This window comes from Mustela putorius, unplaced genomic scaffold (assembly GCF_011764305.1).
Source record: "Mustela putorius furo isolate JIRA1106 unplaced genomic scaffold, ASM1176430v1.1 tig00003962_pilon_pilon_pilon, whole genome shotgun sequence".
Lineage (NCBI taxonomy): Eukaryota > Metazoa > Chordata > Mammalia > Carnivora > Mustelidae > Mustela > Mustela putorius.
In genome coordinates, this window is record NW_025422106.1 from 11,208,872 (window position 1) to 11,324,131 (window position 115,260).

The following is a 115,260-nucleotide window of genomic DNA, read 5'->3' on the forward strand; positions in this document are numbered from 1 at the left end:
CAATAATAATACAGATAGCAACTGGACCACAGAATCCAGTCATGTTTTCCTCCCTTTCCTGATCTCACTAAACCATGCTTTTAGGGGCATACAAACCAATGCTTGTTGCCTAGCCCACCACTCTGCCCTATCCCTTTCTAAGTCAGAGGCTAACCTCTGATACCAGAAATAATTTACTTCTGTCAATGTAGAAGATGAAACCGTTACCGTGAGTGACCGTCATGACAGAACAAAACCACGAGACCAGACTGCATTTATGGATAAATATATTAGCAAATAAATACATTTCTCAACATAGTGCCTGATTCAAGCGTCTTTCTGTCTGGTTCAGATATAAATACCCATGTGGGTGCCTAGGTGCTAGTTCCCCACTGACTTTGAGGGAAGAAGTTTCCCAGGTAGGGTCCTGTGTCCACTTAGCTCCCACATTCACATTCCAAATGGGATAATGCCTGAGGAGCCAGCAATGGTCCAGCTGCCCTGGGGTGAATGTCACCCTCAGAGGGCCCCTCAGCCCTTGCCCACTCGGTGCCAGCTACCCGGGCCAGATGCCCTGCATGCACAACCTCTTGCGTGTACACTTTCCTGGGTGTCCCTGGTCTGTATGGCTTAAGCGGGGCCTTGGAGTCATCTAAACCCAAATGTCCCACTTTGCTTTTCCGTTGTTTTCCCCTGTTCCTCATCCCTGCTCTGAGAGAAAACTCTGAGAAAAGAACTCATCATTGTCCCTGTTCAGCTGTAATTCTGTCTTTTCTACCTTCATTCCATCCTCCCTCTTCTAGATGAAGTCCAGCAGAAATCCTCTTCTTTCCACCTACTTTGGGACATTGAGATAGGCAACTTCCAGGAAAGAGTTAGTCCCTCCCCCACTCCCCCCACTCCCAAGCCCCAGAGGAACTGGGGCTGCTAGAGTGACGAAGGGAGTTTGAAAGTTGGAGGCTTCATCCTAGGTTCTTCAGGGCGCTGTACTGCTTTAGGGACAGAACTCCACACCCTGGCTTCCCAGAGACTCCCCTCTGACTTAAGAGAGTGGGTGTGACAATTAAAGACAAGAAGAGAACATTCTCCCTTATGCACCAGGGCAGGTACTGCCTGGAGAAGCTGCACAGTCTCTCTTTTTAGGGCTCAGGGCTCATCTACGTTCCTGATCTGTTTGCAAAGAAGGAAAATGACACAAGCCGAGGTTGCTGCTGATGCAGCAGCTTTACCAAGGCATCAAAGCTGGTGTGCAGGACTCACCCAAGAGAGGAGGTAAAGAAGGACCCTTGACAGGTGTGCCCATGAGGCTTGGGACTTGGAAGACCTGCTGGGCCTGGGGAAAACAGCAGCACCTTTATAACACCTATCCACCCATACCCAGTTTCCTGTTCTCAAAAGACAGCCTTTAAGGGAGCCGGCCCACATAGGGAGTAGCTGGCTGCCCCACTGGACACAGGCTTGCTGACTGCAGACGCGTTCTGCACTCAAGGTCCAGCGCTGGGAGCAGGGAGCACCTGCCACCTGCCACCACCACTTCTCTTCCGGAGGTGCCAGGAAGTATGGCCCCAAAGAGGGGTGTTCTCTGAGGTCCTTTCTTCACTCTGTGCCAGGTTGGGCCAAGTCATCCAAGTATGCTCTTGGTTGGAGCTAGGTCTGAGCATCTCACACAGCCTGTTCACACAGCTCCTCAGTCTCCTCCTCCGAGCCTGCATTTAGAGAGAGGAGGGAAAGAGGTCACTGAGGGTCAGGCCAGCTGCTTTCCTGTCCCACCTGCAAGACAGTATGGCTGGGAGAGAACTACAGAGAGGGAGGAGCAGGGAATGTATCCAGAAGGGGCAACTGACTGAAACTAGATTGAAAGCCGGGAGGGGCCCCAGCTGGGATAAAGGGGAGAGAAAAACAAAAAAGCTCAAGAAAGAGAAACATACATAGCAACCAGTGTGTTATAATTACTTATTATTTGCTCATTAACCCAGTAAATACTTACTAAGCAGTTGTGAATCTGGTCTGTTACCATATGCCAAATAGAAGAATAAGCAGGGACCTGACAATCTTGTAGGAGAGAGGGTGTGCATGCGAAGGGAAATTATGCAGTGAGATGGGACTGGATCATAAGACCTTTCCTGGAAAGGGGACACATCATGTTCAAGTGGGGCAATCAGGAAGGGCTTCCTCAAAGTGCAGATAAATGAGCTAGTTGGACAGAAATGGATAAGAACTGGATTTCTGGGAAGAGAAAGGCAGCAGAATATTCTGGGTTATAGGGACTGCGAGAAGTGTTTACTAGGTTTGGCAAGGGAAGGGGAAGACTGAAAAATAAAGTGGGGATGGGGGCTAGTCGGTGCTAGAGCCTCGAAGACCAAACCTGTACAGGTTGTTTAGAGACAACGAGCCTGGCAGCAGCAGGTAGTAGGGCCCAGCCTTCATGGCCATGTAAGAGGGGAAGGAAGAGCTAGGAGGCTCCTGCCTTGGTCTTTAGGCTGCATCGAAGAATGGGCAGGGACCATGTCTCTTTCTTCTTCCTTTTTTTTTTTTTTTTAAATATTTTATTTATTTATTTATTTGACAGAGAGAGAGATCACAAGTAGGCAGCAAGGCAGGCAGAGAGAGAGAGGGGGAAGCAGGCTCCCTGCTGAGCAGAGAGCCCGATGCGGGACTTGATCCCAGGACCCTGAGATCATGCCTGAGCCGAAGGCAGAGGCTTAACCCACTGAGCCACCCAGGCACCCCCATGTCTCCTCCTTCTGAAGGAGAAGGTAAAGCTCTCAGGGACAGAGTTAACAGAACCCGGTGCTGACTGGATTTGAGGAGCAGGGAAGAGGGAGGTGTCCAAACCAGTTCTGTGTACGGGAGAGAGGGGAGGTGCTGGTCTGGTTCCAGTAGCTGCGAGAGAGCCCACGTGACAGGGCCCAAATGGATCATCAAACACATGACCAAGCTTGCTTTACATGGCTCCAAGGAAGCCATGGTTTTCTCTACTGTCACTGTGTACATGCCTTTGACTGCACAGACCTGGATTTCCTGGTTGACAAAATCTATGTCCTCAGCGCCTAGCCTGGAACCTAGCCCATAGCAAGCATCGAGCGCAGGAAGAAAAAAGGAGGGAAGAAATGAATGAATGAATGATAACTTGACTGTAGGGTTCCTAGACTGAGAGGTCTTATATTTCAGGACCTTTGGGTTCCCTTTTGGGGTGCCTAGGGAGAGCTGTGTCATCCAAACTATGGGAGAAGATGGGGGAAAAACTGGGGAGGCTGCTCTGGAGAAGGAAGAGGGATTTGAGCAAATAAACACCACATTTAAATGGAGGATTTACATTATCAGTACTGGCTGTAATACAATTATCAGGGATGCCCTGAGCCCCAGGAGAAAAAGGTTGGTCTTATTAACAAGGGTGCTCAGAAGGGAAGCCTTAGTTGTTCTTTTACCCCAGGGGGAGAGGAGAAAACCTAAGGACCCCCAGGGTTGCTGGGAACCACCCATGATTTTTTTTTCTTTTCTTCCTCCCCCCTCCCCCGCTTTTTTAAAAAATAATTTCCATAGCTCTTCTCATATGGCCTAGTGTTACAGATAACTGCAATTATTTCCCCTCCAAGACCTCACATTGGCTGGGATTACAGCTATCAGTAAGTACTTCTCCATGCTGTCCCTCAAGAGCAACGAACACTTCTTGGCCTTCTTTGTTATCTAAAGCTTGTAACTGGGGATGCCTGAGTGGCTCGGTCAGTGAAGCCCCTGACTCTTGGCTTCTGCTTGGCTCATGATCTTGGGGTGGTGGGATCAAGCCCCATGTGAGACTCCACGCTCAGCAGGGAGTCTGCTTAAACATTCTCTCCCTCTGCCCCTCCCTGCTCCCCTTCTCAAATAAATAAATCTTTAAAGCTGATAATTGAACTGCGGGCACAGCTTGACTAATTATTACAATATTGAAACACTTAAATTTGAGTTGTTGCCTCAAACCACCGCAAGTGCTATCTGATGTTTCCTCCACGCTGGCGCTTCCCCCGAGACCGCCCTCTGCTCTGGCAACCAAAGGACCAACACCTGGCAGAGTCAGAGTACCTCGGCCAGCATCCTGCGCTATGCCTGCTGTTCAGGATTTTGAATGTTACCCCACTGCACCTTTCTCAGCTGCTGTCAACCCCCTTGTTGGCTGACTTCCCCCATCCTGCAGAAACCTCCGGGTATCCGCTCCTCACCACACCCTCTTCCCCTGAAAACTCACCAGGCTGGGCTGGCGGCAGCTGGCAGTGAGGGTAAGGGCATGGCCTGCCCTCTGGGGTGCCAGAACTCCATTCAGAAGGCCCCTCTCCAGGTGGGTGCGGTCCTAGGGACTGGCGTGGAGTCAGACACAACCACACTGGCTGTGAACTTGAGTAACAAGGGCCTGGGCTTTCTGGCAGCAGCCTCCCGTCCAGGCCCGGAGGCCCAAAGATCAACGGGTGGGCCTCCGGGGACCAAGGGTATGCCAAGCTGGTACCGTAATGGGGAAAAATCTGGCAAGCTGGGTGCGCCGTTAAGTCCTGGGGCTGAGCAGCAGGGGTGGGCTCTGAGAGGCCCCCCCGCTTTTTCCTCTGTGGGTGTCGAACGGGGAGGCTGGATTTCTGCAAATGGAAGAGGCTGCTGGGGCTGGGGCTGGCGGCATCAGCTGAGCCCGGGGCTGCCTCCGGGAGGGCCCTGGGCCGTTGTGGGTTGGGGAGCTGCCCTGAAGGGGCAGTTAGGTTGGATCTGGCAACCTGCTGATCAGGGGAAGGCGGCTCTGGCTGGGGCTGTGTCTGAGCAATGGCAGGCCTGGCCTGGGGGACCCCAGTTTCTGGACCAGGCTTCCGGCCATGCCACTGGAAGCGCTTTTTGTAGTGGTGGTGCCGGTGGCGGTGGTAGTGGACGTGGCTGGAAACCTGGCTTTCCCCTGTGGGCACCACGGAGTCCAAAGACCGGGGCCGGGAGGTCATGCAGGGCCGTGTCTCCTCTCCCCGGGGCTCCCCTTCTGGGCTGCAGTACACCAAGGGGTCAAAGTCACTGCTCAGGGAGCTGCGGAAGGTAGAGCTGCTGCCATGAATGCCCTGCAGACTGATGTCTGTGCAGTTGACCACTGAGTCACTAGAGGAGCCGTGGCAGGGCCCCGAGCTAGAGTCACTGGCGGGCCCGTCGGCCATGTAGCCACTGCGCTCGGTGCGGTAGCTCTCTCCAGAGCCGCTGCTGTCGTGAGGCCTGGCCCGGCGTGCGGGTGCTGGGCACACCGAGGGGTGCTGCGACGTGCGTCGGAGCGGGCTCAGCCCCCAGCCCTGCGCATAGGGGTGCTGGGCCACTGCCAGGCGTTGCTGCTCACCCGGAGCCCTGGGGTGTGCGGCTCTGGGGACGCGGTGGTGCCGGGGGGCTGTGCCTGGCTCCTGGGAGGTTAGGAAGGGGCCAGGTCGTGGGGGCCGAGCCACTGCACCCCGGGAAGGGCCTAGCACATAGGCAGCAGGCAGGTGGTAGTGTGCATGGCCAGGATGCTGGCGAATGAGGTGCAGTCTCCGGCCTGGTTCCTGGTAAGAGCGAGAAGGTCCCAGGGACTGAGAAAATGAATCTCCCTCTGGAAGAAAGAACCAAGAGCACGGTTGTTTGACTCCATCAATTGATGGAGTGTGGCTGCAGCGACCCCATTCAAGCCCACGTAGCTGCATGTTCAGTCAGAGTTGAGGGACCAAGGACATTCCCAATCTGCCTGTGCCCTGGGACGCCCTGGCTCCTTCCAGCCAGTCTCTCTCCCTGGGGGCTCCACTCTGTATGTCCATCCCCACTCCTCCCACCAGCCCATTTGGGGCCTTTTCACTCAGGGCCACCACTGGCCTGTAGCATACTTTGGGTAAATTAGAAAAAGGCTCTCTTTCCTCAAGATACTTTACTTTCACCTTTCAGGAAATTTCCATACTATCCTGGTTTTGTTAGAATAAGATACTTTATTGCCAGAAACTCAGAATTATAAATACACAAACCACCCAGATTTGGAATCAACAAAGTTGTCATAAAAATACGATTTTTAGGGACGCCTGGGTGGCTCAGTCGGTTAAGCCACTACCTTCGGCTCAGATCATGATCCCAGGGTCCTGGGATTGAGCTCCACATCAGGCTCCTTGCTCAGCAGGGAGCCTGCTTCCCTCTCTGCCTCTGCCTGCTGCTCTGCCTACTTGTGCACTCGCATTCTCTCTCTCTCTCTCTCTGACAAATCAATCAATCAATCAATAAAATCTTTTTTTAAAAAAAAGATTTTTAAAGTAACAAAGAAGTCTACAATGTGAACTGTGGTTTGTCCCCCTTCATAGGAAGTACCCTTGAGCCGTGCACAGCCTGAAGAACTGTTAAGGGAGACCGGCATTCCCCTCAGCTTCAAGGCAACACACTCCGTTGGAGGGCAGCCTCATCCCAGACCCACCCCCCTGCCCCAGCACACAGCGGAGTGCACAGCCCACCTCCTACCTACGATGTTGAACATGCAGAGAGGGCAAGTCCGGTGCTGATGGAGCCAGGGGTCCACACACACACGATGGAACTCATGGAGGCAGGAAATGACCCGTAGCTCCTGTGGAACACAAGGGGGTCCAAACCAAAGTTACCTGTAGCTGCAGCAGTAAAATGGGGCCTCCCCTTCTTGCTGTGACCTTGTAAAATACCATAGTAGCCTAGAAATGGTAAGGGCTTTGGCATCAGGTCAACCTGACTCTTGCCACTTGGCTGCATTACCTTGGGCAAGTTCCTTAACAGTTTTCTGCTCTAAAATGAGGATAAAAAGAAAATCTACCCCCACCGGGCATTATCATGAGGCTGACACAAGATCATGGCTCTGAAGCACCCACTGCAAAGCCTGGCACGTGGCCACACCAAACAAGGCCTAGCTCTCCGTCCCTGGAAAACCAGGGAAAGAGCCAGAGACCAGGGCTGTTCCCTCCCTCTGCTTCATGCAAGATACACAGGGCACAGATGCAACCAGGGAAGCAGCCTTCAGTGCCCTGCCCAGCCTCCTGTGCAAGCGTCCCTCCCTGACCCAGTCACGTCACAAAGGGCAAGCTCGAGGCCCGCCTTACCTGGCCCTCAGAGAACTCCTCCAGGCAGATGGCACACACGGGGGCTGAGCTACAGGTGCTGCTCGAGTCTGGCCACTCAGCCCGAGCCCTCCCGCAGCTGGCCCGGTACCTCCTGGTGGCCAGCTGGCTGATGGCCCAGGCGGTTCGCTGTTGAAGGGGATCCTGGGAAGAGGGCTGGGGCTCAGACTAGGGCAAGTCTCCTTGCCCAAGGGTTCCTTGTCCCTCACCCCGGGACTATACTGGGTTCCCAGTCACCCAGCGAGACCACACAGCCCAGTGACTATCCCTAGGTGTCTGTCCCCTTTGAGCTCTTACACGGCTCTGCCAAGCCAGTCAAGCCTTCCTACCCCGGTCCCATTCATACCACCAAGTCTTCCTTTCCTTGATGGGCTGGAAGAGAAGTTTTTCATCCCACTGCTTGCCTGATATCTTAATTTGGATATCTAATAGGCCCATCAAATGGCATTCCTAATCCCATTACCCCCCCAACCACACACCCATCCTTCCCTGCTTTAAAACCTTAATTCAGATCCTGGTACTGGTTCTGCTCAAAATCTCGTATCTCCCACCTCACCCGGAGTGAAAACCACTGTCCTGTCAATGGCTTCCGCAGTCCAGCAAACCCCCGTCCTCACCCCTCACTCGCTCTACTCCAGCCTCCTGGCCCCCTGGCTGTTCCTCAGACATACTGGGCACACTTCTGCCTCAAGGCCTTTGCCTGTACTGGGCTCTCTGTCCCATCATGCTCTCCCCAAACACCTCCACAGGCGACCTCCTCACCCACATCGGGTCTTTCCTGTAAATGCCATCCCCCCAGTGAAACTTTCTCTGGCTTCGCTTTTTAAAAATGAACCCGTTCCCTTTACATTCCCTCTTCCCTCTTCTATTTTACTTTTCTCTCTGGCACATACCACCATCCAAATATACCACATAGTTTATTTATTTGCTTATGGTCTATCTCTTCCCATTAGAATGAAAGCTCCCTGAGGGAAGGGATCTTCTGTCTTTTTGTTTACCCTGCTCTGGCCAACACCTGGAACCCGTGCCAGGCCCCCTCCAGGAGCTCTATTTGCTGAAAATAAATGAACGGGCAAACCTCCAAGGAGGGACTCTACAAGTCAGAGGCCACGGTATTTAGATGTGAATGATTTCAAGAGCCTAAGGGCACCTTCTTTCCTCCCCTTTTCCCTTCCCACTCCTTTATCCTCCCCCTCACAGGAACAAGCCCACCTCCCCCCCTCCCCAGTGCCCCCCACCCCAGCTCACCGGCCGGCTGTGGCGGGGGCGGCACCGGAGGCGAAGCACGGAAGCCAGGATGACCACAAAGATGGTGCCCACCACTGTCAGGAGGATCCACACGTCATAATCTGGCTGGGGAAGTGAGCAGAGATGGAGAGAGTCATACTTCTGGAAGGAGGTGGGCCACCATCTGGGAGAAGCTCAGGTGCCTGGGAGGCAGAGAGCCAGAGGTCCCCTTGAGTCTTCTAGCAGCAGGGAGGAGGTAGGGAGGAACCTGCAGGGGGTGCCAAGTGGTCCCTCTCTGCCCACGGGCATGCATAGGAGAGGGCCCTCCAGATGTTCCCTGGGAGAGGTACTCTCTGAAGACCCATCTGCTTGGGAGAAAGAGGAAAGGGACCCCCCTGCAGAATGGCAGCCTCCCAGTGACACCCTGGGTGAGATTTCCAATTGGTGGAGAGACACCAGCTAGGGATCAGGGGCTGGGGGCTAGGGTATCAGTCTGGCTCTGCTTCTCTGTGCTGGGAAACCACGCAGCTGAAAACAACTTTAGAACTCAGCGGCCTAATCTTCTCATTCTGCAGATGAAGCCCAGAGGGGCAAGAAACGTGTCCAGAAGCACACAGCTGGTGTGTGAAGATGAAGGGTTAAGATTTCAGAATTCTCTTTGGCTCCAGGAGTGTAAGGGCTTTGGATGGGAGTTGCCACAGGAAGAAATGGAGGTGAGAATGGGTGCCAGGGCAGGGGCTGGAGATCTGGCATGCTTACCCAGGTTGGGGGCTCCTTCAGCTCAATCCTAACATGGGCCTTTCGGTTTTTGTACACAAACTCCATCAGCTTCTCGGCGTCCTTACCCCAGATCAACACCACCGGCCACGTCAGCCCCAGGGGCTGCTGCAACTGCAGGAGAAAGAGTACCCACAAGGGCTGCTGTGTCTTCACTTGTCTTTCCCCAGGCAACTTGATCTCCCTCCATCCAGCCCCCTCAAACACCCCAGTGTCCCTGAGTACCTGCTCAGCAGCAGCTCGATCCTCCGTGATATCAAAAAGGACAGCGCTGGCTCCTCGCTCCCCTGCCATCCGGGCCTGCAGAGACACACAACAGTGGTCCCCCTCAGTCAGAACAGGACACAGCCCACCCAGGCCCTGGCCTCCCCCTCCCACGGGTATCCCTTCCTAGGGCATCGCGCACACCGTACCTCTGCACATTCCTTATAACACTTGCAAAGTGGCAGTGGGACTAGGATCCTGTCCTGCAAGGAGCTCACCCAGCTCCCACTGCCTTCAAGGACAACATTCAGTCCTAACTTTTGTAATCAAATAAACCCTTAACAAGAATTTAGTTGTGCCAGGTAGTAGACTGGGCTCTGGAGCTAAGGACAAATAAGACATCTCCCTGCTCTCAGAGTACCCCAAGTCTGCCTTCACTAAGAGCTGGGATAACAGAAAGCAGGGAATGACCAGCACCCCCAGGGAGTGGGGAAGGGTGACCAGTCCCCAGTACAGAGAGGGAGAAGGGGAGAGAAGATGGCTCCTTTTAGAGCTGGGCTTTCCACGGTCCTACCCTGCCTGCCAAGAGGAGTTTGTGGGCATCCCCCAAAGGCCTGGGACCCTGCTGCCACCCAAGGTCTCTGTGGCAGAGCCCCAGGCTCAGCCCATCTCTTGGTGTCTCTCTCCCAGCCACACTCCCAGACACACAAACGTGTTTGCTGACACGTTTCCTGGCTCCAGTTCAAGGACTTAATGGGGTCCCCATCCAGGGTTTATCCCTGAGGTGGCACTGGAGATTTGGTGGGGAGGGACCCGAGGGGCTGTTCCCACAAGGGCACAACTGTGTGTGCAGGCTTGGGGCAGCAGAATCTAGCCAGGCAGCCAGGCAGAACGGAGTAGAGCCAAAAAGAGTAAAAAGGCAAAAATCTAGCAGCTCTGGGTGTGGGGAAGAGAAGAAAGATAAGGGCAAGGGGTGGGTGGAGACACAAGGGCAAAGGAGCAGGACAGATACTGCCGTGACTTGGCGTCGGGCTGCCCTGCCCAGCACCGCCACTCACCAGCTTTTCTCCCCAAAGCCAAGGCTCATCTTGGAAGGGTATCAGGCTGGGACCTTGTGCCCCCAGGGGCCTGCTGAGTCTCTGGGGCTGAGCTGCAGGCACAGAAGGAGTTAATCCCTCTGCCAGCCCCAGTGGCAGGCTGAGGAGCCAGTGCTGGGGCTCACTCACACGCTCAGGCCTTTGATCTCTGCTTTCTTTCCCTGGGGAGAGCCTGTCCAGGCAGGTCTCCTGCCTGGCAGGCCCAGAGCCGGGAGCGGGGAGTGGGGAGCGGCTCCTCACCCCTGCTCCTCACTCTTCGCCCCTGCTCCTCACTCCCCAGGAGGCAGCAGGGACCGGGGCCCCTCAGAACTGGCAGCTTATAAGGGGGGAAGCCCTGGAAAGTGGTGGAGACACTCAAGTGGGGGCCCATAATGGGTCAGGAGGGTAACTTTCCCCCTTTCTCCCTCCCTTCCTCCCTCCCCGCAAGCTGCTAAGTCCTGGGACTGGACTAGCAGCACCCTGGCCCAGCCCAGGCTCAGGCTCCACAGTCTAACCGACTGGAAATTTACAGGACTCCGGAATGAAACTGCAGAAGAAATTGAGAGGTCTGAGCCTTCCGTGTCCTCCTGCTCACTTACTCCCAAGAAGTCCAGCCCAACTAGAGGACCCCAGGCAAAGAGAAGCTCTCCACTCTTCAGAAACGCCCAAGCCAGGGTCCGGGAGCAGCCCCAGAGGACCAGGAGAGGGGCTTCCACTGCTAATGTCCTTGGCCAAGGCATGGGGGGGGCGTGTCACCCCACTAGTGAAACAATTGAGACTCCTGGATCCCACATACTGCCAAGGCCTCATGTTTCTCATGCCCTGACTGAGACCCTATACCTAGCCCAGGCCGGGAAGAGCATGAGGGAAGGGCACAGCCTTCCTTCTCCAGAGAATTTCTTACTTTCCCCACTGTCCCCCTCTTTGAAGGATTGGGGTAGGAAGAGTGGAAAGTAATTACCCTGATGTTCAAACACCCCAGCCCATTATAGCCCATAATTACGAAGCTGTAAAAGAGATCAAAGAGAGCGTACTGGCCAACAGGGGAAACAAACAGGACTTTCAGGCAGTGGGTACCTGTGTCCAGAGTTCTAGGAATCAAAAAGCAAGGCTTGGGGCCAGATGGCAGCCAACTCTGGGGCTGTCCATGCTTCCCTCCAGAACACCTGCACCCCGAAAGTGGGAGAGAGCAAACGAAAGGAGTACTTCTTGGGAGACTGGAATCTGGAAGGTAGAGAGGGTGGGTAGGCCCTCTGCATGGAAATACGGGGCTCCAGAAAAACAACACAGGGATCTCTTTGGGAGCTGCGAAGAGTCAGCCAGCCCCCTTGCTGGCTGCCCGCGGCCTCTAGCCCCAGGAACCAGGACCCTGCAGGAATTGCACACGACCCTCTGTGCCTCTCTGGGCTGTAGGTTTCCTCTCCAGACACAGAGGCAAGTCTCTGTCATCTCCTCCTCATCAATGACTGACTGAGTACCTACTGTGCTTAGGGCACCAAGCCAGGGAAGGCCAGGCCTTCTAGAACAACTCATCTTCTAGTTGTAGAGACAAGGCATATACATAATACAATGCTGATAACGTTCTAGAATACAAATGAATGAAATAAACTGGTAGTGCCCAGATCTTTTTTCACTGCAGAAAGCCCTTCCCTCCACCCCCGACCCCGAGACACATACACACACACACACACACACACACACACACACACAATCTGACACAATACACAGTAAATTGAGCTGAGTTTGAGGATGGGGGTGGAGTTAGGAAAGAGCCTTGGTTTCCCCCTCCCCACAAAGCGTCTCCATGAAAACTGGTGTGTAAAGCACAGACAGAGACCCTGGCAGCATGCCAGAAGCAAGGGATTTCTGTCCCTAATGGGCTACCTGGGCTGCGCCAATCAGGAAAGATCCAGTAGAAGAGGTGGAATTCATCTGGGCTTGAAATCAAGGGTAGGAGGAAATAGAAAGGATATAACCTTTATTGAGACCCACTCTGCCCAGATTGCTCAGGTTTAAGTCCGAAATTTCCTACTGACTGTTATCTGTGAGACTTTGAGCATGTCACTTAACTGCTGTATGCCTCAGTTTTCCTTTCTGTAAACTGGGGATAATAATAGGACCTACTTCACAGGGTTGTTTTGCAGACTATATAAATTAATCCACATAAAACCTTACAGTAGTACCTCAGACATAGTCAGTGTCCCTGAAGTATTAGTTATTGTCATATCAGCTATCACTACATGCTTTGGGTACATGATTTCATTTACTCCTCACAACTCTACAAGACAGTCATCAGTTTTGATCTGAAGAAACTGAGGCTCAGAGAGACCAAACAACTTGCCCAGGATCACAAAGATGATAAGCAATGGAGGCAGGATTCCCACTCAGGACTTCAGTCTTCCAAGGGCCTAGTTACCAGGTCGTGGTCTCTATGGTAGGAGAGGCGGGGCCTTGCTGTCTTCCACCAGGAAAAAGGCCACTGCTCTAGTCCAGGCATGACGTGATTGGGGCCTGTGTAATCACAAGGATGGCTGTGGAGTTGCTCACAGAGAAACAGAAACCAATTTGGATGACTAGATAGGGGGAGGGGGTGGCAGTGACAGGAACTGAAGAGTCCAGAAAAATTATGGTGAGGGTTTCAGAGAGGATCAAGAGGAAGTACCAATAAAAGAAAAAAACCAATCTTGTTAACTCTGAAAGCATGGGATGAAGGTCCCAGTGATGACAATAGTGATAACTGTGATCACTGAGTGGTTCCTGTGTGCTTGGCAGGGGGCTGAGAGCCTCCATCTGCACTGTCCCATGAAATCTTCACAATTACTTTCTGATGTAAGTTCCATTATTATTTCCCGTCTACGAATGAGGAAACAAGAGGCCCAGAGAGGTGAGCTAAAGTGTCCAGGTCACACTGAGGGGCAGTGGACATGCCGGGCTTCAGGCCCAGGGCTGTTGCCTCAAGACCCCCAGCTCTGTCAATGGTGACGAAAGCACTAAGGCTAATCCGTATTCCAGAGCAGATCTGATGGAAATCAGCAGTTCTCAAACTTTTATCGCTAAAACCCACCTTTTCCCTATGCCGCCCATGAGCCATATATTTTTTATTTTTTTAATTTTCTTTAAAGGTTTTATTTATTTATTAGAGGTAGTGTGAGAGCGAGAGAGAGAGAAGCAGCAGGGGAAGTGGCAGAGGGAGAGGGAGAAGCAGACTTCCCGCTGAGCAGGGAGCCCAATGAGGGGCTCCATCCCAGAACCCCAGGATCATGACCTGAGCTGAAGGCAGATGCTGAAGGCAGGGGCTTAACCAGGCACCCCAAGCCATATTTTTTTAAATGTTTACCAAACTAACTGCATTTGTTATGCATAATTCATTTTCCTATGAGATAACTTGTAACCAAAAGCAAAAAATAAATATTTTAGTTAAGTTTGTGGGACTTATAAATCTTGGAAGTAGCTCAGACACCTCCATTCCTACCTTCACAGACCTCCTTTGGGCCAGGGGGCCCTAGGTAGGAGCTGCTTGGTGAGGCCAAAGGATGAGGTGTAAGGGAAGCCTTGGACCTGCCCCGCTGGAGAACGTGGGGCTAGAGCGCGCCCACAGAGATGAGGGAGAGGAGAAGCCCTGTGTGAAGCAGCTGTGGAGCGGGTGCAGGGGAGGAAGCCTGATCGGCAACTGCCAAAGCTGTGGAAGAAAAGCAGGTCCCAGGGTCGGGCCAAGGCACTTCTTCTAAACCCCTAATGGTTTTTTGTTTCTGTGTTTGTTTTAGCTCAGGCACCATTTGGTACTTGACATACATCATTTTTATCCTCACAATGATCACTGGGGTAGAAAATAAAAGCCCCATTTTATGGCAGAGGAAACAAAGGCACAATAAGGTTAAGTGCCTCAAAGAGCTCTCCCCTCGTGTTCCTTGTTTCCTAGCCTCTGCACACGTGCCTCAGTTCTCCCGCAGGAGTGCGATCCTCCCAGGGGGAGAAGGAAACCTTCCGTGTGGATGGCGTCCTGACGTGGCCCAGTGTTCACAGTATGGGAGATCATACCCCGCTTTAGAAGAAGAGTGGCGCTTCTCTGAGGCCTTCTTTCCTTTTCTCTCCTCCCACACCTGCATCTCTCTCTCTCTCTCTCACAAACACACACACACATGCTCTCTCTCTCTCTCTCTCTGCCCTCACGTTCATACTACCAAACACTAGGTACTCATCTACCAAATGAATAAATGAATGACATTTGCCCATATTCTGTAAAGCAAGGGAGATGGAATAGCCAGAAACAGGGTAGCTTCTGCTACCAAAATTCTGCTGCTGTTAAAGACCCACAAAGTCTTTTTCTTCTTCTTCTTCTTCTTTTAAAGATTTACTTATTTTTTGAAAGAGAGGCAGAGGGAGAGAGATAATCCTGAAGCAGATTCCCCACTAAGTGCTGAGCCTAACAAAGGGGGGGCTCCACGTGGGGCTTGAGCTCACCACCCCAAGATCATGACCTGAGCTGAAACCAAGAATCGGCCACTTAACCAACCGAGGTACCCAGATGCCCCAAGACCCACACAGTCTTGCACTGAAACCATGCTCTCCCCCTTTCAGGTGTGTCCTGGCCCCCCATTTCCCACATCCTCCCCCGGCCCCCTTCTGCACTGGTGTGGCCAGCCTGGCAGAGCAGCTTCACCCACGTGTGGGGCCACTTTTGAATCCTGCCCACATCCCTGTCCCCTCCGTGGGCTCATGGAAGAACCCAGGCTGTTTCCTTGAGACTCCTGGCTCAGGAAGCAGGCCTCAGGAGGATCAGGAAACCCCTAGGGGAATCTGGGCCCAGGCACAATGAGCAGGCACAGGGGCTGGGACCGGAAGCTTCCTCTTTTTACCCCATCGGGACCCCTTCCTCTAAGCTGACCTTACTCACCTGCATAGAATCTAACTAATCTCTGGCTTAGGTCACCATGAGAATCTTCTCATATGCATTCAGTGTTCCCGGCCAGAATGGGAGGCAACAGCTCAAGGAGATTAAAAGCCCAGGTTTGGGAAGTAGACAAGGCTCAGTTCAAATCACAGCTCCACCCCTTCCTAGCTCTGTAACCCTAGCAAGTTACTTAGTTTTTTCTTGTTCTATTTTTTTTTAAGTTTCTTTCTTTATTTTTTTAATACTCTCTACACCCAAGGTGGAGCTTGAACTCACAGCCCTGAGATGAAGAGTCGCACGCTCCACTGACTGCACCAGCCAGGTGCCCCAGTTATTTCAGTTTTCTGACCCTCACTTGTCTCATACGTCAAATAGAGAATAAAAATGTCTAGCTTTCCTGACTGTTGTGCAAAGTAAACAAGATGATACATAAAGAATCTGTCCCACCCGGCCCACGGTCAGCGCACAGGGAATGGTAACTAATATTAGAGCAGGAATCACAAATGCACACGTTCACAGGGCCTTGGAAGTAGCAGGCCAGGGAGGAGCGAGGCAAACCCGAGAGCCCGGCACAGTGGAGAGGCGGCAGCTGCCACCAGCTCCGGCCAGCGATGCCCCATGGAACTGTGGAGCCACTGGTTTGCAATCTTGCAGGAAGAATGGGAACTGCTTACGGATAAGGCAATGGCATCTGTTTCTGCTATTCTTGCATATGCTCTGTTAAAATTTCTGAGAGGTGGAAAAGCCCTTCAACTGATCCCTCCTTGCTCTGATCTGGGCAGGGAAAGGGGTTTAGGAACTTCCAGGGGATGGGGGTGGATATGGGGCAGGCAGCATGCCCTAGATGACAGGCTCTGCTGGTAGAGGGGGTGGTGGGGAAAGGACGGAGGCTTGAATTTCCACCCCTCAGACCCATCACGAGTTAGGAAAACCTGAGTGAACTGGGTCCATCTCTCCTAGGCAGCAAGGGGACAGAGAACAAAGGGGCCTCTCACGGCCTGGAACTGGGTGAAGTTCAGAGCGTGTGTAGGGGCAGGTGTGAACCCACCTTGCTGGCCAGGGACAGGCAGGGGCGGGGGGCCCGCTGGGGACTCTCCAGCTTGACGATGCTGATGAATCCAGGCTCCAGATTGTCGTCATCACTGGCGTTGCACAGGTACAGGGGGTGGGACTGCAGAGAGAGGGAGAGAGGGAGGGAGAGGTTAGGGAGGCTCAAGGGGAGGTAGTAAGCGGCAGGAAACAAGTACCTGCCCACTGTTCCAGGCAGGGACAAGGCAGGTCTCCTAGTGGTGTGAAAGAGCAGGCCTTCTCATCTGAAGCTCAGAGGAAACTAGTTACCATCAGTTGTCATTTCCGGCGTGCCAGGGCCAAGAACACACGGAGGCAGGGAGCAGGTAGGCAGGAGGGTGTCCAAAAGGGGGACCTCCATGAAGAGTCTGCTGCAGAGCCACTCCAACAGCCCTCACACTGCCCCAGCCTCTCTAACCTCCTACTTCTTCTACCTGCTCCAAAACCCCAAGCTAAGAGCCCACATCAGCATGTTCAGAACCTTGCCTTCCCTCCATGCTCTCCCAGGGCAGCTGGGTGCCAACAGTGCCTCCTGAGATCCCCTGAGATCCCCTGGGTGTCCTCTGAGATCCCCAGCTCTCATATGGCTTGGGTCTTCTCACTCGGCACTGCCTCATTCCTCTCAATGGCTCCCTTTGCCCCTGCCCTGGGCCCATCCTGGGATGAAGCCGGGCACGGGCAGGGAGAGTGAGGCTTGGCTTACAGCCTTAAACATCACACTTTCTAGGGGCTCATCCTGTCCTCAGCAGCAATGCAGGAGAGAGGGGCCAGCCCAGCGCCTCTGCCCTGAGGGTGTGGCGGGGCCAGTCTAGGACCCTGTGTCCCTAGCCCAGTCAGTGAAGAGCAGTGACTCAGGGGCGAGTGGGCCCAATGTGTGCTGACAGACCAAAGGATTCCCCCAGCAGAGGGACAAGAGTGCCCTTCTGTATACGCGAGGTGACTCAAAGGCCCACGTGAGTCTAAGTTTCCCAGAGTGCTGTGAGACAAAGTATGATCTCACTTGGAAACCCAGTGTATGTGGCAAGAAAGGGGATTCTACATGAGGGAGGCATGCCTACTCCCCTGTCCGCTGCTGCTGAAGTCTAAAGGACTTCCAGAAAGAAGCACCAGAGGAACCAGACAGCATTTTGAATTTATGAGGCTGTCTCTGAAGATGACAATGCTGGTGAGGGACTTAACGGGCACAGTCACTTTCTGAGAGCACTGTCCTGCTACTTCTTCTCACTGTCACTGCAGCTACCTGAACATAGTGGGTTCTCAAACACAGACACCACCTAGCTTTGAATTCCAGTCTTGTGAATACATATCTTTGGGCAGGGGGTGTTGAGATGGGACTGCTGTTCTTGCTCCCAGAATTTAAGGAGTACTAGTCTGGGGTGACCGAAGTTTAGTGTGCAGAAATGTTACGCACATCCCCCTACCAAACCCTGGAAAAAGGCCAGCCAGGGCCTGGGTTGTTCTCACTTCAGGCCCATTAGTCTGTCTGTCTGCCCATTTGTCCAACCAAACATCCCTTCATTTCTTCATTCTACCAACACTGAAGGCCCCCCTGGTGCCAGGCCCTGTGTGATCCGTGGGGGAGTCAACAATAAATAAGATGGGCTCTTTGCCTTAAAGAAGCTCAGAAGACAAGTTACAAATACACTGTAGGGTGATGTTATGACAGGTTCATGCAAAGGCCTACAGGACAGCGGCAGGCTTCAGGACTCCCTCGGATTCTGAGCAGGTGGTGCTCACCCGCTGGGCCCAGTGGAAGGGGGAGGATGCATTCCTGGCAGAAGAGGTACAGCCTATGCCCAGGGTGCAGACATCAGCAGGGGTCTGAGAGGGACTTGCAGCAATCAGTCTGGTGGGGAGGGACAGGCAGGAGACTAGGCTGGAAAGGTCAGCAAGCTCCAGACCCAGGAGCAGAGACTACAAGTTTGCACTGGAGAAGGTTCCTCGGTAATGACAGAAAACTGTCTGGGGTGGTCAGGAGGCAGAAGGCAGCTGTTCCAACAGAACAAAGAGGTGGGAGATCCCCCTTCAGGAGACAGATTGAAGCCGTGGGAGTCCACCTTGGCTTGCTCTCCAGCTGCGGCCCACGGTCAGCCTTCTTCAGATAACTCCAGCATGCCTCTCATGGACCAGGGGGTCAACTGAGGGGGTAGGTCACCTCAGAGAAGAGTTGTCTTTAGAGAAAGGTGTGCAAATATTTAATCACCACTCTGCCCTCAGACCTCTGCAGAGGGAACCAGCGTACACAAAGTGGTGCGGTATTGTAGGATGCCTCCAATGAGATTCAGGAGGAAAACTTAGTGTCGGAGTCACCAGACTTGTCTGGTCCTGAAAAGGTTATGGAGGAGGGGAGGGGAGGAAATTAGCTATTAGTCAATGCCTCTTGCATACCAGGCCCTCTAGATGCTATCTCACTATGAGGTAGCTGTGATCATCCCCATCTAAAGAAGAGAATGAAGCTTGAGGCACAGGGAAGTGAAGGTCACACAAGATTATCTGACTCCGGCCTCTGGAGTCATGTAACTCCAAATGAACGCAGAGTCAACCCTCCATTGTCCAGGCTAGTGATGATGATGATGATTGTTCTAGAAACTACTGTCTCCATCTTCATCAGATGAAGAAACTGAGGCGTTAAGTGGTTAAGTGACCCGCAAGGAAGAAGTCAAACTTTTACTTTTTGCATATAACATGATACATATAGAAAACCCAAAAGACTCAACCAAAAAATCTGCTAGAACTGATACATGAATTCAGTAAAGTCGCAGGATATAAAATCAGTGTATAGAAATCTGTTGCATTTCTATACACCAATAATGAAGCGGCAGAAAGAAAAATTAAGAAATCAATCCCATCTGGGGCATCTGGGTAGCTCAGTTGGTTGGGCATCTGTCTTCAGCTCAGGTCATGATCTCGGGGTCCTGGGATTGAGCCCCATGTTGGGCTCCCTGCTCAGTGGGGAGCCTGCTTCTCCCTCTGCCCCTGCTTGTGTTCTCTCTCTCTCTCTCTCAAATAAATAAAATCTTTAAAAATAAAAAAAGAAATCAGTCCCATTTACAATTTCACCAAAAACAAAAGATACCTAGGAATAAACCTAACCAAAGATGTGAAAGACCTGTATTCTGAAAATTATAATGCTAACAAAAGAATTGAAGATGACACAAAGAAACAGAAAGACATTCGCTCATGGACTAAAAGAACAAATACTGTTAAAATGTCTGCCTAAAGCAATTTACAGATTCACTTATTCTTTTTTAAGTATTTATTTATTTATTTATTTTAAATTTTATTTATTTGACAGAGAGAGAGATCACAAGTAGGCAGAGCAGCAGGCAGAGAGAGAGGGGGAAGCAGGCTCCCCGCTCAGCAGAAAGCCTGGTGCAGGGCTTGATCCCACGACCCTGAGATCATGACCTGAGCCTAAGGCAGACGCTGAGGTCATGCTGAGCCACTCAGGTGCCTCTAAAGATTTTTTTTTAAGATTTTATTTATTTATTGAACAGAGAGAAACACACCACGAGAGGGAACACAAGCTGGGGGCGTTTGAAAGGGAGAAGCAGGCTTCCTGCTGAGCAGAGAGCCCGATGTGGGGCTCGATCCCAGGACCCTGGGATCATGATCTGAACTGAAGGCAGATGCTTAACTACTGAGTCACCCAGGAGCCCCTTTTTAAAAGATTTTATTCATTTATTTGAGACAGAGATAGAATGAGAGAGAGCACAAGCAGGGGAAGGAGCAGAGGGTGAGGGAGAAGCAGGCTCCCCACCAAGCAGGGAGCCTGATATGGGGCTGGATCCCAGGACCCTGAGATCATGACCTGAGCCAAAGGCAGACACTTCACTGGCTGAACCACTCAGATGCCCCAGCAATCTACAGATTTAACGCAATCCATATCAAAATACCACCAGCAATTTTCACAGAGCTAGAACAAACAATCCTAAAATTTGTATGGAACCACAAATATCCAAAGAAATCTTGAAAAAGAAAAACAAAGTTGGAGGTACCACAATTTTGGACTTCAAGTTATACTACAAAGTTGTAGTCATCAAAGCAGTATGGTACTGGCACAAAAATAGACACAAAGGTCCATGGATCAGAATACAAAACCCAGAAAAGAACCCGCAACTATATGGTCAGTTGATCTTTGACAAAGCAGGAAGGAATATCCAACGGGAAAAAGAATGTCAACAAATGGTGTTAGGAAAACTGAACAGCAACATGCAAAAAAATTAAACTGGACCACTTTCTTATACCATACACAAAAATAAATTCAAAATGCATTATAGACCTAATTGTGAGACTTAAAATTATAAAAATCCTAGGAAAGAGCACAGACAGTAACTTCTTTGACATCAGCCATAGCAACTTCTTTCTAGATCTGTCTCCTGAGGTAAGGGAAACAAAATAAAAAATAAACTATTGGGACTACATCAAAATAAAAATCTTCTGCATAGTGAGGGAAACAATCAACAAAACTAAAAGGCAACCTACAGAATGGGAGAAGATATTTCCAAATGACCTACTTGATAGAGGGTTGGTATCCAAAATATATAAAGAATTTACATGAGAAAGAGAGAGAGAAACAAACCATAAAAGACTCTTTTAGACAGAGAACAAACCGAGGGCTGATGGAGGGAGATGGGTGAGGGTGGGCTAAATGGGTGATGGGCATTAAGGAGGGCACTTGTTATAATGAGCACTGGGTGTTGTATGGAAGTGATGAATCACTGAATTCTACTCCTGAAACCAATATCGCACTGTGTGTTGAATAACTAGAATTTAAATAAATGTATATATTTTTAATAATAGTACCTACATTTTTTTTTTAAGATTTTATTTATTTATTTATTTGACAGAGAGATCACAAACAGGCCGAGAGGCAGGCAAAGAGAGAGGAGGAAGCAGGCTCCCTGCTGAGCAGAGAGCCCGATGCGGGGCTCGATCCCAGGACCCTGGGATCATGACCTGAGCCTGAGCTGAAGTCATCGGCTTAATCCACTGAGCCACCCAGGCGCCCCTAAATAAATATTTGAAGAAAAAAAATTTATACAACTAAACACCCCCCGAAAATGAATAATCCAATTAAAAAATAGAAGACATAAACAGACATTTTTCCAAGGATATGCAGATGGGCAACAGACATATGAAAAGGTGCTCGTCATCACTCATCATTGGGGAAATGCAAATCAAAACTACAATGAGATATGTCACCTTACACCTGTGAGAATGGCTAAGATCAACAACACAAGAAATAGCAGATGTTGGCAAGGATGTGAGGAAAGGGGAACTCTCTTACACTGCTGGTGGGAATGCAAGCGGGTGCAGCCACTCTGGAAAACAGTATGGAGGTTCCTCAAAAAGTTAAAAATAGAACTACCCTACAATCAGCAATCGCACTACAAGGTATTTACCCAAAGAATACAAAAATACTAGTTCAAAGGGAAACGCTCACCCTGATGTTTACAGCAGCATGATCTACAACAGCTAAATTATAGACACAGCCCAAGTATCCACTGACTGATGAATGGATAAGAAGATGCGGTAAAGGAACACAAGGGACTATTACTCATTAAAAAAAGGATGGGGGCACCTGGGTGGCTCAGTGGGTTAAAGCCATTGCCTTCAGCTCAGGTCATGATCCCAGGGTCCTGGGATCAAGCCCCACATCAGGCTCTCTGCTCAGCGGGGGGCCTGCTTCTCTTCCTCTCTCTCTCTGCCTAATTGTGATCTCTGTCTGTCAAATAAATAAATAAATCTTTAAAAAAAAAAAAATAAAATAAAAAATAAAAAAAGGATGAAATCTCGCCATTTGCAATGATGTGGATGGAGCTAGAGAGCATTATGCTAAGCAAAACAACTCAGAGAAAGACAAATACGGTATGATTTCACTCATATGTGGAATTTAAAAACAAAACAAATGAGCAAAGGGGGGAAAGAGAGAGAGAAAGACAAACCAAGGAAACAGGCTCTTAACTGTGGAGAAGTGATGGTACTGGGGGCAGGTGGGGTGGGGATGAACTGAATAGGTGATGGGGATTAAGGAGGGCACTTGTCAAGTGATGAGCACCAGGTGTTGTAAGAAGTGTTGAATCACTAAATTCTACATCTGAGATTAATATCACACTTTATGTTAACTAACCAGAATTTTTAAAAAACTAAAAAAAAAAAAAAAAAAGTTAAGTAACATGTCCAGAATTACAATAGCTGAGATCAGAAGAAATGAAGAAGTAGGATATCGTTCCAATTTTAGTATATGTGCTGCCGAAGCGAGCACAAGAAGTAGGATAATGTAAAAAATAATCATAACAAATTAAGAATAATTTCCATTTTACTTTGAAAACATGATGCCTCCCCCCAACTCATGGCCATCCTAATTCTACATCCCTTAACAAGTCCCTGAAACATTGGTGGTGACTTCCAGGATTCTATCCTCCACCTTCCTTTCTTTTCACTCTCCAAGCACCCCCTGGGTGAGTCCAGCCAGTGCATGGCTTTCAGAGATCATTGATTACATACATATGTGCCCCCAGACCTCTCTTGACTTCCAGACCAAATGTCTGACATTTGGGGCCTGGATGTTTCTGCCTGAAGAAGCTTAAGTGAGACATCTCAATCTCAGCATGTTCAAAATTGAACTAATCATTTTATCCCTCAAAACTGCTCCTCCTGTGTTCTTTATTTTAGGGACTGAAATCCCCATCCACCTCCTACCCAAGCCAGATGTTGTCCTCCTAGCTTCCTAGGAGGTCATCTCACTGGGGTCATCTCACTCCCCCCAACCCCAGTTCTCTATACACTAAAGCCAGAGTGGTCTAAAATGCTAACCTGTGTCATTCTTCCACTTTAAGCTCTTAAAAGGCTTCTCATAGCTCTTGGAATAAAGTCTGTGTCTATAAACACAGCTTAAAGGTTCTGCCTGCTCTGGGCTTACCATTCCCTGCCCATACTTGGTCCCCCCTTGCAAGCCACGGCGCCCCTTTGGTGCCTGCCACACAGCAGGTACTCGACCGGTATTTTTTCTATTAAATATTAAAGGTCGACACCCAGATAGCTGACAGTTAACTTTAATAAAGGCAACACAGTGCACACCAAAATTCTGGGAATGCTGGCTTTGGGAGAGGATTTAGAGAGCAGACGGTGAAGATGGAGTTTGGTGCTTTTGCTTTGAACATTTCAGTCATAGGATGATATACCAAGATACTAATTTGAGTTTCGTTATTTTGCTGTTGGGGAAGAACAGAAAAGAATGAAAGCTATTTATGTTTTGTTCTCTGTCTTTTCTTTCCTGCCATTCCAAGAAAAGAGGCCCCACCCCCCTCTATTTCCCTGCCTCAGGGGCACTTGCCCAAAGCAAGTGTTGCTAAAGACCTATCTTCCTGCCTTTTGTGAAGGACTGAACTCCTTGAGGAAAATATTGAGTGTCCTGGAGGCAGAAAGGAGTGTGTAGGGTAGGGGGGCAGTGGGGGCCATTAGAGTCCCAGGAATCCTAGAGAATTGGGGGCAGAGTCTGGGGATATGCCAAGTTGTAGGAGTCTGCAGGCTGGGCCACAGGAGCAGTAGGGTAGTTTCCAGAAGCCTGGGCCTGGGCAAAGATGACGCACCTCTGCAGATTTCATGCGAACACTTGTACCTGAACAATGGGCACATTTGTGGTGACCAGCGCAGACAAGCTTCAGAGGGGTCTCCCAGATATTTGTTTCAGCTGCTCTGTGAGGAGAAGCTCTCAAGAAAACAGATTTCTTGACAGTTATATTTGTGGCATGAAAACCATACTCATTACACTTTTGTATGGTTTGACTCTTTTACAGTAAGATTTTTCAAGTATTCTCAGATTAAAAACCAAACCAAAAAAAAAAAAAAAGAAAAGAAAAGTCATTCAACTAGGACACCATTCATTACCTAGCAAAGCAGTTTTAGTCTTCCTTGGGTGTAACCCAGGCTGTCTTTGCTCCCTCCTCCAGGGGATTTTCAGCTAGGAAGAAGGCCCCTGAGAGGAAAATAGATCCAAATGCACCTGCCTCCTTAGGATGGAAGGTCTTCTAATAAGGTGTCACCTGTCCTCTCAGTGACACCCAGAGAGAGCCAAGAGAAAGAGGTTTGTAGCATTCAGAGAGGGTGTGGCTGGGGAGGGCCCCCCAAAACCTGACAGGCTTAAGGATTGGTTATCTGTGTGTTTCTGAAAGGTCAGACGTTGGGACACCCTATCCCATATGTTGCCATGAGGGGCAAATGAAGAGGAGCCTGAACTTTCTCTCAGGGTCCAGGCCACTCTGGCTGAGAACTCAGCTTTGCACACGTATTTTATGCAACTATAAAAAGCCATGAATACTGTCCTTTAGTGGTATGTGTTGTACTCCTATTCTTGGATCTGTTCTCTATGTCTCTGTCTTCCTCCTTTAACTTATTTGTTCTAATTTTACCCCTCCCTTCCAAAACAGACCTAAGGCTCCAATTCTGACTCCATCATTTGCCTGTATGATCTAGGGCAGGTTACTTTGCCTTTCTGAGCCACACATTCTTCACCTACAGAATGGGATGATTATCATGAAGAACGGAGATAATGAATATATGCCTAGCACTGAACCCAACACTCAGTCAACGCTCATTAAATGGTAGTTGTTTTATTATTGCATTTGCAACAGTAAAATCCCTCCTCATTGTGGAAGGGACAAAGACCTTTCTGAGTGCTACTCCCTTGGTGATTGTCAACAGTGCCTCTGAATGCCAGTGTTCTACAAGGCACAGTCTGGGACAGCTCATTACCCACGGTCACTTCCCTCCTGTGTTCAGCCCCCCAAACCCCACTGAACAAGCTCTTCCAGTTCTCAGTCTGCCTCCTTCCCGTGAAGCGGCCACGTGATCTCATTACCTCCTCACAAAGGGCATTCCAGGGCTCAACCGAGCCCCAAACTTAATGCCGGTCTTTCTTTATCCGCGGCATCTCCTCATCTTAGGGTGTGTGCTTTTGCAAGCAATTCTTTACAGTCTCTTGTTTCCAGCCACCCTCCTCCCCCCACCTCTGCTGCAATAATCTCTTAGTTCTCTGATTCCACATACGGACCTTCACCCAGGCCTTGGACAGGAACTTTACTGCCTGCTACAATTTTGCCTTTGTAATCAGGAACATTGGCCAGGCATCAAAGGCACCTTTCTCCCCATTTCCTCTTTTCAGATTTTATAATCAATCTCTCCTGTGCAACCTCCATTACCTGCACTTAGTACTACCTGACTCTTATCTCCAGCAGTAGGACACACCAGTATCATAAAGTCAAGCTCTGTAGCTCGGGCGTTGGGAAACACAGTTGGGCCTGAAGTGGCTGCTTCCTGCCTGCAGCACCAGAACAGCCTCGGAGGCCTAGTTTGGCCACCTTGTCCTTTATTAAAGAGGTCAATGTTCACAACCACAGGTTAGATCCTAGTGGTGACTGATTAGGCTTGGATTTGGAAATCTCTAGACCTCATTCTCTTCCTTACCTTAGCTTGTCACTACAATCTTTGGGATGGCTGAGTTTCCTACTGAATTAAGCTGGGAGGCTGGGAAATTGTCAAAAGGGGGTTCCTTTTATTCTGTTAATATTTTTTTAAACAAGGAAAATGTATTCCTGCTTAATTGTGTGATTTTTTTAAGGTGCAAAAGAAAATAACATTGGTGGGGCTAGCCAAGCACAGCCCTGGGCTCCCTGATGAGAGTGGACTGGCAGAGAGAGGATGGGTGACAGAGGCCTCCTGTGTTTCTCACTTGATCCAGAGAACCTCCTGGCAGACAAGTGTGCCAGTGAGCAACTGGGCTGACACGAGAACGGAAATGATGTGCCAGCTTCCAACAGGAAGCAAGGGGACAAAGTCTGAGACAGAACATGAGCTCATCAGAAGTCTAGTGGGGGGCGGGGGGTGTCTGGGTGGTTCAGTCAGTTAGGCGTCTGCCTTGGGCTCAGTCATGATCCTAACATTGGGCTCCCACTCAGCGGTTCTGCTTCTCCCTCTCCCTCTGTGATCATGATCACTTTTGCTCTCTTTCAAATAAATAAATAAAATCTTAAAAAAAAAAAAAAAAAAAAGTCCAGCCTGGGGCTTGCATTTTGGAGGTCCTTTGTATTTGCTGAAAGAATTAATAAAATTTAATTTGAATCCAGTTGCCATATAGTTTATTATAAAGAGTTGTGAATTACTAATAGCCGGGCCTGGTTCATGCCTCTAAGGCCCTTCAAAACTTACTTTTGACAGATGAGGAATGGGAGACTCAAGTCACAGACTGCCCATGGCCACACAGCTAGTTAAAGGAGATGGAGGGCTCCAGAATTCAATGCCAGTATCCTCTCTATCCAGCCATGCCACCTCCAGGGGTGTGCACTGGGAGGGATTCTGCACAGTACAGCAAGCATTAGGTGCATACCGCAATGCATGGGTGGAAGGCTTCAGGACCTCCATTTGTAGAATGTTCCAACTTGAATCATTCTCAGCAACAACACAGTAGTAAGGTCTGTTTGCTCCTCTTCCTTCCGGGCCTAGGCTCCTTCCAGCAGCCCTGTTTCCCTTCTGTTCCCTAGGGCTTATCTCATCTCTTCTCCTAGCCACAACAAAGGTAGCCAGACCCAGACACCGCTCAGAGATGCTTTCCCAGTGAACAGTCCATGTTTGTTTAGGATGAGAAAGGTGTGTCCTGAAATTAGAGGTCACAGAAGCTCAGACCCCAATAATGGTCTTTCAACCAGACTACAATTTCCCCCTTCTGTCTAGCTCCACATTACAGGTTTCATTCTTCAGTTTTAAAATTCACCTATCCTTCTCTCGGATCCTGGACAAACTCCATGATGTAAGTGGACCACATGACCCTAAAATGGCTTCCACGGTGGGGTTTTCCTGACCCCACACTTTGCCTGGCCTCTATGGATGGGTAGTTCACAGAGTCAGAAGCAGAGTCATAAGCAGGAAGAAGGGAGGGGAAAGAAGAAAGAGCTAACTAAGTTGCTTTTGAAATAAATTGATATCAGAGAAGAAGCTTACTCGGCAATCATCAGAGGGAAAGAGGAAAATCTCCGCCACCCAAGAGGTATAGCTTCTGTCCATTCTATTCCCACCCAGAAACACGGCTTGTCCTGACTCAGCCCAGAATGACCTCTGGAAGCTACTCAGGAAGTTAGGAGCAAAGAAGAGGGAGCTCACCAAATGTTTTAATTGTATCAATGCTCTTTAGAAGGAAAGCTATGAAACAGGATGCCAAAGTCCTGAGGCCCACAAAGGTCAAGACCTCGGAAGACACGCCAGTCACGCAGTTTGAACTCCTCTCCTCCACCAGGTGAGGCTCTCAGGGATCAAACCTCTAAGCATCCCACACTAGGAGGTCCTGAGGTGTCAGCTGAGTTCTGCCCCTCAGTCAGTGACCACTGTCGCAGGGAGACCCCACCGCCTTCACTGTCTTCTATCCTTCGGGAAGCACTGCTCGAGGCCCCTCATTTACCCAAGTCTTGTTAAAAGAGGTCATCCGAGCAAGAGCTGAGGTCTTGGCCTGGGTGGCAGTATCGCTAGGGCAGCACTTGCCCTCCCATTTCCAGGATAAGGGTCTAAGGAGGCTTGGGCCAGGGTCCCTCCTATGGGCGGCCTTCGCTCTTACCACACGACACTAGTTCACCGCCCCCCCACAGGGCTCCAGCCCAGCCCAGGATGCTGCCTGAGGACAGTCTTGAGACCGTCTGCTTTCCGATTTTGCTGCTGTTACAGCTAAACTCGTGCCAGGGATGGCAGAAATTTAGAGACCTGCTGGAACCAGGCAGTGCTGCTGCTGCTGTTTAAATAATTACTTCTGTCGAGATTTTAACACCGAAAAGGCCACCGACTAATACCAGACAGCCTCTGTGAAAGAAGACCGCAGAAATGAGACTTGAGGACATCAGATTATTCACGTCAATATGCCACAGTCTGGACTCCCAGCAGAGCTACTCAAGCATTGCTGAGGTTGGTGAGTTTACAGCAAGGGTGTGAAACAGCCACGTTAATCTGGTTATTTCACACATGCCATGTCTTTCAGGCCTAGTCTCCTGCTCAGAGGTTTCGGGGATTCCAAGCCGCCCCCCAAACTTGGTGCCAGCTATCCACGACCTGCTCGCTGCGGTGCTCATACATCCTTTGAGGGACGGATCCTGTATCCAGATGGACCAGCACAACTAAATCTGTGGTCAGCTTTGAACTTCACGTTGTGAGTGGAGATGGGAAGTTATGGCGTTTGCTTGGCTCGTCCCCGTCCCCAGATCCGGGGCTGTAAACACAAGACTGCATGTACACTGGAAAGTGAGTGGGGAGAAAATGGAGCACGGGCCTGCACTTTGGTCAAGAAACAATAGAGGGGCTCTAAGGTAGTTGCGCTAAGAAATGACATTAGGAGGAGAAGGACAAAATTATTCACGACACCAGCCAACTCAGATGCCCAGAGTCTCTCCTCAGAAGCCACTGGGGGTTGAGATCTGGCCAAGGAGGCTTCTGTTCCGAAGAGGCAACAGTCCGAAGAGGCTTGTGTTGGATTCGACCCAAAGGCTCCAGCCCTAGTACTGACAGCCCTTTGACCACAGCTCTGAATCCCTGTCCATGGGGTGGCCCTGGGGAAGAGGCCTGCTTTGGGGGGACTGTTTAATGATTTGCCAGTAAAGAACAAGGCAAACAGACTGCTGGCAGCCGCCTGGAGGCAACAGGAGAATAGATTTTTATTCCCACCCACAGTGGAGCCTTCCAGGCAGGAGATAAAAGAAAAAGTGAAAGACGGTGTTGCGAGAGCCTGGAAGGGATGGTGTTTGGGGATCAGCACTATGCTGGGTCTCCGTGAATAGCGCCTGGATATCTTGGCATTGCTGCCCATTGGTATTTCCATCCTCTGAATATTTGAGTAATTGCTCATAGCAGCATTTCTTGGGCTCCTAAGCACTAAAGAGTAAGATCTATAAGTGGCCCCTTCTGGCATGGTTCTAGCGTTAAAGAGGATGAAACCAGAAAAACACTGTCTTGGCTCTTAAGTAGCCTTTTACAGAAAAGATGTATGAGCTGGGAAAGTAGTTTGGTTCTCTGCTAAATTCCTTTTACTTTCTTCTCATGGGCCTTTACCAATCTCCTCAGCTCTACAGGGAAAAAGGGGGCCCCTCCCCTTCCCCTGTGAGCCAGACTCCCAAGGTCTAAGTCCTGCAGCTTTCCACCTCTTTCCACCCTCAAACCTCTCAGCCCAGTCCTGTAATCTAAGCAGCCTTCAGTCCTCAGAATCAAACACCTTCCCCCATCGGTCCCCTAAAATGATAGATTCAAAATTCTTAAATGACACTTACCTCTTACAGTTGTATCAATACAGTGCCTAGGTCTTAGATTTCAATAAATTATTAGTCCTTTCCCTCTCCCCCTAAAGTCGATCCAGAGCTACTTTGGGTCAGAAACTAGGCCTTATTCATCACTGAGCAGAATGCCAGGCACACAGAGATGTGAAGAAAAAAATGCCTGCATGTAGAATTACCTGTTTTAATAAATGGATGTGAAATCAAATAAATTTGGGGGTTTTTTGTCATTTGATCAGGATATGCTTGCTTTCAGATTTCTGCTTTCTCTTCGAAAACCCTCCGTATACTCCCTGTAAGTTTAGGTTTTAAAGCCAGCTTACAGTATTTTGACCTCTTAGTGAGGGAGAATTTGCTTCCTTTTTATATCACACCTAAACCTCCTCCGTCACCCTGAACAAAACTCACTTCTTTCAGGAAAATCTTCCCGCTTAACAGCCCATCCCCAATTACTCTCTTACTGTCTTCCTTCAGTATCAGTGTGCTAAGTTGAACATAACCCCTAATGGGAAAGAAAGCGTCCCCCTGCAAAAAAGGGAGTGGGTTCCTGCTCTCAAGAGACTAGAGCCCAACCGGAAAGCTATGGCCACGCGCTCACACACACACAAGGCACTCAAGGCCATTGTCCAACAACACACAGGGAACGCAAACCACAGGTCACAGCACATCCGCACTGAGACAACACAGAATGAACAGGCGGACTAACTTATTCTTGTGATATTATTTTGGAAGCGCTCGCTTGTCCTCTTGGGACATCTTGTCTAATCTCCCAGATATGATGGGAAGCTCCTTCAGGGCAGGAACCAATTAGAGTCTGTTCAAAACAATTTTATTTATCTTTTTTATCCCTACAGCATGGCCTCAAAAAAACTCTTGCTCCCACTGGCCGCAGGCTTATAGGGTTGCCTACCAAGATTTTATGAGGACTCAGGCCAGTGATCTGCATGGAAAAGTTCTGGAAAAACTCAAGAGTTGATGTACTCCCAATACTACTCCATATTTTTTCCAAGTGGGTCAGGTTAGTATTAAATGAAATAATGGCTTTAAATAACATTTTTCTTACCTTCAGTGGGATGAGAGATGAATTATATTTCTTTTCTCCATCCTTGTGCTCTGAAAAGCTGATGTGTCCGAAGCCCAGCTCTTAAGGGCTTTAGCTGAGGAGCCACTCAGTACCATCGCCTTTCCTGTTTCAGATTCCCCGCAGCCTGCTCAGCCCTTCAGCCCACTCTGGTCCTGAGGATGTATGTTCGAACATTCCAAGCATCCTTTAACTCACTCTTTGTGAACCATGAATTCCTTGTCACTTCCTAATTGCTCAGACCCCTTTATTTTTCTTGCTAAACGCAGATGGTAAAAGATATGAGGAGACCATCAAAGTGCTGAGAAATGGAAGAGGAGTCTTCTCAGTTGTCAAGCGGGCTCTGCGGGACAGAAGTTCCTGCTTGCGTCTGTCAGGACATTCGGAGAGGGGCCATCACCAGACTTAGTGGGTAAGGGAAGTCCTGGGAGAGTTAGGAAGGAGCAGAGCCAAATTTCTGGGTTGAGAGTTCACAGGGCAGTGAGGATCAACAGCCGCACTTCGGAGATCTACACTGTTATCAAGGTACAAAGCAACACTACCCTTTGTCCTTTTTATTTTTACCCTGCTAATGGAACCCTTCGCCCTGAATTAAGACGATTATTCGGCTTTGATGTTGCGTTTTATATTGGTAAAGTACTTTATAATCCCTCATTAGCTATTTTATTCTCCCTTTATTAGTACCACCCATTTTACAAATGAGGGCCAAGAGACAACACAATGCATGTTGGGCTTGCAACCAGGAATCCCGAATTCTGGGCATGGACTGCATGTATTAAATATAATGAAAGGCGATGTGGCAGACCATCGGAAGAGCCACAGAGGAAAGGAATAAAAGTGCCAAAATTCTGAGCGCCTTCTTGGGAATTAAACCTCCAATGATTTAGAGCAAGACCTGAAATGTCCAGTTTATTTTGGCAGCAGCAAAACTGAGAGCTCTCACTAGCTTAAATTTAAAATGTGATCACCAAACATGTCTTTTATAAGAAAACGGTTCTCCTGGTTCACTAAGTTCCTCCAGAACAGACTTGAAAGCACAAGGAACAAAGGATGTATGGGGCCAGTTGTTTTCTAAGAATGTGGATTGAAGCTAAAGCAAGGCCATATGCCTAACTTACTTCTGACGCGTCGAACATCCCTTCTTGACACTCTCCCTACTTGCTGTTCTTGATGTAATGCTGTTCTATTCTTCCACTTGTCTGTGCCTCATCTGATGCCTCTGCCTTCCTCTTCTTTTCTTCTTCCTTTCATTTAAATATAAGGAGGTGCAGGGACACCTGGGTGGCTCAGTTAGTTAAGGGGCTGCCTTCAGCTCAGGTCATGTTCTCAGGGTCCTGGGATCGAGTCCCACATCAGACTCCCTGCTCAGCTGGGAGGCTGCTTCTCCCTCTTCCTCTGCTGTTCCCCCTGCTCTTGCTCTCTCTCTCCCAAATAAATAAATAAAATCTTAAAAGTAAATAAATAAATAAAAGGAGATGTTCTCTGATTTTATTACCTTTCTTCTGGGGTTCTTGTTCACTCTAGTATCTTGGCAAATTCCAAAAATTTCTCCTAAGTCAAATTATGCTGCACTATAAAATGTCTGATATACATTGTTTCTTTGAGGTCTTTCTGGTCCCTCAAACTCAAAAATACCAAACATATGTACATCATCGTCTGCCTGCACTCCACCCTAAACCAATAACTTCTCTTAATTTGTCTGTTTTTGTTAAGGGCACTGTCATTAGAGACCCAGGCTGAGCACCTCAGAGCCATTAGGATCCCCCCTTCCTGTATCCCATCACTCAAACTCCTCTTTGGAAACCTACTTCCTCTATCTCCCTGGAGCCTGAAGCACTACAATAGGCTTTTAACTAGTCTCCAGTCTCACCATTCCAGAGTGCTCCGTATTTCTCTGCAAGAGCACTCTTCTTAAATATAACACCAGTCATGTCATTGTCCTGCACAAATACCATCAACAACTCTCCACTGCCTCCTGAATTAATTTCAAACTCCTTGTCCTATCAGATCAAGGCTGCAGCTCTCTGCGCTGCCTTTGGAATCAGACAACCTGGTTTCACATTTCACATTTCACAGCTCTGTCACTTGAAAGATGTGTGCAACTCAGAGTGGGTACCCTAACCTCTTGAGTCTTGGTGTCTTTCTGGGTGAAAAAAAAATGCAGATACCACTATCCATGCAAGAATATCACTGTAGAGATTAAATAACATATTTAAAGTACTACCATTTCCTGTACATAGTAGTAGGCATTCAGAAAGTATTAATTCCTTCCTCTTTCCCTCTGCTTTTTCAGCTTTATTCCCACTTTTCTAAATGTACTATACTGCTTGTCCAAACCAAACTGTCTTACTCTTCTCTCGCGTCCTCTTGGAATATCTTTATTCCTGCCCTGTCACTTTTTAAAAAATGCTACTTATCACTCAAAGGCACATTTTTATGCTACCTCTTTCATGAAAAACCTCTTCTTCTTCTGAAATGTCCCAATCAAGTTGCTTGTATTTATGGTGTGGTACTTTTCACCCTCTGCTTTATATTCTTATCTACTAAATTGAGGGCAAGGTTTTCTTTGTATTCCGCAGAGCACAATGCCTTAATATAACAGGCAGCCAATAAATGAATGCTGCATTAATATTGAAAGCTTGTGCTTTTGGTCTCCCGAGAGTCTATTTGTTTGTGATTCATTCTTCATGCTGAGAACTCCTTAGAAACAGTCTCTGGCGGGATATCAGAATTTCAAACAACTTTAACAGAGAAGCTGAGTCAATCTAGAATTAAATTCAGTCCTAGTTCAGCCAATAGGAATTGTCTGGCCCCTGCTCCTGGTTGAGATATCATAATATGGCAATGTGTGAGCCATGGCGCACATCTGAATAAATTCAGATAAGAATGTATCTGTTTTAGGAGTAGGCAAGCAAAAACGCATGATACCTATAAAACAATCAACCACTTTGCAACTGACAACGACAATGGCTTCACTGGTATAGAAAGAAGTCCCCCAAAGCCATCTGATTGCATAGGTTCTAACTGTGGCTCAGCTACAAGGTAACTATACCTTACTCTGGCTTTCATCCAATCAATTTCCTCTTGGCCCAGTTAGCAAATGGGTAATTATATGACATCAGCCACCATGGGGTGGCCGGGCCATAAGGTGGCTTCATGGTGCCCTATAATGTGGCACCAAGTTTCTGAATCACTGACCACAGATGCGTCGACTCTTCCCCCACCACACCGCCCCCTCCCACTCCATAAAATTCACCTTATCTGATACTGCTGTTGACACAATGACTACATTTAGGTTCTGAGCACTTTCCTTTGCTTCTTCAAAGTGTTTGTTCGGGTGGGTACCTCGTGGAGCGTATAAAAGAGAACTCACAGTGTGGGAGTGATCACCCAGTCATCGGGCCATGCTTTCGCCTTTAGGTAGACTCACTTCAGAAAGTAGCAATACATCTAACTGCTCAGTTCATGCCTACCTGAAATACTTCAGAGGCTGAACTCCCTTCTGAGACAAATACCTAACTAGCAGAATTGCTCTCTGTCACTAAGCTTGATTCTTAGCCTGGACACTATCAGGCTGATTTCTAGAACCATCTTTCTCCCTAAAATAGCAGCTGCTACAATTTCTTCCCAAACCCTTTGTTACAGGAAAGATCAATAGCTCCCAAATGCTCCTTGTCAAGATACAGTCACATGAGTAGGGCACGGGATGGGTACACATGGAGATTTGCCCCATGAGCGCATCAGAATGGGCCTGAAATGTGGCCTCTTTGTTGACAAGTGTTTGATGAACATCTATTTTCTTTCCAAAATTATGTTAAATCCACCCCAGGAGTTATAGTCTTATTAGGGAAGTAACCTATGAACACAACTCAAGGATGGCATAAAATGGTACAATATCAAGTGTTATATTGTGTGGCACAGCCAACAGGTCCTGTGGGCTTAGTGGAGGTGATGAATCTTAAGCCGGTCCCTAAGGCTGAACTGAATTAAGATTTGGATAAGAGAAGAATGGCCACATATGTAAAATAAGGGCATACTGATTGGCAGGCTCTGTGAAATGGGTCTGGGGAACTTCCATGGAACCAAGTCATAGGAAAAGTGGGCTTCTTGATTGGTTTCTCTCAAGGCTTCAAAGTACAAGAAGACTTCTGTGACTGAAAAATAGAGTGGCCAAGATAGCTTAGATAGCTGAGTTATGGTCAAATTGTGAAAGCGCTGAATGCCAAGATAAGAGCTGAACCTTGCTGGCATATGAGAAAAAGGAATCACTCTAAATTCTGAAGCAATGGGATCTCATGATCAAAGCAGTATTTTAAACACAACTGAGCATCAGAGTAAAAACTATAGTAGAATGAAAAGAGACTGGGGGGTAGGAAAGCCAGTTAGAGAGCTGTTCCAGAATCCAGCATGGCACAACGAGAGCGGTAGGAAAGCCAGTTAGAGAGCTGTTCCAGAATCCAGCATGGCACAACGAGAGCTTGAACTCTGGTGGTAACAGTTAAAAGGTGAAAGGATGAATCACAGAAATTATGCAGGAAGTGTTGAAAGTACTTGCTGACAGACTGAAGTATAAGAATAAAGGAGCTAGGGGCACCTGGGGGGCTCAGTGGGCTGAGTCTCTGCCTTTGGCTCAGGTCATGATCTCAGGGTCCTGGGATTGAGGCCCACATTAGACTCTCTGCTCAGCAGGGAGCCTGGTTCCCCCTCTCTCTCTGCCTGCCTCTCTGCTTACTTATGATCTCTCTCTCTCTCTGTGTCAAATAAATAAAATCTTAAAAAAAAAAAAAAAAAGGAAGAAAGGAGCTAAAGGATCTACACTTGGAGAACTGGCGGGGGTGGGGGGTACTGGGAGGGTGGGAATTGCATCAACCCAAAGAAGAATACTGGAAGAAGAAGTTAATTTTGCACAGGGAAAATTAATTGACTCTTGGAAATACTGAATTAGAGATGAACATTTAAATCCTATAGGCAATTTGAAATAAGAATCAAAGTTTGAGTGAAAGGACAGGACTGGAGATATAAATCTGCTAAATCCTGTTTATGTCTTCAGCTACAGCCCTATTGTGCTAACATTGTAAATATTGAGTTAGAAAAAGCTACAATGTCTACATCAGTGAATCCAATTAAAAGCAGAGCTTCTGCTTATTGGTTTGTTTGAACTAGTCCCACCTATGTAGTCTGTCTTGGGAGAGTGAAATTCCCCTCACTTAGCTTCTAAAATCATCTCGTATACAACCCAAAATTTTCTGTGACTCAGGGAAGTGGAGAGAAGAAAAATGAGAACCCCTAAAGGCAAGGCAACCTTGGAGTTTTCTCTCTGAGGAAGATACAGAAGCTAACCAAAAGTGTTGGTTTCATTCTCCTTATAGTCCTATTGCTAGTTCTGTACGTCAGCTAGTAGTTTTTCTAAAAGGGAGCTCCCACAAGCTACCTGTTGCTTGAGAGAGTCAGTAAGCTGCCAGGGACCTGTAAGTAAATGGGTTTCACCTCCAGGCCACTGCCCTGCAAATAGGACAAATTCTCTCATCACCAAGTGTTCACTTCAGGTCCTAAAGCCACAGTGACTTCAGTCAGTGCAGGTGGGATGCTGTGGCTCTCTTCATCGTTACAAAGGAGGCGGTAATCTAGAGCAGTGGGTCTCCAAATTTGGTCCCCAAGACTCAGCAGCATCTCTATCACCTGGGAATTGGTTACACATGCATATTTTCTGGCCTCCCTTCAGGCATATGGAATCAGAAACCCTCAGGGTAGGGCCCAGCAATCTGTGTTTTAATAAGCTTGCTAAAACTGACTCTGATATACCTTAAAATCTGGGACAACTGATCTAGAGGGACCAAAATGATGGTAGGCAGTTGCCTTACTACATGCATAAGGAAAACAGTGGGGATGAGAAGCCAAAATTGAAGAATGATCATTTCCCAAAAAACAGACTACATTTGAGTAGAAGAGCAGGGCCTTTCTCCACTGCTTCCTCCTGTTAAACCTTATTGTAAATGACCTCAGAATTAGCCAGGGCATTGAACTGGGTGGATCAGATAGCAGCCACAAAGCTTCCTTGTGTATGTACCTTATACATTTTGTATTTCTACAATTCTACTGTATAAATGTGACTTAACACGTCCTCTCAAATAACCACTCTCCTGTTTACCATGAACAAATAATACTGAGCAAATGGTAGAGAGGCTTGGATTTGTTTTCTCTAGTGCCCGTTTTCTTCTAAAGGACTTGAGTTCTTTTTTTAAAGACTGAGCTGTTTTTTTTCTATGAATTAGGGGCAAGTGTAGTCGTCCTGGACCACAGAAGGGGCTCGTCCTCAGCAGATGGGTAAATCAGAAGCAGAACACAGGGTGAATACAAGGTTGCACGTCCTCAAGCCATACCTCCTCTTCTAATTTACTCATGCTCGCCTAAAGCTACATTCAGAATCAGCAAAGGAAACTTGGATAGCAAGTCAGAAGCAAACCCTAAAATATGTGAAAGGGATGAAAGTGTGATCCAGAAATCCAGAAAAATGGAAATGAAACAAAGTAAATAGAGAGGCCCGGGATCAGAGCTTTCTAACTAATTACATCATGAGGGCCCCAGTCTAGCTGACGACATAATGCAGCTCCTGCCACCACCCTAGCTTTTAGCGGGAAGAATGTATTCTGGCTGAATCCTTTTTCTTCAGCTGAAGTACATGAGGCAAGTGTTAAGATACTGTTTTGTAGAGAAAAAGAATCTAGCTGCTTCACATTTGGGATTCTGGAATAAGGGGCAAAATCTGGGGCTTTGGTGCTCACCTTGAATACAATGAGTATAGGATTTTATTCCTCTCGTTCGCCTAAAACCTATGGCCTAATCTAAATTTTGCTCTGTGCTATGTACCATAAAGTGCTTCAGCAATGACAGCCTTAAAACTAATCTGAACTTTAAAAATATTCATCAGGAAAGGGTCTTCTGCAATCAAGATGCATAGAGTCAGCTGCGTTTGGTGGCAGAACGCCCCATGGGCAGGCAGGTCTCGTAACTACCTCTGCAAAATTCTGTTCATCAGAAAAATTCTAAAAGAGGGTTAACGACTCCATTTACTCTATGTCTGGAACAGTCAATATTGCTAGCAAAATTAGCAATGATAAAGACAAAAGAAAATTGGTTAGAAATACGAAAGAAAAGAAACTAATAGAAAGAAAAGGACGGAATGTAAGATTTCTCACAGACGTGGAAAGGAGTTTCCCTAATCACTCTTGCTCACATTGCTTTTCTTTCTCCTTACTGCGAATTCCCACAGAAACTCATCATATGCCTTAGTTGGCACTTGTTATAAACTCTCATGGTGGTAGTTATCTCTATTATCTTAAGGTCTCAATTAGTAAGCACCTTGAGGCAGGATGTCTGTTATCAGGGCCCAGCACTGTGCCTTATACTCAGGGTCCAGTGATACCGAGTAACTGTAAAGCTAATGGGGGACATAGTGTATACTGAGGACCAAAGTTGGATTCTGTCTGAAGCAAAGGAACAAAATAAAAATGTCAGTGGTGAGGTTGTAAAGGTTTCAGAACACAGATGTGGGTAGGAAAATTGAGCTGGAAAATGCAATTTCCAATCTCTGATGATAATTTCTTCCCCACTATTTATTCCTGGTCAAGGTTTTCTTTCCCTTTCTTTTCTTTTTTCTTCTCTTTTCTATCTTTTTTTCTTTTTTCCTTCCAGCATCAGCCAGGTGTAGAACAAAAGGAAATGAATGATTTCATTATGGCTCCAATGCTGAGAGTTTGGAAGTCAGTCAGTCGGAGCAGGCTCCATTGTATGGCCCTGTGCGACTCGGGCCTTGGTGGCTCTGCACATAGCCCCGTGCTTCCCATCGCCACAGTGGGGGCCAATGCTGGACGCCTGGCTTCTAGGCAAGAGAGATGAAAGGCTTCTTCTAATGTAATAACTGACGGCCTCTCAGTGCCGTTTGAACTGTTTACAGACTGAGTTAACGATTACAGGCTATGTGTATCTTGGCCAGGTGCCCGAAATTCTTACCCACCCGTCAGATATTATCAAAGAGCCCTACCATGCCTGGCTGGAGTCCTTCCAAAGCACCTCACAGAGATGCCGACACAAAAGGAGGAGTGTTCAGAATGTGCTCTCTCTCCTGAGGCCAGGGCAAGAAAGTTAGAGTATCAGGCATGAATTAGGTGCTGAGGGGGGCAGAGTTTCCAGGACTGCTCAGGACTGGGGAAAGGGTCAAGGTCAGCACTGAGGCCAGAAGAACCGGATTCCTCCCGGAGCAGTTTGGGAGGGGTGGGTAAGTAAGTCTTCGCTGCTGACTGACAGCTAGAGTTGATGAGAGGAGGGAAACAAGACCCTTGAAGTGAAGCAGAAATCTGTGCTGCCATGGGAAACAGACACCCCGAAGACATCAGATCCGCGAGGCTGGGTTTACTATGGGGCAGCATGCAGAGGGTGTGGGGAAGGAGATTGTGCTTTCTGAGAGCAATACAGAAGTTGAAAAAGAACATCATCTCGAGACTAAGAAAGAATTAGAGACTTCAAAAATGATAGTAAATAAAGTTAGGGGAAGCAGTGAAGACACCTCTTGACAGAGGCGAGTCTCAAGATATTAAATTCCATCAGTGTGAGCCTCATCACACTGGTTTTCACACAAATACAGTTAATCGTGACATATCATGGAGAACTGGCTAGCTTATGACTGCAAAAGAGACTTCACACCAAGAATGCCAGAAAGTCTTTCTGGGGGCAGCAAATATTAAAGAGCACTCAAGCCAGAGGACACCAAGTCCAGTTATTACTTAACTCTGTGCTAACTTGTGGACGACAAAGGAAGATGGCAGGGAGTTTCTCCTATTTCTTTATTAAGTACCTATTGGCCCCTGAATACATCTGGAAGTGGAGTAAATGGCAGCCCTGGCAACTAAGCCTTATAAATCTAAAGTCAATATATAAGACAGTTGCACATTCACTCCAGAGCTCTTATCATTACTACAAATCTCTCCAAGAGCAATACCCGCCTTCAAAGGCTAAGGAAGGGTTACATGGCTTTTTTATTTCCATACGTGGCCTGATGAGGAAATAGACATCATATAACTTATCACAAAACGCTCTCACAAGAAAATTTGGGGACAATGCATGTAATTCATCTCCTTCTCTCCATATATGAATATAATCATCATTATTACATTGTGTCTCCTTGAATTTTCTTTGCAGCCTCAACTGGATATGGTTGTTTTATTCTCCAGTCCTAACTTGCTGAGCCATGTTGCTAATATGGAGCAGCTGGTGGCCTGCCCCATGCAATGGGGGACGGGACATCATGTTAGAAGATAATTCTTCAGACTATCTACCTTGAGGTGGGGGTGAACTTGTTACTATTTTGATTGCAGTATATATTAGGAAACTGACCTGATTTTGAGACTTGTTGTAATGTTTATATTTTCTACAACAGACCACAACCCATGTGCATTTACTTGCACAAGGCCTGACTGGAAACACAATTAGATATTGTTGAGTTGACTACTATCTATATGGGGATACTCTTCTCTCCTGGGATAAGATTAGATAGAGATCAGTTTGATTTTTAGAATACAAAAAAAAAAAAAAAAAAAGAATAAAATCAAAATCTTGTTCGCACTGAAACCGTAGAAAGACTATGACTCAGTGGTAAGCTTGAGAGATAAAATTACAAAAGTAAATCTTATCAGTTGATGTTGAATTTTATGAAGAAATTCCAGATAATCCCTTAGAATTTGGCCCCATAATCTTCTAGAAAATAGCTTCAAAGAAGGAAAAGAAGATGCATCTAGCCTCTCTGTATAGATAGTTAGCAATGACTTAATATCAGATAGAATGAAAAGAAGTAAAGCATTGGATATTGTACAAATGAAAATAATTTAGAAAATCATTTGGGAAACAGAAGTCAAGTGTACAAGAACTCAGAGGATGATGCTATTGCAGTTTTTAATTTTTTAAAAGATTTTTATTTTTATTTATTTATTTAGAGAGAGTGAGCAGCTCAAGTGGGGGGAGGGGCAGAGGGAGAGAGGGAGAGAGAGAATCCTCAAGCAGACACCCCACTGAGCAGGGAGTCCAACACAGGGCTTAATCTCATGATCCTGAGATCAGGACTTGAGCCAAGATAAAAAATCAGATGCTCAAGCAAAGGAGCCACCCAGGTGCCCCTACAGTTTTATTCATGCAGAAACAAGACGGTTCAACTATCCTCCTCATATGGGGCGGCTGAGAGTCCATGTGTAGGACTCACTATCCACTGCTTACAGCCCTGGCTTTGTGAAAGAGATTAATACACAAGAGGTTCAAAGCAGGCCAACAAAAGGATTGAAGGACTTGAGGAGATGATTCCCAGGGAAGGTCAAGGGCCAGGAAATGAGTACTTTGGAGGATATCAGGAAGGCTGTCGTGTTATCTCTCTAGCCACTGGACTGCTCTGGATGCGTGGGTTCCACTGGAACACCAGCTGTGTCTTTGAACTTTAGGAGTCTTGGGGGTAGGGAGATGGCCCTCTTTCATCCTCCCACCTCCTCTCCCCTTCAGGTTGTGCAAATGGACGGAGGCAGGATGGTTCAGCTATTTGGCAGATATTCCACATTATCTAGAGGGCCGACATTCTACCACAGGGTTCTCCACCGGGGGACATGCCTCTGGGCAGGCAAGTATATCAAGAAGGAAACACAGCTCCTTATCAGTTTTCCATGTAATCAGCTTACTTGGACAGATTGACAATATATGGAAAATAGATAAGAAACACCCATTTCCTTCTTCACAAGATTTTTACTACAACCTCTCTGCCTTCACTACACAGTAAAAGTAGCAAATATTAAACAGGATCTGAAATTCCTTTGAAGAAAAATATAAGGTAATGGCTTTAAGGCAGCCAAATGGTCTGTCATAGCATGACCCACCTACCCAAAGATTGTGGAAAGAGCATTATCAATATGAGGCGATGTAATGTGTTGGTAAATTCCCTAGCTTTAAACATACACATGACTCAGTAATTTCTGATCAAAGCTCTGGACCCCTGGTAAGGTGCATCCAAACCTATTATCAGATCAATAGCATGAAGTTACTCCTTCTTTATGAAAGACCATTTATTACTGTGCACACTTGAACTGCTAGAAGATATTCACACCTCCCTGACAAGTAAACCTCTGATGACAATGAAATCAGAAAGCTATAAAACACAAAAATCTGAGAAACATTCTTTTGGTAGGAAGATCATGTAACTTAGTCCCTCACCATAAAGATCAAGTATTAAACAAACTCAAAAAGAAAAAAAAAAAGACCGGTTCTGCCGCTTGAGAAAAGAAATGTGGTTTCTCCAGCTAAAAGTTTTCTAGATGATGCAGGAACTGCTGCTTAGAAACTACTCTCTAAACAAACTGTAAAGGGATGACTATAAACATTTCATCAACATATTACAATAAAATTCTTGAGGAAGCTGCTTTCCCATTAAAGATAGAGAAAACCACAGATGCTGTGATTTCAGTTCTTCTCTTTCATTTGATGTATTTTGCAATTTTCTCTAAAATCTAAGCTTTTATTTGATAGGGAGGAAAAAAGGATCTCTTCTGAGGGAAGACACAGCTGTCAGCACGTAACCCGACGTGCAGTCGCCTGTTAACATGGCCTGCGGAACACGGTCTCCAGATGAAAAAAGCAGCAACACACCAGCTCATTCAACAGAATTATGAGTGAACACGTACAGTGAATCTGGTGCACTACATGACATGCCAAGGAACAGGCCAGTTCATCAAAATCCCAACCTAAATAAGACCAATATGACATGGAGGATACAAAAGTGATAGCAAAATTTCACAGTAAGAAGAGACTTTTGACAGTGAGCACAGATTTTTTATTTTAAATGACCCCCAAAATGAAAATGAGAGAAACATCATAGAAGGACCATTATGTTGGTTAGAAAAAGAAAAAAAAAATTTTTTTTTTTTTTAAAGAGTGGGGAGGGTAAGAGGAAGAAGGAGAGAGAGAGAATCTTAAGCAACCACAACCCAAGATCATGACCTGAGCCGAAATCAAGAGTCAAGATTCTTAACTGACTGAGCCATCATGGTAAAAATTCCTAAGAAGAGAGGCAGTCTACACAATCAGGGAGAGGTGAGGGAGCAGAAATTAACAAGAGAGAAGAAAGCCAGCTCCAACACGCTAAATCTGAGACAAGCCTGAAACAGAGCAAAAGACATCAGTTTGAGGTTAGAATTGATCGTTTTCTGCTAAGTAAATTTAACTGAAATTATGGGTGGAAGAGCCAGTGTCAGGGAAAAGAACACGGGGGAGGGGGGGGTCCTAAGGTTCTCCATTTTGCCTCTGACTATCCTTTCTCTCAACAGGCAAAATTTCAAAAGCCAGATAAATAATTTGACTTTAGGGTCTCAAAAGGCAACTATTTCCAGAGACCGGTCCACGGTTTGCATAGAGGAGTAGCTTCCCTCAAAGGATGGAAAAATAAGTATTTAGAATATGTACATATAGTCTATATTCCATATATGTGTTCTATGTATACTGTGAATATATATTCTATATATAGCATATACAATGTTATTTACATCTAATATATATTATTCATTATAATCTAAACCCTCATTTTCAATCCTTCATGTGTCTACAAACACATATTATTACCATTATTAGTAGTTTCAGGGTGGTTGCTTTTGCTAAACATGATGGTAATTTCAAATACTTTTCTATAGTGGTTGGCCTAATGTATTCTATCCTCCTATCTGATTTCCTATAGACTCTCTGGTTCTGATGAATATTTTCCACGGTTTTTTTTCTTACTTTACCTTTCTTTGGTAAAAGCTAAGCTCAGAAGTACACAAATTTGTGTGTGTAGAGATGCAAAAATTGAGGTGGGGATTAAAAAAAAACAAACAAACTCAACTCACTGAAAAGCTAGAGGGGAAAATATATGTGTGTATACAAGCAAACTTTATTGTAGAATAACCATTTAAAATCTAAAACAAATAACTCATCAGCTACGGTTGCCTTTCTTTTCTTTTTTTTTTTTAATGGAACATGTAGCAACCCCACAAACTCAAAAGGAAGGACCAACAGCATTAAAAAAGGAAATTGAGTATTAATTCTACTCAATTCTTAAATATACCTTCCAATCAGGGAAGAGAATATTTTGATTAGCACAAGTTCTTGACTACAGAAGGCACAAAATAAAAGTATTGATTTATTTAGCTAAGGACCAGAAGGAAGTCTTTTAGAATTTAATCTGTACCATAGAAAGCCTTTCTAAAATGTACTGCTACATTTTCCTGCCTCAATACATTATAATCGAACATATTTAGCCTTTATTTGGTATCTTTGGTATAAGGACATCATTATGATCATTTTTGGCATGAAATAATTTACATTCTGAAGTACAGAATTTATTATGGTGCCCCTAGGGAGTTCCTATAATATTTGTTTTTTAGATCCTTTATATCTGCTTCTTCCTTTTAATTTATCTCTAACTCATAAATGGAACACAGATGGATATCCCAAGTTATTTGGTATTTATTTGAGCTGGTGACATTTTTCCTATAAAACTCGGCAAAGAATAGAATTGGAAATAAAAACTCAGTGTTCAGATATTAAACTACGTTTGCCACCAAGATTACCAGACATGAACAATAAAGGTATCCAAGGACAGAAACCTGAACTATTTTTTTTTTTTCAAAGATTTTTATTTATTTGAGAGAGAGAGTGTGAAAGCACCTGCGAGTCAGAGCGGGGGCAGAGGTAAAAGCAGACTCCTTACTGAGCAGGAAGCCTGATATGGGGCTCGATCCCAGGACCCTGAGATCATGACTGAGACAAAGGCAGACACTTACCCCGATGGCCCAGGTACCCCTGAACTATATAATTTAAACACATTTGAGACATTCCACCCATAGAAATGGAGGCTAGCAGACATTTCACTCTTAACAGCCTCTTACTTAGCATCTCAAGGCGTTGTCCAACAGTGTCTATAAATGTATAAAGATATCAAGAGGCAAAGGTCAAAAAAGAAATCATCATCAAAAAAGACATCAAAAAAGCCCGCTGGAAGTGACCCAAAACATCACATGCTGGGCTTTCCTTTTTAATGATAATAACAATGATACTGAGTGTTTATCCATGCCTTTATTTCAAAGAGCTTCAAATGCTTTGCAGACGTCTCTCACTAATCTCTATTAGGCCTTGGGAAGAAAAAAGATTTCCTCAAGAAGTACCTTTAGAGAAGGACTCTTCCCAAAACCAATACAGGAGAAAACATTAGCCCCTTCTACCTTCTCCCACTATGTCACACTGTGATTGAAATGGATTATAATACCATGCAAGCGTTGAAAGGGTAATAACGGCAATTCAGTTTGTTTCTAAAAGAGTTATAAGCTATGTGTGTTTAATCACAACAAGGAACAGGTAAGTAGAAAAGATGAGAAAACCCATAATTACCTTTATCCCATTATTTACCTGTTTGGGGGAGAGACTTCAAACAGGTAAAGTTACAGTGTGGAATACAGATTTTTTCCATACTGCACAAATCAGTCTCTGAGATGCCTCAAAGGATATCTACCTAAAAATGACTTCTGGGCTACTAATATGGGATAGATGCTATGACTGAAACTGCTTATTTTCAATTTTTTAAAAAAGAATTTATTTATTTATTTATTTGACAGAGATCACAAACAGGCAGAGGCAGGCAGAGAGAGGGGGAAGCAGGCTCCCCACCGAGCAGAGAGCCCAATGCAGGGGCCAATCCCAGGACCCCGAGACCACGACCCATGCCAAAGGCAGAGGCCCAACCCACTGAGCCACCCAGGCACCCCTCTCATTTTGATCTAATACTTCTCAGATGGGGAACTCGGAGTCTCAGGGACTTGTGAGGTAATTTCCAAGCAGGCTAGAGAAACTTATCTGCTGAGCTTCAAAGAACAACATGTTGGGACCAGCACAGCGCGAGTATAATGAACTGTGTAAATCAGTTCCCTTCACAGTCCTGAATGCCTTTCCTTCTATCCCTTAGAACGCAGCTGCAAAGCTACACAGGAAGGTGAGAGCTTCTGCTTTCTGAGCCACTGTTTCATGGCAACAGCAATTAAAAGGATACTCCAGGGCGCCTGGGTGGCTCAGTGGGTTAAGGCCTCTGCCTGCAGCTCGGGTCATGATCTCAGGGTCCTGGGATCGAGTCCCGCATTGGGCTCTCTGCTCTGCAGAGAAGAGAGCCTGCTTCCTCCACCTCTCTCTCTCTGCCTGCCTCTCTGCCTACTTGTGATCTCTGTCTGTCAAATAAATAAATAAAAATCATTAAAAAAAAAAAAAAGGATACTCCAAAATTTCAAAAAGGGAAAATGTAAGAGGGATAGGTAATATGGTTCTAGGATCCCTCCGACTCTTGAGTAGTAAAAACTGAGGAAAGTAGCTGTTTTGTGTTGTGTCAGTGATTACCTCATTGACCCTGGAAAGAAGCTAATGGGCTCACCAGTATAGACCAGTAACATGTACAAAGGTCCAGGGAGGGCAAGTGATTCACCATGGCACAAGCAAGGCAGAAACAGAACTTCAGTTCTGACCCTAGGACCCACATGCCATTAGTCATTCTCTAAGCCATTAAGGCTACCTGTTACTACAGTATGATAACATTTCGTCTGCCCTTTGGCCCACAAAATTTTGACTCTAAAGCATTGTCTTTTTAGCTACATTAAAAAACAGAAATAGTCTTATTCTTGCGTATTTTAGGATAATGCCACATTGAATTAAAATAAGTTAACTGAGCTTAAATCAATAACCCTCAAACTTAATATTTCTTACAGTAATTAGGTGAATGAGAAAGAGCTCAAATCTAATCACTATTAATAATAACAATACCTTAACATTTGCAATTTCAAAGACAATTCTCATTTCATTTCAGGTTGGCAGACTATTACTATTATCCCCATTTTATTTTATTTTTTAGAAGATTTATTTATTTATTTGAGAGAGAACAAGCGTGAGTAGGGGCGGGGGGGGCAGAGGAAAAGGGGAAAAGAGAGGGAGAGAAGGAGACTCCACCTGGCACAGAGCCCAGGATAGGATTCAGTCTCACGACCCTGAGATCATGACCTGCGCCAAAATCAAGACTTGGATGTTTAACCAACTGAGCCACCCAGGTACCTATTATCCTCATTTTACTCATGAGGACACAAGGCTCAAACAAGTTAAGGATTTTTCCTCAAGGATCAGAACTGAGATTAAAACACACGACTACTGAGGTGCCTGAGTAGCTCAGTAGATAAAGCATCAAACTCTTGGTTTTGGCTCAGGTGGTGATCTCAGAGTTGTGATCTCACAGACATGAGATCAAGCCTGACGTTGGGCTCACAACGGGCCCCACGTTAGGACTCAGTGTGGAGTCTGCTTAAGTGTCTCTCTCCCTCTCCCTCTTCACCCACCTCTCTGTGCACCCACACACTCTCTCTCTAAAATAAATAAATAGTTACGAAAAACAAAACACAAGACTACTGAGAGCTCTGTTCACTGAAGGATGTTGTCACTCATTTTAGAACACGCTTTATGCCTTATTATTATATCATTATATGGGAATACTGTGTAAAGATCACTATTTGGTGAGCATATTATTTTCAACTATCTGATTGGTGACAGAAATTATGTTCTTAGGCCAGAAGGCCTCTAGTCATACATCAAGTTAGGACACAATGAAGTAACTCTGCCCTAAGGGAACCCAAGATACACTCTGATAATTCAAAAGGAAAACGTCCTCATCAAGGAAGTTAGATAGCCTCCAAAACAATCGCTTAATCAGAGTGTGTTCAACTGGTGACCCACAGGGTAGCGTATATTTCTGGGAAATGGAAGAGGCAGGAAGAAATGGTAGCGTCTTCTCTGGAAAACACTACATGGTGTTCTGACTTTGGAGATAATGTTCCTGATCTCTTTTAAGTAGATCCTATTCTCCTTCATGCTTTTCTAAATAATAAATTACCAAGTGATCCATCATCCTTGGTAGATTCCGACCAAAAAATCTTGAAAACCAGTGAACCAGAAAGCTACATCTCCTCCATTTGATAAACAGTAAAATAATCGTTGAATATAACGCAAAAGAACACCTTAGAAGTCAACGGAGAACCAGTACTCGTTCTCCTAAAATTGGGACACCCATGTTTTGAGGTGTATGCGCCCACTGTTTGGGTGCCAAATACTATGGTTTCTGGGTAGAGCTTGGCTACAGGAGAAAAATTAGATCTTCTGGCAGCACTTACAAGGCAGGTGCAGTCATAAAGAACTTGACTTTTGATTCCATTGTCTCTGCCAGGACAGGTGGTTTGGTAGAAGCATGGAATCCTGCCAGATAGGCTCCAACTCAAACTTCCCTTTAGAAAACAAAACAATAAAAATGGAAACAAAATGCCAAGTCCTGTTCCACGCCTTTAAGATTGATATTGCTGGAAAAAACTAGGGCATTTCATGTAATGTTATTAATTTGGTTCAAGTACACATCAACTCAGGAGAAATAAGATTATGATAATGAACGGTTGCAGGTTAGGCCCTTCCCTTACAGTTCAATTCCCTACTCCCCTTTATAAACTTTTAAAAGGGACATTCTTAAATTTCAGTGAATTTACCCATATACTCTTAGTATAAAAAACAAAACAAAACAAAACAAAAAACCCAAAGTGTAATTGTATACCTGCATAGGAGTAACATAGGCAAGTTAATCTGACACTGCTGAGCAGAGTAAAAACCTCTGGCAAATCCTGTCTAGCTTGCACATTCTGACTTACTTTCCTAGTACAAACTCGTGCTCTTAAAATTTTGTGAGAATGGTCAGTTGAAGATTCCTTCAAAGAAACTGTCTTTTCTCTAAAAACCTAGAGCATATTAGTTTAGAACAGAATAAAAATATAAAGGATTGTTTTTGGTGGCAAAGATAGACAACTGACATTTCTACCAGGTTTGTCTTCAGGGCAAGCCTTTGTGATTGATGATGTAGGCTCCCAACCACAAGGATACCACAAGAAGGCAGTGAGGAAGAGTGCTCAAAGAATCCTTGTGGGGGCACTGGAGCTGCCACTATTGGAAACTGTGAGCATTTTTGGTGTTCCTGGAATTCTATTTCCAACCACTGCTTTGTGGTTGCAGTGAAGGGACAGAAGAGATTGGACATCTCCTAGACCAAATAGTCTCTTCTGTTCATAACCACAGAGCCAAGATTAAAATAACAAGAATGTACTTTGTCCAGGGCATAACTCGGCCTAAATCTGTCCTATCCATCACTTTATTTTTTCTAATTCTTGTTTTTGTTGTTGTTAATCTCCTTGAGGAAGGAAAGTCAGATAATGCATAAATGGATCTCAGAAAAGCTTGGAAAAATTCACGGATTCAGAGGATATTTAAGAAGGAGCCATCATCTCTTAGAACAACAGCCAATAAATGTCCCAACTGCAAGAACCAAAATATTAATCATTGTTCTGATCCAGAAAATGATATCTTAAAGTTGTAGTGTTTATTCTCCCTGAACAATAATTGGTCTATTCAGGCCCCAGAGATGAGGCTGTGAAGCTAGTATTTAGCATGGTTGTGTCTCTTTAAGCTGGAGTCAATCAAACAGTTTAAATCCAGAAGTTAAGTTCCTCCTTCATTTACCTGCCAAGACCTGAGTTCAGGCCCTCAGGGTGCTGAGGTTTTCCTTTGTGAGAGAAAATGACATCATCCACACCTTGGAAACAGCAGGGAATGCAGGGAATGTGGCTCCCAACATTGGTGAGATCATCAACGGCCCTGGGAGAAACCCCAAATTCCCCAAAAGTTGAAGTATTGAAGGTTAAAAAAGATTTTTGGTTGTTTCAAGTTGACCAGTAGATCCTCATGTTTCCCCATATCAGGTTTGAAAGGGGCAGGTAGTGTAATGGTCCCTCTTCCAGTAAGAACCTCAAGAACCAAACATACAGGAATTAAGTCCAGATAGAGCTATCCATCTCATTTGTAGCTAGCTTATTGGGGTACATCCAACCAAGGAGGAATACACACTTAAGTTCTACTAGGTTCTTTCCCAACTCTGAGATGAGTATATTCTTTAGGAGGACTTACTAATGTTGCGAGTTTGCATTCAAAATAAATTCTAGGCGCTCATATAATCCCCCAGTCTCCTCCAAACTTTTTTTGATGTCCAACAACTAAGGACAAGGATCTTTGACTATAAAACAATTTCTTTGGTTGGAAGAAAATTCTTTGCAGGGCGTGAACAGCAGGAGAAAGAAAAGATTTTTCTGAAGTGCAAACTAGTTGGAAACCCCCTGGGGAAAGAATCGGATTCCCAGTCTTTGAGAGGACGGGCCTGCCCGTACAGGCTGCCCCTGCTGCAGGCCTGTAAGAAGGCGCTTTTGTGTCTACTGGATGGCCCTCAGCAACAGCACGGCAGCCCTTCTCTTTTTTTTGCCAGCGGAAGTTTTCCAACTCTGAGGGATATACAATGCAGAAAGTCACGGTTTAATAACAAGGCATAGTTACTAATCAGATGGCCCCATCTCCACTCCTCTCAGATGCCTCCAGAGGCGTATAGACCAGAGCCCTATCCCTTAGCGCCACACATGAACACCTACCAGCTGCTCTTAAATCCTTATTTCTAGTGTAATTATTCAACTTCTCTTTGATAATTCAACTTCACAAAGTATTTTAGAATCAGACACATTATCCTTTTACTGCTATGGCCCAGACTGGCTCTAGGTTATCTACGGCTTTGCCAAGCCTTTCCAAAGGTTCAGATTCACTTAGATGTAGGCTCATGATTGAAGTCAGTGTGGCTTGGTCACTGAGACACCTCAATGAAGAATTTAGAATAAGGGTCCTCCAGCCACTGCAGATATTTTAAAATATTTATCTCCAGAGAAAAACTCATTTTTGTGTGCTTTAACTGAATGTAAAGACAGTACAGGACAAGGGGACTGGGAGTACCCTTGACTCTGATGCTTCATTTTGCTAACAATTTGTTGTGTGACTTTAAGGAATTTGGTGAGATTTTTTGTACTACTTACCAAACACATTTTATCTCAAGGAAAAGAAATAAATAAGCACATTACATGTCACTTTGTAATAAGTCTGTTTCTACGGTAAACATAAACTCTGTTTAGAGCTAGAAAGGATCTTAAAGATATATTTTTTAAAGATTTTACTTATTTGAGAGAGAGAGAGAGAGATAGTGCTCATGAGCAGAGGGAAGGGCAAAGGGAGAGGGACAGCAGGATCCCCTGCTGAGCAGGGAGCCTGATGCGGGGCTCGATTCCAGGACCCCAAGATCATGACCCGAGCCAAAAGCAGGCGTGTGACTGACTGAACTACCCAGGTGCCCCAGAATCTTCAGATTATTTAGTTACTCTACCAACTGTACCCCAAGAGATGATATAGGTTATATGACTTACTCTTACTTTTTAAATGGTCATAAGGCACCTATGGACTTTTCATATACCCAAAGGGGACAACTAAATTCCACATGGTTTCTAATGGTGATAAAAATATATGATGTATAACCATATGTTTACTAACTTCAGAGCAGGTAAAAGCTCACTGTTGTCATCACAGCAGACCCGCAGATTTTTCTAGAGTTCATGTCTATCTCCCTCATAATTTACTAAAGTCACAATACTTTTAAGAGAATGGAAATAGGGGCACCTGGGTGGCTCAGTGGGTTAAATCCACTGCCTTCAGCTCAGGTCATGATCTCAGGGCCCTGGGATCGAGCCCCACATTGGGCTCTCTGCTCTGTGGGGAGCCTGCTTCCCCCCTGCCCCCTGCCTATCTGTGATCTCTGTCTGTCAAATAAATGAATAAGAGAATGGAAATAACAGATATGGATGAATACTCAGTAATTTTTTAATACATTGGTATTAGAAACAAATTTTGCTGAATAGGGATGATATTCAAATAGTATTCACCTTCTACATAGTCTTAGTATTTATTTCTTCTTTTATGCAGTTTGTAAAGAATTATAATTGAGCTACTAAGATTCTCAATTCAAACAGATCTCCTAATATGCTGAATTCTGTTTAAAAGCTAAATTTTCTGCTTTAATTTTACAACTTAACAGGAATATCTTGTACATTTTTGAAAGTTTGCAATTTGAGAAGAAAACCACAGTGTTTATTTGAAATTCTAATGAAAATGCTACAGGGGTGCCTCGGTGGCTCAGTGGGTTAAGCCTTTGCTTTTGGTTCAGGTCATGATCTCAGGGTCCTGGGATCGAGCCCCGCATTGGGCTCTCTGCTTAGTGGGGAGCCTGCTTCCCCTCTCTTTCTGCCTGCCTCTCTGCCCACTTGTGATCTCTGTCAAATAAATAAATAAAACCTTTAAAAAAAAAAAAGGAAAGAAAATGCTACAAATGAGTTTTTATACATACAGGAATATTTATACAGGCAATATTATAGCCCATATTTAACTGACAACAGTGAACATTAGTAGAAGGTATGACTGGCTTGTAGCTGTCCTGCAGCTTGAAGCTACTTGCAGTTGCGTGGGTTAAAATCTTATGGGCTTTTTGTTTGTTTTTTCTTCAGTCCTAGGGGATGAAACAGAACTAGTACAGTCATTTGAAAGACTCCCGAGAGAATCCAACTCACATTCTAATGCATCCATGCCTACACCTCTTGCTTGGCATTCATCTCGTACTGTCGTCTGCTATTTTCCTCAGTAGGACTAGACTAGGGTGCTGTTCTTCGTATTCCTTCTGGACCTGTCACAGCTGTCACAGCTATCACAGCATTTGGCACACAGCAGGAGATCCACATTTTAAAACACTGAGAGACTCGGGTGCAGCCCCCAGTCTCAGTAAGATTCTTGGCATAGATTTCATAAAAAGTTTTTCACGCTTTGAGGAGACAGTCCAGGCTATCTACAACAGAATATCAACAGGGTACCTACAGCAGAATAAAAAACATATGCACCATGTAAAGTAATGCTAGGGTATGGCAAGGGATTTTTTCTTTCTTTACTTATTTTAAAGTATGCCTTCTGGTTGATTAGGGATCAAAGAGGAAAGAGACCCTATGGCAATCTGTAATACCTTCTTATGGGCTTTTTGTTTGTTTGAAATGCTCCAGGGAAAAATCTCTGCCAACATCTGCTTTTTAATCTCCCTGCAATGACCCCAAAAAAGTTTAAAATAAATACGGTTTGCTAAAAATGCTGGCCAGTAAGATATGGCAGTAGACTGGCAGCTCTTTGGCAAGATACTAATCTCTCTATTTCTTCATCTGTAAAATGAAATGATTGGATTAGGTGTTTTTTCTAGTTTGAAATTTGATGATTATATTTTACAAGTGGAAGAGCCTGCCCTGTATTTTACCCTAGGTAGGGAAAACTGAATAGGCTTTAATTCTAGTATAAGTCCAATAAAGTCCCTCACAAAGTGTTAAAACATCTTGGCCACAGAACTGTAAATTCAGATACCAACATGGTTCCAAGCAGAAGATACAAAAGTGAAAGAACCTGAAACTTGAATTACATAAAAGATTTTTCTTTTCTTTCTGGACAAAATGGTTTAGGGAAAAAAGAATGAGAATCCATAATCAATTTTTAGGAAAGAGCAAGATCAATAGGCATAAAACATAAAGCCTGCAGTCTCATCCAAATTATTCTACAGAAATAACAACAGCAATAGTATTTTCCAATCATATATTTATATCTGCATAAGAGTACCCTTTTGATATATAAGCACACATAAAATTGGTAGGCACATGATAACTGAATATACTTCTTAAATTACAGTTGTATTATGGTTGCTTTCCATCGTAACAGAAGTATCCTAGATTTTTAAAAAAACAAACAGCGGTCTTGAAGATAGTTATGTTGCCATCTTGAACAACTACCACCACTTCAAATTCCAGGGGTCATAATTTCTTAATAAATTAATTTCCTGTCCCCAAGAAAAATGTGTGCCTGTGTTTATAACTCTCAAAAAACCTCTAACTTAAGGGGCTGCCTTAAGTGGCAGTGGGTTAAGCCTCTGCCTTCAGCTCAGGTCATGATCTCAGGGTCCTGGGATCAAGCCCTGCATTGGGCTCTCTGCTGAACAGGGAGCCTGCTTCCCCCCGACCCCCCGCCTGCTGCTCTGCCTACTTGTAATCTCTCTCTCTCTCTGTGTTGAACAAATAAATTAAATCTTAAAAAACCCCACAAGCCTCTAATTAAATCACTTTGATTAATTTGGTGTTTCTGAATTTGCATATTAAACACAAATTCTAATATGTTAAAAAGTATCAAACAAAACATGAGCTGTACTGTACGTTTAGAACCCACATCAAAATTAGAGTAGCTAGGGGTGCCTAGTTGGCTCAGTGGGTTAAGCCACTGCCTTCGGCTCAGGTCATGATCTCAGGGTCCTTAGATCAAGTCCTGAATCGGGCTCTCTGCTCAGCAGGGAGCCTGCTTCCCTCTCTCTCTCTCTGACTGCTTCTCTGTCTACTTGTGATCTCTCTCTGTCAAATAAATAAATAATCTTTAAAAAAATTAGAGTAGCTAAAGTAGCTTATCTGATATTTTAAAAAACAAACAAGCAAGCAACAATAAACATTTTCTTTTTAAAGATACAAAGTTTTCCATTATAGCAAATAGAAATTTAAGGGCCCAAGGAATTCTACTCTAGGGAAAGCAGTAGAGAGTAAAGGATAGGGAAAAAAAAAAAAGTAACCAAAGTTAGTTTCACAGCCTCTGTTTTTTAAATTTAGTAATCAAACAGACACATATTGTTCTACTTATATTGAAACAAATTAGTAAAATATCCTTTATTCTTATGGACCTTTCAGTGAAAACACCATAATGAAAGGGTTGTAAGCATTTCTTGAATTGATGCAGTTCCACTTAATATTTGGAGAGCACAATTCCTTTGCTAAATCAACATAAGCAGATCCTTCTCATATACCAATTTTAACATCTGAGGTCATCTTAGGTCAAGACAACCTTCTTATAACTGAACCATAATATTGTTGTCTATTTGACTTCAAGTAATATATACAAACATTTTTTCCCCCAGTATTTTATTTATTTTAGAGAGAGAGGGTGTGCATGAACAGAGGGAGGGACAGGGAGAGGAACAAGCAGACTCTAGGCTGAGCACAGAGCCCGACAGGGGCTCAATCCCAGGACCCCGATGCCACCACCCAAAATCAAATCAAGAGTTGGCTGCCCAATCAACTGAGCCACCAAGGCGCCCCTATGCAAACACTTTTCAAATTAAGTAAGCTGAGGGTAGATTCAGTTTGAGAATTTGGTATTGTTTCTTGAAATAATGGATTCTTCTAGGATAGCAGGCCTTAGTCTGGAGTCCTTAGATCCCTGTATGTCAAAGACCCTCTCAATTCACTGAGATTTTAGGTAAAATTGTATTTTAAGTGCATGTGGTCAGCAACTTTTCTCAAATCCTCAAAGGAGACTGTGACACCAAAAAAAGATTTAAAAATCACTGTGTTGGGACGCCTGGTTGGCTCAGTCGGTTAAGCATCTGCCTTCGACCCAGGTCACGATCTCAGGATCCTGGGATCAAGTCCCACATCGGGCTCTCTGCTCAGTAGGGAGTCTTCTTCTCCCTCTCACTCTCCCTCTGTGCTTTTTCTCTCTCTCAAATAAATAAATAAAATCTTTTTTTTTAAAAAAAATCACTGTGTTAGGGTATCTTAAAACCAGAATTGGAAATCACAAGCTTAAGGACTAAGAAGGTGAGGTCCTTTAGAAATGCACCAATAGGGGTGCCTGGGTGGCTCAGTGGGTTAAAGCCTCTGCATTCCACTAAGGTTATAATCTCAGGGTCCTAGGATCAAGCCCCGAATCAGGCTCTCTGCTCAGCAGGGAGCCTGCTTCCTCTCTCTCTGCCTGCCTCTCTGCCTACTTGTGATCTCTCTCTGTCATATAAATAAATAAAATCTTAAAAAAAAAAAAAAAGAAGTGTGCCAATATCTTAAAATCACAGATTTAAAGTAGTACCCCAATATATCTTTCCTCAAAAATCAGAATTTCCTAAAAAGCGGAGGCTGAGCTATCTATTAAACCAAATAAATGCTGTGTAAAGAAGCACCTCAAATATATTGATTATAGCCATGTTTACAATTTAGAAGCAGCAATCAAGGAGATGCTATGCTGTCCATAAGTCAGAGGAATAAAGGAATAGAGCAAGTCATATCAAACCCAAAGCACTCAAAATAATTGACCTCATAGTATACTTAAAATGTGAATAACATAAATAAATCTGTTTCATCCTAAAGTTATCTCCCAGCTATTAGAGTTACTCAGCACCACCATCATGTTCCTTACATTTATTCAATAAATAGTTATTGTGTACCTATTATGTCTGAGGCACTAAGTACACAAAGGCACCGCTCCCAAGAATACGTCTCTGAACTAAGGAGACAAAAAGTTCCTACTTTCACAGAGCTCATATTCCACTGAGGGGACAGAGATGAGTATAGAAATAAAATATTACCATGTCACATGGCAATGTTTATAAAGAAAAACAAAGCAGGGATGGAGAATATGAGCCCAGGAGGGAATAGGAAGAGCCCTTCAGAATAGGACAGTCTAAGAAGGCCTCACTGAGAAAGTGTATTTGATTCTTGGGGGTGACACCTGAGAGACTACAAGAAGAAAATACCTGGGGTATTAACTGGGACTAACAAGTGGAAAGGCCCTGAGGTGGTGGTATGCCTGGCTTACCTGACGGATGACAAGTCCTTAGTCAGAGTGACTAAGGCAGAGTGAGGGGAGAGGAAGTAAAAGGTCAGGGCACCAGGCAGATCCTGATGGGCCTTATAGGTTGTTGGAAAGACTTTGGCTCTTGCCCCAATAATAGTATGGAAAAGAACAATGAATGAAGATCAGAGCACGGGCTCTTAAGGCTTTTTGAGACATAAAGTTGGTAAACCATTTGACCAACAGTTTTTTAACTGAATCATCATGCTGAGCAACACAGGCCCAAATAGAGTAGATATCTCAGCCTTGGACAATATTTTAGCTTTTTAGAATTTCCACACTGTAGAACTGATCCCAGAGAGATCTATATCCTTGGAAACCTTAAAAATTGTATTACTAATCTATCGCCTGCAAAGCAGATTGGGTCCATCGCTGTGCAACTTTGTTCTTGTAATAATTTATTTGCTTTCTCACCCCCATTAGGTTCCCTTTTCTGTAAAATGGAGTAAATATTACTTGTTCTTCTTTGGCTTGCGGGTATCTATGAATCATTTTAAGCTTCTTGGAAGAAAACTACTATGTAAATTCAATGGAACATCATTACCACACTCTTCTCTAACAATACCCTACCCTACCAATGCTGGTTCCTAAGAGGACATTTACAATAGTACAGTGCTCATTTATAACATCTTTTTCCTCTACTGCACTTAGCAATTTGAAGGGAATAAGAGGGGGGGAAAGGGCAAAGAATGATCCAACACTTTCCAGTGAATAAAATGTAAAAGCCCTTCTATTAAAAACAAAAACAAGCATGGGAGGCTGCGTTGCTCAGTTAGGCGTCTGACTCTTGATCTCAGCCCAGATCTTGATCTCAGAGTCGTGAGTTCAAGCCCTGCACTGGGCTCTACGCCTGGCATGGAGCTACTTAAAACAACAACAACAAAAACCAGGAGCCCCAGAAATGTATTTAATATTGTGTAAAAAGTAATTGTGGCTGGGCACCTGTGGGACACGGTTGGTTAAACATCCAACTCTTGGTCTCAGCTCAGCTCATGAGCTCAGGGTCATGAGATTAAGCCTTGCATGGAGCCCCACATCGAGCCCCACATTGGGCTCCCTGCTCATCACAGAGTCCACTTGGGAATCTCTCTCCTTCTCCCACTCCCCAATCCCCTGCTCGCACTCTCTCACAAATAAATAATCAAAAAAAATAATAAACTATGGCCAACTTTTACATAAAGAAAATTACAACACACACAAACTCTTTACTACAAAAACCAAGGAAATGTCTACCTCCAGAATCAGCTAAATAAACATTAAATAGCCTCACAGGTGTAATAGCAGAGGTACAGCTCATTTATTGCCTCCTATTAACCATAGCGATTTATGGATTCAAATTTACAAAATATTTGCTGGATTTCCACATGAAATTAAGAACTATTACATATACAAATGTGTTTGATGGGTGCTTGAAAAAGATATCTTCTTAACTTGAAAAATTATCATTAAGCATATTCTGTAGCTTCCTTCTCTCCTCTGGGTGCCAGTCTTCTGACAATAAAGCCAAGTCAAGAGAGGCTCTGAGCTGGGACTGTAGAAGGCAAGCACCTAAGATTGTTAGTGCACCCAGCGGAACTCCATTTGAGGGTGTACTTCTGACTCTGTTCCAAAGTCAATTATAAATTAATTGGATATTCTGCACCTCCATTAACATAAGTAACTGAGGGTTGACTGTGCCTTGAATATTTATACTTCTTTTAAAGTCTGTCTCAAAACAAAATCCCAAAACTTTGAAATCTCTGCTTCCAAGTAGCCCCAACTTGTGCAAAGCAATGCATATGCTATTTCAAAATTTATGACGTCAGGTTCCTATATTAGATAACCTACCATGGTCTGTTATAAAATGAAGAGAAAGGTAATAAAAGTTGTTACATAAAAAGGTAGATACTGACTAAATAAACATTCTGATGTACAAATATCTTTGCAAATGAAACACAAATGAGAGAAACAGAAGGAATACAGAGATCATTACAAATTAGCAGGATATTGGGTATTCTGGGTCAACCTCAGAAAACAGTACTCATCATTTTCATGCCTTTTGAGTCTGGAAATAAATGAATCATTTATTCAGAGCCCACACTGGTGTTCTGTTCATCTGTGGCATTCTTTGATGTGCAGAATTTTAGAGCTGGAAAAGCCTGGGCTCTAGGGTTCAAGTTCCAACTATGCCACCTACTAGCCACATGATCTTGGCAGATAATAACACCTTGAGTCTCAGTTTCCTTATCTGTAAAATATGAAGAATAGAAGTACTGTACTTTTCTCACAAAGTTATTATGAGGAGGCAACGAACTAATACATGTAAAGTGAACAGCACACATTTGCAATGCACTATTATTATATTTGAATCTCTCATTTTTATAGATGGGGAATCTAAAGCCTAGAGAGGTAAAAATCATCTTGTCCCAAATCACCCAACTACATAGTGACAGAGTCAGAGCTGAAGTCCAGCCCCTTGAATCGCAGTGTAGTCACTTAGACAACAATGACCTGCTAAAGCATTCTCTCTCTGGTTTTGGCCAAAGCTTTTATTTATAAAGATTTCTCTCCCTCCTCAAATAATTCATTCCAGGCCCTGATTACAAATAAAGCAAAAAGGCCAAAATAGGACAGCTACGTGTTGACTAATAGGTAAGTGCAGGGGCAAGCAGAGACATTGCACAAGGGGGAATTTGTCCAGGAGGTGTTCACTGCTAGTGGCCCAATGTTAAACCACCAAGCTGCCACTGTAGGTCTGAAGCCTCAGGACAGTACATTCTAATCTGGATCATAACTTTATCCTAAAGTCTAAGAAAATCCAGGACAAACCGCTGAGCAGGAAGAGTGTGACCGTCAAAGAACTGTTGACCTCTTTTGTGCAATTTTTTGGTTACAATCCTCTTGCTTTTTTGCTTTGAGAAAAAGGATTGTTTTCAAGTTGTCCTTCTGAGTGACATTTATAAATAAGGAACAGGAATTGGAAAAGAAAATGGGGCTGTAATCATTTATAGAAGTGGTAACAACAATATTACTAGAAATAACAGAAACAAACCTTGACAAAAGGTAAATAAACCAGAAGACAGGACAGTTAGACAATGCATATGCTCTAGCACATTTTTCATCAACAATGGTATAAACCACGAGAAAAAAATAAATATTCAGATGAAAAATAAAAACAGTAAGAAGTTATAACCACTATCATTTAGTGCTTTTTACCAGACACAGACAAGGAATTAGGAGAGCTGGAAAGTTTCCTTGACATGGATTAATTGAACAAAATGTAGAGAAATGTCAAAATTTCTGAAACTATCTGGGAATTCCAGAAACCACAGCAAGGTTACTATTTATTTATTTTTTTTTAATTTTTTTAAAGATTTTATTTATTTATTTGACAGACAGAGATCACAAGCAGAGAGGCAGGCAGACAGAGAGGGGAGGAAGCAGGCTCCCCGCCGAGCAGAGAGCCTGACGTGGGGCTCGATCCCAGGACCCTGGGATCATGACCCAAGCCGAAGGCAGCGGCTTAACCCACTGAGCCACCCAGGAGCCCCTACTACTTATTTTTTAAGACACTGTTCTTGTACCTTTACGTTTCCTAGTGCAGAGCACCGCCGATTTTACAAAGGCCTGACTACGTCTTTGGAGACAATCAAACTTAATAGGCAGCTAGAATAATTCATAGCAGAAGGATACATTGAATTATTTAAAATTCCTCAAGGCCAACAGAGAAGAATGCCTTCAGATCTGCGGCACCAGAGACAGCTATCTATCAAGCAAGCTGAAGCGCAGCAAAGCACGAATCTAGGAGATACAAACTTCAGTTTCAAGGAAGGCTTGGTTAACCACTGTCCTGTAATCTGATAAGGACCAAACAGCATGGATTCTAGAAGTGTAAACCATGTGTTCCTAACACACTAGAGTTCTTTGAAAGAATTAATCAAATAGTAGATAAAGAAAAATTGGTGCATAGCATCCAAAATGTTGTTTTGTATTTTTAAAATAAAGTCTCTCTTAAGAAGTTATTAAGAAAATTCAGTTACTATTGTGGATCAAAAATTGATTAACAGACAATAAACCAGGACCAATACTGAGAGTATCCAGCGATTAATATTAGGCCAGTGTACAAATTTATTAATGACCTAAAAGAAGCTTATGTGAACAGAAAAAGTAAAGACTAAAAATTGCCAATAATGTAAACTACCCAATAATAAAATACAAAAAGCCTTGCTAAATAATAGATACAATGAAATTCCCTCTTCACAAAGTAAAGAAACAACATTTTTAAAAGTTAATAGCTAAAAATTAAAAAAAAAAAAAAAAGATTGGCAGGATTTACCAGAGTGAGAAAGGTAGAATAAGCAAAGATATGATCAAGATTGGTAAAATAATGAATGGCAAAGAGAATGCCAGCTAGTCTCTGTTATATACCTTTTCCTTTATGCATACACAGAGCCTTATGGTAACAGAAGACAACACAAAATAAAAGACACTATTTTATGCAGCATATAATTAACCCATTGAACATGCTGCCACAGGACATTAATAAGACACAGAGTATGGCTCTCCATGACCTCAGAAATATCAAAATAGGGTTTTGTAGTAAAACTACTTATGGAAAAAAATGAAAATGGAGCATACACCTCATGATTCAGGGTATCAACAAGGCAAGCTCAGGAAGAAAGTTTCCTTTTCAGTTATAGTCAAATGATTTGTGAGTTCAACTTTTAAATATTCCTAATTCCATCCTAGAACTCAGATTAAGTGAATAGACTCTTATCTAAAAATTCTTTTGCCATTTTTTCCAGATACATTCCTTTTGCCTGTTCATTTTTCTGAATAGCCAAGCCCTCCATTTCATCTAATTCTTCTTCTACTTCACTTATCCCAGTTTCAACATGTTGCCTAAAAAATGATCACGAAGAACCAAAAATCATATATGTAAAATTACATATTTGGAAGAGTTCTTTAATTTGTTAAATTTTCTTACCTTCTTTAAGTAGACAAAAATTGGATTCATACAATCTTTGGTTCTATTCATATCACACAATTAAAATCTGAGGCCAAATGCTAAAGTAAATCATATTTAATAACATCTTAACCTATGCACAAGAGCTACAGCAAGAAATGCCCTTTTGTAAAGTGAATTTTAATCAATAAGGAACATAATTCTATGGAATAAGACATAAGAATGCCACAGTAAAAAAAAAATACAGCCTTTTGGGCTCATGTTCACCATGGGGAATGAACAATTTGTCTATGAAAAGCTATGGCCCCAGTCAGTTCATAAATTCAATACAAAAAGGTAGGCTATGAATGAATTATAGACAAAATTCACAGCCTGAAAGCCTAAGAAACTGTGTCTGAAAAGCTTTGTGGGTCAGTGGAAAAAAAAAACAAACCATTAAATTTTTTTCAAAAATAAAATTATGTGTAGACAAGACCAAAGGAGGCAAGTTTACACCTTGTGTCCATTTTGTAATGCAATCCTCTCCATTTTGGGCTTAGCAATAGGGTGCTACACGTGGTATAAAGCCTGCCGTAGCATTCAAGCTTGACTGAAATTTAGAAGTGACACAGTGATCAAATATGCTCCAAGGACGTTCTAGAATTTCAGGGTGCTGCTGACCATTACAACCTCCTCACAAGTGCATGGTAACAGATGGTCACTAGACTTACTGCGGTGATCACTTTGTAATGCATACAATATGAAATTATTACATTGTACACATGAAACTAAATAATGTTATATAGCAATTTTACCTCAAAAATCAACCTCTTTTGTGTTCACTTCGATTTTAAACAGGATATAAAGTACGATCCTCATGTCAATTAAATAGAAATCCGTATATTTAATCTACCAAAAAATAGTGTCTGGAATACATCACTTGCAAAGAATGGCCTTATTACGCGGATCTAAAGAGGCAATGTAATATCTGAGTTAAAAACAACCAGATGATCTTCTAAAATATGGAATTTTATGTGTCTCTTCTTTAACATAAAACAAGATGTTTTAGAATGCCAATAAGGCATTATCTTTAAAAGAGGAAACAAACAGAAAACTAAACAGCAGAAGCTCTTGCATGGCATTTGGCTTGGGACACAAAAGGAGAAAGGCATAATTCGAACAGATGGAAAGTGAAATGTAATAAATTGTCCTTACCTGCATTAGTTTTCCTTCTGCTGGAGTTATTTCAGCAACACCAGCAAAAACGCCTTCCAAAGTGAGATTCAGTTTTCCTGTGGGGTCCATTTTCAAGGGGATCACTCTGATAATAGCTTTCTGCTCTGCTGATCTTTCCGACTCCACCGCTGCCGCCAGTACCAGTCCTGTGCGTCCAAAGCCTGCCTGCAGGGTAGCCATCAGCAGCCAGGGCCAGAGGGCAGCCAGCTGCAGCTGGTGGCCACCACTCATGCTACCAGCTGCAGCAATGCACTTCGGCCATACATACCGCTTCCACCAACCAATTCCAAGTGCAGCTTCTCAGATCCAAACAAATGGGGGAAAAGAGAATTGATGCTTCAGTTTCTGAAAGCCAAGTCGTAGTCTGGGCCCTTCCTTTCTCTAAAGTGTCTTCCCACAAACAGGTGGCTTTCCTGATCTGTCGGGGCAGACGGTGTCTTCAGCCCACTTCTGCAGCGGGTCTGTCTTTTTCTCCCATCTTCACTGTGATTGGTAAAGATACCACCGCTTCTCTTCGGGATTTCCAACTTTCCTTGAGGTGAAATGTTACATTCTGAACCTTTATTATGTCAGTTCGGGAGGTGTTGGTCTTCCATATGTATCAAGTTGCTGAACCACTAAACCCGACGTTAATGAACCAAACCAGGCAAAGGAAAAAACGAAAGCCATGCATCGAAGGTGAGAGTGAAAAACGCCAGCTCGGAAAATGAAGAGATGGTCCTTTTGAAGCCACAAAATTTGTCAACAGCAAAAGACTAAAGATCACAGGGGGAAAAAGGTATTTGTTTGTTTTTTTTTTCAATGGAGAAGGAGAGGGTACAATACTTCAGGCCACACCTTGAGAGACGTCCAAAGATGCTACAACATGAATTCACAAAAGTTTCCTCATTAAACTGTATTTTAGTGCTGCCAAAGTTCTAGGCCCGTGGAATTTATAATACTTTTCATGAAGTTAAAAATGCTATCATTTTTAATGTTCTACCTAAATTTGCCTACAAATTAGATGCTAATTTATATGTCTTCACAGAGTACAGGATAATCCTGAGTCTCACCACCTTTTCCAACTTTCACAATTAGAAGAGTATCTAGAAAGGTTAGCTTTCCAATTATTTTTCCCAGTTAAATGATATTTCTATCTTTATTTTCCATTCTCTCTTGGGGATTCCAACTTTTATTCTCCTGCTTGAGAATGCCAAGCGCTTTGATTTCCCATGAGATGCTTTTAGAAACTACTTTCTTATCCAGATCTTATAATCTGTAATTTTCCACATTCTTAAGTAAAACAAAGAACTATTCCTAACACGTTTTCAAATTCCTCGAGGGGGTGGGGAATAAAAGATAGGGGGAGTAGGGAGGTGATTAGTCTACAGGCTCTGAGTAGAACATCCTGAAAAAGTAAAAATAAGCCTGAGGAGAGTAGATCTGTGCTATTTCTAGGCACACTTGCGAATTTGGGTCTTTGTACAAACAAAACTTTAGTTCTAAGATATTAAAGTGTGCACCCTTAAGTAAACATAAATGCACTTCAACCATAAAGCCTGCCGTGTTCAGAGGTCAAGTTAAAAAAAAATCTTATAAAGTCTTCGGAATAAGTGCTGAAAAGCCAAGCAATTGAACATGAACCTGTTATATAGATCCTTCTCTTTTGCTGAGGCAGAGGGAGAAAAATAAGAATTTCAAAAGAAATCTGCAAACCTGTTGCGCTGTCGGGCCCACTGGAATCCACGGGGGTGAAAGAAATTCAATTATGCTTTTATAGGTCCTGCTCAAAAAAGGTTTCAACTGCTTAACCAAGTACAGCTTATTCTTCCACCTTCTCACTCTGCAACCAGATCAAGGGCCCCACACTGCAGGTAGGTGCCGAGAAATTCCGCAGCCTGAAAAAGTAATCCATGCAGGTCAAAGGCAAACATTTACTCCAGGCTTAGAGCTACTGTTCCCAAGAACTCTAAAAAGCACTTATAGAGGATCCAAAATCATTTCTGAAATCTCCTTTCTAACAAATGTTCTTTTTCTCCCCGAACAACATATAAAATGATCAAATCTTGAGAGAGAAAAGGAGCAAAGTAGCAAATACATCAGCAACAATTCACTACCAGGAACACAGAAAATCCCAGAGGGAGAAAGCAGTATCTCTGAATCACGGATGGACTTGGAAAGTTCGGAAAGATTCGAGTGCTTCCCTTCCAGAAAGACAATTCTGGATCAACTCCCTAGAGGAGGAAGCCTGTGGTTTGTAATTGGTGTTCTAGCTCTGACTCCCTCCCCTGGGCCTGCAATCACGCTCTCTACCTGCTGACACAAAGTGAGGGTGGAGCAGCTAGAGGCAACCCGCCCCTCCTCCTGGCTGACTGGAGGGCAAGGGCTTGAGTGCGCGCACACTCACGGAGCCAGGCACATTCTTTTGCTCTCTGCTCTCTCGGCTCCTCTACGCCCTCTATGGAGCCACAGCCAAACTGCATCCAATTCAATGCTCTAACTTGGTCCTGGTAAGCAAGCTACCACATGTAACTCAAGTCCACTCACCCATACATCTAAGCAGCTTCTGCAACCAGGAGAACATAAATGGTCGTATGAGGAAATAAAGAGAATAAAACAGTGAAAACCCAGAACATGAAAGAGCAGACACAAGACTATGCAAACAAGTTCAAAGGGGTTTCGTTTCTGCTCTTTTCGGGTTTTAGTGTCTAGAAAGGGCACAATGCCAGGATGAAGTGATCCAGTGCTGTAGCCCTTATTGCTGTCTCATGTCTGCTACACCAGCAAGAATCCTGTCCATTTTACACATAGTTTTGCTTCAGCTTTTTACGTATTTAAATTCAGCAGCTCTTTTCTAAACTGTGCCTGTATGGAGCTTTTTAGATCAAGCTGGTATCAGAGGCCTGGAACCTCTTATTTACTTCTCACATCATTGGAGAATGAAATAATACTATGGATCACACCCATGCCCTCAATGTAAGATTGCGAGGAAGTCTGCCATCAACACAGGCAAAGGAGTAAAATATATATGCTTCATAAGAAGTGTGTAGGCAAAAAGAAAACCAATTCTTGGCTAATTACCACAACCGTGAACTCTACCCCTTTTAGTTACCTTGTCATGAGAATGCAAAAGTTTCTAATATATGTGTCTAAAATTTGAATTTTCAAATTTTCCAGATTTTATTGGACTGTGTCCAATTTATTTTTGACCTATTGCCAACAATCTCTCCAAACTGTATAAAAGTACAATGTGAACGTGGTTAACATATTGAAGTGCACACTTAGATTGCTTTTACACTGAAATTTTAGTTGTGGTAAGAAGCACAGAAGACTAAAAATGTTTTAGTTGTACAAATGAGAGTATATAAATTGATCATCTGTAAAATGTGGCTAACAATAATTGCATTGTAGGTTGGTTATAAAACTTTGAGCTGACATAATGCCTCTAGAGCAAAAAAGTATGAGTGCTTTCTTTACCTTGAACATTTTTTCCCTAAAAAAGGTTTATAGGAATAATTTTGGCAATTTTGGCCTAATAATTGACACAGAGCTGAGAAATAAGCTCTAAAATAAATTCTTAATTTAGCACGTTCTCTTTATTGGTTGGACCTTAAGAACACAATGTAACTATAGACCTTTACAGCTCTTTTCAAACAAATTTTTTAAAAACTTCTATGGTTTTGGGGCACCTGGGTGGCTCAGTGGGTTAAAGCCTCTGCCTTTGGCTCAGGTCATGATCCCAGGATCCTGGGATCGAGCCCCACATCTGGCTCTCTGCTCCGCAGGGAGCCTGCTTCCTCCTCTCTCTCTGCCTACCTGCGATCTCTCTCTGTCAAATAAATAAATAAAATCTTAAAAAAAAAAAAACTTCTATGGTTTCATATTTTTTATTTTATATATATTGTGTAATAGTAGAGCATAAATAATGCAAAATATACATTACTGTATATTTAATAGATGCAAAAATATCTCCTACCAATGGACTTTGCCTCACCTGTTCATGCTTGAAACTTGCAAAGGAGTTAAGAGACCTAAACAAACCTAAGAGTTAATATACACACTTAGTTAAAAGAAGGAAAATAAAAATAGATGTGGTTTCCCTCTCTCAAGGAAACTGCATGATCTAGGAATGATGCTAATATGTATTGTGAACCTGGGTCTCCCATGAGATACTCAGGATCAAACCAAACAGCCCTACGTAGTTTATTGCACTGATATATTGTGTTTACTAGGTCACCAGAATTGACAAGCAAGAGAAATTATTCTCTTGCTTATCCTTCAGGGGTTGATATACCACAACTTCCACAGAGATGTCATAAAGATGTCATTACTGTGGTAATGAAATGTTCATCTCACTGACATCAACCACCTAATCTTACCCATGAGAAAGATCATCCTTCAGGATCTATTTCCACATCTGGATTGTCTAAAGTTACTGAAGACTACTCATCCTTTTCCTTAAAAAAAAAAAAAAAACAGGTTTTTTTATAAACATGTCCAAGAAATGTCCATATTCCTAATGGCATTTGAAAGATTCATCTGCTATTCAATTGCAAATGGGAAAAAAAAAAAACCCTGACACTTTTTATTTAAAGTCAGATTCTTTGAAAAACAGAATACATTCTTTTTTAAATTTTGCTAAGATGACTCAGATCTCTACTGATCACCAATAAAACAGTAAAAACAAGCAAGACAAATCCAGTTGAAATACTCACTTTATTGTTGACTGATTGAAATTTATCGTGCTTAAGGTGCTGAAATACTGAGGTCCTAGTCAGAAACCTTGTTCATATGTATCAGACCCTACTGGCTAATTCACACAAAGATTTTATTTTATCTTTTGCCATTTTCCCCAAGTCAGTGATGATAGCTTTAGTTGATAGGTAGCAGGCATGTGAGCAAAGCAGGAGATCCAGCTCCTTGGTCTGTTGTATTCGTATATAAAAAAGTTTGGGAAGCTGATAAAGGTATTTCATTAATTAAGCTTTAAACCACTGAAACCAAATCCATGCCAAGGTTTCTGCTTGACACATGTTCCTCAAAAGATATTATTTCTTTCAACATACAAAAAGCTAAAAAGGCATATTAAGGGAAGGAATGTCTCCTATACAGTTTATCAGCTTCTCAACATGACAGCGAAAAGGCAAAGTTCCTTCATTTGGAAATTGGGTCTCCTCTTCACATACTCTGCCAAAATACATAGTCAGGCCAAAAGATGGAGGAGTCTTGATAATTTGTTCATCTTTTAAACCTTGCTAATAAAGATGAGTAAATGCCCATCACATGGACATCGACTAGTCTAATCAGATGGACCAAACAGGTCACTTTTCAGAATCTACTTTCATATCTAAACTGAGTCACTGCATACCAATACAGAACTCATCCATTTTGGAAAAACTACTATCTCTGTAATGTTTCTATGGTTTGACATCACTGGGAAGGTGCAATGCAATTTAAGAAACAAATTGTTACACCCACGAAGAGTAGCATAGTATTTATGTCATATCACTAAGTGCCTTTTCTTTTTAATTAGTTTCATATTCCTAGGCTTTCCTTTTGTCCCTGCAATTCTTATTAGGACAACTGAAACAGAACCCGATAAGGAAGTTCTAGCCAGTTTAAAAGACTTTAAAATCAGACAGTTTCTTGCTGTCATTGGATGAGCAAGTGAGGGATCAACCACAGAAAGTGGATACCCAAGATACCTCTCCTAAAAACCGGTCCCACAGTCCTACTATTTGAATTTAGAATCCTACAGAGGGGATAAAATAAAAATGTTATGGTCTATCCCACTATCTAAAATTCTCTCAGAAGCTTAAACCAGACATAAAGTATTAAGAACATCAGAGGTATACAGTTTCTGTTAAATGACTACTAATCAGTTTTTCCCAAAATTTGCACACAATATCTCATATAGATGAGAATTTATATGTACTTAATATAAAAAGCTAATGCAAAAAAAGTGTTAAATCTCTTACTGTTTTTGTTCACACATTTCCCCTTCAAAATAAATATCTTACACATGCATCCTTTATCCTTCTATCCTGCAATATTAATAAAAATACAAAGCTTTAAAACTTTAAAATCTACCAGCATTTATAAATATAATAAACAAATACTTTTCTTTAGAAGACACTTAAATAAGTGATATACAACAAAACCTTCTTACCATTTATGATAATGTATCGTTAAAATTAAAGAAAGATATGAAAATAGAAGAATGCTCCCATTAATATAAAAGAATCAGGGGCTGTTAAGTGTGATGGATGGTCCAAGTCGCCTTGCTTTTGAAACAGAATGCTGGGTTAGGAAGTAAGAGCATTTCCTGGTTAATCACTTAGAAAATTAGCTCTTTCTCAGAGTTTCTTCCCTGGAATTCCTGACCCATTTAGACCTATGATCTTGGTGACCTCACATGCCTTTGTTTCTCACACAATCTTCTCTAGAAGGATCACACTGTGACTTGAAACAGATAGACTGAGCTCCCCACTGGCGTTGTGCTGACTACAGTTTGAGAACGGCAAGATAGCAAAGCAGCACACACACAGATGATTCTCCAGCACAGAGATGCGGCAGCTTTTAGATGCTTCTGGACTGTAACAGAAGGCCAGGACTTTTCATTTGAAAGGGATCTGGGCAGCAAAAAGAAAAAAAAAAAAAAAAAAAGGCTGCTTGATGTTTAGTAGTTTGTCAAGGTAAATAATCTGAAACAGCTGTAGTAAATACCAAAGTTCCAATTCTCAATTAACAAAATTCTCAATTAACAAAACAAAAATACTTTTTTTTTTCCTTAACAGAACTGAAAAAATCCCAACAGTGTGTCATGTGCAAGGCTAGTCTGCCTCCAGCTAAGCTAGTGCACAATGTCACATTTGTCATCCGTTCCTCACTCTTTTAATTCTTCCTCCTTTGGAAAGTGCTCCTGCTTGCAGGCCACGTCCACCAGCAGATGAAGATCTAGAAAGAAAGAAGGTTTGTTTACTCACTCTTAGCCTCTTGGATTGTAGAGCTCGACAGGTAAGTCTTCAGACAAGAAGAACAAGTTGCTCATGTTTAAATGTAGAATTGGATCTAAAATTATACTATCTCATCAGATTCTCAATTTTCGGTCATTCCTTATACCTCTAGAGCACACAGACGCAGCCCAGTTGTTAACCCAATGAGACCAACAAAGTGTACAGTTTATATCTTTTCAGTGATGTAGCTGCCTCTTTTCATTTCAACTGCCTTTTAAGTGAAAAATTAAGGAAAGGTGTCAAAGGGATCAAAGTGAAATATACACACACACAAAAATTCATTTCTTTGATATTATAACAATGAGTGGGTGGGTGGCTTGTGGGAATATGAAAAAGTCGTGTCTTCAGAAATACAGTGTTAAAATAAGTAATCACTATTTTTCCAAAGTTGATTGACTCCATAAAATTTCCACTTACTGACAACACAGCTGCTCTCTTGTAGAAAAACCCATCTGAATTCTCTGTAAAAAAGAAACATACCCTTCATGGAAGTAAGAGACAAAGAGAGTTGGTTCACCAAGAATGGAAAGAACTAAGGGCGCCTAGGTGGCGCACTCGGTTAAGCACCCAACTCTTATTTTGGCTCAGGTTGTGATCTCTGGGTTGCTACCTCAGGGCCCCACCTCTGACTCTAAGCTCAGTGCAGTCTGCTTGGGTTTCTCTCTCCCTCTCCCGTTGCCCCATCCCTCCTAAAATAAATAAACAAATCTTAAAAAAAAAAAAAAAAAAAGGAAAGAACTAAAAAGTGAACTCTTAGCTCACGTAGTAGATTTTGTAAGACAAAAAACTAAGATCATGTATAGAAGTAGAGCTAACGTACCTGAATAACACAGGCAGAAGTAAAAAGACCCTAATGTGGCTTCAGACCCAAGCTAATTAGTTTGCAGCTTCTAGAGCAACATACACACTTCTGGTTTATAACTTCTAGACCAGGGAACCCCTTTCAGGTTTGTTTTGAAGCTTAAATATTGCTGTAGTAGCCCTTCGGAATTAAACTAAACTATAAAGCATGATTTCTTGATTTAATTCTAGATACAGACTTTTATCATTATATTTCTAGAACACAGCTTTTGTGGAATTGACCAACAGAGTAGGCAAGAGACCTAATTCGATAAAATAATTCTACTATTGTATTTGAGAGAATCCAGAAAGCATAAAGAATAGTAACTACTTTTACCATATTTTGTAAAAGGAAAACCAGTCACTAGGGGCAGGTGAACTCATCTGGTGAACAACACTACAACCTATCCATAAAGAACAAGTGATCTGGGGCACCTGTTCCCTTGTTGAACAGGTTAAGCATCTGCCTTTGGCTCAGGTTATGATCCCAGGGTCCTAGAATCGAGCCCCACATTGGGCTCCCTGCTCAGCAGGAAGTCTGCTGGTCCCCCTCTACTCCCCACCCCTGCTTTCTCTCACTGCCTTTCTCTTTCTCAAATAAATAAACAAAATTTAAAAAAAAAAAAAAAAGAGCAAGCAATTTACCCAGATGAGCGTCTCACTTATCACTTAAAATTCAGTTCTTGTGCATCCATGATCATAACAACATTATTCACAATAACCAAAAGATGGAAACAGTCCAAATGTCCAAGGACAGATGAGTGGATAAACAAAATGTGGTATATACATACAGTGGAGTATTAATTAGCCTTAAAAAATCAGGAAATTCGGGCGCCTGGGTGGCTCAGTGGGTTAAGCCTCTGCCTTCAGCTCAGGTCAAGATCTTAGGGTCTGGGATCGGGGCCCGCATCGGGCTCTCTGCTCAGTGGGGAGCCTGTTTCCCCCTCTCTCTCTGCCTGCCTCTCTGCCTACTTGTGACCTCTCTCTCTCTTTCTCTCTCTCTCAAATAAATAAATAAAATCTTTTAAAAAATAAAAAAAAATTAAAAAATCAGGAAATTCTGACACATGCTAAAACACAGCTGAGTCTTGAAGATATTACGCTAATTCAAATAAGTCAGTCACAAAAAGACAAATACTGTGTAATTCCACTGTACGAGTACCCAGAGCAGTCAAATTTGTAGAGACAAAAAGTGGCATGGTGGCTGCCACGGGCTATAGGCTATTATGGGAGTTACTGAATGGACACAGTTTCAGTTTAAGAAGATGATAAAAGCTCTGGAGATGGATGGTGGTGATGGTAGAGAACAACAGGAATGTGCTTCATGCCACTTAAGTGTACAAAATGTTTAACATGCTAAATTTCATGTTATGTATATTTTACCATAAAAGAGTGCTCCTTTTCAGTCTATATAACAATAAAAATCAGTCTCATATTTATAGAACATATTTTTTTCAAATAGTTAAAGTACATTATTATCACGTCACTTAATTGATCCTGAGGAGTAAACTGCTACCAGAAGCAAGAAACTCTACTCTAAGCCAAATGGTTAATAAGTAAAGCCAGTGGTTTCTCAACCTTGTGGCACACTGGAATCACCTAGGGATCTTTTTAAAAATACTGATGCTTCTGGTTCCTACTGCAACATTCTGCTTTTAATTGGTGTGGAGTGCTACCTAGGCATCAGGATTTCTAAAAGCTGCCCCAAAGATGAAGGATAATACCTAACGATGAACATTCTCTAAACACCTCAGCTCCGTGTCAGAAGAAAGACAGGCCATATATAAAGAACAAATTTAAGGTAAATGCTAGTAAAGCCACTGGGCACCTGGGTGGCAAGTCATTAAGTGTCTGCCTTCAGCTCTGGTCATGATCTCAGGGTCCTGGGATCAAGCCCCTCATCAGGCTCTCTTCTCGGCAGGAAGCCTGCTTCTCCCTCTCCCTCTGCTTGCCTCTCTGCCTACTTGTGATTTCTCTCTCTCTGTGTCAAATAAATAAATAAAATTTTTTAAAAAATAAAAGGTTAGTAAAGCCACTACAGATTTCACATGGGGAGGCAGACTGAAGAACAGCAGCAAAAAAACCTTTGTGGTTTTTTTTTAAGATTTTATCATATTGGTAAGTTCAAATCATGGACAAGAACACATCACAGACAGGCATACTTGAAAAAGCAGTAGCCCAGGGGCACCTGGGTGGCTCAGTTGGTTAAGCATCTGCCTTCCACTCAGGTCATGATCCCAGGGTCCTGGGATTCAGCCCTGCATCAGGCTCTCTGCTCAGTGGGGAGCCTGCTTCTCCCTCTCCCTCTGCCTACTGCTCTGCTTACTTGTGCTCTATCTCTCAAATATATAATATATAAGTAAAATCTTTAAAAAAACCAACAACAACAACAACACACACACACACACACACACACACACACACACTAGCCTAGGTGGCTGTGTAACAGCCTCAGAATGAGTTATATAAATGAATGTGTACAACAAACTCTCTTACCCTTCATGACTGGCTTTAAATTAGCATTTGGCACGTGGCTTCCAATAACGGGCATCAAAACATAGTAGTTTTATCAAAGTGAGCTTCCTTCATTAACAAAGCAGCTGGTTAAGGAGTTAAGAGTATAGAGACCAATAAAAATACAAAAAGACATAGACTAGCTGGGTGATACTAGACGTTTATATGACTTCATTTAGAAAGAGAAGCTTGCGTACTCATCCAAGAAGGTAAGTATTTGGGGATTACAGTAGCTCAGTTGGTTTGAGAGCTGAAAGGCCTTGAGGGAGAAGAGCATTGCATCTACTTGTTTGGGAATGTTAATCCCTACTGAGAGCACCCTCTAGGGTTTGGGGATTATTGTCTTAATGGAGTCTCATCCATAATCCAACAGCTACAAAATGGTAAGTCCTTTCTTTAGGAATGGATAGAACTTTGCTTATAAACATTCACTTTCCCTTAACCAGAAAGTAAATACCCCATCAAAACAGAAATGAGTATAGATTTTTACCATAAGATCAATATTTGGGTATATCCAGTTTAGGGTGATAGCATTACAGAAATTGGAGGAGCATGACTGAGCATTTCCTTAAGTTAATATGTGCTCAAAAAGCCTACACACAGCATGGCAATGATTGTGATTGACAATCTCTTTCTAACAAAACACACATCTATTAAAATCAATATAATCTGGATATTTAATCAACTTGAAGTCTCTTATTTGAAAGAAATTCTAAGAAAGCTTGAAGTGTGAGAAGATGCTTCTACTTAAGTCAGGCAGACGCACCACATTTTCAAAATAATTCAGTTACAGAAGGGCACTGAGAAGTTCTGGAATATAGGATGCCCTATTCAATGAGATATTGAACAATATAATGATAGTCCAACAGATAATGTTAGAATCATAGTATTTCAGAATTTGGAGGGAAAGGAGAAGCGATTTCATGAAATTTCTTTGTTTTTATCATAAATAATACATTGGGGGAAGTTGAAACCCTATTGAGGGGAGATACTCATAATAATAATGATAGTTGAAATTGAAGTGATACTTTAGGAATTTCACATTTAGTTCCTGTTATTATTACTTTAATCTTGGAGTTTAGTATCAAAATTTAAAACATTTGGTCATCTCTGAGAACTAAACTAAACATTAGTCAATTTTGAGCCCTCCTCAAAAGTACCTCCTTATCTCTTAAGGGCTTCTCTGGTCATCAAGGATCAGAAGCTAACAACGACTTTCTAATATAGATTTCAATAGACTGAATGTTTATCTCCCTGAAATTCATAGGTTGAAACCTAACCCCAATGTGGTGGTGTTAGAAAGCTGCAATTTCTGGAGGTCACTAGGTCATGAGAGTGGAACTTTATGAATGATATCAGTGCCCTTGTAAAAGAGATCCCAGAGAACTCCCTCATCCCTTCTGCCATATGAGAGATAGCAGGAAGATGGCCATCTATGAACCAGAGGGCATGTTCTCACCAGACATTGAATTTACTGTGCCTTGATCTGAGGCTTCTCAGCCTCCAGAACTGTGAGAAATAAATTTCTGTTATTTATAAGCTAGCCACTCTATAGTGTTTCTGTTATAGCAACCTGAGTAGAAGAAGATAGAGTAGGCCAACTTTTTCTGTAAAGAACCAGATAATATATTAATATCTTAAGCTTTGGGGGCTATATGGTCTCAATTACAATTATCTGACTGTGCTGGTCTAGTGTAAAAGAAGTCACAGACAAAACATAAATGAATGGGTGTGGCTGTGTGTTCCAACTAAACTTTTTTTATTATAGACACTGAAACTGGAATTTCATATCATTTTTATGTGACATGAAATATTCTTCTTTTTATTTTCCTCCAGCTATGCTTAGCTTGCAGGCCATATAAAAACAGGCAGTGTGCCAGATTTGGTTCACAGGTCACAGTTTACTGACTTGTAGCACTCACTAGGGGCATAATTGAGATAGTTAACCAAAACAGAATATTTCATCAAATAGAATATTGTTATAATAGTTGTAAAAAAAAGTTATCTTTTCTTTCTTCAAAGAAAATATACAAATGGCCAAAAAGCATGTGAAGAGATGTTCAACATCACTAATCATTAGGGAAATGTAATCAAAACCACAATGAGTAAAATAAAGATTGCTAGGATTGCTAGGATGGCTATAACAATAATAATAATAGGAAAATAATAAGTGTTAATGAGGATATGGAAAAACAGGAACCCTTGTACATTGCTGTAGGGAATGTAAAATGGTGCAGCTCTTAGGGAAAATAGTTTGGCCAATAGTTAAATGCAGAATTACGATATGATCCAGCAATTCCACTCCTATGTGTATACCCAAAAGAGTTGTAAACAAATACTCAAATACATGTACACATATGTTCACAGCAGCACTATTCACAATAGCCAAAAGGTAGAAACAGCTCAAATGTTCATCAGCAGATGAATGGATAAATGAATTGTGGTATATACATACAATGTACTATTATTTCACCATAAAAAGAAAATTCTGATACAAATGCTACAATGTGGATGAACCTTGAAAACTTTATGCTAAGTGAAATAAGTCAGACACAAAAAGTCACATATTACATGAATTCACTTATATGAAATATCCCAGAAGAGATAGATCTATAGAGACAGAACACAGACTGGTAGCTGCCAAGGGAATGAAGGAAGAGGCAATAAAAATAACTGCTTAATGAATATGAGGTTTTCTTTTGGATTGATGAAAATGTTTGGGAACTAGATAGAGGTACAGGTTGCACAACACTGTGAATATACTGTCACTGAGTTTTGCACTTCAAAATGGTTAATTTTACGTTTTGTGAATTTTATCTAAAAATGTGTATTTTCCTATTAATGTGAAATGACCAAATTTCCCTGCCAGAGAAAGCAGAAAATGGCTACAAAAAGTAAAATTCACAGCCAAACATACCTGACTTTTAAATGTCAGAACATTAGCGAAATAAGTCAATCAGAAAAAGACAATTATCATATGATCTCCCTGATTTGAGGAAGTTGAGAGGCAACGTGGGTTTTTGGGGGGTAGGAAAGGAATAAATGAAACAAGATGGGATCAGGAGGGAGACAAACCATAAGAGACCCTTAATCTCACAAAACAAACTGAGGGTTGCTGTGGGGAGGAGGCTAGAGAGAGGTATGTGCTATGGTGAGTGCTGTAAAGTGTGTGAACCTGGCGATTCACAGACCTGTACCCCTGGGGCTAATAATACATTATATGTTAATTAAAAAATAAAAAATTATTTAAAAATTTAAAAATGTAAAAAAAATTTTTAAAAGTCAGTGCATAATTGCAAGATATGAAATGGCATCTTAGTAAAACATTTCCAGTTCTTGGTTCCAGAAGAATAAAACTGTGGGGGACACTACTCATGTGTCCCTATCACACTAGCATTATACCAAGCCCAAGGCAATTGTTCAGTATTTGTTAAAAGAAACCTGAGGGGTGGTTTGACTCCTTACATGTACTTAATGCCACTGAACTATATGCTTAAAAATGGTTAAGATGCGGTGCCTGAGAGGCTCAGTTGTTAAGCGTCTGCCTTCAGCTCAGGTCATGATCCCCGTGGTCCTGGGATGGAGCCCTGCATCGGGTTTCCTGCTCAGTGGGAAGCCGGCTTCTCCCTCTCCTGCTCCCACTTGTGTTCCCTCTCTCGCTGTCTCTCTGTCAAATAAACAAGTACAATCTTTTTTTTAAAAAATGGTTAAGATGGTAATAAGTAGCTTATATCTATTTTACCACCATTTTTTTTAATATTGCTTTTTTTCCAAGCATTTTTTTTTTTAAATAGATCAGTTAAGAGTGGGGAAAAAAGCAATTCATTCGCTCAACAAACACTGAGTGCCACAGCTAACCTCTCGATGCTGAGGATATAGCAATGAACAAAACAAATCCTTGCCCTCATGGAGCTAACCATCAAGAGGTATGAAAAATAATCAATAGAAGATGTCAAGTAGTGATAAGTCCTACCAAAGAAAAACAAAAAGGGATAAAGAATAGAGATTGAGGGAGGGCAGGACATGGGGAATAGGATGCTATTTCAAAGAACACAGTCAGGAAGATTTCTATGATGAGCTGGCATTTGAGTGGAGAACTGAATGAGATAAAGGAGCAAGCCGTGTAAATATCCAGGTGAACAGCAAGTGTGAAGGCAAGAATGTGCATGGTTTGCTCAAAGACTAGTGAAGAGATTGTTGTCGCTAGAACAGATGAGCAGGACCAAAGTGGTAGAAGATGAAGTCAGCACAGTTGCCAAGAGCCAAATCATTCAGCATCTTGCAGACCATAATAAGGATTTTTAGATTTTATTCTAAATGTGATGGAGAACCACTGGAAAAAGTTAAACAAGGAAATAATTAACATTTTAAAAAGGATGACTCTATTGTGTGAAGGAAAGGTTTTAGGGGCCAACAACAGAGCAGGAAGACTGGTTAAGAAGCTACTGCAATCATTGAGGCAAGAGATGGTAGTGCTCAGACCGTGGTGAGAGTATGCGAGGGTGATGAGAAATGGTCGGATTCCGGGTCTCCACTGATATTAAGCTGTTAGAATTTGCTAATGCGTAGGATGTGAGAGAATAAAGTCAAGATTTTTGGCTGACTAGAAGTGACTAGAAGTATTATTTCCTAAAATAAGCAAAATTGGGGAAAGGATGGAATATTCTAAGTTTGGAACACCTATGGCATATCCAATCAAAAATGTAGCATAGGCAATAAGGTATGCAAGTCTGGAGTTCAGAGAAGATTGAGGCTTATGATATAAATTTAGGAGTCATCACTATAAAGATGATAATAAAAGCAATGAGACTGTTTGGGATTACCTAGGAACTGAAAGAGAAGAAAAGAGGTCCAAGAATTGAGCTCTGGGACTCATCCAGTCAGGAAAAATAAAGAAGATTCAGTAAAAGAAACTAGGGAGTGACTAGTACAGGTTCAGGTGAAGGAAAACCAGGAACAGGTGATACCGCAGAGGCCGAGCGAAGGAAGTACTTCAGGAAGTGTGAAGTGGTGGGTTCAAATGCCGCAGGGGTCCAGGAAAGTGGGGACTGAGAACCGGGCAACTTCACAGTCAATGTAAACCTTGACAAGAGCAGTTTCAACTGAGTAACAGGAATGAAAACCTGGGTGAGGAAAGGATATGTTTAAGGAGCTTCTCTCTAAGGGAAACACAAAAACGGAGTAAAAGCTGGATGGAGATATGAATGAAGGAAAGGTGAAATAATTTCTTTTTATCATAGAACTTACCATGGCATGTCTGTATGCTGATGGGAATTACTTTGCATAAAAGGTAAAAAGTGATTATTGAAGAGTAAAGGGGGATGGCTGTAAGTGCTAGGTCCATAAGTACATGGGATTCTGTACACGAATGGAAGGACAGGCCCTCTTCCATGGTAACGAGGGGAAAGGCAGACCGTAGCACTACAACAGGAGGTAGACTGATAGATTTGTTGGTGGGAAAATATGAAAGTTCTCTTGTATCGGCTTCCATTTTCTCAGTAAGAAACAAGGTTACAGCTGGGAATGAAAAGAGGAGGGTGTTGGAAGTGAGAGCAGAGACATAGTAGATGATATGGCTTTGGAAAATGGAGAGTATACTATGGAAAAACAGGATGCTGGCAACACTGGGAACCCACATGAATTTGAAGTGACACCAGTCATTTGAAAAGTACTTAACAGTAATAAACACAATGATAGGATTATGAAAATGATAATTATTGCTAAAATTCCATTGCTACCATGTACTGACTAGTTACTATGTACCAGGCACTATACCAGGCTGGTTATGTTTTACATTATCATTATCTTCATTTTATAGGTGATGTAACTGAGGCTCAGTAAGGCAAATATGTCCAAGATTACCACGGTAAATGCTTCCAGATTTTAATTTAGAATTTTTATTTAGGAGTGCCTGGTGGCTCAGTCAATTAAATGTCTGCCTGCGGCTCAGGTCATGAACCCAGGGTCCTGGGATGGAGCCTTGCACCAGCCTCCCTGCTCAGCAGGGAGTCTGCTTTTCCCTTTCCCTCTGCCCCTCCCCCTCACTCATGCTCTCTCTCAAAATAAATAATAAATTTTAAAAAATTTAAACAATTTTTATTTAATTTAGGTTTTAATTTTAATACAGGTTTTTCTAAAACCAAAAGCCTTCTTCCTGTCAACTATGCCATACTGCCTTGAGTAAATAGTATATAACTCTTACACGGACTTTGATTAAGGTCTTCTAATCCCACAGAACCCTATATACAGCCATGTATACAGCTATTTCATGGACCATTAGGTTAACTTCTATCAAAGTAGAACAATTTTATACTTCATGAATTGTATTTATGTATGCATTCTCATTACAAAAGCTAACTTTTTAGCGAAGAGGTTCTAGTTTAAATATAAGTTATTTTACTCCTTGCCCCTAATAAAATGGAAATGTGATCAGATGTCCTAATAATGCCAGTATGTCACAACTCTTCTGTTTCCCAGCAGGAAGCCAAGGTCAATTAAGACTCAGCTGTCAACACCACTGACCAAAGGATAAGATTTTACTTAGGGGGGAAAAAAAACCAACATGAAGAGTTAATAAAGATAATTAATGTATTAATTACTTAATCAGTTACACTTATAACCACAATAGTGAAAGAGATGAAATTATTTTAACAGCAGGTACCAGAATTCCTCATGGGGAGGTAACTGTCTTTGTAGAGACTATATCTTGTCAGATTGTTTTGGGTGGGGAAGGTAAGGCCTCAAAGACATTAGGAAATAGATGAAATGCTTAACTTCTCTCCTTAAGTAAGAAAAAAAATAAAAAAGCAGAGAAGGTATAGTGCCAGTACAAGGAAAGACGACAAGGAAAGACCGTAGTGATTAGTGACAAGGAAAGGTGAAAAAGTGGTAAAGTGCTGAAGGTCTTTTTTTTTTTTTTAAGATTTTATTTATTTATTTGACAGAGAGAGATCACGAGTAGGCAGAGAGGTAGGTAGAGAGAGAGAAGCGGGGATGCAAGCTCCCTGCTGAGTCGAGAGCACAATATAGGACTCGATCCCAGGACCCTGAGATCATGACCTGAGCCGAAGGCAGAGGCTTAACCCACTGAGCCACCCAGACGCCCCACTGAAGTTCTTTTAAAAAGAAAGTTGGAGGAGCACCTGGGTGTCTTGGTCGGTTAAGCAACCGACTCTTGATTTCAGCTCTTAGGGTCGTGAGACTTCTTGTACTTGTCATACTCCAAGCTCAGGACAGAGTTTGCTTGTCCCTCTCCCTCTGCTCCTTACCCCACTTGTTCTCATGCTCTCTCTCTCTCCCCCTCAAATAAATATTTTTAAAAATTTTAAAAATAAAAAGAAAGATGGACAACATTCCATTTAAAATTATTGGCAGTATTCTAAAGGCAAACCCTTTCTACCATCCTTCAGAAAAGTATTGAACACATACAAATGCCTAATATAAAGGCCCAGGGGAAGGTAGAAATCAAAGGAAGAGGGATAAGTTCTACATGTGGTTACAGCATGGAGAAGACAGAAGAGAAGTGTTGTAAGAAGTGGGAAATGGATGAATTGAAATTAAACAAACAGAAATTTTAAACACCACTGTAAGCCCTAGAAATTCTACAAAATCTTGGAAAAGCATTTTAGGTGTGGGATAAAGGTTAGCTTGAGTCAATCATATCTAAACCTCCAAAGTCAGATTAATAACTGGGATGTGGGGGTGCCTCATGGTGTAGTCAGTTTAACATCCAACTCTTGGTTTCAGCTCAGGTCACGATCTGTCATGCAATCAAGCCCCACATCGGGCTCAGCCCTCAGCATTCTCTTTCCTCCTTCCTCTGCCCCTCCCCACTGCACGCTTTCTCTCTCTCTCAAATAAATAAATCCTAAAAAAGGGGGGAGTATAAATATTTTTTCAAAATATTCTTAAAATTTCCCATTCCAATTATTTTAATGCTTTTAAACTTATACTATAGGAAAACTTTTAAATATTTAAATACTTTTTAATTTTTTTTTAATTTAAAATATCTAGAAAAATACAAAAAGGGAGTGAAAATTTCCCATAATCCCACTATTGTGTATACTCATTCAGAAACCGAAAGGTAAAAAAGTACCTTTCTACAATTCCAATTCTACTTTCCCAGAGGTAACCACTGTTACATCAATCACTTTTATCATATACTTCCATATTTTTTCTATAATTATATAGTATGTACTTTCTCTTTCTAGAAAGGAGGCTGTCCCAGACATACTGTGCTACAAAACTTGCTTCATCCACTTAACATATCATGAACACTTACTATCTTTTTGAGTAACAACATATCAAGTTATTTTATATTCTTAAGTGGTTGCATAGCATTTCATTACATTAATTTTTCATATCTAGGTCCCTCTTGTGAGGCACTTATGCTTTTTCCAAATTTTTGCTATCATAAATGATACAACAATGAACTCTGTAGGAGAGATTCCTGACAGCGGAATTCTTAAATCAAAGCATATGAGCATTTTAATTATTTACAGATAATGACTAAGCCCTCCAAAAGGCTATACAAATTTATATTCCAGTTACAGTAGAGGAGAGGTTCCTTTTCTCCTAAAATTTTATCAAACCTGGATATTAGGAACAGCTTAAGTTTTGCCAATCAAACTGCCAAAAAAACCCCACAAACAAACAACTTTTTGGCTGATTTAATTTGTATTTCTCTACTGATTTCTCTGAGGGGTTCAACATCATTCTATATGCATAGTGGTCACTGTGTTTCTTCTGACAAGCACATGATTAGTATCATTTTATTTACTTTTATTGGGTTGCCTTTTTCTTATTGGTTTGTAGAAGCCTTTATGTATTACTAATACAATGTTTTATATTTTATTTTAAATATTTTCTTAGTCCATACAAAAGAGACTTCTAGTTCTCTCCTAATAAGTATTCTTCCCTTAAAAATCATGGTGGTGTTTAAACGGGCAGGTGGTCCCGAGCCTAAGACTACATTTCCAAGCTTCCCTGCAGCTAGTTTGACCGTGTGACTAAGTTCTAGTCAAACTGGTGTGAGCAGAAGCGATGATTATGCTCATAAAAGGAAAGGATATTTATAGCAGGATGCTGGCTGACATACTGATAGAGTGGTGAGCTTTTTTTAACCACGGAATACCTAAGGGGTACCAGAGAGAATGCCACATCAGCTCTCAACAGCTTACTCTCAGACTGTATCAGACTGAGAACAACAAGCTTCTGAACTGTTTAAGCTACTGGTTTTTTTGTTCTGTTTGTTACAGTAGCCTAACTTACATGTGGGCTAACACGGAATTTAGAATCTAGAAGTGAGTGCTGCTATTATTCAAATTAAAATACACGGTATTGGCTTAGTAGTCAGACAGCAAGTAATTAAGACACAGCAGGTTAGAATGCCAATGATCTTTGTAACCCATATCACAACATCTGATAAAATTGTTGCTGCGATAGCCCTGGAAGGCAGACCACACACCAAGAGAGCATGCTACCATAGGAGGAAAGGCTGACAAAATTTACCATGTGCTCGCTGTTTCTTGACATATTCAGCAAAGCCCTAAAATAAGAGATGAACTTGGACTAGAGGTAGCTGGAGGAGAGCAAGCAGAGATGGAAGGGAATGATTCTCTGCCTGTGGTTGATAACTTATTGTCTAGAGTTCAATAATTTGGATTATGCACCCCATTGCTTCATTATCCCAACCTGAAATAGTGGTAAGAGGTCCTCAAGCTTTTCTCAAGTGCTACTGATAGATATTGGGAGAAAGCTCTATGGCAAAGATCAGATTAAGGATGTTATCCTTCCAATGAAACCCCTTCTTTTAGATGATCTCAATACAGGTTCCATTAGGTTGAATGAAAGGGATGGGCGAAGTATAGACAGTAAATCAAATTCCAGACTTGTCAGGCTTAAAATCTACCTAAATGAGATCCCTGTTATAACTCACATCTGGAATGACCAAAAGCAAACAAAGCAGTAGTCTTTTTTTTTTTTTTTTAAAGAATTGAAATGCCAGATAAGTAACAAGCCTGGCCTGCTTGTATGATGTGTGACTGTTCAGCCTCTAAAGTAATCCTCTGACCTTTTAGATCCACTCTAGCAAAAAGTAGGCAGCAAAAACTGGATTGCTCCATAGAAATGTATATTCCAGAGGTATTTGGCTTGCTCAGTCTGTAGAGCAGATGCCTCTTGATCTTAGGGTTGTGAGTTCGAGTCCCACATTGGGTATAAAGATTACTTTAAAAAATAAAATGTTTAAAAAAAAAGTGAAAAAAAGAAATGTATATTCCCCAAGGACCACATCAGCATAATGATTATATAATAATTGTTATATACAACAATAATGTGTTCCTTTTTATTGCTGAGTAGTATTCTGTCGTTGTATGGATATACTGTAATTTATATGTAATTCATAAATTGTGGTGAGTGTATCTTTAACTATATTCTTAAGAAAATGCCAAATGGTTACACTATTTAATCCCACTAGCAATATCTGAACAGTTCTAGCTGTCTCATCAGCACTTAGCATGGTCATGTTTTTTAGTTTAAAAATTTTAGGCATTCTAATGGGTATGTAGTGATATCTCATTATAGTTTTAATCTGACTTTCCTAATGATTTATCATGTTACATTTCTTCGTGTGTTTATTGGCCACTTGTATATCTTTTGTGAAACATCTCTTCATACATTCCCCCATTTTTGAGTTGCATTATAAGAGTTCTTTTTACAGGGGCACCTGGGTGGCTCAGTGGATTGGGCCTCTGCCTTTGGCTCAGGTCATGATCTCAGGGTTCTGGGATTAAGCCCCATGTTGGGCTCTCTGCTCAGCAGGAGCCTGCTTCTCTCTCTCTCTCTGTCTGCCTCTGCCTACTTGTGATCTTTGTCTGTCAAATAAATAAATAAAATCTTTTTTTAAAAAAAGAGTTCTTTTTATGTTCTAAGTATGTCCTTTGTTTTGACATGTATGTTGTCAATATTTTCTCTTAGACTCTGGCTTGCCTTTTCATTTTCTTAATGGTGTCTCTCAACGAGCAAAAGTTTAATATTTTGATGAAATCCAATTTATCAATTTTTTCTTTATTAATCATGCTTTTTGTGTTCCAAGACCACTTTGTCTACTCCAAAGTAGCAAAGCTTTTCCTCTTTTTTTTTTTCCAAGAAGTTTTCCAAGAAGTTTTAGAAGTTTGAGTTTTATATTTAGGTCCGTAATTCATTTTAAGTTAATTTTTATTTAAGGTGTGAGGTATGGGTCAATACTAATTTTTGTTGAAAAGACTTTTCCTTTCTCCACTACATTGCCTTGGCACCACAGTTAAAAAGCAACTGACCACATATGTATGGATCTATTTCTGGACCCTTGTATCATTCATCTTTATGCCTATCTTTTCACAAATATCAAACTATTTTAATTATTATAGCTTTCTGTTAAGTCTTGAAATCAGTAAAATCTCCTCTAACCTTTTGTTTTTGAAGATTGCTTTGGTAATTCTCTGATCTTTGCATTTCCTTTTAAATTTTAGAATCAGCTTGTAATTAAAAAAAAAAAAATCCACTGGAATTTTGATTGGGATTGCACTGAGTTCACAGATGAATTTGGAAAGAACCCTCATTTTAAGAAAATTGGATCTTCTTATACATGAATATGGCATATCTTTCCATTTATATCTTCTTTAATTTCTTTCAATGTAGAGGTCTTGGACATCTTTTGTTCAACTTATTTCTAGGTATCTTATGATTTTGGTCTTACCGTTTTTATTTCATTTTCCAATTGTGTGCTGCTAGATTGGAGAAATACAGTTGATTTTTGGGTATCAATCTTATGTCCTACAACCTTGCTAAATTCATTTATTTGTTCTAGCAGTTGCTTTGTAGATTCCCTAGATTTTCTTCAGATGAGCAGTCATACCATCTGCAAATACTTTTACTTCTTTCTTTTCAATCTTTATGCCTTTTATTTCTTTTTCTTACCTACTGCAATGGTAGACCCACCAGGACAATACTGTATTACATGTGGTGAAAGTGGGTGTCCTTGCCTTGTTCCCAGTCTCTAATGTATATAGTAGTCTCTCACCGTTAACCATGATCTTTGTTATACATATTTTAGAGATGTTATTTATCAGTTTGAGAAATTTTCCACTATTCCTACTTTGTTGAGGGTTTTACTATGAACAAGTACTGAATTTTTTCAAGTGCATTCCCTACATCTATTGAGATCATCAGAAAGTTTTTCTCCTTTATTCTGTAATATAACAAGTAACATTGTTTAACATTTGAAAATCAATCAAACCTTGCGTTCCTGAGACAAACTCTATTTGGTTGTGGAGTATTATCCTTTTTAAATATTGTTGGACTCAATCTGCTAATATTTTGATAGTGATTTTTACATCTATTTTCATGAGGATTCTTACTTTAAGAAAAGTCTTTGATAACCAGTTCAACTTCTTGAATAGATATAGGGCTATTTACCTGGCTCTTGGGTGAATTCTGTTAAGTTGTATTTTTTTTTTTTAAAGATTTTATTTATTTATTTTTCAGAGGGAGAGCGAGCACAGGCAGACAGAGTGGAAGGCAGAGTCAGAGGGAGAAGCGGACTCCCCGTGGAGCAAGGAGCCCGATGTGGGACTCGATCCCAGGACGCTGGGATCATGACCTGAGCCGAAGGCAGCTGCTTAACCAACTGAGCCACCCAGGCGTCCCAGTTAAGTTGTATTTTTCAAAATATTTAACTGTGTTGTAAATTAATATAAGACTGTCCCCTGTATTCTCTTGTTATCCTGTAAATATCCATAAGTTCTGGGGTGGATATCTCTTTTTCATTCTTGATAGTTATGATTTGGGTTTTCTTTTTTCTTGATCAGTTTAGCTAGAGGTTTGCCAATTTTGTTGATCTTTTCAAAGAGTCAATTTTATATTTGTTAATTTTCTCAACTATTTTCTATTTCACTGATTTCTATTCTTATTTTTAGTATATCCTTCCTCATGTTTACTTTGGTTTACTTTTCTTTTTTTTTTCTAGCTTCTTATAGCAATACTTCAGGTCATTGATTTTAGATCTTACTTCTTTTCTAATACTACCATTTAAAGCTACACATTTTAGGGCACATGGGTGGCTCACAGTCACTTAAGCATCCAGCCCTTGGTTTTGGCTCAGGTCATGATCTCATGGGTTATGGTCTCATGGGTTGTAAGATCAAGCCCCGCCTCTGGCCCCACTCATACATGCACTCTCTCTCTCTTTAAAATAAATAAATCTTTAAAAAATAAAAATAAAAAATAATAACAAAGTTACATATTTCATGCTAACATTGTTTAAATGCATCTCACAAACTGATGTGTTTTTATTATCACTCAATTCCAAATATTTTCTAGTTTTTCTTGAGATTTTGTCTTTGAGTTATGAATTATTTAGAGTATATCATTGTATTTCCAGATACTGGAAGTCTTCTTCGTTACTTCGTTACTTGTCACTGATTTCTTTTTAAGATAGATTTATTCATCTTAGAAAGAGAGAGAAAGAAAGCATGAGCAGGAGAGGGAAGGGGGAGAGAGAATCTCAAGCAGACTCTGCACTGAGTGCAGAGCCTGACGCAGGGCTCGATCTCAAGACCCCAAGATCACAACCTGAGCTAAAACCAAAAGTCAGACACTTAACTGACTGTGCCACCCAGACACCCAATTATCAATGATTCTAATTTAATTCTGTTGTATTCAGAGAATACACTTTGTATGATTTTAATTCTTGTAAATTTATTAAGACTTGTTTTATGGCTCAATATAAAACCTATCTTGGTGAATGTACCATGTGCACTCGAAAATAATACATATTCTGTAGTTTTGGGATGCAGTGTTCTATAAATGCCAATTAGATCAAGATGGCTGATTATGTTGTTGAGATGTCCTATGTCTTTACTAATATTTTTTCTAGTTATTCTATCAATTACTTAGATAGTATGTTAAAATATCCTACTGTAGGGATGTCTGGGTGGCTCAGTCAGTTGAGCATCCAACTCTTGATTTTGGCCAGGTCATGATCTCATGGCTCATCAGACTGGGCTCCATGCCTAGCGGGGAGTCTGTTTGAAGATTCTCTCCCTCTGTCCCTCCCTCCACATGTATGTGCATATGATCTTTCTAAAATAAATAAATAAACCTTTAAAAATATATACTACTATATTGAGGAATTGCCTATTTCTCTTTTTGTTAATTTTTACTTTATATATTTTAAAGCCCTTATTACACAAAAATACATTTATAATTGATATGCTTCCATGATGAACTGTTCACCATTATGACGCAGACCCTTTATAATGCTCTGTCTTAAAGTCTGTTTTTATCTGGGCGCCTGGGTGGCTCAGTGGGTTAAGCCTCTGCCTTCGACTCAGGTCATGATCCCAGGGTCCTGGGATCAAGCCCTGCATCGGGCTTCCCTTCCTCTCTCTCTCTGCCTGCCTCCCTGCCTACTTGTGATCTCTCTCTGTTAAATAAATAAATAAAAATCTTAAAAAAAAAAGTCTGTTTTATCAATATTTAAAAATAACCATTGCAGTCTTTCATACTTCCTTTTTGCATGTTATATCTTTTCCCATCCACTTACTTTCAAGCTACATGTCTCCTATAGCCAGCCTATTGTAGGAGTTTGCTCTTTTATCCATTCTAGCAATTTCTGCCTTTGAATTAAAATTTTTAAGACCATTTACATATAATCATTGCACTGGTAAAATTTGGTTCCACCATTTTATTATTTGTTCTCTGTGTTATTTTCCTTCCCTTTTTCCCCTTTCCTGCCTTCCTTTGGATTATTTCTATTTTGTTGGTGATTACCCTAAAAGCTACAGTATGTACTCTTGATTCATCAAAGCCCATACTAATCAATACCTTTACCACAGTCTCCTCCTGCCTGAAGAACACCCTGTAGAAGTTCCTTTAGTGCTGATCTGTTGTGGCACATGCTCTCAATTTTGTGTTTATCTAAAAATGTTTTCAGGGTGCCTAGGTGGCTCAGTGGGTTAAAGCCTCTGCCTTCGGCTCAGGTCATGATCCCAGGGTCCTGGGATCGAGTCCTGCATTGGGCTCTCTGCTCAGCAGGGAGCCTGCTTTCCCCCTCTCTCTCTGCCTGCCTCTCTGCCTGCTGGTCATCTCTGTCTGTCAAATAAAAAAATAAAATCTTTAAAAATAAAAAATAAAACTGTTTTCATCATCTTGCCTTCATTTTTGAAGGATTATTTTTTTAACTGGGTAAAGACTTCTAGGATTGCCATTTTCTTTCCTTATAGTAAAAAACGTGACTTTACCCTTTTCTGGTTTCCATTATTGTTGTTCAGAAAGAAGCTGTCAGTTTAATTCAAGTGTTGGCAAATTATGACCTCTGGGTAAAATTGGGCCGAGCACCTGTTTTTGTAAATACAGCTTTACTGGAACACCACCATAATCATTCACTTATATATTGTCTATGGCTGGTTTTGTACAAGGGCAGAATTGAGAGGTTAAACAGATCACATGGTACTAGCATAAAGACCTACAAACAGACCAATGGTCTAGACTAGAGAGGCTCACTTATACGGTCAGATGATCTTCCATTAAGATGCTAAGACCACTCAATGCGGAAAGGACAATCTCTCCAACAAATGTTGTATGAAAACTATATCCACATGCAAAAAAATGGTGTTGCATCCTTATCTTCCATCATATTCAAAAATTAACTCAAAATGGGCTAAAGGCCTAAGTGTAAGACCTAAACTATAAAACTCCTGGAAGGAAACATAGAGGAAAAACTTCATGACATTGGTCTTGGCAATGATTTCTTGGATAGGACACCAAAAACACAGACAACAAGAGCAAACAACAAACAAACAAACCCCCCCCCCCCAAAAAAACAAGTGGGACTACATGAAACTTAAATACTTTTAGGTATCCAAGGATCACTCAGCAGAGTGATTATGAGTAGAATATTAGCTACATTAATAAATGTGTGACCTTATTCATTTCTCTTTGCAGACAGGTTACTTATCCTCTCCAAGCCTAATTTTCCCAATCTTTAAAATGATGACAATATCACATTCAATGTTTTTTATGGCATAAAAATGGGTATGCAGCAAATATTAGTTCCTGTCCTTTTCTAAATTGCCTTCAGTCTATGTCTTTAACATTTTCAATGGTGAAAAATTTTAATGTTTCATCATGGATTGAACCATATATTCAAATAAAAGTGACTATACAAGCTAAGTTTAATAAATACGATGAGTGATCTAAAAAGTGTTTTGCAGAAACACTAAAACTAAAACACTTTCATCTAAAAAGTGTTTTGCAGAAAGAACCCTATAAGTCTGAGTAAGATCTTGATCATATCACTATCAGTTTACCTTTTGGAGAATTTCTCAGAGAAGTTCTCAATATTTTTCAATTTTTATAGGCTAAAACAATTGTCCGACCTGATTAATGCTACCTGAATTGCATGCTTCTGTCATGCATACAGTGTGAGAATATTAAAGTTGGCCACTGGAGACTTTGATGACTTGTTTTTGTTTTTTTTTTTAAGGATTTATTTATTTATTTGAAAGACGGAAATCACAAGGAGGCAGAGAGGCAGGCAGAGAGAGAGGAGGAAGCAGGCTCTCCGCTGAGCAGAGAGCCCAATGTGGGGCTCGATCCCAGGAACCTGGGATCATGACCTGAGCCAAAGGCAGAGGCTTTAACCCACTGAGCCACCCAGGCGCCCCGACTTGTTTTTGAATCATATAAAGAAACATGTTTTATTAGATGTTACTGTCTTCTTTAAAAATGGTTTTGTCCAGTTACCTTGGGAACAGGAGAACAGGGGCAACTAGGTGGCTCAGTAGGTTGAGTGTCTAACTCTTGATTTTTGGCTCAGGTCATGATCTCAGGATCATGAGATTGAGCCCTGCACCAGGCTCAATGTTGAGCATAGAGCATGCTTAAGATTCTCTCCCTCTGGTGTGCATGGCTGGAGCAATCGTTAAGGGTCTGACTCTTGGTTTCTGCTCAGATCATAATCTTGGGGTGGTGAGATGAAGCCCTGTGTTGGGTTCTGTGCTCAGCAGGGAGTCTTCTTGAGACTCTCCCTCTTCCTCTTGCTCATGCTCCCTCTCTCTTTAAAATAAATAAATTTTTTAAAAAGATCTTATTTATTTATTTGACAGAGAGAGACACAACAAGAGAGGGAACACAAGCAGGGGGAGTGGGAGAGGAAGAAGAACCCTTCCTGCTGAGCAGGGAGCCCAATGCAGGGCTTGATCCCAGGACCCTGGGTTCATGACCTGAGCTGAAGGCAGATGCTTAATGACTGAGCCACCCCCCAAATAAATAAATCTTAAAAAAAATTCTCCTCTTTTCCTGCTGTCCCTCCTACCACTACCGACATGCACTCTCTCTCACTCTCTCTAAAAAATAAATAAATAAATAAATAATAGGAGAAACAACTCTATGGGGACATCTGGGTGGCTCAGTGGGTTGGGCCTCTGCCTTTGGCTCAGGCCACCGTCTCAGGGTCCTGGGATCAAGCCTTGCATCAGGCTCTCTGCTCAGCTGGGAGCCTGCTTCTTGCTCTCTCTCTGCCTGCCTCTCTGCCTACTTGTGATTTCTCTCTCTGTCAAATAAATAAAATATGAAATTTTAAAAAAAGGAAACAACTCTAAGTGCCTAAAACCATCATTAATTCTAGATTCCTACAAACCACAAGAAAAACAATACCACTGATTAAAGAAGTCATACTTCATACTATCTTTATAATGTGCTTGGGATAATGTCATTAATGACCATCTAATTCTTTTCTGCCACAGTTTGAGCATATCCCCTCTTGTCCTACATTCTGTTAGTAAGAAAATAAGTACATTAAAAATGATAAAGTCTTTGGCACTTGAAGCAGCTGTTAAGTCACTCTTCATCCTTGCCATCTGCAAGTTGAATAACTTATTTTCCTTTGCTTTTACTTAATATGTTCTATCTCTTGGAAAGCTGCAATAGTAGGAAAATACATACATGCAATACTAGGAAAATAACTTTTACACACTTTTCAAGAATAATTAAGAAAACACATAGAGTTAGAATTACAGTTACATAAAAAAGCAATGTGGTAAGTATAATATAATTATTAATAAAAATGAAGACTCAGAAAAAAACTGTCATTCATATATTAATTCCATACCATCGTTCTAATTCTAGTATACTAGAGCACAATAATCCTTACCAGGGGACTTTCCTTGCTGTGAGTTGCTTCTTCGCTCTCTGTATCTGGCTGGAGTAGATAAACCTGCATCTTTACTTGGCTTGCTAGCAGGCCCCACTTCTGAAATAAGGAATCCCATCTGTTCTGAAGGCAAGATATTCTCAGGTGGACTGGTCTGGCATTTTATACTGGCATCCACCTAAAACGTGAAACCCACTCATTATTCTGTATTTATCCCAAATATCTACTAAAAGTTAAGATATTTTTTCAGAGGAGTTCTAATATTGAAACATGATCCAACAAACATATCTGTAAAAGGCTTTTCATTCTTATGAGTGATATCACCTTTGATTTTTTTGAACTAATCTGAATATTCAGTAGTAGGATATATATTTTCCCATGCACAAAGCATTGAAACGTATATGGAGCTAAAACATTTACTTAGGGTCAGAAGATTAACCATGAAGCTTGTTGTTGTTGTTGTTTTGGTAAAATTCACAAACACATACAGATTTACAATTGGTTAAGACCATATACAAACATATACAGATTTACAATTGGTTAAGACCACTATCTTTCTCCACTCTAGTATCCCTTCCATCAGATTTCCACTCCCATTGGTAATACTAAAATGGTCAATGGCAAAATCCTGTTGGATGATGTCAGTGGAGCTGAGGACACTTTATTCTACTAATTTTGTATTCTTTGTCTTAAAGAGACCCTCAAAATTGTATAAGCTTCCACCCCTAAAAAAATCTAGATCTTTTCTGTTTATGAGATATAAGTATGGAGTTCCTAAATTTTCTCTGGAATGCAAATTCCTTCCCCAAGGTGATCAACTTCTGAACTACTCTTATTTCTTTGAATTCATTTTAAATAAAACTATATAATGAAATAAAGCTAAAAGTTAATAACAGCTTTTAAAAGCTCTGATGTTCAAACATTTTTTAAAGATCTTGAAAGTAATTATGTGAATGCAATTTTAAGGTATGAAATCTAATACTTTGGATGTGACTATGAAGGAACAAAGAGAAATTTTCTTTTCTTTCCACAATCATATCTGAAACACAATGGGCCTATCTTTGGTCTACAGAATTTATAGTACTATTTTAAAAATTTTTTAAAATTTTTTTAATAAACATATAATATATTTTTATCCCCCGGGGCACAGGTCTGTGAATCGCCAGGTTTACACACTTCACAGCACTCACCATAGCACATACCCTCCCCAATATCCATATACCCACTCCCCTTCTCCCAGTATAGTACTATTTTAACACATGATATACTGGGTCTCAACAGTTGGGCTCAAAAAAGGACAATGAGTTGATAGATACTTTAAGACAGATATATCTAAAATTAGAGCTAAAAAAGAATGCATTAAAAAAAATACAACTGTTGGGCAACCCCTTCAGGTCCCCTCCGTTCTTGGGAGCTTTGAACTATCACATTGCTATCACTCAGTAGACTTTGCTTTGCTATCCAACAACAACAACAACAAAAAACACAACTATCAAGAAGTTATCTTGGGAATCTAAAAGTGATGATATTTTCAGTCCCATTAAAGAAAAACAAACCCAAAATTTAAAAAAAATATATGTGTGTGTACACACACATTTACAGATGTGTATATGTGTGTATATATACATATATATACACACTTATACATACATACACATGGCTAAGATCAAGAAAAAAATAAAAGTAGGAAAATATAAGTTAATTCACAAAAACTGATTTTAACTTAGATATAGTTTTACTTAGAATCAAATTTTATTCATTTTCTGGTCATAAACCAGCAGCAATAAAGGAATTAGCCTCTACCTTCAGAATATGTCTCTCAAACTAGAGTCAAATTCTGCTTTAAGAATGTAGATATTAGTAATGAAATTCAAACACAGTATGCTCCTAAGTCAAATGAGAATTCAATAATGCTATAAGAAAGTATGAAAAGACCCCTAACCATCTTATACCTCCATGCTACAAATGGCTAGAAAAGTCCTGATATTATCTGCCAGATAAACCATCCTTTCTGAGTAGTGGATTTAATCAGCCAGGCATACCTAGTCCATCCAAATTAAGATAGGAAGCAAAACTCAAGGGATGCTTTTAACATGAAAATAAGTTTTATTCCACAATGCTCCTACTGCCTCTCTAGAGGCTGACTTCAGACCATAACACAGTAAGAAGTCTGGGGTTTAAGGTTACTTCTTTCTGAATTTTTTGTGCAGAATCACTGGGACAACCACCATGCTTCTGGAAAGCATAATGGGAGCACCTGGGTAGCTCAGTCAGTTAAGCATCTGACTTGGCTCAGGTCATGAGTTCTGGGTCCTGGGATGGAGCCCCATGTCAGGCTCTGCACTCAGCACAAAGTTGACTTGTCCCTCTGCCTTGCCCCACACCCCTTTGGGCTCTGGTATGCACTTGCACTCTCTCTCTCTTGCTCTAATAAATAAATAAAATCTTTAAAGAAAAAAAAAAAGAAAGAAAGTGGGGCTGGTGGCTCAAAGGGTTAAGCCTCTGCCTTCGGCTCAGGTCACGGTCCCAGGTCCTGGGATCGAGCCCCGCATTGGGCTCTCTGCTCAGCGGGAAGCCTGCCTTACCCCCCTCCCTCTGCCTGCCTCTCTGCCTACTTGTGATCTCTCTCTCTCTCTCTGTCAAATAAATAAATAAATAAAATCTTAAAAAAAAAAAAAAAAAGGCATAGTGAACTGGTAATAAACCCGAATAAAATGTGAACAAACTCTTCACCAGAACAGTCTTTAGCAAGAAGCACTAGGTACTTTGAGCTTTTTAGAGACTTTTCTCTTTGCCTTACCTGGTGTGTGCTGAATGGTAGCCCTTCCTGCACAAACACTACTGAAGATGGAGACGGATTACGACTTAGCTGCTCCTTCAGTTTGACATGAGCTTGTTGGATGGCTGCAGATTCCTGCATTGTCGTATTTTCAACAGGCTGAGCTGTGTGGATGGTATAGATGTACTCAGGTGACTGTGGTAGAGAGCAGGTAATTGCTTGTTCTGTTCCGACCACAAAAGATGTAATATCTGAGCCTACAGGAGTAAGTGGCTCCAGCTGGCTAGCCTGACTTGTGGAAGATGGATTGCTGTTGTTTGAATTAGCTAGGATATGTTGGCCTCTGTTAGACTGAGATGTTGGGCACTGATTCTCAACAGGCTCCACCTTCACCATCTCCAATTTAGGGGAGGAATGCAACTCATCTACTATCTGAAAAACAGCCTCTAGGTTTACTTCTGTCTTTTTATTTTCATCAGTAGCACTGCAAGGCCAATTAGAAGGCAGAAATTCAACTGGATAGGAGGATTGCATTGGAGGATTCTGGGAAAAGAGAAAATAGGACTGTTTGGATAGAAAATTGAATATGAGATTAAGGAGGAAAGCAGCAATGTTTAGGCTGGTAAATGTTAAATAACTTTTAACTAAAGCTCACTAAGAAAACCTGAACACCAATCAACTTTTCAGCAATGGCAGCTTTAATTCTATTGTTAACATTTACTTAGCCACTAATATACATCAACCACTATACTCAATACTGGAAAGGACCAATAATTCTCAGGGTTAAAATATACAAAATCAAAAAGCTACAGTACCCAAATACATATTTGCTGATAAAATGCCTATACAACCAATTATTTCATAAGAGTTGACAGACAAAAACATCACTTATATCTATCATATACTACTTTAGGAATGTAGTAAGGAAATTTCAAACACAGGATGCTCACAAGTCCACCAATGCTTCTATAGATTCAGGGGGAGGTACTGATATTCTGTTCCAAATGATCTGGGAAAAAATGGATGGAATATCGAATGTCCTTTGGTTCCTGAGATTATTTATTTTTAAATAATAAAACATAGATTAAAAAGAGTTGTCACTTTTAGATATATTCTTTATATCTTCAAGATGTATTCTCTTATACATAGTACTTTGCACAAAGTAGGAATTCAATTACATATTTGGGGATAAATAATCTCAAGCTATGAATATAAAATACTGAAGAGTAATAATTAAATAAAACGTGTGATAGGTTGGTGTTGCCAAATACACAACAAAGACTGAGTCAGTTATTTGAAGGACATTAATGCCAAATAATGTAAATTTAAATGGTTTAAGCATCAAGCCACTTTCTCTAGCCAATAGCACCATTTATTGAGTTCTTACTATGTGCCAAGCACATGCAAAGTACTTTATATACATTATTCCATTTAATCCTTGCAAGAGGCCTATAAAATGTGATCATCTCCATTTCCAAATGATGAAACTGAAGTTCAGAGAAACTGTGTATTCACCTAAAGTCACAATGAAATAACTGACAAATCCAGGTTTCAAACATAGGATGCCTGACTTCAGAGCTCTTGTTCTTAACCATTACACTATAATGATCATTCATGCACACTCTCACCAATATCTATGATCCAACAAAACCAATTGCATTTATTTCCAGAATCATATCTAAAATATGTTTTTTTCATTTTAAAAATGTTATGTCTAGGGGCACCTGGGTGGCTCAGTGGGTTAAAGCCTCTGCCATCGGCTCAGGTCATGATCCCAAGGTCCTGGGATCGAGCCCCACATCGGGCTCTCTGCTCAGCGGGGAGCCTGCTTCCCTTCCTCTCTCTGCCTGCCTCTCTGCCTACTTGTGATCTATCTGTCAAATAAATAAATAAAAAATTTTTAAAAATGTTATGTCTACCTATCTTTATTTTCCTATAACAAACAAGTATTATCTTCTTATAGTAAGGATATTTCTAAGGATATGTTAAATAATTTATTTAAAACATAAACATAAACAAGACATAAACACCATCAGAGTATCTCCAGTATGATCCAAGGGAGAGAGTTCCTGGATCTACAAACAAGAGAGTCTAACTTGTGGGACAGATATGTCCCTCTAGCGAAGATGAACAGACTGGACTATAAATGCTTGATAGTAGGCTGTGATGATTGGCGCAGGGGTACGGACCTCAGCTGAATCATGGGAGCTGAATGTACGTGTTTCACCTTTGTCTTGCATGTGTATAATGCTTGATAGTCCACTGATGGTACCTGCCATTAAAAATGTCCAACTAAGGGGCACCTGGGTGGCTCAGTGGGTTAAAGCCTCTGCTTTCGGCTCAGGTCATGATCTCAGAGTCCTGGAATCGAGCCCCGCATCGGACTCTCTGCTCAGCAGGGAGCCTGCTTCCTCCTCTCTCTCTGCCTGTCTCTCTGCCTGCCTGTGATCTCTCTCTGTCAAATAAATAAAATCTTTTTTTAAAAAATGTCCAACTAAGTCCCTTTGATCTGATTCTATATTCTTCAAATAACAATCTGATTATAATTGGCTTTCCATGTAATTTTCTCAAAATTACTAGTGGAATGCCACTAGTAAGCTATTCTCTTAAAAACAGAAGCTAGGGGTGCCCGGGTGGCTCAGTGGGTTAAAGCTTCTGCCTTCGGCTCAGGTCATGATTCAGGGTCATGGGATCGAACCCCACATCAGGCTCTCTGCTGGGCAGGAAGCCTGCTTCCTCCTCTCTCTCTGCGTGCCTCTCTGCCTACTTGTGATCTCTATCTGCCAAATAAATAAATAAAATCTTAAAAATAAAAAAAATTAAAAAAAAAACAAAAAAACCAGAAGTTATCTCTGGGGTGCCTGGGTGGCTCAGGTCATGATCCTAGGGTCCTGCTTCTGCTTCTGCTTCTGCTCAGCAGGGAGCCTGCTTCCCTTCCTCTCTCTGCCTGCCTCTCTACCTAATTGTGATCTCTGTCAGATAAATAAATAAAATCTTTAAAAAAAAAAAAACCCAGAAGCTATATCAACTACATGACATCAAAGGTAAATACATAATTCCAATCTTTAAGCAATTATAGCACAAAACTACAAAGAGTGAAATTTATCTTATTCTAGGGGCACCTGGGTGGCTCAGTGGGTTAAGCCTCTGCCTTCAGCTTGGGTCATGATCTCAAGGTCCTGGGATCGAGGCCCACATCAGGCTCTCTCCTCAGTGGGGAGCCTGCTTCCCCCTCTCTCTCTGCCTGCCTCTCTTTAAAAAATTTAATCTTATCATAGAAATAGCAATCTAAAACATTTAAATAAAACTCAATTGCTTCCCAATAAATAATGTGAAAATAACTGAAGTATAGTGTTCACAATATGGGAGCAAAAAAGTATCACTACTTGAATTTCTCATTTTTTATTTCATTTTCCTTTCTCATTAAAAAAAAGTAACTCCCTGTATCATCTTGGAAGAAACTGTCATTTGGTGACTTATGTACTTTTAAAGGTTATCTGGTATTCATTTTACCACAGAAGAGCCTAGAACAGCGATACTCTTAACTTTCAGCAACGATGAAAATGATCTCTGTGCTGTACAATTTGGTAGCCACAAGCCATATAAGACTTTGAGCACCAGAAATGAATTTTATATTTTATTTCATTTAAATTAATTTAAATAGCCTTGTAGCTACTGCCTACTCTTTTGGACAGCACAGGCCTGGAAGAATCCTCAGACATCATTTTTATCAACCCCCACTTTTTTTTTTTATAGAACTGAGAAAACTGAAGCTGTAATCCACAGCTTACTTATTAAGATAAAATTACACTTTAAAACTGTGCAAGGTCAATAATATTCCACGTGAAATAGACTGTGTGCACTATTCCAAGAATCTTACCTGGAAGTAGTTGCAGTGTGCATAGGAAGAGGCAGTGGGAGTGACACAACTACTTAAAGCGTCCATATGGGCAGAAGGAGAGCAGCACTGTAGCACAGCTGGGACAAATTCAAACAGAGAAGAGTCATCAACCACAATTTACTTCTGGCAGCATTTAAGGCACTCCCCTCTTTCCACTTGGAAAGAAAAATTCCAAGTTTTCCTTTGTGGATGCAATAAAATTATGTTTAGTCTGATTAGGTGCTATCATTTATTAAAAACAACATGGTAATAGACTAATTTTTAAAAATCATCTTAAAGGGTCATGTCTACTTTTCCAAATGATATCTTTAGCACCTAAACATTCTGTTACCTTTCTAACCAAACGTTTATTCTTATTGAAAGTAATTTCACTTTACTGAAAATATCAGAACGTATTTGGAATACAAAATAATTGTTTCAATCATTTTAATAGTAATAATAATTAGGAGGAGGGTGTGTTTTAAGGATAAAATATGTGAAATACTCTCCAAACATGCCTACCATTATACAATGCATCTAGTAAAATCCAGACAAAAATGTTTTAACCATTTAAAAAAATAGTTAAGAATTTAAATCCAAGATCCAGACTGACTGGCTCTGGAGCCCAGCTCCAAAATTTTAATAGCTGTATAAACTTGAGCAAGGTTAATCTCTTTTCGCCTCAGTTTCTGCATCTTAATAAAATAGGGAAAATAACAGTACATACCTTACTATGTTTGTTGTGAGGAATGAATGAGTTAATATGCATAAAGCACTTGGAATAGTACTGGCATACAGTAGGCAATCAAAAAATAAATAGCTAATGCTGCTATTATTTTAACCAAAAAAGTGTATTTTCCAAGCTTTCTCTTTATAGTTAGGATACCATAAAAAGATTAACTCTTTGTACTGGTATAGTTATACTTACAGATGCAGTCTTAACAATAGGCTGAGTCTCCTCTTTTCCAGAGAGAGACTCTCCAGAACGAATGAGAATCAGTTATAACACATCACACCTTTGGATTAAACAGAGGATGACATTTATTGAGCACCTACCATGTTCCAGGCACAGTACTAGGTGCTTTACATATATTGCTTCATTTAATCCAAACAACAATTGAATAAGGTACTAACATTACTTTACAAAATTAAGGAAACTAAAGCTCAGAGATGTTAAATGATTTCCTGAAAGTCACAAAGCTAATAGTGACAGAGCCAGCAAACTTCAGAGCACACGCTCTTTAATGTATAATACTTCGCTAATCTTTCCTTCTTCCTAAAATGTAACATTATAATTTTAGTAGAATTCCACTTGATGAATATATTTTTAAGTTGTCTTTATGATAAGGTAGCAACTTTCTATGTCCACATTTTTCATATTTTGTATATCTTAGCATACTAATAAAATTACTAAACAATCTTATTCTATGATCTTGGAAAGTAAATTAACCTAAGGATTATAAAAATTCATTGCAATGTTTCCCTATTTCTCTATTATTGACTACTGATTTTTAAAATGTCAGAAGTTCATGAAGATATACCAGAAATAAACATTTTCTAGTATCATGTGTAATTTAAGCCATTAAATGGAAGGAAAAACTTGAAATAATGGACAAAATTCTAGTTTAGATACATATGTAAGGGTTAATGTTTTCTGAATTACAAGATTTTAACAATTCCAGTGATTAAAAAAGCCAGACATTACTAAGATGGCCACATAAAATTCATGCTCTTATCACTTCCAATATAGGTTAGGTAAGCACGTTCTTAGATTTAAACTTTGGGATTATTCAAACACACAATTCCAATGATTTGAATTTGATTTCCCCGAATATTTGAAAGCATACATATCCTGGGAAAGAACTTAAATCCAAAAATTAAGACATCAAGGAGGGGTCTGTTGGGTTGGCCAAAACTGAGAAAAACTGGGACACTTTTCTAGTTTTAACAGCTAAGGAAAACCTAGCCCCCTAGTGGCAAGAAGAGACTCAGGAGCTGCAGGTTTTCACTCAACAGGGTACCATGAAATAGTATTTCATTGCAAATAAATCAACGAACGGTATTAGGTTTATTTTTATGATACTGTTCTGATTCCATCGCTTACATATTTTAAATAGCTGTTAAAGTGTACTTTAAAATAAATTTCTTGGATTGAGGCGCCTGGATGGCTCAGTTAGTTAAGCGTCTGTCTTTGGCTCAGGTCATGGGATGGAGCCCTGCGTTCAGGTTCCCCGCTCAGCGGTGAGTCTGCTTCTCCTTCTACCTCTGCTCCAACCCCCCACTTGTGCTTTCTTTTTCTCTCTCTCAGATAAATAAAATCTTTAAAATAAAATAAATTTCTTGGGTAAGTAAAGTAAATATACAACAGGAAGTATATTAATATATAGCTAATAGTTGATTTGGTATCTAAGGAAACAGCAAAACAGTGAAAGTCCTTTTAAGTGTCCAGTAACAAATGGAAAGTGGAAAGCTACCTGCAAAGGGGGACGTGAATAGATAATCCAAAAAGATTCCCAGTGTCTATTTCCTTACCAGAGCAGTCCTACCTTATATGTACAGTCAACAAAATAGAACAATGTAAGATACTAGTAAGTTTACCGGATAGGAAAAACCTAGCTATAGAAATGCAACTGTGTGGTTAATATATGACAAATTAACTCTGTGTGTATTATGTAAGCATTGTGAAGGTACTGACATTTATAAAACTGAGTTTATCACTATATCCTAAGGCACATTCAGCTGCATAAAAATCTTACACTGTCTTCCTGAACGCAGTATTCACTCAAGGCATTTAACTGCACAGAGAATGAAAAACTGGAAATAATAGAATTCTATTTCAGATGTAAATATGATAGTTAATGACATTTTAAAAAATATTTTTAAAACCTTTTTAGTTAATGACATTTTTAAAAACAATTCTGGTAATTAAAAAAATCCAGGATACTAAAAATTATCTAGGTAAAAATTTTCACTCCCACTATGGGTAAGGAAAACAATTTCATATTTTTTTATCCTATGGAGGTAATTCAAATACACAATTAAAATGTTCTAGACTCGAGTCTACTTCAGAATAAGTACAGTGTCAACAGTGAGAAAATGCCAGTATAAATACTCAATAGGAAAAACATCTCAATTGTAAATTTAGTTTCAAGATAAGCTACTACACATCTAGAAACCCAATATTTCCTTACTTATAGTAAGGTAAAGGTCTTCTGGGCATATCCCCAAAAAAGTGAAAGCAGGCACTGAAATAAATATTTGTGCATCTGTGTACACAGCAGCTTTGTTCATAATAGTCAAAAGGTGGAAGCAACCCAGTGTCTTCCAACAGATGAATGCATTAAAAAAGTGGTACATACATACAATGGAAAATTATTCAGTATTAAAAAATAAGGAAATTTTGAATAAATAAAAAAAAAATTTGAAATTTTTGGAGTATCAATGAACCTTGAAAACAGTATGCTTAATGAAATAAGCCAATCACAAAAGGGGAAATGTTGCATGATTCCTTTTATATGAGTCTCGGGGAAGACCAAGAAGTTCTGGAGATGGAAGGTGGTAATGCTAGGACATACAACAATGTGAATGTATTTAATGCCACAGAACTGTAAACTTAAAAATGGTTAAAATGGTAAACTATGTTATTTATATTTTACTTCAATAAAAAGAAAGGCAGGGGCGCCTGAGTGGCGCAGTGGGTTAGAGCCTCTGCCTCCAGCTTGGGTCCTGATCTCAGGGTCCTGGGATCAAGCCCTGCATTGGGCTCTCTGCTCAGCAGGGAGCCTGCTTCCTCCTCTCTCTCTGCCTGCCTCTCTACCTACTTGTGATTTGTCTGTCAAATAAATAAATAAACAAATTTTCAAATAAATAAATAAATAAAAAGAAAGGCACAATTGTGTTTTTGCCTAGTTTCTTCTGGCAGCTAAAGAGAACTTCTTGCCCCTCTTTTCATTATAACAAAATCAGGCCTTTTCAAAGACACTGACGATAGAGGATAGAGGCTACCTGAGCTCAAGAACGACAGCACTGGAAAGCTCTTATACCTCCAGGTGCTGTATCTGTTTATGTATACTATATAGAATTAAAAGCCTGAAGATTAAATCTTTAGAATTTAAATGTACTTTCAAACAATAATAGGGGGTGCCTGGATGGCTCAGTCAGTTAAGCATCCAACTCTTGATCTCAGCTAGGCTCTTGATCTCGGGGTCGTGAGTTCAAGCCACACAGGGGGCTCCACACTGCTTAAACAACAATAACAACAACAAACTCACAACAATAAGCAATTCTTTTTGCCCAAGAGTCAAGTCAAAAAAATTTTAAATAATGATACAATATGTATTTTTTCAATAAAAAAATAAAAGCATCATCTGTACCTTGCAGAAGTTGTATATTTTTACAAACTACTGTATTTAGATTCTAGGATGTTAATATGTAGGTTAATTTGAAAGATAGCTTTTAAAATGTTTTATCCTTTCGATGTAAATAGTGTTTTAAATTTTATAAAGTCTATTCACATACATTAAATTCATTTAATCCCTGACCTGAAGTACTATTACCACTTACAGGAAGGGAAATTGAGGCAAGTGTCATGAAATAATCCAGTGAAGATCAGGTTGAATGATTAATTACAAAGACTAGAGTTATTCAATTCATTCAATACACTACTTACTAGGGAACAACTATAGCTGAGGACTACACTAGGTACAGGGGTATACAGAAATGAATTAGGGGCAGCCCCACTCCTCAGAGGCACCAAACCAGACATCCCACTCTAGCTGTTGGGTGTATGTTCTCACTGCTTAGATAGGACGAGCCAACAATCCAGGTTAGTCCCACTGCCACCAGTAGCATCCCCATCATTTCCTATTGTCTGTCCTATCTGGGAGTAACAGATTCTGGGGAGGAGACATACCAGGAAAGAGTCTCACAAAGGATAAAATGAAGAGTTCTCTAAATGAGAGGCAGACAGATAGCAGAGCACAGTGGCCAAAAGAATGGACTCCTGAGTCAGCTTGCCTGGCTTTGTTCCCCAGCCTTGCCTCTGAGTAGCTGTGTTTCCATTTCCTAACCTATAAAATGAGGATAATTACATTTCTAATCTTAAAAGGTTGTTGTGAGGATTAAATGAATTGATATTGGAAAATATTCAGAACAATGCTTGATCACAGTGATTACTATATAGATAACACCAGAGGGGGAAAAATGAACCCAAGATAAAGCAAGACTAAAAAGAGTCCGTCCATACTGGATCTACAATATTTTGTCTTTGAAGGAGTGATAAGAGTGGAAAAAAACGTAGTGAGCTAGGCAAAGAAAACAGGCGCTTCAAGAGAGGAATGACGAATGTAAGCACAGATTCAGATGAGTCATTTTATGAGTCAGTCTGCCAGCAATTTTCCAGTCTCAATCTTTGGCTTTTATAGAGAAACTGATTTATAAAATATTTTAATATTCAAAATTCACTGGTTATACTATTTGGAGACCAGATCAAAATTTATTATCAATATAATTTTTAAAAAGATGTTATTTATTTATTTGACAGAGAGAGAGAGAGAGCACAAGCAGGGGAAGAGGCAGAGAGAGAGGGAGAAGCAGGCTCCCTGCAGAGCAGGGGAAGCCCGATATGGGCCTTGATCCCAGTTCTCCAGGATCATGACCAAAGGCAGTGGCTTAACCAACTGAGCCACCCAAATGCCCATCAATATAATTTTTAAATGAAGTCAGTTGTTGCTGCTTACTAAAATTTGATCCAATCCTCAAATTCTTCAAAAGGATTTAAGTATGACCATGATTCCAAAATTAGTTACTTCATTATTATTTTAAGAGCTGGATTTGGGAGTGATTATTACCCTTCCTCTGAGAATGATAGTCTATTTAACTTTGGAAAAGTCATTTGTAATGCTCTTCATAAACAGGTACTCACTAAATACTGGTTAAATTGCCCACTACTTTTTGCTTCCTTCACCTAAAATCTGGAGGAATCAAATACTTCTACAGTATTTTTACAGCACTTTCTTTTCCATAACAAGTCTTTTGTATTTAATAATACAACCTTTTATTTATGTCGTACTTCAGAATGTTCAAAGCAGTTTTGCTTATTACACTATATCATAGACCTACTACTCTATGTATTAGATGTCATCATGAGATCAGGACATTTCTTATTCTTATGACCTCAGAAACTTTATAGTCATTTCAATTTGCCCTATTAAAGAAAATAAAACAAAAATTCAGATAACATAAGATTCTCTTTCACATGCCCTGTAAGCTATCAAAACATCAGCAGCACTTACTTGTTCTTTTAATGTCTCTTTCCTAGTCCTTACCTTGAACTCTTGGAGACAATTTTTAATTTATAATTTTACATCCAAGCTAACATAAAATGTTTTTAATTAACATATCCTAAATAATAACAATTTAACAAGCAATATTTCTATAATGAATGAATAATATCAACTATTTGTACTATCTTCTGGTACATAATACATAACTGGTTCCCATAAAATTTGGAACCAAGGGTTTCTGAGGATTATCTGGAACTTGAAATACATTTTCCCATAGACACAACATCACATAGGCTAATTTCCTATACCAGATTATAACCATCTGTACCATAAGTGTACAACTGATAGTAATACAGAACCTAACCACCCTATCTAATACATCCATAGGAAAATGCCTCCAAAATTACAAATTGAAAGGTTAAGCACATTTCTACATTTCTTCTTGCTGCAATACTTCCAAATTTAAACTCCCCAGAAGCTTCTGAGTCTTTAGCAGTTTGGGGGGGTGGTTTGGAGGGAGTATAGGAAAGGAGAGAGAAACACTGGTAAAAGGAAGGGAGGTGGGATATTATCCAACTGATGGGCTGTAGAATGTAAAGCGAGTATAAGGAAGACACAGACTCTGTGTATGTATATACAGTCCAGGAATACCCGGAATGCAGCTGAAATTATAATTTAGATAGTAATGTCTAATCTGTTTATTAAAATGTTGAATTAAACTATTTACCAATAAAAATCTGACCCTATTTGTTGGTATACATAAGATCTAAAACTTTTTTTTTTTAAAGATTTTATTTATTTATTTGACAGAGATCACAGGTAGGCAGAGAGGCAGGCAGAGAGAGAGGAGGAAGCAGGCTCCCCGCTGAGCAGAGAGCCCGATGCAGGGCTTGATCCCAGGACCCTGAGATCATGACCTGAGCCGAAGGCAGAGGCTTAACCCACTGAGCCAACCAGGCACCCCAAGATCTAAAACTTCTAACATGAATTTATTCATCTTCTATTTTTCAAGATCACACAGATATTTTTGTTTTTCAAAGAAGTAGCTGAAAATCTGGAAAAATATTAGACTTCAACCTTCTGCATATGAAGTAAAAAAAATTCAGATTTCTAACAAGCAAAATTAATAAAAGTACTAAGGCATCCTTAATCCATATACTTCCTTTGCCTTTTCCTTCTCAACTCCATCCACCCAAACAGTAGCAGCTCTAAAAATACATGAAACCCAATCTAATTTAAATTCTCGTTTTATTATTTTAATATTAAAATATTAAATATTTTGAGAAAATAAAACAATTCCTTTTACTGCTATATTTAGGTAGAATGTAATAAGCCAATAATAAAAGAATACAGTTGGATGTTACAGCTAGAAAATACTGAGACCTGTTACAAACAGACGTTACCAGATTATAACTTGTAAAGGTCAACAAATTATTTTATTCCCTTATCAAATTTACATCCTTCCACTTATTTTAGCTTTTGATTTCCTCCTGTCTGGGAGAAATGGTCTAACAAAATACCTCTAGAGATAGCTCCCAGAGCTACATATTTGAGAAAATTAATATTCCTAGAATCTTAACAAAAGAATGCCGCCTTCTCTCTCTGGTCTTTTCTGAAAGCCTTGATTGACCCTTGTCTTATTTCCATTGCCCCATTTCGTCACTCAGTATTAAAGTACTCTGTATGATGAAACAGAGCAGGACTACTCGGTGCTCCCACAAAACTGAAGATACATTTGAATGGAAAGGAAAGGCTATTATCTTGCAAAACTGTAACCCTCCCAAAAGATACTCCCCTCCCCACAAGAAGCTAAACACATGATCACTATCATAAGGATTCCTGACTAGTGGCTTGAGATCTACAGTATTTCTTCAACGCCCTTGGCTGAGCTCTAAGTCATTTGTCATTGTCAGGTTCTCTTCTCTGCTACTCTGCACTTCTCAGTTGGCTGGGATTAACACTGCAGGTTCTGCATTGTCAAATCACACGATCACTTTTTTTTTTTTTTTTAAAGATTTTATTTATTTATTTGTCAGAGAGAGAGAGAGCGAGAGTGAGCACAGGCAGACAGAGTGGAAGGCAGAGTCAGAGGGAGAAGCAGGCTCCCTGCGGAGCAAGGAGCCGGATGTGGGACTCCATCCCAGGACGCTGGGATCATGACCTGAGCCGAAGGCAGCTGCTTAACCAACTGAGCCACCCAGGCGTCCCAATCACGTTTTTACTATAAGAATATAATTTTGTTTTAAGAGCTAGAGAGTATGTTCTTTTTTTTTTTTTTTTAAAGATTTTGTTTATTTATTTATTTGACAGACAGAGATCACAAGTAGGCAGAGAGGCAGGCAGAGAGAGAGGAGGAAGCAGGCTCCCTGCCGAGCAGAGAGCCCGATGTGGGGCTCGATCCCAGGACTCTGGGATCATGACCTGAGCCGAAGGCAGAGGTTTTAACCCACTGAGCCACCCAGGCGCCCTAGAGAGTATGTTCTTTTATTAAACTTCATTACTGAGATACTAAAATGATTTCATTATGAGGTAATCTCACCTATAACGTTAAAAAATACAGTACATACAGTTTACCATTTAACAACTTGAGTTTGAACTATGTGGGTTCATTTATATGATATGAGGATTTTTTTGATACAGTACAGTATTGTAAATGTATTTTTTTCTTAGGATTTTCTTAATAACATTTTCTTTTCTCTAGTTTATTATAAGAATATAGTATATAATACATATAACATACAATGTGTTAATCAACTCTTTATGTTATCTTAGGTAAGGCTTCTAGTCAACAATAGGTAATAAGTAGTTGAGTTTTGGGGCAGTCAAAAATTATACACAGATTTTCAACTGCGTGGGGGTCAGTACCCCAATCCTGCATTGTTCAAGGGTCAACTACAACATGTATATAATTTTTTTTTAAAGAAAAGAAACAAAATACTGCACCAACAGCAAAGTTAAAGTGAGGTCTCAATGTACTATATCCTAATTTCATTATTAGGACACATTTCAAAGATACAAAAGTTTCACTAAAAATATAAACTTTTATGTACCCAACAGAATTTTCACAATCCTTAAGAACACAATAAAATTTTATATATTACTTAAAAATATGCCCTCATGAGAAACCTTTGACATTCCTTAGGCACCTATTCCTATTTTTAAGCATGCAGAAATGCATAAATATATAAACTTTCATCATAAAGTACTTTAAGAGAAGCCACTGAACTTGAATTTCTCATACCTGTTGGATAGTAGGCTTGGGAGTACTGCGCTGAGGGTGTGTAGTTACTGTATTTTTGGGAGGAGCTGACCATTGTTTGAGGACCTTGCTGAACGTGTACGGATGTGGCACTTGGCTGCAGGGTATAGGTAACCTCAGTTGGAAACCTCTGCAGTACAGGAAATGGAACCCCTTTATCTGAAAAAGTGGGAGATGTTTCCACTTGTCCTGGGTGCATTCCAAGGGAGTTCTGCCATGTTCTAGGAGGAATCGGGGTCCGATCTAAACCTTTCAGAGGGAAAGTACTGTGGTTGTGGGATGAAGTCGATACGTAGGAGTAAGGAGACAAACTATCTCGCCGGAATGACCGGTGGAATTGTCCTACAGCCACTGGTCCTGCATAAAAAAAGGAAGAACACACTTACTAATTTTACTTTATACCACCGGATAGAGTAAACCAAAAGTCACAAAATATGAATATGTTGAATTCTCAGACATTTTTAACAAAACAGAAATTTAGTTCTGGTGGAAATAAGTTCAGAATCCAGAATACACAATAATGCTAAAAAAAAAATAATCAGACTTCTGGTTGGTTCTCAATATTACTGTCAGAAGAGACAAGGTAGCCAAACTCTAATATTAAATCAAATTCAATGTTTAAAGCTTTTTATAGACAATTCAGTCATCTTACCTTTTTTACCTCAATTGCCTCAACTGATTGACCCAGATTTTTCCAATCTGTAAACTACTTCCTACAAGTTTTAGAAATTCCATTCAGTCCTTCAAATCATTTAGAAACCTTAATAATAGGTACAAAAGTAAACACTCAACTGTATATATAGAAGAATAACACAAACCAAAAAGAAAGTTAATGATCTTTACTCCCCCTTCAATTTTTTTTTTTTTTTTAATGATAACCTTTGCAGGAAAGTCAGGCTTGAAAATTTTGACTCAGTTTTCTTCTTTCTTTCTTAAATTAATCAAAAATTTTCCAGGGTCTTTTTTTTCTTCAGAGGATCTCTAGTAGAGTCCCTTCCTAGATATTAGTAGCTCTCAAACAATTGTTTACATCTGAAATCACCTGAACAGTTTGTTAAAAATCGACATACTCAGGCCCAAAGATTCTGATATTTGCTTTCTCTTATCTAGTAGGGTAGAAAGGAATTAAAAAGTGGAGATGATGAAGAGAAAGGGCAATATCATATAAAGGGGAAAAAGAAAATATACATGTTGCAAGCTGAACTTATTTTTCAGACTGTAATTCTTGAACATAAAGGTAGGCTAATTTATTCCCAAGAAGGCATCATGTATTAAATTATGTGGTTCACAAATTCCTTTCAATTTGTTTTATTAAGCTAATCTATTTAAAACAGAGGGAAAGGGGTGCCTGGGTGGCTCAGTGGGTTAAGGCCTCTGCCTTTGACTGGGGTCATGATCCCAGGGTCCTGGGATGGAGCCCCATATCCGGCTCTCTGCTAGCTGGAGAGACTGCTTCCTCCTCTCTCTCTCTCTCTGCCTCTCTGCCTACTTGTGATCTCTCTCTGTCAAATAAATAAATAAAATCTTAAAAAATAAAATAAAATAAAACAGAGGGAAAGTCTAATTTATGTGCTACTTATCTGTTAAACTACGTGATAAAAGATGGCACTCAAAAACCTACTTTTCCAAATATTTAAACTGGAAACCCATTCAATATGTTATACATCTTTCATTCTATTTCTTTGGTGTTTAATTTCCTTTAAAAAATTTCCCCTATGCTGTGAAGTGTGTAAACCTGGCGATTCACAGACCTGTACCCCTGGGGATAAAAATACATTATATGTTTATAAAAAAAATTAATTAAAAAAAATTTTGCTCTAAAGAATTTCCTCTGGGGTGCCTAGGTGGCTCAGTGGGTTAAGCCTCTGCTTTTGGCTCAGTTCATGGTTTCAGAGTCCTGGGATTGAGCCTCGCCTGCTTCATCCCCCTCTCTGCCTGCCTCTCTGCCTACTTGTGCTCTCACTCTCTCTCTCTGTCAAATAAACAAACAAACAAACAAACAAACAAACAAATCTTTAGGGACGCCTGGGTGGCTCAGTGGGTTAAAGCCTCTGCCTTCCTCAGGTCATGGTCCCAGAGTCCTGGGATCGAGCCCGCATCGGGCTTTCTGCTCGGCAGGGAGCCTGTTCCCCCCTGTTCCCCTTCCTCTCTCTCTATGCGCCTCTCTGCCTACTTGTGATCTCTGTCTGTCAAATAAATAAATAAAATCTTAGAAAATTTTAAAAAGAAAAAGAATTTCCTCTAATAAAGAATAAAGCAATAGGGGGCACCTGGGCAGCTCAGTCAGTTAAGCATCTCACCCTTGATTTTGGCTCAGGTCATGATGTTCTAAGATGAAGCCCCACGTGGGGCTCTGTGGTGGGTGTAGAGCCTGCTTAAGATTCTCTCTCTTGGGGCGCCTGGGTGGCTCAGATGGTTAAGCACCTGCCTTTGGCTCAGGTCATGATCTCTGGGTCCTGGGATGGAGCCCCTCTTCAAGCCCTTCACCAGGCTCCTGGCTCAGTGAGAGGTTGGCTTCTCCCTCTCACTTTGCCTCTCTTCCCTGCTCATGCTCTCTCTCTGTCTCAAGTGAATATTAATATTTTAAATATTAAAAAAAAAATTCTTCCTCTCCCTCTGCACCTCCACTCCACTTGCTGGCTCTCTCTCAAAAAAAACAAAGGGGGACACCTGGGTGGCTCAGTTGGTTAAGCGCCTGACTTCAGCTTGAGTCATGATCCAGGGATCCTGGGATCGAGTCCCACATTGGGCTCCTTGCTCAGCGGGAAGCCTGCTTCTCCATCTGCCTGCTGCTCTCACTGCTTGTACTCTTTCTCTCTCTGACAAATAAATAAAGTATTAAAAAAAAAAAAAAGAATAAAGCATCAGAAGCACTCCTAACCACTTCTGGCTTGGCACTGCCTGATTCATATCAATTTTCATAAAATAAACCTTAAAAAATAATAAAATTTTTATTTTTATTTTTTTAAAGATTTTATTCATTTATTTGACAGAGATCACAAGTAGGCAGAGAGGCAGGCAGAGAGAGAGGAAGGGAAGCAGGTTCCCTGCCGAGCAGGACTTGATCCCAGGACCCTGAGATCATGACCTGAGTTGAAGGCAGAGGCTTTAACCCAGGTGCCACAAAATAATAAAATTTTTAAAAGGAACAAAGCACTAATGCCAAAAACAAACACATACATACACATATACACACAAATTCTAGAGCCCTGGAAATCAAGAGATCTAAATCTAATGAGGGGAACAAACTCTTAGTTCAGAAGACTGAAAGTATACAAATGATATATACCTCTTAAAAACTGCTTTTCCCCTTTCCCTCTAAAGTACAAAAAAAAAAAAGTTTTTATAGTATTTGACTACCAATTCCATATGTATACACACTCTGAACCACCAGTGCAATCATTTAAGACCTAAAGAAACATTTTTTTGTTCTTTACAATAGGTGTTTCTGACGTCCAAAACTACCCACACTTGATTCTTCCTGGGATGCTTCACATGCTAAAACTGCATATTTCTACAGTGTGCAATAGCTAACCTTTCTCCTACCTTCTTTAGAGTTAAGCTATTAATGAATCTGAAGATTGTCAATAATTTAAGCAGCTAACTAAAGAATTCTCTACTTTGATTTCTCAAATTAAAATATAAATTCTACTTCTATCACAATGACCTAAGTGATCACCAAATACTTACAGATTTTTAGATGCTGCTAACATAAGAAGGCTGATAGGATTAGAAGGGCGCTCCTTTACATTTGTTTTTGTTTTGTTTTTTAAATAAAGAACTAAGACAAGTTCACCTTTTATTTATTGTTAAGGGTTATTTCATAGGGTTCTATTCTGACCAACTTCACGGAATATCATCTATATGTTTTCAGAACATCTTCAAGATATATTTAGCAAAGTTTAAATCCAGAATTCTGGAAATGCAAGGCAGGATGGATTTCTGCTCTTAAAGATCCTTTTCCCTCTATATAAATGAATCTGAGCTAATTAATACCCAGGAAAAAACCTGCCTCCTGCCAGCTTGATACTCCCAGGCCAGCACTGATTATCTACTATTGTTCACACTTGTTACTTAGTTTAGAAAGTTTTAACAAATACTGTTAACAAATAGTATAAAATAAATTGCCACTTAAGAGTAAAATAACAAAAGTGAACCAAAAAAAGGAAAAACATGTGATCTTCACATTTCTTATCAGTACATTCCTGAAAGGTGAACAAGACAGCTAGTTCAAAGGATCTAGATAAGAGAAGTCGGTAATAAAACAAAGGATTCCTTTGGGGGAGAAAAAAAGACAGAGGTATTCAAACCATAAGCTGAAGTAGAACACAATAAACAAAGTGGAAACTAAGAAGCAACAGTATAGTCAGGCATATAACTAATGAAAGGTTCAAGAAGAATAAAAATTATATAAAGACAAACAGTAGACAAACAGTAGACCAAGGGCTTAGAACATAGAATTAAGCAAACAAAGTTGGCCTAGTACTCTTGAACTTAGAATTACATCCTGCCCACACCAGTAACACAATTCCCTAGTGATCCAAGCATGTGGTATAGACAATCCACCAATGACACACCTTCTGCACATACCAACCGGCAGAATGGTTAAAAAAAAAAAAAAAAAGAAAGAAAGAAAGAAAGAAAGAAAGAAAAAAAAGTAAATGCATGAAAACTACAATGATCTGGTTATGTATGGATTGATGTATTATTGATACTGCAGAAGTATGAACTAAATTTGTTATTCAACAAATAATCTTTAAAATGCCACCTACAGGCACCTGGGTGGCTCGGTGGGATAGGCCTCTGCCTTCAGCTCGGGTCATGATCTCAGGGTCCTGGGATCGAGTCCCACCTCATCGAGCTCTCTGCTCCAAGGAGAGCCTGCTTCCTCCTCTCTCTCTGCCTGCCTCTCTGCCTACTTGTGATTTCTCTTTCTGTGTGTCAAATAAATAAATTAAAAAAAAAAAAATAAAATGCCATCTAAATGAACTATAAGTGAAGAAAATCAGACCATTGGCAGCCCCTACATTTCTTTAATTAAAAAGGACTCTATCCAGGGCACCTGATTGGCTCAGTTGGTTAAACGGCTGCCTTCAGCTCAGGTCGTAAGCATGGAGAGCCTGGAGTTGGGCTCCCTGCTCAGTGAAGAGTCTGCTTCTCCCTCTTCCTTTGCCCTTCCCCTACCTTGTGCGTGCACACGCTCTCTCTAGCTCTCATGCTCTCTCTCAAGTAAGTAAATAAAAATCTTTTAAAATAAATAAATAAAAATCAAAGAAAATAAAATGGACTCTATCCTTAGAATACAACTGTGTGTAACATAGATGAGGGAAAAAGAAAGAGAAGTGAAAAAAGTGAGCAAGACCTTCTTTTTATGTATGCATATAAGTTTCTCTGAAGTGGTTATCCTATTTCTCCCAAGAACACACTTCCCAGTCTTTTTTCCTTATGCCCACCAGATACACAACCTGAAAAACAAATATCCATGTCAGAGATTCTGCCAAATGTCTGCCATGGTATTATCTCCATTGCCTTTCCCCATTCAGTTCCCCACCCAAATCACTGGCCATCACATGGAAGCAGCTTAATAATCCTTTAGAATTCCTTTAGAACATTCCTAGGCCACTGCTATTTTTCTATCTTGTTACTAGAACTCTAACCTAATCCCTTATCTTCTAAACTCCACAGACACACAAGCTTTTAATCCCTTATCTTCTAAATTCCAAATGAACAAAACACTGCCTCATTCTTAACCCTGGGCCTAGGATAAACTGACCGAAGTGCTACTTTAATTTGCATATTTTAAAGTTTTCCATATCTGAAGCATAATCCTTACACACTATGTTAAATCAAAATGAACATGGTGAGAATGTTTCTACTGAAGGCAAAGAATGAATTCTCATTATTATATCCAGTTGCTGTCTTGGAGTACTGTCTCCTATCATGACTCCTTACACAAAGAGAAGGAGTATTGCCACCCTCACCTTTGCAGAAGAGAGGGAAGAGCACCAGAAATCAAGCTGATAAAATAATTTTGTCACAGAGAACTTTTAAACTTTTAGTAAATACACAGTTATACAAAGTTTTTTCAGTACTCAAAGGTGTAAAATTCTTTTTAACTAACACTCGACAGTAAAGAACACCATTTTTGCCTTGTGCTTGCCTAACCATAACACCTTAAGTAAACATCAGCTCTAATTGGTTACAATGAAAGAAATGGTTGCCCAATGCATTGTATGCAGGAACAATATCTCATGAACAATTGAATATATTACTATGTTTTTGCTCTTAAGATATATAAACAATGTCGACCTTTCTATACATTCCTTGGAATCTAATGTATGACTACTGTCAGGACACCTGTTCTAAGATTTCTTAGATGTGTCAAAGGTGTGGAAGATGGCCTGTCCCTTCAAGGACACACTTCCACTCAAGATACCTTGTTCGCTTTCCCTCCGTCTGTATAAACGTTCTAAGTGTTCTTGGCCATGACTCTCTGTTCCTTCCTACCTTGACCTCCACATTCTCACCCTGTACAGTAACTCTTGTTTTGCTTCCCATTAGAGCAAAGGAAACCCCTCGGTGTTTCTTCCCGACCTAGTGCTTCGACAAAGGGCGACTTACTCTAGACGTTCAAGGTAAGGTAAGGGTCTTAAGAAGGTCAATGGCCATGGAGGTCTGGAGTTCAGGAGGAGCCGGGAACAGCAGGAAGCCTACAGCAGAGGTCCCTTTGGCCGCCAGTGGACGACTAACCAGAAGGGGCTCAATGCCTCTTTCCAGGGGGAGGTACTGGGGGACAGGGGGTGCTGGAAACGGTGGAGATGACGGGAGTGATTTCTCGAGAAGCACAGCAGCAAGCGGATCACCTCACCGGGGAGGATGTGCGAAATGCCCCCGGCAGTGGCGGTTGCTCCCCGGTGCCCCATGTGCCCTGCTGTGGGCGAGGACTCACCGTGCGGCTCGGGCCGGGGCCCCGCGGGCGGCGACGGCTCCTGGTGCTGCAGCGGGGAGGTGGAGGCGGAGGCCGAGGCCGAGGCCGACGTGATGAGGAGCCTCTGGAAGCGGTTGGGTGGCCGGCAGGGCACCTCCAGGCCGGCCGCCAGCTTGGCCTTGTTGGCGCTGGTGAGCCTCTTGAGGTGCACGAGCAGCTGCGGCTGGTCGCGGCGGAAGTGCGGGCTGTGGAAGTGGTGGAGCGGCCCGTCGCCCGCCGGCCCGCCGCCCCCTGGCCCCGGCCCGGGCCCCGCCGCGCCCGGCCCGCCCAGCACCACCTTGCGGAAGCCGTAGAGGTTGAGTTGGCGGATGAAGCTGGTGAAGTTGGTGGTTTTGAAGAGCTCGGGCTCGGCCCCGGCGCCCCCCACGCCGCCCCCGCCGCTGCCCCCGCCGCCGCCACCACCCCCGGCCCCAGCCCCTGCTCCGGGCGGGCTGAGCAGCTCGGCCTCGAAGAGCGGCTGGTCGATGAGCAGCCCCTCGCCGCGGCCGTCCCAGCGGATCGAGCGGTACCGGGGACTGTTCACCAACCGCCACAGCTTGGCGGGGAAGTTGTTGGGGTTGATGGGGGTGGAGAGCAGCGCCTCCTCCATCGCCCCCGCCCGGGCACTGGGACTCGCCCCGCCGCGCCTGGCTCTCCCACCCCGTTCTCGATCTCCCCCCCACCTTCGCCCGGCCTTCGCTGCGCCCTGCCCCCCTCCCCCCGCCTGCGCCCCGCCGCCGCGGACCCTGGGACCGTTGGCGCACGAGCCCCCGCCGCGCCTTCCAGCGCGGCCAATGGGGCCTCGAGTTCTGGCCACGCGGCGGGACGCGGCGCGAGGCGACCCGCCCCCTGGACGCCGCCGCGAAGTGCGGGGCCGCGTGCGACAGCGTGGGGGCGCGGCCGCGGCAAGTCGGGTTCCCTCGGTGGCGGCGTCCCCGAACCGCCGGACTGCGGACTGCGGCGGAGTTGCTGCCCGCCAGGTAG

The 115,260-nt window shown here is 41.8% G+C and overlaps 2 protein-coding genes and 1 non-coding gene across 5 annotated transcripts; 1 reads left to right on the top strand and 2 right to left on the bottom strand.

The window, feature by feature from the left end:
- Positions 1–249: 249 nt before the first annotated feature.
- On the bottom strand, positions 250–64,974 carry RNF43 (ring finger protein 43). The gene is made up of 10 exons (XM_004747301.3): positions 64,261–64,974; positions 62,545–63,423; positions 16,285–16,407; positions 9,291–9,365; positions 9,048–9,179; positions 8,310–8,414; positions 7,044–7,205; positions 6,439–6,541; positions 4,205–5,554; positions 250–1,685 (listed from the first exon to the last, which is right to left on the bottom strand). Exons 2-10 carry the CDS (start codon positions 62,794–62,796, stop codon positions 1,642–1,644), a joined length of 2,346 nt encoding a protein of 781 aa, XP_004747358.1. The 5' UTR covers positions 62,797–63,423; positions 64,261–64,974; the 3' UTR covers positions 250–1,641.
- A 2,273-nt stretch (positions 64,975–67,247) lies between these two features.
- HSF5 (heat shock transcription factor 5) lies at positions 67,248–114,988 on the bottom strand. Of its 3 annotated transcripts, none has more exons than XM_013053469.2 (6): positions 114,259–114,988; positions 107,292–107,666; positions 97,767–97,864; positions 93,908–94,429; positions 91,108–91,285; positions 67,248–69,501 (listed from the first exon to the last, which is right to left on the bottom strand). In XM_013053469.2, the coding sequence occupies exons 1-6, from the start codon at positions 114,884–114,886 to the stop codon at positions 69,431–69,433; spliced, it is 1,872 nt and encodes a 623-aa protein (XP_012908923.2). In that variant the 5' UTR covers positions 114,887–114,988; the 3' UTR covers positions 67,248–69,430. The 3 variants fall into 3 exon arrangements, with proteins under 3 accessions (XP_012908923.2, XP_044926293.1, XP_044926294.1); XM_045070358.1 differs by having other exon boundaries at positions 93,908–94,450; XM_045070359.1 differs by lacking the exon at positions 107,292–107,666 and having other exon boundaries at positions 93,908–94,450.
- Positions 96,044–96,140, top strand: LOC123389247. The gene has a single exon (XR_006603839.1). It is a non-coding gene; the product is annotated as a small nucleolar RNA SNORD94 (small nucleolar RNA).
- Positions 114,989–115,260: the final 272 nt, after the last annotated feature.

What these genes read in the sequence shown, in the direction of transcription:
- RNF43 (XM_004747301.3), bottom strand. Translation starts at nt 62,796, where the DNA reads ATGAGTGGTGGCCACCAGCTGCAGCTGGCTGCCCTCTGGCCCTGGCTG. An exon ending in TGAAGGAGCCCCCAACCTGG is followed by an intron (nt 8,415 to 9,047) that starts GTAAGCATGCCA and finishes TCACTTCCCCAG; the next exon opens with CCAGATTATGACGTGTGGAT. An exon ending in AGGAGTTCTCTGAGGGCCAG is followed by an intron (nt 6,542 to 7,043) that starts GTAAGGCGGGCC and finishes TGTGTTCCACAG; the next exon opens with GAGCTACGGGTCATTTCCTG.
- HSF5 (XM_045070358.1), bottom strand. Translation starts at nt 114,886, where the DNA reads ATGGAGGAGGCGCTGCTCTCCACCCCCATCAACCCCAACAACTTCCCC. An exon ending in CACACTGCAACTACTTCCAG is followed by an intron (nt 94,451 to 97,766) that starts GTAAGATTCTTG and finishes CTATCCAAACAG; the next exon opens with TCCTATTTTCTCTTTTCCCA. An exon ending in ACAGCAAGGAAAGTCCCCTG is followed by an intron (nt 69,502 to 91,107) that starts GTAAGGATTATT and finishes CTTTCTTTCTAG; the next exon opens with ATCTTCATCTGCTGGTGGAC.